Source organism: Rutilus rutilus, assembly GCF_951802725.1.
Source record: "Rutilus rutilus genome assembly, chromosome: 2".
In the NCBI taxonomy this organism is placed as follows: domain Eukaryota; kingdom Metazoa; phylum Chordata; class Actinopteri; order Cypriniformes; family Leuciscidae; genus Rutilus; species Rutilus rutilus.
The window spans coordinates 44,273,412-44,417,590 of record NC_140210.1 but is presented as its reverse complement, the minus strand read 5'-3'; the positions used below and the strand labels follow the sequence as shown (position 1 = coordinate 44,417,590).

At 38.3% G+C, this 144,179-nt stretch overlaps 10 protein-coding genes across 13 annotated transcripts in view; 4 read left to right on the top strand and 6 right to left on the bottom strand.

Annotated features, from left to right (window-relative positions):
- pi4k2a (phosphatidylinositol 4-kinase type 2 alpha) overlaps positions 1-576 on the bottom strand; it is a 12,923-nt gene extending 12,347 nt beyond the window's left edge. Inside the window, exon 1 of the mRNA XM_084401739.1 lies at positions 101-576. Coding sequence (XP_084257865.1) covers positions 101-439 — 339 coding nt within the window. The 5' untranslated portion in view covers positions 440-576. The remainder of the gene's footprint in view (positions 1-100) is intronic.
- A 986-nt stretch (positions 577-1,562) lies between these two features.
- cdc25d (cell division cycle 25 homolog d) lies at positions 1,563-8,665 on the top strand. Its single transcript, XM_084389196.1, has 13 exons — positions 1,563-1,635; positions 1,749-1,859; positions 2,351-2,454; positions 2,897-2,924; positions 3,002-3,032; positions 3,122-3,184; positions 4,207-4,347; positions 5,052-5,156; positions 5,748-5,810; positions 6,021-6,119; positions 6,494-6,642; positions 6,738-6,855; positions 8,463-8,665. The coding sequence occupies exons 1-13, from the start codon at positions 1,595-1,597 to the stop codon at positions 8,598-8,600; spliced, it is 1,191 nt and encodes a 396-aa protein (XP_084245322.1). The 5' UTR covers positions 1,563-1,594; the 3' UTR covers positions 8,601-8,665.
- Positions 8,666-9,400: 735 nt separating this feature from the next.
- Positions 9,401-13,489, top strand: pgam1b (phosphoglycerate mutase 1b). Its single transcript, XM_084392232.1, has 4 exons — positions 9,401-9,768; positions 10,464-10,738; positions 11,175-11,355; positions 12,512-13,489. The coding sequence occupies exons 1-4, from the start codon at positions 9,630-9,632 to the stop codon at positions 12,679-12,681; spliced, it is 765 nt and encodes a 254-aa protein (XP_084248358.1). The 5' UTR covers positions 9,401-9,629; the 3' UTR covers positions 12,682-13,489.
- A 379-nt stretch (positions 13,490-13,868) lies between these two features.
- exosc1 (exosome component 1) lies at positions 13,869-20,943 on the top strand. The gene is made up of 8 exons (XM_084392221.1): positions 13,869-13,912; positions 15,526-15,641; positions 15,762-15,836; positions 16,412-16,500; positions 16,633-16,666; positions 16,740-16,790; positions 16,867-16,951; positions 19,471-20,943. The coding sequence occupies exons 1-8, from the start codon at positions 13,885-13,887 to the stop codon at positions 19,575-19,577; spliced, it is 585 nt and encodes a 194-aa protein (XP_084248347.1). The 5' UTR covers positions 13,869-13,884; the 3' UTR covers positions 19,578-20,943.
- Positions 20,944-22,814: 1,871 nt separating this feature from the next.
- Positions 22,815-26,698, bottom strand: knop1 (lysine-rich nucleolar protein 1). The gene is made up of 5 exons (XM_084392203.1): positions 26,556-26,698; positions 24,664-25,788; positions 23,493-23,552; positions 23,356-23,409; positions 22,815-23,263 (listed from the first exon to the last, which is right to left on the bottom strand). Exons 2-5 carry the CDS (start codon positions 25,639-25,641, stop codon positions 22,958-22,960), a joined length of 1,398 nt encoding a protein of 465 aa, XP_084248329.1. The 5' UTR covers positions 25,642-25,788; positions 26,556-26,698; the 3' UTR covers positions 22,815-22,957.
- Positions 26,699-26,764: 66 nt separating this feature from the next.
- On the bottom strand, positions 26,765-33,836 carry gprc5bb (G protein-coupled receptor, class C, group 5, member Bb). 2 transcript variants are annotated; one of them, XM_084392186.1, is made up of 4 exons: positions 33,024-33,836; positions 29,695-30,765; positions 29,026-29,132; positions 26,765-28,931 (listed from the first exon to the last, which is right to left on the bottom strand). In XM_084392186.1, exons 2-4 carry the CDS (start codon positions 30,761-30,763, stop codon positions 28,887-28,889), a joined length of 1,221 nt encoding a protein of 406 aa, XP_084248312.1. In that variant the 5' UTR covers positions 30,764-30,765; positions 33,024-33,836; the 3' UTR covers positions 26,765-28,886. The 2 variants fall into 2 exon arrangements, with proteins under 2 accessions (XP_084248312.1, XP_084248311.1); XM_084392185.1 differs by lacking the exon at positions 33,024-33,836 and having other exon boundaries at positions 29,695-30,917.
- Positions 33,837-55,819: 21,983 nt separating this feature from the next.
- Positions 55,820-87,317, bottom strand: LOC311286580 (lipopolysaccharide-induced tumor necrosis factor-alpha factor homolog). 3 transcript variants are annotated; one of them, XM_084402808.1, is made up of 8 exons: positions 86,013-86,652; positions 77,663-77,719; positions 77,381-77,522; positions 64,016-64,125; positions 63,352-63,402; positions 60,697-60,771; positions 60,405-60,549; positions 55,822-56,498 (listed from the first exon to the last, which is right to left on the bottom strand). In XM_084402808.1, the coding sequence occupies exons 3-8, from the start codon at positions 77,497-77,499 to the stop codon at positions 56,393-56,395; spliced, it is 606 nt and encodes a 201-aa protein (XP_084258934.1). In that variant the 5' UTR covers positions 77,500-77,522; positions 77,663-77,719; positions 86,013-86,652; the 3' UTR covers positions 55,822-56,392. The 3 variants fall into 3 exon arrangements, with proteins under 3 accessions (XP_084258935.1, XP_084258936.1, XP_084258934.1); XM_084402809.1 differs by lacking the exon at positions 63,352-63,402 and having other exon boundaries at positions 55,820-56,498; positions 86,013-87,317; XM_084402810.1 differs by lacking the exons at positions 63,352-63,402; positions 77,381-77,522; positions 77,663-77,719; positions 86,013-86,652 and adding an exon at positions 69,556-69,797 and having other exon boundaries at positions 55,820-56,498.
- LOC311286577 (uncharacterized protein) lies at positions 87,305-124,087 on the bottom strand. Its single transcript, XM_084402801.1, has 11 exons — positions 124,019-124,087; positions 113,360-113,517; positions 113,153-113,233; positions 112,334-112,414; positions 111,481-111,543; positions 111,287-111,367; positions 110,400-110,480; positions 89,316-89,360; positions 88,548-88,619; positions 88,270-88,402; positions 87,305-88,188 (listed from the first exon to the last, which is right to left on the bottom strand). The coding sequence occupies exons 2-11, from the start codon at positions 113,505-113,507 to the stop codon at positions 88,083-88,085; spliced, it is 891 nt and encodes a 296-aa protein (XP_084258927.1). The 5' UTR covers positions 113,508-113,517; positions 124,019-124,087; the 3' UTR covers positions 87,305-88,082.
- A 7,236-nt stretch (positions 124,088-131,323) lies between these two features.
- On the bottom strand, positions 131,324-136,039 carry LOC311286581 (lipopolysaccharide-induced tumor necrosis factor-alpha factor homolog). Its single transcript, XM_084402811.1, has 5 exons — positions 135,290-136,039; positions 134,985-135,094; positions 133,551-133,634; positions 131,782-131,923; positions 131,324-131,692 (listed from the first exon to the last, which is right to left on the bottom strand). Exons 2-5 carry the CDS (start codon positions 135,082-135,084, stop codon positions 131,584-131,586), a joined length of 435 nt encoding a protein of 144 aa, XP_084258937.1. The 5' UTR covers positions 135,085-135,094; positions 135,290-136,039; the 3' UTR covers positions 131,324-131,583.
- A 666-nt stretch (positions 136,040-136,705) lies between these two features.
- tekt4 (tektin 4) lies at positions 136,706-141,881 on the top strand. Its single transcript, XM_084402919.1, has 6 exons — positions 136,706-137,542; positions 138,260-138,330; positions 138,452-138,595; positions 138,767-138,989; positions 139,447-139,601; positions 140,326-141,881. The coding sequence occupies exons 1-6, from the start codon at positions 136,994-136,996 to the stop codon at positions 140,537-140,539; spliced, it is 1,356 nt and encodes a 451-aa protein (XP_084259045.1). The 5' UTR covers positions 136,706-136,993; the 3' UTR covers positions 140,540-141,881.
- Positions 141,882-144,179: the final 2,298 nt, after the last annotated feature.

Genomic DNA, 144,179 nt, shown 5'->3' with positions numbered 1-144,179 from the left:
CTCATCAATACACAGTTACACACACACAACACGCTCAGCTCGTGAATAATGCGCATGAAACTGATCACATGTAACGATTACAGATATGATGAACTCTCACCCCTGTTGAATCTTTGACGAAGTAGCTGCCGCTGGAGCCCTGATAGATGCGCTCCGGGTAGATGCCCTCCTCGATGGCCCGCTCTGCCTTCCGGATAATCTCTCTAAACTCCGGGTCCTCCGGGAACTCGTTCCTGTGCGGGTCCCGCGGCGACGCACCTCGATCGCGGTCCAGAAGCGGCTGTCGCTCGCGGCTCCGTCCGGGACTCCCTGCCGGCAGACGCACCACTGAGCCCGGCGTGCCTCCAAATCCACCCCGGGGACTCGTCGGCTCGGTGGGACCGTAGCTGAAATCGTTTGAATCGCGAAGCGGAGAGACTAGCGGGCTCGTTTCGTCCATCTCGGAGAAGGAGATGGGGGGAATGGGGGAATTACCGGGGACAAGCGTTTGTTTGTTGCTGTAATGAAATGATGCGGCTTCGTACAGCAAATCGCCAACAAACAAGTCACATGACAGCCCGCTTCCGTATAGAGGCGGGGACGCTGCGTCATCGCAATGACACTGGCCAATCAGCGCTCGAGAACGCTCTTGTTTTTCCATATGCGCACTGTGATTGGTCAGAATTGCACCACCCACATCGAACATGTGACAAAGCACAACATCACTCGAGTTAACGCTAGAATTGTACATTTTGAGAAGATATGAATATGAGTATGGGGTGGATATGTATGCATAGATTGTGTACATATGGGAATGTTATTGTTATATTATATTTTTTATGAATATTGTTATGTTGTGTTGTGTTATGTTATGGTGTCCTTCCTTGTGTGTGGTGTAAAGTGAAGCCAAAGACAAATTTCCACTTATGGATAATAAAGGAACTAAACTAAACCTAATTATAACGACAGAAAAAAAGTGTTTTGAAATGAATGTTTTATATATTAAATTATAACCACAAAAGCATGAAATAAAAAAAATAAAAATAAAAACATGGAAATAAGAATCTGTTAACTATATATAAACAATGGATACGTTTAAGCCAGCCTGTTGCTAACGAATATCTGAATGTGCTTCCTGGAAGACTTAGATAAAAGCTTATTTTAAACCAGAGATCTTTGTGATCTATAGACTGTATTTGTACACATATAATCACTCTTATTTTTATTATCATAAAGATAATTATTATCATTATTTAATGGAGAGCAATAGAATGTGCTGAACACGGCTGCGCTCTTCTATATAATGGAAGTGGATGGGGACTACTATTAAATAGTTTTTATGGTAGTCCATCAATTCAGATCAATATTTTTGTGTTCCATGAAAGAAGATATGTTACGGGATTGAAATGTCATGAGGGTGAGTAGATGACGGAATTTTCATTTTTGGGGTGAACTGTTCCTTTAAGAACGGTCTTCCGTTCCACTAATGAAATCTGTAAATTACCACGAAATCAGAAAATTACCAAATTATCACGCGCGGGGTCGCGACGCGACTCGCGTCAAATGAGCGTGTTGTAGCAACACGGGTTTCTACGGGGAGGAGAGAGGAGGAGACATGATGAGGCTTTTACTTCATGATGCACAGTTGATATTTCAGTGAGTCTGCCGGTTTAACATTTGAGCAGTTGTTTTGAGACTTTGTTTATTATTTTATATTTTCAAGCATTTGAATTTGAATTTTTAATTTGTTTGGGAAAAAACTTCTATAGGTTAGTTTCGCAGATCAGATCGATGGAGTCAGTGAGGGGTCCGACATCTGAAGACTGTTCCCCGGTCAGCGAGCTCTCCTTCGGCCTGCAGAACCTCCAGTGCCAGGACGGGTGAGAGTTCAAACACTGCACATGCTCTTAACTAAGGCAATATAAGGGATCATTTGTTTATATATAGGCCTACTGTCTATGTCATTTATTCAGCAGCATTTATACATTTTTATCTTTAGGTTTTCTAAATGATTTTTTTTTTATATAGTTATTATTGATATGTTTTGTGAACATTTACTTCATCATATTAATTTACATTATATTCATCATATAATTATATAAAATCCATAAAATGAAACCTTAAGGAAATGTAAAACATTCTGTAATTCAGATGCAACTGAACGGGTGAGAGACCTGCAACCTCTGCTCTTTACAAGACACTCAAACAGTGCACTTGCTCTTAACTGAGGATGTTTGGCAGCATTAGGGATCATTTATTCAGCATTTATACATTTTTATTTTTACGTTTTCTAAATGATTTGGATAATGAAATATTATCCAAACTGTTAGTTGTATGTTAAAACTTATATTTGATGCCCATTTTCTGTAAGTCTGAGTCCAAAGAGCTCGGCCCCCTGGAGAAAGCTTATTTTGACGCCTGAATGCACCAGTCCGCCGCGCAACACTCTCTCCAGGGACAGAGAGACGCCGACAGGTCTGGACAAGAGCCTCATGCGCACACACACACACACACACACACACACACACACACACACACACACACACTGCTTAATTAACTCTCCTCTGAGGACACTTTAAACTCAAGCTCTTCCAGCTCCTTGTTTTTGCATAACTGACAGATCTAATAGTTTTATCTTAACTAGTCTGAGTATTTTCTTGTACATCCTAGTCACTTCTCTTCAAATGTTTCTGCTTAATATCCAGGTTTGAAAGTGTTGAAAAGCATGAAGTTATAAGGATAATTTTTTCGATAATTCGATATTTTTTATGGAAAAGCCTTTGGAAATGTATCAAATTGACAGAAAACACACATTTGCATATTTGCATGCACATATTCTTTATGTATATATTCATTTCAAGAATTACTAGATCAAAGTTCTGAATTTCAGTTTAATTGACTGTGAATTTTCCCTCAGTCTCTGCAGTGAGGAGACGACGAGCAAGGTAAAATAAGCATGAGCTCATATTAATAATGCAGTTGATGAATAATCTGTGATGATCTGTGATGTTTGTCTTGGCAGAAGCCTGTCACCCGAGTCCTCTTCACACACGGTAGGACACACACGCACAGCAATCAAACACAGTAAATGGAAAGGAATGAATTATTTTTATTTTGACCTTATTTTGATCTCATGATTCAGCCCGTGTGTCAGTGGAGGGACCGTCACGATTCTGCTGCCGATAAAGAGCCTGAGCGAGCCTTTGTCAGTAACGCTTCCACACACTCTCACTCACATTAGCCCACTTATTATTTATGCAACCAAAATGTCCTTTGAATTATGCATGTAAATGTAATATGCACCTAATTATTCACCTTATTTGTAACTTAAATGTGCAAGGCTACAGATGTCATCCGCTTCCAGTTATTAAAACTGAACAAAAATATTGCAAACTGGTAATTTTTCATCAGATTATTTTAATTAATTATAGTAATCATAACTCGTGATTGGTAATGGTATGGTAATTATGACATACTAAGTCGAAATTATTACATTCTAAATCAAAACTATGACATACTAAATCGAAATGATGAGCAAAAAAGTCCAAAATAATGACATACCATAATAACATTAAAAGTCGATATTATGACATACTAAGTTGTAATGGTGTAATTCAATTATGACAAAAAGTCAAAATTATGACCTACCTAGTCATAATAATTATCGAAATTATGAAATTCTAAATCGAAATGATGACATAAAAAGTCAAAATTATAACATTCAAAGTCATTAGTGCAAGTCATAATTGACTTTCAAAGGTGAAACTATGATATAATAATGACATAAAAAGTCAAAATTAATAATTATGACAAACTCTTTTTTAACTACCTATTGTAGGCCTATGCCATAATTTCGAGTTTTTAATCACATAATTTTGACTTTTTAAATCTAATAATTATGTGGTTTTTTTGTCATTGTATGCAATAATTTTGACTTTTTTATGTCATGAATTTAGCTTCCATATACATTGTAATTGCAAATATTTTGACCGTTTACTTTTTAGCTTTTTCCCTATAGCGGCTTATGAATCCAAAGTCTAGCACATGATTTACAGAAAACGTACTTTCGCGTTGCAAAATAATGTGTGTACCTTGGCAGGTGTGATGTTGACATGGTACTTTGTACTGTATTGTTGTGGGTCATAAACTGGGTCACACTCATATGGGGCGTGTTTTATTGCAATCTCACCTGCACTGAAAGTGAAGGTGTGAACATTTGTCCATCAGAAGCGTCTGCGAGTGCGTCTGTCCAGCAGATTCTCCTCCAGTGAAGAGGCAGAAGCAGCGGGCAGAAGCTGGAGGCAGTGCCGCAGTGACCCAGAAGAGGACGCCAGTGTCCCGCGACAGACGCACGTGCTCGACCCAACGGTGAGCGAGCAGAACATGCACATCACAAACACTCTCTGCCTGTCAATCATTTTGGCTGGCATGCTATATGATATTATATTCTGCTTTTTTTGTGACCCTGGACCACAAAACCAGTCACAAGGGTCAATTTTTTCAAATTGAGATGTATACATAATCTGAAAGCCGAATGCATAAACTTTCCATTGATGTATGGTTTGTTAGGATAGGACAATATTTATCCGAGATACAACTATTTGAAAATCTGGAATCTGAGGGTGCAAAAAATCGAAACATTGAGAAAATCACCTTTAAAGTTGATCATTTATGTTGGCGATTGTGCTGCATTCACTCACACAAATAAATGTTTTATATATTTACGGTAGGAAATTTACTAAATATCTTCATTGAACATGATTTTTACTTAATATCCTAATGATTTTTGGCATAAAAGAAAAATCGATAATTTTGACCCATACAATGTATTGTTGGCTTTTGCCACAAATATACCCGTGCGACTTGTGAATGGTTTTGTGGTCCAGGGTCACATATAATATACGACAGACGGATGCGCTCGACCCAACGGTGAGCGAGGAGAACCTTTTACAGTCTATGAGGAGAACATGCTCAAGCAGAAACACTCTCTGCCTGTCAATCATTTTGGCTGGCATGCTATATGATATTATATTCTGCTATATAGGCTGCTATCTATCCCTGTTCGTCTGCAGGCCGTTGAGAGGTTCAGTCAGCTGAGGTCACGGCGGGACACCCCGCTCACACACGTCACTCAGGATGACGTCGCTGACCTCACACTCATTGGGGACTTCAGTAAGGTCGGTTCTGCGAAACCGATATGATATTTCAAAGTGATGGACGAGTGGGGTCAGTAAGATTGTTTTTAAGAAATGAATTATTTTATTCAGCAAGAGCACATTAAATTGGTCAAAAGTTGCAGTGAAGACATTTATAATGTTACAAAAGATTTCTGTATTAAATAAATCCTGAAAAAAAATCCACAAAAAACATAGTGGATAATAATCAGAAATGGTTTTTGAGCAGCAAATCATCATATTAGAGTGATTTCTGAAGGATCATGTGACACTGAAGACTGGAGTAATTCTGAAAATTCACCTTTAATCACAGGAATAAATTTCATTTTAAAATATATTCACATAGAAAATAATAATATTTTTTATAATATTTCACAATATTACTGTTTTTACTGTATTTTTGATCATATAAATGCAGCCTTGGTGAACAAAAGAGACAAAAATATAAACAATATTAGAGACCTCAATCTTTTAAACACCAGTAAGTTGTTGATTACTAATTTTAATGCCTTCAAAGGGTGAATATTTAGAATTTTTAGAGTGACTCATTCCCAGTCAGTCGTGTCTTGTGTCTTGACACAATTATTTCCATAGCAACACCTGCTTCCTGTTGAGAGAGCCGGCCATCGGCAGCTTCACTGTGTCAGCGCACAAACCGTAAGAAATCATGACTGTTCTCTAAGCTAGGGTGGATAAAAAGCTGGTAAAATATTCCCATTTTAATGCAGTGTCATATTAATTATTTTTCTTAATCACAAAGTAGCTTTGAGAGACTGAAATATAAGTTCCTTACCCAATTATTTTTGGGTTTATTTTAATGATGTACGAGATGTAAAGGTGAAAGTATTGTCTGCTCCTGACCTGTAGGTGGCGTCTCTGATCAGAGGTCAGTTTGGTCCTGCAGTGGAGGACTTCCTCATCGTCGACTGTCGTTACCCCTACGAGTACCAAGGAGGACACATTAAGGTACCTTAAAATATTGAGTGTTTTGTCGAACCAATGTTTGTGCCGACGGATCCACCTATCGTGACCTTTAGGCCATGTGTCCACTGTTTTTTCCAGTTGAGACGCTTTGCTTGCTATGATTCGGAATATCCGCGTAAGTGTTATAGTATCTCCTTACAAACAAAAAAAAACGCTTTGGTGGACACAGGGCCTTAAGCCCAATTTATACTTCTGCGTCGGAGCTACGCCGTATCCTCTACGCTGTAGGTTACGCATCGGTTTTCATTTATACTTCTACATCATTGTCCACGTTGACGCGCAATTACACATGCAGAGGGAGCATGTGAAACCCGAGGAGTATAAATTGGGCTTTAGACTGTACTGCACTCATACAGGGCGCAGTGAACCTGTACACGGAGTCTCAGATCCAGCAGGCGGTTCATCAGGATCATCCGTCCGACTCACGCCCAGAGGACGAGGGGTCATCGCCACGGAAACTGATAGTGTTCCACTGCGAGTTCTCATCGGAACGAGGACCACATCTGTGAGAAACACACACTACACACACACACACACACACACACACACACGCTCACTGAGTGTGTTCATGATTACTCAAGCTTCTTACCCGTTCAACAGGTGTCAGTATCTGAGGAAGCTGGACAGGTGTGTCAATGCTCAGGTGTATCCGAACCTGCACTATCCTGAGCTCTACCTGCTGCTGGGGGGTTACAAACACTTCCATGCCTCCTATCCGGTACAGTACAACAACACAATGTCTCACGGTCTTAAGGTGCACTCACATTAGCGAAATATAAGTTGCTTAGGGGTTTGTGGAAAGGTTTAGAGATAGACAGTGTAACATTTTTTTTTTTTTTTTTACTTTTCTTTTTTATTGTTTTACATGTTTTTTAGAAGAACACAAAAGAACAGAACAAACAGGTCACTGGGGGTATAACATACAATTATGTTATTCATAAACTGTTAATGTCAAATCCGGGGTTACTCTCCCAGTAGACTCAGAGTAATGAGAGGAGAGAGAAAGAACTTTTCCTTCTCTTCTTCTTTTCTTCTCTCTTCCCTCCTTTTCTTCCTCCCTCCCCCCCTCCTTCCCTTATAATAATATCCGGAGAATAATTGTAATTGTCCTTTCAAGTCAATAAAAGGTTCAAAGTCCCATCATACAACATACAAATACAGAATGTTTTCATTGGACAAGTATTTTACATACTGAAAAAAAAAAAAAAAAAGAAAAAAAAACTACCAATTAAATGTGAGAAAAGAATAAATAAAATAAAAATAGTAAATTGCATTACACTCACAATATCTCTTTATGCTCAATCCCTATTCCTATACATTAGCCATTTAGTGTAACATTTTTTAAAATAAATAAATAAAAATGAAAAATCTGACCAATCACAACAGACTGGAACATCTGACCAATCAGAGCAGAAGAGACCAATCACAACAGACTGGGTCATCTGACCAATCAGAGCAGAGTAGACCAATCACAACAGACTGGGTCATCTGACCAATCAGAGCAGAGTAGACCAATCACAACAGACTGAGCAATCTGACCAATCAAAGCAGAGTAGACCAATCACAACAGACTGGAACATCTGACCAATCAGAGCAGAGTAGACCAATCACAACAGACTGAGCAATCTGACCAATCAGAGCAGAGTAGACCAATCACAACAGACTGCGCCATCTGACCAATCAGAGTAGAGTAGACCAATCACAACAGACTGTGCCATCTGACCAATCAGAGCAGAGTAGACCAATCACAACAGACTGGGCTATCTGACCAATCAGAGCAGAGTAGACCAATCACAACAGACTGCGCCATCTGACCAATCAGAGTAGAGTAGACCAATCACAACAGACTGGAACATCTGACCAATCAGAGCAGAGTAGACCAATCACAACAGACTGGGTCATCTGATCAATCAGAGCAGAGTAGACCAATCACAACAGATTGAGCAATCTGACCAATCAGAGCAGAGTAGACCAATCACAACAGACTGGGCCATCTGACCAATCAGAGCAGAGTAGACCAATCACAACAGACTGGGCCATCTGACCAATCAGAGCAGAGTAGACTGATCACAACAGACTGGAACATCTGACCAATCAGAGCAGAGTAGACCAATCACAACAGACTGGGCCATCAGAAAGGAGGGGTTAAGAGAGACTGAATCTTTGAACAAACTATTTTAGACTCTTTAAGAAATGATGTGATGCTTGTAATGTATTATATATAATGAGAAAAGTTAAGTGTTTTGACCTTGGATGCATGTAAAGCTACAGTAGGAGACTCCACAGTATGTGCAGCATGACAGTCCCGGTGTCTCTCTGTCTCAGGATCTGTGTGACCCCTGCGGTTACGTGCCCATGCGTCAGCGCGAGTACCGGGAGCAGCTTCACGGATTCCGCAGGAAAAGACCCACACGGCAGCGAAGACGACGGCCAATCAGAATACATCAAAGAACGACACGTTAAATGTTATATATATAATATGTATTTATTTGTATGATCTTTCATGTACATCTGTCAAGTCAACTATACTGTAGGCCACTTAATAAAGTATTTCAAACACTGACTGTGGTTTATTGATGGTTTTTTTTAAGTGATGAAACAAAAAAAAAGGAAAAGGATGTATTACTTTTCTTTCAGGATCATATTTAATAATATTGCAAATTTTCTTTAGATTTTCTTTGCTAATACAATAATACTAAAGGAAGTGCTGGATATGTGGAAAAGTTTAGAGAAAGAAAATGTAAAAATAAATAAATAAAAATATGATTAAACTAAAATGATAAATCAATTAAATAATTAATAGTTGATTTAAAGTTGTAGTCTACAGCACTGTAATAGTTCATAGAAAAATTTGGAAATTGAAATTAATAGAAATTTTCCAAATCATATTTTACACATAATATTTATTTTTCATAGTATAAATTAGGTTTATACATGAAACTATAGACTTTTTAATTTAGGATGGGAGTCACTCACACGTGGATAATTATATTTCGGGGTCCATCAAAAACTTAAAATCCCTGCACTACAGCATTAAAAAAAAAAAAAAAAAATCATATAAAATATATAAAGTGAAAATACATTTAATTTGATGTATAGAGCTTCCACGATCATATTAATAATAACGTATAGTAATAATTTATGTATAAAAACGTATTCCATTGAAATGTTATATTATTTCACTTCCACATAGTCGTAAAACTATTTGAATTTTTTACAAAGATGTGTATTATGACCAATACAGAATTATGATGATGATAATCACTCTCAAGGTCGCGTAGTGACGTGCGTGCACGCGCATGCTCTTCCCCCTGATAGGTCGCGCGCATCAGGAAGCGTTTCTCAATTTCACAAGCGACGACCTCCAAAAGCACCGGTGCCATATAACCGATCACCGTGCCAGCATCTCTCATCCGTGTCCCGGGGCCGTGTCTCCGTTACTTGCGAACATTCCCGCTGCGTTTGAGAGCGTTTGCCTGCAGACCGCGCGATATGGCCGCGTACAAGCTGGTGCTGATCCGCCACGGCGAGAGTTGCTGGAACCAGGAGAACCGGTTCTGCGGCTGGTTCGATGCCGATCTGAGCGAGACCGGAGAGGAGGAGGCCAGGAGGGGCGGACAGGCCCTGAAAGGTGATCTGTTGTCCGTGTATTAAACTGATCTTCTTATGTTTATCTGCACTGCATTCGTGGAGGGCCCTGCAGAGATCACAGGCCCGCAGAGATGATTCACCTCCTCTCTCATGATGTATTATTACTGTTAAATTAATGCATGATTAGTTAAGCTTCTGCTGATATTCCTCATTTCGTCTTTGACAACTGTAGTTTATTTGTAGCATGAATCTTTTTTGTTGTCAAAGCGTTGCTTGGTGGTTGCGAGGATGTTGTAGTGCTTGCTTATATTGGCCCAATTCAAAAGATTTCACCCACAAGTCGTTCTGATTATAGTTCACCCTAAAAATAAAATTCTGTCATTAATTACTCACCCTCATGTCGTTCCAAACCCGCAAGACTTTTGTTCATCTTCAGAACACAAATTAAGATATTTTTAATGAAATCTGAGAGATTTCTGTCCCTCCATTGACAGCTACGCAACTACCACTTTGACGCTTCAAAAAGTTCATAAAGAGATCATAAAACTAATCCATATGAATCGAGCGGGTGAACCTCATTGGTTCTTGCTGAAGCTCAAACGTGCTGCGTAACACGAGAATGAACCTCATTAGCTCTCACGCATTTTCTAATATTACCTAAATTATCAATATGGAGATTTAATTTCAAAATAATATTTTTTTTTAATGCCATTATTTCCTTCCTTATTCTTCCAGATGCGGGTTATGAGTTTGACGTCTGCTACACGTCCGTGCTGAAGCGAGCGATCCGCACGCTGTGGCTGGTGCTGGACGGCATCGATCAGATGTGGCTGCCGGTGAACCGCACCTGGCGTCTGAACGAGCGCCACTACGGCGGCCTCACGGGCCTCAACAAGTCCGAGACGGCGGCCAAACACGGCGAGGCACAGGTGAAGATCTGGAGGCGCTCCTTCGACATCCCACCGCCACCCATGGACCCCGACCACGACTTCTACCAGGCCATCAGCAAGGTGAGAAATCTGTTGCGCAGTGCATGTACAGAACGGTCAGCAAGGTTAAAAGAAATCAATACTTTTATTCAGCAAGGATGCATTAAATTAAATGGCAGTAAAGACATTTATAATGTTACGAAAGATTTCTATTTCAAATAAATGGTGTTCTTTTGAACTTTATGTCCATTAAAAAATCCTGAAAGAAAATGTATCACGTTTTTGTGTAAAATGTGTAACTGTTTTCAACATTGCTAAAAATCATAAATGTTTCTTGAGCATCAAATCATCATATCAGAAGGATCATGTGACACTGAAGACTGATGCTGAAAATTCAGCTTTGATCACAGGAATATATTAGATTTTAACATATATTTATTTACATAGAAAAGTTATTTCACAATATTAGTGTTTTTACTTTGCGAGTATATCAGCTCTGAGTGTCATGTCTCTGCAGGACCGGCGCTACGGGGACCTGACGGAGGACCAGCTTCCCTCGTGCGAGAGCCTGAAGGACACTATCGCTCGAGCTCTGCCCTTCTGGAACGAGGAAATCGTTCCTCAAATCAAGGAGGGCAAGAGGGTTCTCATCGCTGCCCACGGAAACAGCCTGCGAGGCATCGTCAAGCACCTGGAGGGTGAGGAACCGTCTCAGATACCCTGATATTTCACCACACACTATATTTACACCCTAAAAACACCCTGAACAAGAGGCATCTGATGGGGGTTCATGCGTATGGCTCTTTAAAATCTCTTTTTTTCTCCCCAAAATTATGTTTTATTTCCACCCCAATTTCCGTTGAGCAACACACAGCGGTGTTTCCTTGCTGAATGAATGAATCAGTTAAGTGTTTGATTCAATGACACACTCATTAAAGCTATACTGTGTAGTTTTTTAAGTTGATTCTTAGCAAAAAACACTTTCTTTCAAAATGATATGTGCTCATTAATGTGTAATTACTTCTACCAACTAATCAAGTATTCTCGTAAGCGTAGAATCTGCCATTTAGAATACATACGAGCGAGTCGCTCGAATGGCGGCAGCCATGTTGCGCCTCCATCTTGAAAATACATTAGCCAAAGAGGGACATACCTGGAAATTCAAGCTTCGCCTTTCACGTTTTTACAAGAGATTACTCGCTACTGCCGACAGATTTGAAATAATACGGCCACCGTAGGAGTTAAAACACCCTCGGAATGGGAGGGGCTAGAAAGTAATATTCAGTTGGTAGTCATAAACAATTTCACCGCTAGACGGGAGAAAATCCTACACAGTGTAGCTTTAAAACAGTCAAATGTGTTGTTCCTGAATGAATTAGCCGTTTGAATGAATTGGTTGAAACTCATTAACAGGGACTTGCTGCCACCTACTGGCGGTTTTAATTTCACTTTTAAAGGATCTTTTCATTTATTTATTTTTTAATTTCAAATATCAATATTCAAAGTTTTATATTTAAAACATCAAAACATTTGTAAGTGCAGGTTACATGCATTCATGTCCTTCTGAACAGTCACTTCAGATGCAGCTTCTGTGTTTCTTCTGCATTGCAAAGATTAATTTTGTTGATACTGATTTAATTTGATTGGTAACAGCCCTATTGTGTCTCATTATTAACTGAATTTATTGATTAAAAGTAAGAATTTGACACAAAATATGATGCATACATTTAATTAGGTTAAAAAATGCCCATAAAAGGTAAAAAAAACCACACAAAAAAAAAACACGGAAACACCTGTCAACCACAGTGTTTTATATCTGCGTCTGATTGGATGCTTCTGATGTGTTTGTTCCAGGAATGTCAGAGGAGGCGATTATGGAGCTGAACCTTCCCACAGGAATCCCCATCCTTTATGAGCTGGACAAGAACCTGAAGCCCGTGAAGCCCATGCAGTTCCTGGGAGATGAAGAGACCGTGCGCAAAGCCATGGAGGCCGTCGCCGCTCAGGGCAAAGCCAAGAAGTAGTCCGAGACGTCCCGTATCCGGTCTCTTATTTCCCACAATCAGTGTTTTACCATGAGCCTAGAACCAAACCAGTCAGACCAATCATTTATTTCCTAATGCTCTCAATCGGGACCATGCTAATAAAGTTCAACCGTTACTGCTTGAATGTGTGTATATGCAGTGAAACTGGGCCACAGTGTGTTTATAGTCTCTGCACTGAAAATCCACGACCGCACATTTCAGAAGATGGCACATGTGTTTGTCTGCGATGGCATCGCTTTGACAACTGTTGCCAGGCGACAGCGTATATTAATGGTTGGGTGGGCTGCAGAAGTGCTGCGTTTTCCCCATCTTCCTGTGATTCATGCATTGTCCCGCTGCTCTAGATCTCTGCTCGCCCACAGACACGCTCCTGAAATATCCAACACGAGAAGATCTCTGTAACACGGTTCGTTTTTAGGATTCTCCTACATTTAGAGTCGATTTTTTTTTTTTTTTTGGTGATTCACAGCAGATTATATTCCTGTGGGCTTTTTTGGGGATGTTTATGGTCTTTTTTTTCTCACTGTGGTAAATGTCACTGAATGTTGAAATCCTGCTGATGTGTGATGTCCATGTCAAAGTATAATGCATTTTGACCCTGCAAACATTCACCATGACGTAAATAATGAACATTGTTCCCCAGAAAAGAAATGCTCATGTTGTCTGTTCCTTTACATTTCACTTGTACAACAAATGTTGAAATTATTTTGCGTGACTGAAAGATGAGAGTTCTATGTACAGTAGTGTGAGTTGATGTGCAATCCCTAATAAATGTTGGCTTACTGAACCAGAAATAATGCTATTACATTTATTTTATTTAATCATTTTAGTGTAAAGTGTAGTGATGTGGAGATTATTTTGAAATAAGTGGAAATCGTTTTTTTTTTTTTTTTTACAATTAAGTAAATTTTTAATTACTGTTCTGGTTTGAGTGAATGTTACAATTTTTTGACATGACGTTGAATTATTAGGAAATATACTTTTTCAATATATAATGAATTTTTGATTTTAAAAGTTAAAGAGTTAGGTATTTTGTTAACGGTTTATAGTTAATACAAGTAGGTAACAGCCACAACAAATATGGCGGTTTACTTGAACCTCATATGTTGAAGTGGCCAATCAGAGCACGAGTTGCCCACTGACTAATAGCCAATCAAAACGCGTCTCTCGCTTCTTGAAAACATGTCGCCCATGAAGCTGTGTGTTCCAGGTGGGTCGCTGTTATTATCATGCTATTTGCACTTTCCTTTGGTTTTATCGACATAATCGCTGCAAGGCTTGGCTTGTACACATAATGACATATTGTGAACTTTGATGTGTTTGGTAAAAGTTAAGGACAGTTAATCTCTCACTTGCATTACGGTCAGCGTGCGTTTCTGTAGGGCTGAATCATCCGCACGCGCAGCATAATGATGACGTTATAAACGCATAGGTATGTTCAGCTTCAGTCAACTTATGTCGAAAACAGCTGATGTTGGTTTAATTGTTGGTTAACCATACTGTATAGTTGATCTGATGTAAATAAGCGTGTCTCTGGAGGTGTTTGCAGGGTTTAAAGACTCGTTTGGCGAGCCCTGCCCACCCCCGCCCGGGGCGCGAGCGCGGCTGTCATACACACCTGCTCTGAAACACACACACACACATATGTGCCTCTACACGAACGACGCGGGTTGCTTAAATCACTTGGATTCCCTGAAATGCTTCAAGTCCGAGAGATCATTCCCCCTGTAGTCAATATCGTAAAAGTCATCTTTGATCACCAAAATGACATATTTAAACTTTTTTTTCTTTTCTTGAAAAAATGTCCTCATGCCTTAAAATATCTGGAATGTAACCACACCCTTGGCCTTGCCTCGTTTATGCAAATTAGCTCCGCCTCCACTCACTCACATTTGTTGACGATCACACGTTGATCTGATTGGTTACAAGGTAGTTTGTGACGTCAGAAACAGCAGTGATTTCAAACCATGTTTTTGAGACTGTCTATTTTTTTTTTAAATACTCAGCAATGGTGTCGACTTATGAATTTACACATGGTTTGTCTTAAAGCATATTAAAACACCACATAGACACACAACCAACATTAAAAGCTTGATTTTCACCACAGGGGGACTTTAAATGTTTTATGGATTGCGTCTGTGACAGAAAATAAATTAGGCTACTCCTTCAGTTTGTAAAAAAGTCGCGTGCATTCACTTATAATAGAAGTAAGCGGACGAACTTCTTGTTTAACGACGTAATTCCAGTAGTGCAGTTTGAAAACATAGTAATAATTATAAATATTAGGCCTATATTATATAAAAACAACAAATTACAGTATGTAAAAAGTTCCTTTCTGGTATCCTTGCGCATATTGTGTGAAATTAGGCTGTATGATCATGTTGACGGGGTGAAATATTGGATTATGTTTACACAGATAAGGTAACAGATTCTATCATGTTAGACCCATTTTTACATGTAAAATGTTAAAAGTCGGAATGAAACCAAAGGTTGATCGTCTTTTCTTCCCTATGTCGTATATCCGAGTGAAACTGCTTCCCGAACAAGAACAAATGAAGGGCGGGGCTTGATTTTGTCCATTGGGAATTAATTGGATGGTTGTAGTTTGCTATTGGTCGATCTCATGTGAGTGACAGGTTGCCCCGCCCTCACGCCACTAAACACATAATCAGGGAAGAGATTCTGCAAGAGGAAGTTATTTTGATTGAAGAATGAATTTTAAAACTAATGTTGTGCAGAGCTTTTTAATGTTTAGACTAATATTGTAAGTGCATTCCCGTAGATGATGTGAAGTTTGATGGCTGGTTTGTGCTCTTCACGCAGGTGAAAGGCTCTGCAGCACAGAGGACTGTATTCCCGGTACCGGCACGGATCTGCGGCACGGATACATCTTCGCTACGCTCGCGGGATACGTGCTGAGAAAGAACGAGGGCGAGGAGGTCAGTTCACGTTCGTGGAGATTTTGGTTTGACTTTGAACGCAACAATTTTACTCGTTTGTAAAACTTAAACGTTCCTGCTTCTTGATAATGTAACCTCTTCCAACCTCTTCTTTTATAGCTCCCTGTGATCTCAGTGGTTAGGGAGACAGAAGCACAACTCTTGCCTGACGTCGGTGCCATCGTCACCTGTAAGGTGAGTGTCCTGTATTAAACATGACATCATTGGTGCTTATAAAAATGAAAATGCTATGATTTATGTACTTCTCATGTCGTTCCAAACCGGTATCATGTTCTTTCTTCTGCTGAAACACAAACTATATTTTGATGATTGTTGATAACTAAACAGTTTTGATCCCCATTGATTTCCATTGTATGGATAAGTCAATGGGATCCAAAACTGTTTAGACGACGTTCTTCAAAATATCTTCTTTTGTGTTCAGCAGAAGAAAGAAACGGATTTAGATTTGGTGTTTTTATTCAAATTTATTTGATTACAATAATATTTAGATTTTAGGTCAGTTTTATGTACACAAATGTAGATTTGTAAAAGTTGCTCCAAGTTTATATTTTTATTAATTTGTCTTTGAATGTATTCTGCTTGATTTTATCATGGGTGTGTTTAAAAATGAAAATTCATGTTTAATATTTGAGGTTTAATAAAGGTTAAAAACAAAACTACCGGTCAGAAATTCTTTGTTTCTTTGTCATTTACTCCATGATGTATTATGTTAAAATTAACATCGGATGTGTGATTGTCACTCTTTGCAGGTGACGAGTATCAACCCACGATTTGCTAAAGTCCACATTTTGTATGTGGGGTCAACGCCGCTAAAAGACCGGTTCAGAGGCACTATCAGGTATGAACATTTCATTCTTCAATCAAGACTTACTTATTACATTTATATCTTTTAACAGTTTAAAGTGTAATTCATGTTATTACCAATAATAGTATAAAAAACTAAAATTCTGTTCATTTTTTATTTCACCAGAAGAGAAGACGTGAGAGCGACAGAGAAAGATAAAGTGAGTTTGTGGTAAATTGTTGTTTTCAGTAAAATGTCGTGTATATTTGCTGAATTGCGGCTCTTATTTTCAGGTGGAGACGTACAAAAGCTTCAGGCCAGGCGACATTGTCCTTGCAAAAGTGGTATCCTTTATGCTATATGAAAAATTAAACTCTAGTACCCTGAATGTTGCTCGTGACCCTTGACCTCGGCTGTCAGATCTCTTTGGGCGACGTGCAGTCGAACTACCTGCTGACCACGGCGGAGAACGAGCTGGGCGTCGTCGTGGCCCACAGCGAGGCGGGTGAGGGAGCGTTCCAACAGTAGTGCGCTTTAAAGGGATAGTTTACCCAAAAATGAAAATTAGCCTCACCCTAAAGTCATCCTAGGTGTATATGAGTTTCTTCTTTCAGACGAATACAATCTGAGTTATATTAAAAAATGCTTTATAATGGCAGTGAATTGCTGTTTCTGTTTTAAAGTCCAAAAGTGTCCATAAAAGTGCATCTATCCGTGATAAAAGTGCTCCACACTGCTCTGGGGGGTTAATAAAGGCCATCTGAAGCGAAGTGATGTGTTTGTGTAAGAAAAATATCCATATTTAACACTTTACAAAGTAAAATTCTAGCTTACGGCCAAACGCAGTCTACTTATGCCAAAAGCACAACTTACGCATAGCATGGCGTAGCGTAAATATCAGTGTGTCGCATTACTCGCGTAAGTTGTGCTTTAGACTTCCATGGAATCCGTATGTTGTTTGGCCAGAAGCTAGTTATCTTGCTTTATAACGTTTTAAACAGACATGGGGACTTGTGACTTGGTGACTTGGACTCGAGTCGACTCGAGTCGCTATTTTTATGACTTGTGACTTGACTTGACAAAAAATAAAATACTTGAGACTTGACTCGGACTTGGAAGTTAAAGACTCGGGACTTGACTTGACTTGAGACACGATGACTTGAATGACTTGAGTGTTAATCACATAATTTTTTCAGTTTGAATATAAAATATATAAATTATTTTAAAAAATAAAGTTGATTACCCAGCTGGAGCGCAGGCTGAGAATAGCGTGGTCATGACTGGATCACTACACAATCATCAGTCGCGCCCTCTCGTACCTTGCACACCACGCCCACTTAGATCAGATATCACATCAACATGTCAGCCGGAGGGGTACTGAGGGTCATCGCTTTCGGCTTCGAGAATTATTCACAAGATGGCAAAAGACGAACAGCGCTTTGCAAGACATGCACCATTAACATCGCGGCCAACTCTCACGCATTCACCGTGAGACACACGCGACACTGACTTTTCACACGCTCTCATTCATTTTCTCACGCACAGAAAAATCGTGACACAAGAGCAGGTTACGATATAAAAAAATCTCAGCTCTCAGATTCTGTCATTTTTATTACGAAATTCAAACAATAAATACCGTTTTGGCGCTTGTAAATGTGACGCAGATCCCTAGCGTGGCACGTGAACCGATCATCTCTAGCTAGTAAATAAACACGAATGAACAATGTTGAAAGATACAGTACAGCTGAACTTACCGAAATGTATATTCCTCATACATAATATCGACCAATCAATCAAACAAATGGGTCAATAAAACAGCTGGAGAACAATTATGTCACATAACATTTACCTCAGGAAAGCCATTTGATGACCATATAGGCTATAGCACGTTAGTTGGCTAGAAAAAGTATTTTGCTAAATATGTGTACTATATTACATATTTATTATATTTTTACTTATCATTAAATAAAGTTGTTATTATAATAAAAAACGTATTATATCTCTCTGTATGTTTACAGCATTAGGTGAGTTGTTTTTTTCTTGAGAAAAATTAGTGCCTATCTTGTGTAGCCTACCTAATATTTATCCAAATGAGTCAATATTAAGTCAGATCACAATAATTGAATTGAATTGAAATAATAAAAAAGCGTAGCTTACCAGAAATTGTACCATGTAAACATTGTAACATGTTGTCACTAAACCGAATACAATTCAGGTTAGTTACTAAAATGTTTTGACAATCACAATACACTTATTGTAAACACAGTTTACGTACAACATTAAACTTTGTTACATTTTAAACACTGTTGGCAGAAGTGAAAAATAAATAATTTTATGAAGTTACAATTTTGCTTGATTCCATGATGTATTTTACTGAACATGAGTATTTACAATGCAAATCCAAATTATTGTAATTTATTGACAGTAACTGATTTCTTGTCTTTTCACTTTATTAAGATCAGATTCTGCAGGTAAAATTACAATAATAAGGTGACTTGACTTGGACTTGACTTGACCTACTACAGGACTTGACTTGACTTGACTTTACATAGCCTGTGACTTGACTTGACTTGACTTGCCCAAGAAAAAAATACTTGGGACTTACTTGAGACTTGAAGGTTAAGACTTGAGACTTACTTGAGACTTGCATATGTATGACTTGGTCCCATCTCTGGTTTTAAATACGAATATTTTCTTACACAAACGCATCGCCTTTGCTTCAGATGGCCTTTATTAACCCGCCAGAGCAGTGTGGAGCACTTTTATCATGGATAGATGCACTTTAATGGACACTTTTGGACTTTAAAACAGAAATGGCCATTCACTGCCATTATAAAGCTTGGAAGAGCCAGGACATTTTTTAATATAACTCCGATTGTATTCGAAAGTTTTGAGTCATATACACCTAGGATGACTTGCGACTGAGTAAATCATGAGCTAATTTTCATTTTTGGTAGACTATCCCTTTAATGAAGTGTTGCCCTCGCTCGTGTCACTCATGCCGTGTGAAATCTCTTCCCGCAGGGGCTCAGATGGTGCCCATCAGCTGGTGTGAGATGCAGTGTCCTCGCACACACGCCAAAGAGTTTCGCAAGGTCGCGCGGGTACAGCCGGAGTACCTGCAGGCCTAAGCCACGCCCACCGGAACCCTAGACCACACCCACTGGAACACACAGCTTCAAAGACACGCCCCCTTCTCTCACGGAACTCTCGTGTATGTTCGGAATTCTAGGTGTGAATCTTGATGGTTTAAATCTCCTGTCACATTCCACTCTGCCTGTCAATGCAAAGAACCCGTCGGCAGCCGATCACATGACCATAATCCGAGTGTAGTCGCATTACTAAGCAGTATTCTGGCATTCATGACGCTCTAGGTGCTCTGACACACTTGGATTGTGATATCGCATATTCAGGTGTCTTGCAATGCTTTTGGAAGCTCTGAAACACGAGCGGGAACGTCATATTATTCAGCTTCTTTAAACATTGAACAAATTATGAGTGAATCTGAAGTAAACGGAATGTTGCTGGGTCACATTTTAAGTGCAAAAGCGAAAAGAAGAAATTATTTTTTTGTGTAAGGTAAACCAACAGAGGCCTGTTTTTAGGGCAATTGGTATTTTTTTGTGTTGCAATTTGTTGTATTTTCTTGACAATAAAGCACGTTTAGCTACAATTTCTCATTACTGTAATGCATCTGAAAGCTTTATTTTTGTAATTCATTTTATGCTCAAAAATAATTCTCGTTACTGCAATGAAAGTACTTTTTACATCAGCATTGATTGAAGATAGTACAACATATTACATGATGTAAACATACTGTATGTGTGTATATATATATAGAGAGAGAGACATGAATGAAATTTTATGGTAATGAGAACTGTGTTGTGAAATGTGCATCAAGAAAATGCAGAAACGCAATGCATATAAAATACACAAAATATATATTTTTCCTTTGTAATTGTGGGTGAAATATGGTTTTTGAGATTCACTCTTAATAGCTTCATGTTTATATTAAACCAAACTGCATAGGATTAAAGGTTAGTGTTGAGTTTGTCATTGGCCGAATCTGTTACATGCTGGTGTGGATGTTGACCGAAATCAAGAACATAAACTATGGAAGTATGTTCTTTGTCTCATCCAGGCCATTTGATTAAAGGTTTGATGAAAACAAGCAGCAGAGAACTGGAACTGTGCTATTGTCACAATCACAGTCTCTGCAACAGATTTTTCAGTCTTTCACAACGAGATTTGAAGTTTATAGAGCAATAACATTCGGCGTCTAACCCGGTTGTCTAACCCTTAAAAGCACATGAACCACAAAAATAGTCACCCAGAGATGAATTTACTTTTACCTCTTGCTGCTTTTATTCAGAATATCTGGAAATGTCTTATCTCTGATGCCTTTTCCTTGTTCTGTCCTTTTGTCTGTAACTGTTTTTAAAAGTCATGTGTTTAAAAGAAGAAGAAAAAAATAAAGTGTTTAACAACACAAGCTCAGCTCAATTTTGCCTGAATGTTTCATTGTAGTTTGCTATAGACTCAACAGAGACACTGGAGGATTTACTTGTGTTTGAATCCCAGGATTGCAAGAACTGATAGAAATGCACTACTGTTAAAGAGATTGGGGTCTTTAAGATTAACTTTTTCTAAAGAAATTAATTCTCGTATTCAGTAAGGATGATTTAACTGGATCAAAAGTGATAGACATTTTGTTCTATTTCAAATAAATGCTGTTCTTTTGAACTTTCTCTTCATCAAAGAATCCTGTAAAAAAAACACAAGTTTCCACAAAAATCTGAAGCAGCACAACTGCGTTCAACATTAATAATAATCATAAATGTTTCTTGAGCATCAAATCATCATATTAGAGTGATTTCTGAAGGATCATGTGACACTGAAGACTGGAGTAATGATGCTGAAAATTCAGCTTTGATCTAATTACCGCACATTTGAACATGTATTCACATAGAAAACAGTTCTTTGAAATTGCAATAATATTTCACAATATTACTGTTTTTACTGATCAAATAAATGCAGCCTTGATCATAAAATCTTACAGACCCCAAACTTTAAGATCTTGCATATATACCTTGAATGCAATGCAAGTCAAAAGTCTCAGCGAAATGACAAAAGCAGCATAACAAATACTGCTAATAAACCTCAAAAACATCAATAATGCAATGCCAATAATGATAACCATCACATAACCACCATGACAGCTCTAATCCAGTGTCTTTATTCAGCCTTTCCTGCTGTCCTTCTCTTTTAGTATCTTTTTCATGGGAAAATCCCATGATGAACTCAAATGCGTCTCCTGATATTTCACCTGAGTACAACATCTCTTAGGACCAAAAAAATAAAAATCAAAAAAGATTTCAATCTGTCAAATACACAAGTATTTTATAAACCCAAGTGGATTCATACATTAAAGGAAGCAGTTCGCCTAGAAATTAACATTCTGCCATCATTTACTCAACGTCCTGTCATTTCTATGGAAGCTTGTTTCCGCCACGGAATAAAAAAAATGTAAAAGATAATTGAAAGTTTAGAATCTCGTAATTCTGACTTTTTTTTCTCAGACCTGCGTGATATAAAGTTGCAATGGCAAGTTATTAAGTCAGATTTGTAGAATATAAACTCACAATACTGAGAAAAAATATGAACTCGCAATTGCGAGTTATAAAGTGTAATAACAAATAAAAAAAATCCTCAGAATTACACTTTATAACTCGCAATTCTGAGTAAATCTCGCATTTCTGAGGAAAAAAAGTCAGAATTTCGAGATATTTTCGCTATTGCAACAAATTAAAAAGTCAGAATTGTGAGATCAAAAGTCGCAATTACCTTTTTTTCTATTCCATGGCGGAAACAAGCTTCAATACATTTCAAAAATATATTGTGTGGACTTATTTTCTGTAGTTTTTTTTTATTTTTTAAGTTTATAAGTGCCTTATATGATTCCTAACACATAACCAAGTTATAAAGTCAGATTTGTGGAATATAAACTCACAATACTGAGAAAAAATATAAAAAGTTAATTGCGACTTTTGATCTCACAATTCGGACTTTTTTTATTTGTTGCAATGGCGAAAATATCTCGAAATTCTGACTTTTTTCCTCAGAAATGCGAGATTTAGTCAGAATTGCGAGTTATAAAGTGTAATAATAATTTTTAAAAAATCCTCAGAATTACACTTTATAACTCTGATTTCTGACTAAATCTCGCATTTCTGAGGAAAAAAGTCAGAATTACGAGATATTTTCGCCATTACAAAAAAAACAAAAAAACAAGTCAGAATTGTGAGATCAAAAGTCGCAATTACCTTTTTCTCTATTCCATGGCGGAAACAAGCTTCCATACATTTTAAAAATATATTGTATGGACTTATTTTCTTTAGTTTTTTTTCTTTTTTTCAGCTTGGCAGAAGTGCCTTATATGATTCCTGACACATACCAGCACACGGGTCTGAGTAAATGATGACAGAGCGTTCACTTTCAGGCGAACTCTCCCTCAGTCGTCGAATCGCACTGAGTTCCTTGCGTTAGCATCGATCGTAAACTTCTTATTGGACGGCGCTGCGAACCCCAATCCGGCTCCTTTCATTTTGAAGTCCATATGGTGGCTCTGAGCGCGCTCAAACTGTCCCAGAAGGCCTTGCTGCAAAGTCTGTTGGCCTTCTTTCCCCAGCGCCATGTTGGCCGTGCCGGGGGATCCCGCGACTGGCTGGCTGCTCTTCTTAAAGCCACCCATCAAGCGCAGGAACTTGGTCTGTCTGTCGGGGCTGTCGAACTGTGCCGTGCCCCACTGGCCCAGAGTCTACAAACAGATCAAAATTCACATTCACATTAGTACTGATTGCAAAGCTGCTTTAGGACCGAAATATATACTCAACGCATGTGGAAACTGACCGGCTTCGGCTGCGACTCCTTGTCGATGTCCATCTGTAGGGCGAGACGGCGCGCCTGGGGAATGAAACAGTGTTTTAATCACATCTCAACATGAGGTGTATCATATGTAAAACATAATGGGTGATCTGGTGCTTTACCTGATCTATTGAAACTTCGTCCTGATTTCCAGGCTTTGCCGACAGGAACACGATATCCCTCTGAGTGCAGATGGAGAAATGAGTGTGTGATGCACTTTAATGTCAGATAAAGCTACTAGCCAGTGTTTTAAACGCAGTACACTTTCTTTATCAGACATGAGGTAAATTCCTGCTTCCCCATAGCGGGATATTAAATGACTTCTGATCTGATTTGCTGTGGATTTGCTTGCTTTCTTGGAGCGTTTCTTCTTTCAGTGTACAGAAAAAAACCTTAAAATGTCCAGATTATGCATCATAAAACAAGATATGACATTATACTTTGCATAAATAAAATGGGCTTATTCATAGGATAGCGTGATTTTTTAACAATAGAAATATTATATGAAATAAATAAATATTAATTGTATTGATTGCCATAGAGAAAATACCACAGCGTAAATAAATCCTGTTATTCTTTTGATGTTAACCTGGATATTGACCGTAATATGAAGCAGTGTTTTTATTGTTAACTATAACTATTAAAAATATATTTTTTAAACTATTAAAAGTTTAAGTAATAAATTAAAGATAAATATAAATATTCACAAAGAACAAATAAAAATGATTAAAAGAGGGTAAAAATACTTAACAAAATTACAAGAAAAATTTTAATTAAAAAAATTAATTCAAATATTAATATGCAGTAGTCAACATTTGAGGAGGATCAAAAAAGTTCATCAAAGTTTCATATAATTTTCAAGAACGGGTATTGTTCAAAATTCATGTATAACTTTGATGAAAGGTTTTGATCTACTTCAAATGTTGACTACTGTGCTATATAAGTATATAAATAATGCTAAAATAACATTGATATGAAGCAGGGTTACTATAGTTAACTACAATTAAAACTGAAACTTAAAGCGTAATAAAACACTTTTGTTACTTGAGAAAATAAAATAAAATGGTACCTGAAAAAGACTAAAATGAAAACTGAAAATATAAAAATAAAAAATATTTAAAAATATGATTAAATACTATATAAGTATACACATAATAACACTGATATGAACCACAAAAGTTAAATATCCACACTGAAAGTAAACGTAATTATCATGACAGTGATGTCACAGTGTGAACAGCCAATCACGAGCCTCAGTTTTTCCGCCGCAGAATAAACCTCAACGAGACTCACCGCTTTACTTGCCCTCAGCGCTTCACGACGCTCTTCTTTAATGTCCATTTTTTTCAATTTTTCCGGCGTCTTGTTCTGCACTTCTTTCCTCTCCTCCTTTCCCGCCGGCTCCTCCTCCATCTCCTCGATGACATCATCAGCCTTCACCTTGACGTTCTTTTTCGTCTTCTTATCCGGCGAGCTGACGGGTCCTCCGTTCGCGTGAGGAAGACTCTCACCTTCATCCGTGCATTTTAATTTCTTCTTCTGCTTCTTGCTCTTCTTCTCCGGCTTTCTCTTTGCGCTGATGACGACATCCGGCTCTTCTTCTGCGGAAGGTTTCTTCTTACTCTTCTTCTTTTTCACCTTTTGCTCTTCCTCTATGCATGTATCAGCTTCTTTCTTCTTCCTTTTCTTCTTTGTTTCTCCATCCTCCAATTCTGTGTTTGGTTTTCTTTTTTTCTTCTTTTTCTTTTTCACCGTCTCTACACCGTGTCCTATGTCAACCTCTTCTTCTTTGACCTCCACCTCCTTTTTCGTCTTTTTATTTTTAATAGCGTCCACCTCATCTTCATATCCTTTTTTCTTGGCTTTCTTTTTCTTGGACACTAAATGCTCTCCATCCTCTTCCTCCCGCAGCGGTTCTGGCTCCTCCTCCTCCATCTTCCTCTTTTTCTTCTTGATGGTCTTTTCAGGAGCATCACTGATAGTGATTTCTGAGCGTTCAGCTTTGACGGTAGTCTGGACGGACACATCGTGACACACCGTCACGGGGCTGTTTGCTTCCACCTCCTCCTTCACTTTCTTTTTCTTCTTCCTCTTCTTCTCCTCATCTCTGGCGTTTACGTTCAGCGGTTCTTTTTTCACAACAGTCTGAACAGACACATCATGACACTGCATCACATTTGTGTTTCCTGCATCCTGAACATCGACTTCTTCTTCCTTCACCTTTATTTTCTTCTTTTTCTTCTTCTCTTTGGTCGCCCCATCAACAGCCATGTTCTCCTGAGTTGAATGAAACCGTCAGTGGATTCTCAAAAACCTCTTCTCTTTGTTCTTCTTGCTTTTTGCATCCTTGAGTTGCTTTTCATTGGTTCTGCTTGTTGATTTTTCTCAGATTTCGGATTCTGGATCAGCTTTCACCATCTGCAAACGCAGGAAAACACAACATTATTTGGGACAGATAAATGACATTCATATTCATATATTTATAAGTAACATTCAAATGTATATTCATAAGTTATAAGAAGTAAACTATTTTTAGGTCACTCTAGCACCGGAACTAGCCAGTGATTATGAAATTATAAATAAGGATATTTTTCTCACAAAAATGCATCACTTTGCTTCATAAGGCCTTTATTAACCCCCTGGAGCCATATGGATATATTTTATGATGGATGGATGTGCTTTGTGGGCTTCAAAATCTAATGTACCATTCACTCCCATTATAAGATGGGAAGAGCCAGGATATTTTTTAAATATAACTCCGATTGACTATGTTTGGCTGAAAGAAGAAACTCATTTACACCTAGGATGGGTTGAGGGTGAGTGCATTATGGTATAATTTTCATTTTGGGGTGAACTATCTCTTTAATTATTTAGCTAGCGTTAATGTATTTTCATTAACTTTCAGTTCTAGGCTGTTCTTGTGTCGAGAAGGAAAAACATAAAAATGACATTAGGTTGATGTGTGTATGCCATGACAGCTAGGTTAATTTTGTTTAAAATATCTTTTAATTTGTAAAATACAGAAGCATCTTATTATAACAACTTGTATCATTAAAACGCAGTTAAATGACGTGCATAAGTATATGCAGCGAGCGAGCGCTTCGCTAACAGCAGGTTAATATTATTACCGGTACTCGTTTAACGCACTGTTTTATTTGAGTTACCATATATGTTTTATTACTTACACATTCGCCACACGTGGGAAAGCTTTCCTTTAGACTCTTAATCCGGAAGAAATCGCTCGTCCACTTCCTTGGTAACAGAACAGCAACTGAAGGCGTCCGCTAGAAAATGCATGATGGTTTGCCAAGCGCCATTTTTAAACAACAGAAGACCGCGTGTGCGCATGCGCACAACGCAGTTTGCGAACAGTGACAGGAGGCAATATGAAAACACGGTAGGAATGTTTATTATAATTTATTTCAAATATAGAGACATCAAATATAGGGGAAAATACAACCATTCTGTGCGATAGATCTGAACATCATGAGCATAATAAAGAGCGAATTCAGGCTTTTCCACCGACCCTGTTGAAAGTGTCTCATTCTGTGAGACTGCAGCATTCATACACATTCATTACTCCAAAGAACACAGTATTGCCTTACAAGATCAAACACGGCGTAAAATTCATAGATGAATAGCATCAACTGCATCATGAAGACTGGCAATCAAGCGTGCAAAGTTTGGGAAAAAACACCAAACGCTGATGTGATATCAAAACAAACATAAAGATAAACATTTTAAAAAGGTTTAACAATTGGACAATTTATACAAAACAGTTTAAGTAAATTAAATACATTTTCATAAATTTCAAAGTTCGAGATTTTGATTATTTACAGTGGAATGCAGGCAGAAGATTTGCTAAGGCTAGAAATTAATGAGATAATAATTTTTTCATTCTCTCTCACACAATCTCTCTGTAAAGTCAACATGAAATCACATGAAAACCCCTATTTACTTCCTTAATACACAATTTTGTGCATGTTATTCTTTGTAAACGGGCCTTTTTGACTGACATCACAAATCCCCACCCAGCTAACGGAACGTTCTCAGAACGTTCTGGCAAGGTTCTCTCAAAGTTATGAACAAATGTTATTCCAGTAACGGTAATTGAGTGCAACAGCGCCCGCTAGTTCCGGAAGTTTTTTTTTCCCATTTATTTCTCCCATTGGGATTTTAAAAAGTATTTGTTATAAGCCATTAAGCCAGTCAACTATAAGGTGAATCACAACACTAAAAACTTTGATCTGAAGCTAAAAAGTTTTAAAATTGGACAAAAAGACAAAGGTACAAGACTGTGTAGCCTGTAACAGCTTTGGTGAGGTAAAGAACTACAATCCCATTAAGTATAATTGAATTAAAAATGATGGAGAAATATACAACTTCTCATTTACAAATGTTGATTGTATATAAAAACAATATATTTGAAGTTTTTTGCAAAATATGCATATCTATACAAATATAAAAGCACATTAGCAGCGCTTCATGGTAGTGGGCCGAGCTAAAGAGCTATTTTGGCGCCTGTTGCTTGTTTCGACTCTCTGATTGGTGGCATTTTTGAACAGCATCATGGGTAATGTAGTCTTTCACCAGGAATTCCACTGTTAAACACAATTATTTTAAAAATAAGCTGAAATAATGTGTGCTGACATCTTCAGCAGAAACAAACACCATTGATTAACAACCTCACAGCTCACAGTAAGGATGTCTTTGAACATTTATAAGTTATCGTTAAAAATCAATTTCCCTATGGAGAAAATGAATGCAGTTTTAACTTCCAGAACCCAGCCTTTGCTCTCTATAGAATATTCGTTCAGTGTTATCTGGTCTTTAATAATGTTCTCAAAATGTTAGTACAAAAATAATGTTTTTTTTAAATGCTGCTACTTGTTTCAGAATGTTCGGAGAATACTCAAAAGTTATATTCCCAAGAAAAAGTGTTTTTAAAACATTTAAAACCTGGACGCTTTGAACGTTCAGCTAACATTCAGAAAACGTTTTCATAACTTAATGAGAACATTAGCAAAACATGCTTAGAACATGTTCCAATCACTTGCCATATAGTGACACTTTTAAACAGCCAATCACTTCACAATGATTAAAATCATTAATTCATATGAACAATTATTCTCTTATGCTCAGAAATGTCGCATTATGTAAGTAAAATGGGCTTGTGAATGGCGTTTCGTACGGACTTATCTTTTTATGTAAATTCTGACAGGTCCTCATCAGCTCATGATTTGTCTGATTCATTTAATCTAAACAGACATCATCAGTGTGATATCAAATATGTAATGCTTCCTGTATTTAGTATTAAGCACTTAAAAGAGATCATGTGCAAAATTAGCCCGCTCCCATGTTGAAAATGCCCGTTAAATTAAAACAGCTTTACTTTAGGTCTTTTTATTAGTGGAGCATTCCCAAATTATTAACATGGAACCTTAATAAAGTGCCTTTTCACCCTGTGAAGCCAGCCGAAGAAGTAGAAGAGGACATTATTGCCATGTTAGCCGGTCTCACCACAGATGCCTCCCTGTGAAGTTTGGAGGGGCGGTTGGGATCTAAAACACAGAGCAGGAGGTGAATCGTGTGTGTGAGACTGAGATACTCATTCAGTATCTAAACGTATTGTTAATGTATAGTATTGTATCTCACCGGTCCTGCATTCATGAGCAGTGTCATCTCAGTGGGCTGGTAAACGTGACTCCTGAAGGGCATTGCGGGCCGGATCAGTCCGTTATGATAACCTCCAGCCTGCAGAACTGTGAAAACCACAACAATATATATTAAATATGTATAGGCTATTGTTATATATAAAAAATATAAAAAAATTAGGCCTATAAGAAATCTGTGTAATAACACTAATCTGTCCATACAGCATAAAGCTGAAAGAAAAAATATGAATTATTTGAACATATGGGCAATTAAATGAGCTTTAAAAGTTGTGCATGTTCTCCCCTGAAACCACAAACATTCCCCTAACATTCCCATTTGGTTGCCAAACTTGCCATTTGGTTATTTTTTTGAGAACCAAATAATAACGTTCTAGAAACATTCTCTGTAGCTTCTTTTTTGTAACCAGGTAGGTTTTTGTAACAACCTAAAGAGAACCTATATTCAGAACGTTCTCTAATCTCTGACAGCAACATAGTGTCGGCCCAAATTCGGCCCACATCTGGTACACGTTGAATCCACATGTTCCAGATGTGGCCCGGATCTGGGCAGACACTATGTTGTTGTCTGGGATGGTTATTACAATTTTTTTTTTACAAACAAAACCTAACCTCCCCATAATGTTGCACATGTTTTTGTTTAACGACCCACCTGCGCTGTGCTCCTCTACAGTGTACGCCTGACTCTCTGTGAACGGAGCTCTGGGATTGGCTGGCCGCTCGTCGTCATGGTAACTTTGTGCCGCCGGGGGCTGAGGGGTGTCGTAGTAGTTCTGCCCGGAGTCTGCGTTCCTCTGACCGGACGGACGCAAACACAGGTGCGTTTCTGGGATAGCGTGAAATAACAACAGTATCCAACCCTCGGTCACCAAGGCAACCGCCAATGCCGGCTCATCCCAATCCTTCGCCGCGGTCATGATGCCAGCGTTGCCGTAGAGATAGAGACCGAGCCAGGCGACCCAGAGTAGAAGCGAAGAGAGACATGAGAGGAAAAGCCAGACGGCGTTACACCTCCACTTCATCCACTTCCTGCTCGACTCCTCTCGGTTGCTCCCGCCGCACAACACGACGGCTAACGACAACACAGTGGCGGCTAGTAACAACACTAGAGCGTAGCTACATACCAACACGAAGTCTAAAGGCAGGTAATCGCAGGCTGCGTGTCCCTCGCGGACTACCGTAAGCAGCAGCCACTCTCCAGCGATGATGCCTTGAACCACGGTGAGTGCGACAGCCAATCCCGCGAGAGAACTCCCCGCTAGGCTCCGCCTCCCTCCGGCTAGCTTCTTCAGTCGCACTCCCTGCACTAGCAAACATGAGAAACACATGGCGAACAGCGCCCCCCACAGACCACGCCGCACTATGCAGAGCACCTCGCCACGCCCCACCAAGAACACCAGTGATAGGCAGAAGAGACCAACCGTTCCGCCCAATAGGAGGAGAAGGGGACCAACGCCACACCGTTTCTCCGGTTCCGTTACCGTTTTCAGCTTGGCTAACAGAATCATGACCAGGGTCAAAGCGGATATGGTCCCACCGCACGCTACGGCCTCCAGCACCACGCCCCACACGGACTCCAGGTCGCACAGAACTCTGTAGGGCGGGTCCACTGAAGCGCCACACCCATGAGGAGGGGGCGGGGCCTGAAGCGTGGGCGGGTCCTCCAGAGCGCAGCAGCCAATCAGAGCGAGAGTGAATATGAGGGTGGGGCTTAGAGCCATGGCTGTAAGAGAAAGAGCACAGATGAATGTTCTTTTTTTCATTCGTGTACTGTGAAAAGAATTCAAAAAAAGTTTTCTGTTAAAAGACATGGTAACACTTTATTTGGTAACACTTTATTTTACAGTGTCCTCGTTACATATGTTACATGTACTTACCATCCAGTAAATTATGCATAATTCCATGCAACTAACCCTCAACCAAATCCTAATCCTATATAGTAAGTACAAGTATATAGTAGTTGCTTAATATTACTCAGTTCTTAAATATATAATTACACTGTAACAATGACACCTTAAAATAGTGTAACCAAAGAAATTAACTGAACCAACCAGCTCTGAGATGAATCACAACATTAATGAAATCGAAATTCACAATTCTTGTTGTTCAACGGAATATTGCAGTATTTATTTTAAATCATTTTGTCTGTGGCCATTTTTTTAATTTTTTTTATTATTATACCCACGTAACTTTTAATTAAAAATAACTTTCCTTCCCGCTTGCAGTGACGTCTCTTCTCTTCTCAGGACCTGTTTACTCCTGGTTTTAAGATGTGTTTTGGTCGATCGGATCACAAGTAGACGAGGGAGACACATTCCCGTTCACATCTGGTGTTTTAATCCGTCTCTTTTGTCCACTTTCAACCACTTCTGTCCTGATTTCTTTGTCTATGGGCGGGTAAATGTCTGGGTCTTTTCAGAACTTTCGATCTAATGGACAAAATAAGCTTACGCTATTTACATATGAACGCAACCGGAGAGACAGAAAAACACAGCTTTAGTTTCTGCTCTGACAGACGCAAGATCAGCCGAACACTGAGTGTGTGTTAGAAATCAGGAATGATGAGAGAACATTGTGCTTGATACGTTTTTCATCTTCAAACCAAACTTGAGTCTCCAGCCGATAGTTTAAAGTCTGGCTAGAGCTCTTCCCATAATGTTCACGCATTAGATCAGTAGACGGAGAGAAGACATGAGCGTTTACACTACGAAAGCAATCCGGTCGAATGTGTTTTCAACTTCCTCTGGAAGTGGTGGAAAGTGGACAAGATCAAAACGCTTTAAACCCCGTTTACACCTGTATTTAGTGTCGTCCACTTGTGATCCGATCGACCAAAACACATCTTAATACCAGGTGTAAACAGGGCCTCTGATGATGTGTTCACTGGCATGAGGGCGGAGCAACCTGTCACCCACATGAGATCCACCAATAGCAAACCACAACCATCCAATCAATTCCCCACGGACGAAATCAAGCCCCGCCCTTCATTTGTTCTTGTTCGAGAAGCAGTTTCACTCAGATAAACGTCACAATAGGGAATAAAAGACTATCGCAACTTCTGTTTCATGGCAACTTAAAAAAATTACAAGTTAAAGACAAAACTACACTTCTTTGTGGCAGTGAACTATTGCATAAAGTCTTGCGAATTATGCATTAATTCAAATAATAAAAAAAAACTAAGTCACTGAATATAAATATAAATAAATATTGAATATTAAAGTATTCTTACATATTTAAACTCTACAGAGGAAGACCAACTCTGCTTTAACTTCCATTGGTTATTGGATTGGATAATTCTTCACTAGGACTTTTGTGGTTAAATACAAGTAAAAGAAAATGATTGGAGTTTTAACAGGAACTCACTCTGGTTATTCATAAATCCATTTTATGTTTAACTCTGGCTTTTTTATTTTCCCATCTACTTTTTCACCTTGTAATGGTTTGTTTTGCACAGGAATACAACTTTCAAATCTAGTTGTGCGTGACACTTAAATTGACTCTGCATCCTGTTTTCTTTTGGCTTTTGGTTATTTCCATTTGTGTTTGTCTGCTGCAAGGCCACTCTTGTCCCTATTAGTTCTTTTACCTGGTTAAATAATGGTTGCGGCTACTATTTTTTGCAGATGCATTAGCTCATCCTCTGCTGCTGAGTTGTAAAAGCCGAGTGTAAAGACGAGCTTCCACTTTGTCTCGCATCCTCTACCCCTTTTAAACCCCGACAGTTGCTATGGAAACCAGAGGCGCGCGTGGGCTGGCCTAGATGGAGCAGCACGCAATTTACATAGCCAGAAAAACACAAGCGCGCACACACACACACACACACACATGCACACAAACACACATTTATGTTCAAACATAAACAACTTTAGGATCAAATTTATAAGAGTTACTTAAGCACATAAAATGACGAGGAACTAAGATTAGATCTCCAGACAAAACAGTTATATAATCCACTGACAGATACAATAGGTTGTTACTCACCTGACCAGTTCAGATTGTGTTTTAGATGTGTATTTATTAGTGCTGGAGAGTTTCCTCAACTCACATGTCCACCATCCAAATCTCTTCTTATCGTGTCGTGGGAATAATCCTGAAAAACACACACTTGCGCGCTGACATTGCAACCGAGCGCCGCTCTTGTTCTTCGTGCTCAATAGTTGAAAATCAGTGACAGTTTCACACCTACACACTACATCTGTAAGAGAGCATCCTTCTCTCTTTATTTCTCTTATTCTTCTCTCTTATTCTTCTTCTTCTTCTTTCTCTCAGCCTGTTTTTGTCAGTGTTGAGATGGAGAGCAGTTGCAGATCAGCAGAGACTGAGATTCACTTCTGAGTGGATATAAAGCGCACTGGACCAATGTAGTCCATCCTCACTGTCACATCTCTCTCTCTCTCTCTCTCTCTCTCTCTCTCTCTCTCTCTCTCTCTCTCTCTCTCTCTCTCTCTCTCTCTCTCTCTCTCTCTCTCTCTCTCTCTCTCTCTCTCTCTCTCTCTCTCTCTCTCTCTCTGAAGGGTTTCATTCGCAGCATTGTGACTGATGCAGAGCAGAGCCTATAAATAAACCACAGCAAAACACTGTCATGATGATCCAGGCTCTCAAACTTCTGGCCTGAAGATCTCTGATTATTAGACCTCTTTCTGTCATTGACCGCTGACTGTCCACTTGTGTGTGTGTGCCAGGTGTGTGTCCGCGTGCACTGACTTGAGGAGTCTTATGTAATAAAGATCCCAGCGCTTCAGGTCATACGTGTATTGTGTGTGTGTGATTGTGTCTCTTTAAGTAGCCTTCAGATAATCCCATGCAGTGGTGCAGTGAGCCATCAGAGCATTAGAAACCTCTCCTCTCCTTTCATTATGTGTAGCTGCTATTTTATTTCACCAGTAATTAGTACAGTGAATATTAAGTGGGATCCGAGAGGAGACATTTGATCATATTCCTAATGTCTAAGAAACATTATTTGGCTTGAGGCCTTACACACACACACTCACACACTCACACACAAACACTCACTCTCAGTCACACACACACACACACACACACACAGATATGCGTCAGCACACCGTAACAGATTATCTCTTGATGACGATTAGGTTAAGCTGCATTCAGATGACTTGCTAAACTCCTCTCGTGCTGGAGAACTTGAGAGCTGAATGTTTTAAATAGGGTTGCCATAGTGATCGCAGCTTGTTTTGTATTGCCTAAGCGTACTTGGCTAACACAGGGATCGGTCTCAGTACTGTGGCTAACGCTCTGGCAAGTTCACAATTTTGAGTCGATATAAAGCGTTAGCCAAAAGTTCTTTCAGTAACGTTTATCAAATACGTTTATACATCCTTCATGTTTTTTAAATGTTCAGAGAACATATAAAAGTAAAGTTCCCTTAAAATATTTTTTAATACACGTTTTGAACAAAAGTTAGCTGCATGGGAAGCGCTTCATGTGACATTTATGTGAGTAAGTAAATGCAGTATTTTAGCAGTGATGTGGTATAAACCACTGGAAAGAACATGTTCAACATGTGTGACACCTCAGTGAGGCATGAATGCAGCGCCGAAGATGCTGAGCTGGTAACTTTACTGTAACGTTACTGACTTAACTTTACAGACGGATTATCCTCACTGCTGTCCTTCATACTGAAGGGTCATTAGGACACCGAGGACACAGCATATTTATAGGACTACACTGATAAAAGTCATTCTGTGGTGAAGTAAATGCTTCAGAAATCAAATGTAATTTTCTACTTTAAAAAAGTTAGTTCAGGCAAGAATTCAAAAAATAAAGTAAATCCTATATTAGTACTCAATTCAAGCTTGTCGAAATTAAAGCGTAAATATCAACAATATAAAATGAAGTAAAACCTACTACATTTTTCTAATACTGGTGTTCCCATCATGCAACTTAAATGTTTCACTGTTTTCCAGCTGTATTTACACCGTTTTATCATTGCAATTGTTGTTAGGTTTGGTAACTTGCCATTTTGTGTCATTTTTTACTCAAAAGGACACATTCATACTCAAAAACGATCTATCGAATGTTACCGTCATTATGTATTGTGTACCAAGTATTGAGGTCTCTGTGTTCACATGCCATTTATCTCCGTTACATAGATACAGTATGTAATCTGTACAATATCTAGATTTTTCTTAGTAAAGGATATACTTTAAAAGTGTGCGTTAATTTAGAGTTATATTGTTGGAGTAAAAAGTTAATTTAGTTATATTTAGCTAGTTAAGTAGATGTTACTTATGTTATATATGTGAAATAATATAATTAAGTAATATTTAGTTAATTACTTCAATTAAATGTCAAATGAATAAGTTCAATAGTAAGTCGATTTTACTTGATAATAACAGGTAAGTTGTACAAAGCAGTAGCAGTAAAATTTACTTAAAATGTGTTAGTGCAAATTGTTATGAGGATTTTATCAAGTAAATCTAAATTTAAAAAAAAGTAATTTTTTTATGATTTTATAAACATTTTATATATGATATTTTATAATATGATAATAAAGAGATGATTTGTTTTTGTTATATATATATATATATATATATATATATATATATATATATATATATATATATATATATATATATATATATATATATAAAACAATGGTTTTGTACTCTCTCTCAGTAATTCAAAGGAAACTCTAATGTCAGGTCAAGTCAAGCTTGTTTTGTGATTCTCCATTGGAAAATGTAGTGATGTAGAATCACAGTAAGAGGACGAAGCCCTGAGGCTCCGACTGAACACTGCTGAATCACAGCGCTCTTCTGCACTCATGCACAAACACACACATACCAGTTATTTGTGATAAATAATGATGAAGTAAATCTAAAGGTAATTTTTTGTCCATTTTATTTTGGCTATTTCCCCATGATCATCTTTTCAATGAATGCATTGCAAGGCTGTATTTACCAATGGAGACCAATTTATGAATAGGCCTAGTAGTCACACAAAATCTTTCTTTAAATTGATCTTTGGTCCACCCAGAACTGAATATTTAGATAAAAATATCATAAATAGCCTTTATTTAAAGGTGGGGTAGGCATTTGTGGAGAGGCGCTATATGTATATATATATATATATATATATATATATATATATATATATATATATATATATATATATTCCCACTATTCCCATTCAAGTCCACCTGACAGAGTGAATGAAAAGAATTGAGTGAATTCAGACACGAATGAACACCTGCTGTTAACAAGCGGGATCACGGAAGAACAGAGAAAAAGAGAAGCACAAGAACTACACTGAAAAAAGTGAAACATCAGTGCAATTCATTCAAAGTATATATTTGCATTGGTCCAATGGAAAATTGTGATTTTCAGTTTATACCTTCTGTTTTCACTTTGCCTCAAAGTAAGTGTTACACCCTCTAAAATGATACTTTGGATTAACTTAAAAAAATTGATGTAATTTGTTACAGCTAATTTTTTTAGTTTTTCTCAAATTGTATTTATGATTTAGTTAAAACCATAAATTTTGATTAATGTCAAACCTAAATTTTAATTTTTTCCAACTCAACGTTTTACCTTTACCCAAAGTACACAGCAAAAACTCCAGTGTTAAATTAACACTCAAGAGTGTTAAAGTTAATGAGATAATTAAGTGATTAATTGAGTGATGATTGACTATTATTGAAGACACCTGATGTTAACAAGCAGAATCACTGAAGGAGAAAATCACAAATTGTAAGTTACCATTATGGTGATGTGTGTTTGCTTTAGTTGGGCTCTAGACCATTATATGTTTACTTTAATATTTGTTTGGCTGTTATATCTGAATTAAAACTGCCAGATGAACAAAGAAAAAAAAAAGTGATCTGATGGTGTTGGTTATATTATGACAATCATCATTTGAACTTGATCACTGAACTCATTAAGATCCTTATTTCTGACATAGGTTTATGTTGTTTATTACAGAATAACTGTGATTCTGCATAAATACCCAGAATTGTTGATATAATATAAAGGATTTCTTAAAAGTTGTTTTGGGAAAAAAAAAAATCTTTCTTTTAGGCACACGCAGACGTCAAGTTTCAGTCTATGCATCTCAACAATGGTGACAAGCAAAATATTCAATTAGGAAAAGGAAATTACATAGACAATTCAGATCATAATTTATTCATACCGCAATGCATGATGGGAGCCATTAATGAGTTGTGATTGGTGGCAGCCGCTGCAACATGCTTTATTATTGTCACCATTGTTGAGATTCACAGGCTGATTATTGATGTCTGTGTTTTTAAGTAAATTAATTCGAAAGTCTTTTGATTAGAAAAATGTTTATTAAATATTATGGGTTATATGAAAAATTCTGAAAATCATATGCTGTAGAATTACAGAGCTGATATAATTGACAAGTTAAACCAAACTGTCTCAATAAGTTTCATTCTTCAGATCACAGCATGATTATGTCAAAACATAACCAACACCACACTTTTCTTTGTTCATCTGACTGTTATAAATCAATAACAGCAGACAAACAAAATTTAAAGTAAACATATAAGGGTGAAGAGCCCAACTAAAGCAAACACTATTCTCCCTAATGGTAACTTACAATTAGTGATTTTCTCCTTCAGTGATTCTGCTTGTTAACATCAGGTGTCTTCAATAATGCTCAATCATCACTAAATTAATCACTTAATTATCTCATTAACTTTAACACTCTTGAGTGTTAATTTAACACTGGAGTTTTTGCTGTGTACTTTGGGTAAAGGTAAAACTTAAAATTTTGGTTTGACATTAATCAAAATTTATGGTTTTAACTAAATCATAAATACAATTTGAGAAAATCTAAAAAAATTAGCTGTAACAAATTACATCAATTTTTTTAAGTTAATCCAAAGTATCATTTTTTTCAGTGTACAACTGACTTCCAGCCAGAGTGTGAAACCAGTTTACAACCTAGTTTAACATTATTTCTTTCATACATGTACAAAAGTTATTGTTGAGAATTACTTAGCTTAGAGAGGTTTAGCTGTTGATGTTTTATTGAAAATAAAAAAGTTTGTAGTCACCATTATGGTGATCAATTTTCGCTTTAGTTGGACTCTTGATTCTTGTTTGTTAGTTTCTCTCTGGCTGCTGTAACTGTGAGTTTATAAAACACATTTATTATGGCAAGAAAAAGCCAAGAGGAGGTTGATCAGGTGTTTTGGCCTGTTGTGACGATGTTATAATCATCTTGGACTATTTGAATTTTATATTTATTGATTATAGTACCTCTGTGATTCTACAGCATGAGATCCGGCAATGTTTCATTCAGTTATTTTGAAGCACATTGAAATCATATAGTGCATAAAACATTTTGAACCGCTGCTTGACTCAGACACAGACATCAGCACATGAATCTCAACAATGGCCACAATCAAAAGTTTCATGTCGCAATACATGCTGGGTTCCAGCATAGTACAAAACTCACTGCAGAATGAATCAATTATGCAGCTGAATGTTATTTTTTTAATGGCACCATTGTTGAGATTCATGTGCTGATTTTTGATGTGTCTAAATTATGCAGTAGCTCAGTTTTTTTGTGTGTTTAAATAAACCTTCATTATAACTGATTGCTGTTAGATCTCTTTCTCTAGTTTCACAGTGGCGGTAATGCCAAATTCAAGCCTGTTAATAATGTAACAATTTTGCTAAGGGGTTAAACACTGTTTTAATATTTAGACCACTTCTATAATTGAATTCTATCAGGATGAGAAGAGAGTTTCAACCAGTAGGCCTATAACAAAAAGTGTTTATAAAACAAATTGAGGTTGTGTAGGTACTAGGGCAGTTTTCATTTGTTGCTGTTTCATTTATTAGCCACTAGATAGCGTCCTAGTATCAGATTTTTGTTTTTGAGTTGTCATGTCTCCCCACATGATCATCTTTGGAAGTGCAAGGCTGTATTCAACTTAATGGATGACAATTTATGAATAGTGGGCATCCCAAATCTTTCTTTAAATTTATCGTTGGTCCACACAGTTGTTGATTATTTAGATAAAATATAGAAACATAAATGGACTTCATTTGATTGAGGTTTTATAGTGATGTTTCATTTGTTGCTGTTAGTGCCTTATTTTTGTTTTTGAGTGACCATGTATCAACTGTTGGCTTCGCCTGTGTGTTGTACTGCACTCTTTTGATTATTCTTTACTAAGGTTGCGTTTGTCTTGACTTTTTGAGGCTGAGATATGATTGTTTCACGTGTGAAAATACGGTTTATTAAAAATCTTTAAATTAACTGGCCTTTTATTAATGTAATGACAAGCGTCTGCGGTCTCCCAGTGGATTACATTATTGGCAGTTTCGTGTTAAGTGATTAATTTACAACAAAACAAAAGATAACATGTATGCCTGCGAAAACATGATTTGTGTCTTACATTTCATAATGAACTCAGATAAACTCAGTGCTGACTCGTTTTCCGTCAGTTCTTTTTCATGAATAGGAATGTGTGCAAAGGATTCCCATACACAAAAGAATTGTATTTGAAATATATTTTCTGGATATGTTTTGGAATATATGCAAATATTTGAAATTGGCCCAATAAATATATTTCATACTTATATTTCATATATTTTTGTTATATTTCAGAATATATTTCAATGTATTTGGAATATATGCCACATATATTTTTGACACTTTTGGGGACCCGTACAGAAAAAAATACATTGAAATATATTCTGAAATATAACAAAAATATATGAAATATAAGTATGAAATATATTTATTGGGCCAATTTCAAATATGTGCATATATTCCAAAACATATCCAGAAAATATATTTCTTTTGTGTATGGGTTGTGGGGGATTTAAGGATACAAAGGAAATTCTTATTGAATGAGCTCCTTTTGAAGTTGTTAAGCCTCATAAATTGGTTAATGGCAAACTCTAGAATTCTCTTTAAAATTTATGAACAAACGTTCTTCAAGTAACATTTTAAGAACATTTGTTCAAAGTTATCTGGTCTTTAATAATGTTCTCAGAATGTTATTTATACATTGTTCTAAAACGTTGTAGTTGGACCAATGTATTTAAATGTTACTACTGTAACGTTCCCTGGGTCTGTGTTTATTAATGTTGTCATATGATATATTTCTTTGTCCATTGTCCATATATTCTCTTCCTGTGTTTAGTTCCTGTTTGTCTCGGTAGTTACCCTCATTAGTTTCCATAGTAACATATTATCCACACCTGTTCATCATTAGCCCTTGTGTTCCGGTGTATTTATACCCCTGTGTTTCAGTTGTCTTTTGTTGGTTGTTGTTCTTGCGTCTCTTTTGTAAGATGTTGTGTTCCCGGTTTCCCCTGTCTGGGTTATATCTCGGTGGTTCCCCTTTTTGTTCCTGTCTCTTTTTTGGATTATCTCGGTTTGTGTTTTTTGGATAAACTGCTGCTGCACTTTGATTCTCACCTCTCCTCATCGCTGCTTAAAACGTAACTACTCCTTGTTTCAGAAGACATTTAAAAGTAACGTACTTGGTTACTTACGTAACCTCGGTTCCCTTAGAGATAAGGGAACGAGTACTGCATTGCAAACGCTGTGGGAAAACTCCTTTTCTCGATAATATTGAAGCCTTTATTTTAAAACGCATTGCAGCTGCACAGCGAGAGCATCCTCGCTCGCACGAGCGAGCTGATTGGCTGTGCTGCGGCAACTGCACAAACCTATGGCGAGTGAGCAGGAGCGCTTGGCGCCCTGCCAGACTCGAGCACGCCAAATTGGACGCGCCAGGAGAGTATAAATTCAGAGAAAACTCGCCATATGACAGGTCTATATCGACTGAAGCGAAACACCTGATATGAGCGAAATAGCACGGCAAGGCAATGCAGTACTCGTTCCCTTATCTCCAAGGGAACCGAGGTTACGTAAGTAACCAAGTGCGTTCCCTTACGAGAACTTTCTCTCGTACTGCGTTGCAAACGCTGTGGGAACCCAATTTAAAACGCCATGCTATTCGCCTGCGACTACTCTGAGAATCCAGGGAGCCCCGGGACTATAACAGAGTAGTCTGAATATCACAGACCAGAACGTCGGGTCTAAAAATGATATGCAAGTATGTAGTGAAGCACAAAGGCCACTCAGAATATGTATAGGGCTGGGTCGAAAGAGCCAGGGACCTAGAATAACATTCCCACATAGAATTGTGAAATCATTGTGAAGAGTTATATACTGGCCTGGGTCCATAGAGCCAGGGCCTAGATGGAAAGAACTCGTGCCTGCAGAGCAGGGACTTCTAGGTTATAAAACCTTGCAAATGTGGATGGAGCGGACCGGCCGGCCGCCGCACAAATGTCTTCGATAGGGACTCCACTGGACCATGCCCAAGAGGAAGCCATGCCTCTTGTGGAGTGAGCTCTTACACCTATGGGACACGGGAGGCCCAGTTAGGTGTATGCCAGAGCGATAGCATACACTATCCATCTAGATAGCATGAGTTTCGTGACCGGCAGCCCTTTGGTGCGGCCCCCGAAACAGACAAAGAGCTGTTCAGACTGTCTGAAAGAGGCCGAACGCTCCAGATATATTCTCAGAGCTCTGACGGGGCAGAGCGTGAGAGCATCACTATCTTCTCCCGAAACTGGGAGAGCTGATAGAGAGATAACCTGGGCTCTGAATGGTGTTGAGAGCACCTTAGGTACATATCCGTGTCTTGGCCTAAGGAAGACTTTAGAGTCGTTAGGTCCAAACTCAAGACAGGAAGCGCTCGTGGAGAGCGCTTGTAAGTCCCCTACTCTTTTTACTGACGCCAGTGCTAACAGCAGAGCGGTTTTAAGAGAGAGAGGTCTTAAATCAGCCGACTGAAGTGGCTCGAAGGGGGGTCCCTTAAGAGCCCGTAGAACCAGAGAAAGGTCCCAAGCCGGCACTGAAGGTGGTCGAGGCGGGTTAAGCCTTCTGGCTCCTTTAAGGAAGCGAACTATGAGGTCGCTTTTACCTAAAGAAGAGCCGGCCACTTGCACATGGAAGGCTGCGATAGCTGCCACGTACACTTTGAGCGTGGAGGGGGGAGCGTCCCGCGTCCAGCAGCTCTTGGAGAAAGGAAAGTTCCGTTGGTACTTCGCAAGTGTGTGGGTCGAGGTTCCGAGCTAAACACCAGCTGGAGAACACTGACCATTTAAGGTGGTAGAGGCGCCTAGTAGACGGAGCTCTAGCCTCCATAATGGTATTCAGGACACCTTCTGGGAGGTCCTGGGGTACCCGTTGAGTGGCCATGCATGGAGGGCCCACAAGTCGGGACGGGGGTGCCAGATAGTCCTGTTTGCCTGCGCAAGGAGGTCGCTCCTTAGCGGGATTGGCCATGGAGCTATCACAGACAGCTGCATTAGCTCTGGGAACCAAATCTGGGTTCGCCAGAGGGGGGCTACAAGGAGGACTGCGCAATTCGTGTTCCTGATCCGTTCGATGACCTGAGGGAGCATCGAGACCGGGGGAAACGCATAAAGGGGGAGGCTGAGCCACTCGTGGGCCAGCGCATCCCTGCTCTTTGAAAAGAAGATTGGGCAGTGACAGTTGTCTTCTGAGGCGAAGAGGTCTACTTCTGCCTTCCCGAAGACCTCCCATAACAGGAGAACCGTCTGGGGGTGGAGTGACCATTCTTCTGGGGGAACATTGCCCCGAGAAAGCATGTCTGCTCCTACGTTCATCGTGCCTGGCACGTGAGCTGCCCTGAGTGAGCGCAGGTTGGTTTGAGCCCATAGCAGTAGCCGTGTGGCTATGGCTAACAGGTTTTGGGACCTGAGGCTGCCCTGGCGATTTATGTAGGAGACCACTGACATGTTGTCCGTGCAGACCAAGACGTGGTGTCCCGCCAGATATGGGAGGAAAGTTTTTAGGGCTAGAAAAACCGCTCTCATCTCGAGGCAGTTGATGTGTAGGCGTTTCTCTGAGCTCAACCAGAGGCCGGAGGCAGGCCTACCCTCGTACAGGGCTCCCCAACCGGAGTTGGAAGCGTCTGTTGAAATGACCCTCCTCTCTGAGACTGTCACGTTAATTACAGAAAACAAAGGGAGAACTCAAATGCAAAGGGAAAAAGATATTTATTACAAAAGAAACACTAAACACAAAACAAAACCCACGAGGGGGAAAACATAACTAAATACAAAACAACAACTTCAAAAACGAACATACCAAAAGGGGTCACGGGAGAACAGGAGACGTGTACAAGACAACAATCCGAAACAGACTGCAAACACAAAGGAACTATAAAAGGGACAAATCAGGCAGGTAATGAGGGAACAACAGGTGGGACAAATGAAACCAATAATGAGATAACAAGGAGGGTGGGGTCAAAACAGAGACAGGAACACAAACACCACATGTGCTACACAAGACAGGACAGGCATGTGACAGAGACCAAACGCATGCTCACACCCTGCTGGTACAGCTGGTGTTTTTCCAGGGGTCCAGAGCTTTGATACAGCGCTGGTTCACCCTGATATTCACGAGGCCCGAGCGCCATGCATGGGGTGGTACCCAGGGCCGGCTCTGTAAATCTGGGGGCCCTAAGCAGGATAATTTTGGGGCCCTGCCTTGCAGTGAATAAAGGAGTATTGCCACCGCAAACCAGCAACTGTATACAATCTAACCCTTACACATTTCATCTGTACCTCTTTTAACATGATTGCCCACAATTATTTTACTGCTTATTAAAGTACACTCACTGAAACAGAAAAAGTGAAGATTACAGATTTGCCAAATTTCTACATCTACTTTATTACTGTCTGAATGCTTTGTAAATTTTAAAACAGCACTAACTGTTTTTGTCCACTAGGCAGCTTAAAACCTTTATTATTAAAAAATCTTCAATAAAGTTGTTGCATAGAGGCCTACTACAGGTTTTGCTGGAGTCTCGATCTTTGAACTTATTGTTGAACCAGTAATTTCTTTGCTTCCTTCTAAAGTGATTTAAACATATTCTTCTATATTGATGTATCAAAGAGATTAAACATTCTGCAAAAGATTCTAGTTTGAGTTGGTATTTATTTTTTATATATTCCAACTACAAAAACACTACTTCAGCGAACAATCATTAGCCAAATGTGTATATAAAATGTTTAGTTATAAAATATATACATAAATCTAATAAAACTTTTTACATTTTACAGTGTCATTGTTACACTTTACATGTAGTTCATACAAAAATAATTATACAGTAAAAACTGCTTAAAATGTGGATTTCGTTGGAGTAGTGCCTCTAGTCTAATGGGATAATGTCTTTGTGCAGTGTGTAATGTGCCAAGTTAAAAAATTCATACAAAAATAATTCTACAGTAAAAACTGCGTAAAATGTAGATTTCGTTAGAGTATAGTAGCTCTACTATAATGGGATAATTTCCACTTTAACGCACCCTCTGAGGCTGCTGTGAAATAGCACCGCGAATTGTGCAGAAAATGCAATAGGCGGCTCTTTGTGCATTGTGTAATGTCAAGTTGAAAAATTCATAACAAAATAATTCTACAATAAAAATTGCTTAAAATTTGGATTTCGTTAGAGTAGTAGCTCTACTATGATGGGATTTTTTTCTCTTTTTTTCTGCACCCGATGGATAGACTCGTTTCATTTTTGCGGTCAAATTTCCAAGTCCAGGGAAGACAACGATTTTACACAGTTGGTTGACTGTTAAACCGCGGTGACACTGGCGAGTACCATATGTAGTTAGGGGGCCCTCTAGTGGCGGCGGGGCCCTAAGCAGCCGCTTAGTTCGCTTATAGCCGGCTCTGGTGGTACCTGAGGTGCTAGCCACAACTGAAGAGGACGCATACGCAGTAGGCCTAGTTGGAGTACTGATGATGCTGATGCCATAAGGCCCAAGATCCTCTGAAACGTTCGGAGGGAGACATAGGAGTACATAGGAGAACGACACGGCGAGCCGCTGAATTGATAGAGCCCGGTCCATTGTGGGCCATGCCATGCTCTCATAAATACGGAGTCGAGAACTGTTCCCAGGAACATGATACGTTGGCTGGGGGACAGTATACTCTTGGAAAAGTTTACCCTGAGCCCTAGACATTCTAGATGGCTGAGGAGCCAGGTTTTGTGAGTATGGGACTCCGCCTCTGACTGAGTCAGTATGAGCCAGTCGTCGAGGTAGTTCAGAATGCGCATTCCCCGCTGTCTCAGGGGGGAGAGAGCTGCATCCATGCACTTCGTGAATGTACGAGGCGCTAGCGCCAGTCCAAATGGTAGGACTGTGTATTGATATGTCTGCCCCTCGAAGGTGAATCTCAAGAATGGCCTGTGATGGGGGTTCACTTGGATGTGAAAGTAAGCGTCTTTTAGATCCACTGAGAAGAACCAGTCTCCTGGGCGAATTTGCGCTAGGATGTGTCTGGTTGTAAGCATTCTGAATGGCCGTCTCATGAGGGCCTTGTTCAGATGTCTGAGATCTAAAATGGGTCTCAAGCCGCCGTCTTTCTTCGGAACGAGAAAATAACGGCTGTAAAACCCTGACTCGCTTTGTGATGCGGGGACTATCTCGATAGCCCCTTTCGCCAGCAGACATGATACCTCGGTGCGGAGGACATGAGCTATGGTGCTCCTTACCGAGGTTTGGATGACAGCGCGAAAGCGCGGTGGTCTGCGGGCGAACTGAAGCGAGTAGCTGCGCTTTATAATGTTCATTACCCATTCTGAAACTCCGGGGATGGCCTGCCATGCCAGAGTCCGCTGAGCCAGAGGTAAGATCATATCTGACGGTGGAACGCCCAGACTCGGGGACCCGAACCGACATGAGTTTATGTGAGAGGTTTTGCTCAATTTGTGCTTTTTGTGGGTCGCCGTTAAAACGGCGTTTGGGTGCAGGGGTGCGTGACAGAAGACGGGCCCATGTTCTGCATTTAACACTGCTCCAGCCGCCTGAGCTGAAGAGGGGGCTGTGATAAGCACTCGAGCGGTCTTTGGGGCTGGTCCGGCCGCGGCGGGACATAAACCCCTCTTTCTGCTGGCTAGGACGGCTTTTTGGGCTCGTGGTCGAGCGTCAGCTTTGGCCGGGGGCCCTGGCGCTTGGGGAACGGGTACCGTTTCGCTGGCTTCAGATGCTGGCTGGTCTCAGCCGCTGGGCGGGGCTGATGGACCTGCTGCACTGTCTTCTCTGGCTGCGGCGTGCTCTTGGGGCGCCGTGAAGCCGAACTGGAGCGCTTCGGGAGGAAGTGCTTCATAGCACTGGAAGCCTTTTGAGCTTCGGTGAAGCGAACTGGAGCGCTTCGGGAGGAAGTGCTTCATAGCACTGGAAGCCTTTTGAGCTTCGGTGAAGCGCTCCACGAAGCCGCTGATGGATGGGCCGAAGAGACCAGTTGTGGAGACCGGTGAGTCGAGGAAGGCGGTCTTGTCCGCGCCCCTGATCTCAGTCAAGTTAAGCCATATATGGCGCTCCAACACTACCAGGCTGGCCATGTTGCGGCTGATGGCCTGAGCAGTGGTCTTAGTAGACCGTAGCGCCAAGTCCGTCGCACTTCGGAGGTCCTTGAAGGCGTCCGGGTCAGGCCCTGACTCGTCCATAGCGCGGAGGAGCTTAGCCTGGAACACTTGAAGGGTTGCCATGGCGTGAAGTGCAGAGGCGGCTTGACCTCCGGCGGAATATGCGCGGCTGGCCATAGCCGAAGTGGTCCTGCACGGCTTTGACAAGTGCACCGCTTTTGTTCTCCAACTTCCTGCAGTGGGAGGGCACAAATGAGCGGCGACCGCTTCTTCAAGTGGCGGGAGCGTCACGTAGCCTTTTTCCTCCGCGCCGTCCACAGTGGAGAGCGTGGTGGAGGAAGAAGAGCGTGTTCGCGCTGAAAAGGGCGCGCGCCAGCATTTTGTGAGCTCCTTGTGGACCTCGGGGAGAAATGGAGCGGCGCGCTGGCGAGAGGCCTGATGGCGCCCGGGCAGGTACCACTCGTCGAGGCGGCTTTTAGCGGGTTCAGCTGGAAAGCCAGTCAAGACCCAGCTCGTCAACAGCCCGAGTCATGACACGGAGAAGCTCGGCGTCAATGCTCGCTCTGGTGTTGAAACGATCACACTGAGAGGGAGGGGTGGGGTCCGCAGAGCCCGACCAATCCTCACCCTCAGATGCCACCATTGAAACTGCGTCATCCAGCTCCTCAGCAGATCCGGCAAAGGAAACGAGCCCCGCAGCTTCGTGAGAGGGCCGTTGGTCGCGTCTGGCGAACAGAACTGGAGATGAAGGTGTCGGCGAGGCACGCGGGGAAGGACCCGGCGTGCACGCGCTGAAATCACCGTGTTCAGGGATCCTCTGATCGCGCCACTTCTTCCTACGGGGCTCGCGGGGCACCGAAGACGGAAGGTGGGCGGGTTCACTCTCTGAAGTAGCGAGAGTCTTGATCGGAGGACAGCCACAGGCATTCTGTCACAGTGATGACAGCCGCCTTTCGTGAGCGCACTGGGTGTGTCGGTCTGACACATGCAGGGGAACCCCGCAGGATTCGCAGATGGGGAGCGGCATTTGTAACAACGCGCTCCGCTGTTAAAACAGCGTTTTAGCTCTTTTAGAACTGTCTAAAAGGATACTCGCCGGATGCCACAGGGAAACGCTTGCTGGGCGAAGTCGCCGGCGGCGCGAAGCTGTTCCACTGAGAGGCTGTTCTACGGCGAGCGGCTTCCAATCCAGAGAAATTAGCGGTGTGTCTGAGCTGAAGGAGAATAGATCTGTCATATGGCGAGTTTTCTCTGAATTTATACTCTCCTGACTCGTCCAATTTGGCGCGCTCGAGTCTGGCAGGGCGCCAAGCGCTCCTATTGGATCGCGCGCTCCTGCTCACTCACCATAGGTTTGTGCAGTTGCCGCAGCACAGCCAATCAGCTCGCTTGTGCGAGCTAGGATGCTCTCGCTGTGCAGCTGCAATGCGTTTTAAAATAAAGGCTTCAATATTCTCGAGAAAAGGAGTTTTCCCACAGCGTTTGCAACGCAGTACGAGAGAACGTTCTCGTAAGGGAACATTCACATAATGTTTGCAAAATGATACAATGGAATGTTTCCTGAATGTTTAATGATGGCAATAACCAAGAAAAAAAAAAACTGGACAATTTGAAAATTCAGAGAACATTTAGAAATAACATTTTCACAGCTTAAAGGGAACGTTAGCAAAAGTTATTTTTTCATTACTAGCCTGACATATTTATCTTTGATGGTATACATAAGTGAGCCTACGTTATCAGGAAACTGAATCGATGGTCAAAAAAAAAAAAAAAACCTTTCCATAATATTTACACGAGATCTATGCTGTGTCAGTGACAGTGACATCCACATGTAAGAGTAGTTTAATTCTGTCACAGTCAAAGTATTGTTTATTTTCCTTGACTCACAATGTATTTAAGAGAATGCAGCGTAGAGGAACATACAAAAAGGCATGTTAATTGTCTTTACTGAGAATAGTTGCAGTCAAATAAAAAGAGCCAAATAATATAAAACCTTTGTGTTGTCTTGTATAAATTCGATCTGAAATACCCTGTCATAATCTAATACAACAAATCTTGTTTTGTTTTTTTATTGTTGGGGAAAAAAAGTTTCTATTCTGTTTGATTACATAACATTATCATACAGAATAAGAAAAACAAGAAAGACATAAATCATATGGAGAATCAGAATATACAACTGGACTTCCTAACTCAAAGAAAAATAACACCATGACGTGACGAGACCATATGGGTTTCATTTCCTTCATTTGCATAAAGAAGGAAAAAGAAACCCATATGAGTCTTTTCATGACATGGTCTTTGATTTAGGACGTCCAGTAATGTCCAGATGATGCTGGCAGAAAAGTTTCCTTTGCTTCAGAACCAGTTACATGCGTCTGTACACATGGACAAGGTTTCTACAGACTGGACAGTGATGCTTTACGTCCTTGCAGGAATGAACACAGAAAGGAATCAAACAACATGGCCAGATCCTGCACAGAAAAAACAGGAGAATTAGCGCGTTCTTAAAGTTCTTAAAGTGTTCCTTGTTAGCTGGGAATAGTTCCTTACCCAAAGATGGCAAGAACACCACAGATTAACCACGCCTTAGTTCCACAGGTGTATGTCGTCTGTGTGATGATCTGCTGCTGGCAGTAAGGACATTTCATCTGCCCAGGAGTTTCAGTCAGATGTGGTGACACTATCACTATACATAAAGAGATCATATTGATGAAATACATTTAATATGATCATAAACCTCTAACATACTATTCTATTCATATGCATCATGCATGAACCTTCTAGTGTTTGACTGAAGCAGAGCCTTATTAAACTAGAGCTTTTCTGCTCACCCGGGGGAGGCGCACACTGGACCATCTGAGTGACGGTGTTCATGACAGGCGGTTGGTTGTAAATTACCATTGGAGCTGAAAGAGAAAAAAAGCTCATGATGAAAACCTACTGAACCAATCTGGCTTCTGATGCGCCCTTTATGTGTTGTTGACTGTTTTAAAAACTTTTAAAAATCCTTGAGATAAGGACATTTTAGCCTGTAAACAGTTTTTATTCATGTTATAGTCTTATATTAAAGCGTTCTGGTTGTCATTTGATCTTTTGACATATAAGAGGTCTTTGTATCATTAAAACATCCTGCATAAAACCTCCATCATAGCGTTAAACATTCTCCTCATTATAAGCGATCTGTGACGCCACATGGGAAAATACATTTGCATATGACTGCCTCTAAAGCAAGATATTAGCGAATAGTTATAAATCTTTGCATCAGAATGCCCCGCCCACTGGCGTTCAGTTTCTTAACAGCTGACATTTGCTTACAACGGATGTGAGCGTTGCGTCAAAATCAAAAAGAATCCATTATAATCACTGACAGTGACATTACACTGACATTATAATCGTCCTACACTGGAGGCTCGTTCAGTTTCTGCATCACAAACTATAAGCAAATTATTTCATAATGGTTTGTCTGTAAATGATTATTTATACAGGAGTATATATATAAAGCCTATTTGTTTTTTGTGCCATTAAAACATTAAAAGTGAACCTCATGGAATATTCTAAAATAATAAAATAATCCATGTCATGACCCCTTTAAACAGAGAGTCTCAAATCACAAGACATCAGCACTCACCAATAGTTGGAGACTGGACTGTCTGAGTTATGATGGATGAAGACATGACCGGTGATGGGTAAACTACGGCCATTGGAGCTGGAAAACAGAAAGCCATGATTTACAAATGGCGGCACAACATCAGGTTTATAAGTCAGAATTGAGAATTCCTTTTCTCCAAGTTCTCTATTTTTTTGTTTTGAGGTCATATTTATGGAAGCCCATTTCCGTCACATAAGAAAAAAAATCATAATTATTGTTTATTATAATTATTGTTAAATCATAATTTAAAGGTCACAAATATGAGATAAAAAGTCTATTTAGAATTAGAAATGTCTGTAAACAAATTGCAAAATTAAATTTGATAATTTTAATGTCATAATTATGACTTTTTTATCTGTACCAGTAAAAATTTATATTAAAGGGTTTGTTGACCCAAAAATGAAATTTTTGTCATCATTTACTCACCCTCATGTTTTTCCAAACCTATGAGTTTCTTTCTTAAGTTGAACATAAAAGAATATTTTTTTAAAGAATGTAGTTAAAGGATTAGTTCAGCTCAAAATGAAAATGTCCTGATAATTTACTCACCCCAATGCCATCCAAGATGTCCATGTCTTTCTTTCTTCAATGGAAAATAAATTAAGTATTTTTAGGAAAACATTTCAGGATTTTTCTCCACACAATGGACTTCAATGGCAACCAGAATGTTGAAGTTCAAATCAATGCAGTTTCAAAGGGCTCTGAAGTGCTTCAAAGGGCTCTGCAACGTGATGACGCAATGTGTGGCGCGTCGCAGACCAACACAAGACAAACAATTGTGGTTAAAAAGTATATACTTTTTTTTTTTTTTTTTTTTTGGAAAATGACCGATCGTTTCGCTAGATAAGACCCCATTCCTCAGCAGTCCTTTGAAGCACTTCAGAGCCCTTTGAAACTGCATTGATTTGAACTTCAACATTCTGGTTGCCATTGAAGTCCATTGTGTGGAGAAAAATCCTGAAATGTTTTCCTCAAAAAAGACATGGACATCTTGGATGGCACTGGGGTGAGTAAATTATCAGGAAATGTTAATTTTGAGGTGAACTAATCCTTTAACCAAACCGTTTCAGTGACCATTGGCTTCCATTGTATGGACAAAAAATACAAACAAAACAAAACAATGAGACATTTCTCAATATTAAGTTCAACAGAAGAAAGTCATACAGGTTTGAAACGACATTATTCCTCTCGACAGAGATGGGCATAAATACATGGAAATGTATTTAAAATACAAATACAAAATACTGTGTGAAAAAATTTATTTAAATACAAATACAGTATTTTGTATTTTGAAAATACATAAAATACATGTGAAATTGGCCATCCAGTGCAGGTATAGGTCACAGTGAATGAAGAAACTACATAGGCCTACTGACTTTTCATTCCTAACCTCATCTCTGCCCTTTCTTTCTTTCTTTCTTTCTTTCTTTCTTTCTTTCTTTCTTTCTTTCTTTCTTTCTTTCTTTCTTTCTTTCTTTCTTTCTTTCTTTCTTTCTTTCTTTCGTTCTGGCAATTACAAATAAAATGATGCAAAATAGCAGCCATTTACATAGGCTACTTATTTCTGGTTACAATGTAGTCTATTACTTGTGGTGAACACTACTAAAAAATTCATACTGTATGTAAAACTGTGGGAACCTTTTCTGCTATCTAGCAAAGAATATGGATGGCCGATATGACCAAAATCTCAGTTTTACTTCACAGTAACAATATCATGGTTTCACAATTCTCTATATCAGGTTTGATTCCACAGCATAAACTGATTTTCAAACTCTTTTGAGTTTACCCCTTTTTAATTATTATTTGTATGTACAATAAGACTAAAAGCTGAATATTTTTGTGGCATATCATTTATCAGTGCTTATTTGTCCACTCCAGCGTTCTAATAATTCCCACCCACTAAAAGCTGCACAGATAAATTTGCTTATCCCACAAATAGGCCTATGTAAATGATTTAGAAAAAGTTCCAACAATTCACACTTTATATCATCGTTATGATATGTAGCGTCATATCCACCAGCCCTAACATGCAGTAATGCTTTAAACACATTTGACAAGCTAGTTGATAAAAATCAACAACCGGTCAAGACTGATTGGCTTACGCTATTTGCCCACTTGTCTGTGCTCTTTTATTCTTTTGTTAACTGAAGTGAATAATGCACTATTTTAACTTCAATCAACAAGTAGAATTGATTCATGACATTCTCACCAAAAATCGCTGATCCAATGTTGAGCTAGTGAATGTCTGAACTAGTTGATGCACAAAATCAGTACCCTGATAAAGAGGTTGACTGGCAAAAAGTATTTTATGTATTTTGAAAATACAAAAATACTCATCTTAAATGTATTTAAATACAAATTACATTAGATTTTTTCAAAGGCTTTAAAATACAAAATACAAAATAATATTTTGTATTTCAAATATGTATTTTAAATACATGTATCTGAAATACTGCCCATTCCTGCCCCTCGATCACCAAGCCTAAAGACCAATACTGAATAGATGAAGGAGATCAGGAAATGAAGGTATACTTCACTGCTGGAAACCTGCAACCTGCCACCAGTGTTCAATTCGGCTGGAAACTGCAGTGAATTGGATGTATAAGTACGTTTCTGGAGTTTTGCAAAAGTGTAGGTGGGGGAGCATTTTTCCAGTGACTTTGATATTGCTATTATCTTTATGTCAGGTTTTCATATAGCAATTATCTGTATCCAAACATCACAAAGTGACTGTGGAAGTAAAGAATATGATCCCCATCTTTTTAAAATGTAAAATTGTTATACTCATAATATGACACATACCTGTGTGTTTCTGCAGTCGACGGAGAACTGTGGAAATTCTGATGCTCTTTCCTTTGAAGACACTGGGATAGTGATAACACTGTGAGAATAAGCATGGATATGGTCAACAAAAGGGGTGGAGCTGAATCACAGGTATGAAGGCTGATGCAAGGTTCCTGATGGAATGACCAGAGGGAACATGTTCACGAAACACTTCGATATCCAGTTCTAACAGCTCCTCCAGTGTCCCATCTCATCCCAACCATGCTTACACCAGTCAACTTATCCAGTTTTGCTCAATCTCAGACTGTTGACCTTTATATTTTCTTAAATGCTTGACATACACACACTAAAAAGAGAACTGCGTGCCGTACGTTATACAGATAAACCCCATAGCCTATTTTTGATGGAAGAGGTTCAGTTACAACCTGTAATGTGCACAATGTTTGTTTTGCATGTATCCTGGTAACAAATGAACACTCTTGTATTTGGACAGTAAGACTGGACAATGAAATTGGATACATGAATACCAATGGATGCGAAGACAATAATGTATTTGTCTTTGTGGGTTTGGTCTTTTATTCTGCTGTTCTACAGGAAGATCTCATGACCTGATCTGGGGTAATGACATTTCTATATGGAGAGTGTATAATAAATATTTTTTAAGTGAAGGACAATGATGCGCAGATTGAGCAACCACTGAGATGTTACTCTAGGCAGTGAGGACAGGTAATGTTGGTAACCACTATTGCTTTCAAAAGAGTTTTTATTACAATTCATTCAGCATCGTTCACTCTCTAGTGTTTACAATGAAGTGTGAATCTCACAACGTGAATAAAAACAGAAATGACGAGTCTTTGTTGCTGAACACTCACCTGTATTGACCAGAACCTCAGTGAGCTGGACTGTGGTGGACGGAGAATATGGAGGTGTTTAATGGGGCGAAATGAAGCTGACAGATCTGTAAAAGGCCCAACTCTTACGGAAAGAACCCTTTTGACCCTTAACTTTTTAACATTCATTTATCTCTGTCTATTGTGACTCACTGTTTTTAAAATACAATCATTACGGCAAAAAAAAAAACCATCTCTTGGGTATTTATTGATGATGATATTATAACAAACTCGTACTTCTATGAGTAAATGTTTACTATAAATCTGAATAAATCAGAGGGATCTACATACCAACTTGTCACAATCATTAAACTGGTTGAGGTCAAGAAAACAATAGAACAGAAAACTGATTTTCTTAGCAGAGATAGGCTATATTATGGGGAAAAACAACAGTGAAGTGTACAATAATAATCCAACAGTACAAATGACTAAAAAATGATAAATACAAAAAGAATAGTCATGATATAAGAATGCTGGATTCAATGAATGTGGTGATACTTATATGCCACAGTCCATAGATGAAAGAAGAACCCTTCTAGACAATGTACATAGTTCTTCAACCTTGGTAACAGTCCTGAACAAATTCAATACTCCACACAGCAATTCCAGACACAAGCAGAAAACAGTTCTTATCCTCTTGATTTATATCCCGTTTCGATGACCCAAGGCAATGAGATATGCGATATAATGCAGGTAAATTAGTCCTTTCTATTCCCAACATGTACCATGCAGTAGCAACTGCACCATTGGTACAATTAAAGAGGGTAAGTCAAAGGAGTCCTTCTACAAACAAAATATTAAACATTAGTATAAACCTCAACAACAATGGAATACATTTTATACAGCCACCATTGAATATGAAACAAAGGAACCTTACTTTGATTGAGCATAAAACGGTATGTTTCCCAATCAGGACATCAGTAAAGGTAAGGTTACCAAACAGCTCTCTCTCAATAGTGTCCCCTGCTAATGGTGGGTAGTAGAATAGCACCATAAGTAACATTTAAAGGTGCTGTATGTAACTTTTTTTATAAAATGAATCCTTTTTTTATTGCCCGTCTGTGAAGGGGTTGTAATCACACATTACAATGATCCACTTTTCGCGGTTTGCTATTACCTCTGAAGGCCAGTATTCCTATTTCTGTTACAATATCATCGAGTATTCTAGATCTTCACAGCTCTCATCCCAAGGTTTATCACTGATCGGTCATTAAACACAATCAAACACTTTTTGTTTGTGTATTATAAACACTGTGATACTATAGCAATAGGTCCGGCACTGGTGTGGTAATCAGTTACACATTGTGCATAAAATATTTTGAACTGCTACTATACTTAGACACACAGAGACCTCAAGAATCAGCGTATGAATCTCAACAACGGTGACATAATGTATGCTGGGAGTTATACCATAGTATAAAACTCATCCATGGTTCCCAGCATGCATTACAATTTATATATATATATATATGCACAAACACACACATACCAGTTATTTGTGATAAATAACGGTAATGTTATGAGTCTAGATAAAAAAAAAAAAAATTATTTGGCTATTGTCACAATTATGTTCTGTCTTGTCTGCACCTGTTCTCATTAGTCTCTATGGTTTCCAATTAGTTAAGTCTTGTCAGCCGTTCCTTGTTTAGTCTGCTTGTGTATTTGTAATGGGCCATGTTTGGATCTTCCAACAGGACAATGATCCAAAACAAACTCAAAATCAACACAAAAATGTGTCAATGAGCACAAAATGAAGCTTCAGCCTTGGCTGTCCCAGTACCCTGACCTGAACCATATAGAAAATGAGTGGGATGAACTGAAGAGAAGAGGCGCCAACATGGATCTGGAGAGATTCTGTATGGAGGAATGATCTCTGATCTCCTGTCAGGTGTTCTCCAACCTCATCAGGCATTATAGGAGAAGACTCAGAGCTGTTATCTTGGCAAAAGGAGATTGCAAAAAGGGTGCCAATATTTGTGGCCAACATGTTTTGGAGAAAACCATTAATTTCATAATGTGATTTCCCCAGCACTTTCAATTCTTTTACTTTAATGAAAGGTTCAATTTTTGCACATTTTTTGAATGAAAGATCAAAAGGATAAACAATGCAGTTATTTTTTACAGCCATTTTTGATTATATTTACCAAGGGTGCCATTAATTCTGACCACAACTGTACATGCAGAATACCTTCAACCAAGCCAGCGTCATTGAAATACCATGCTTTATTGTCAGATAATCTTAATCGGATACAACAAATCTTGTTTTTTTAAGGATTGTTGAGAAAAAATTAGGCTTTGCAGAAGAAGAACATTTAATCAAATAAGCAAAACTCTGAAGTAAACATATGGATCGTACAAAAATGGCAACAAGTAGTAAGATGTGCAATTAATTTATAATGAACTTTGCAGGATCTTGTATTGTTATCAATAAGAAAAGAGATATCATATTCAGTATCAATATATATATTTGCATAAATAAGGAAAGAGAAACCCACGTCATTACATTTTTTTTTTTTACATTAGGAAGTCCAGTAATGTCCAAAAGATGATGCCTGTAAAGTTTTTCTTTTGGTCGTTCAGATTTTCTTTGCTTCAGAACCAGTTACATGCGTCTGTACACATGGACGAGGCTTTTACAGCTTGGACAGTGATGCTCTACGTCCTTGCAGGCATTCACACAGAAAGGAATCAAACAACATGGCCAGATCCTGGACAGAAAAAGATAAGTGTGTTAAAAATGTAATTTTCTTTTCTCCTGGTATACCTTTGTGGTTAGTGGGTCATCATTAATTCAATCAGCAACGAAGTAGAGATCCCAGTCAACACGTTGATCTCACAGTGATCTCTCCATATGACCACAATGTGAGTTCACAGTGAGCTAAAAGTGTAACCTCACAGCGCACTCGCTGTGTGCTCATTTTATGGCCACAATATGAGGTCACCCCAGCTATAAATGTTATTGGATTTGAACATTTTAGTTGAAAATGAAAATTAGGTTGAAGTCTAAACATTTGATGTCAGGCTCCAACTTCATTAAACAACTCCACAAACAGCATTACCAGCTTCACTTATTACTAACCAGACTGACTTTATTTCTGTCAGACATCTACAAAAGTTTTTATTGAGGTTTAACTCTAATGTGTTTCATTTGAAGTCACCATAACAGTGAATAGTGTTTCCATTAGTTGGGCTCTTAACTCTTATTATCTCTTTTATCTTTTATGGCCGCTGTGACAGTGTGTTTGTCAAACACATTTGCAGCAGCAAAGAAAGCTAAAGTGAAATGAGATCAGGTGATGATGGTTTTATAATGGTGCAGAGAAAAGCGCTATATAAATTTAATGAATGAATCATGAAATAGACTGCTTCACTGAGGTAATTTGAATCTAACAACTGTGTTGTACCAATAATATATTCTCATTACAAACCCTGTGTTACTGCAGCATGAGGTCCAACAATATTATAACAATCAGTTAGAAGATTTTAACAAACATGAACATGAAATATTAATCCACGGTGACACACAGAGATATCAAAAATCAGCACATGAATCTCAACAAGGGTGACAATATATATATATATTTTTTAGATAAACAGATTAATTCATAACATCACTGAAAAGCTACTAAATGTCACAAAAAAAAACAACAGCAAAAAATAAAAGCACATATTTAGAATTAAAATAATAGGACAATTCAGCTGCATAATTTATTCATGTTGCAATGCATGCTGGGAGTTTTGTACAATGATGGTACCCAGCATGCATTGCAGCAAGGTACTTTAGATTGTCACCATTGTTGAGATTCATACGTTGATTATTGATGTCTGTGTTTGTTATCAAACAGCAATTTTTCGTGCTCATGTTTGTTAAAATCTTCTAATTGATTGTTATAATATTGCTGGACCACATGCTGCAGTAACACAGGGTTTGTAATGAGAGTATATTATTGATACAACACAATTGTTAGATTCAAATTACCTCAGTGAAACAGGTTACTTCATGATGATTATAAAACCATCAACAGGTAACCATCATCACCTGATCTCGTTTCACTTTAACTTTCTTTGCTGCTGCAAATGTGTTTGACAAACACACTGTCACAGCTGCCAAAAAAGATAAAAGATATAATACGAGTTAAGAGCCCAACTAATGGAAACACTAATCACTGTTATGGTGACTTCAAATGAAACACATTAGAGTTAAACCTCTGTTAATTCTCAATAAAAACTTCTGTAGAAATAAAGTCAGTCTGGTTAGTAATAAGTGAAGCTGGTAATGCTGTTTGTGGAGTTGTTTAATCCTCCTCTGCTGAGATCTTCACAGATGTCTTCTTTTCTCTTCAGTTGATTTCATCTGAGGCTGTGGCTGAAGTCAGTTGTAGTTCTTGTGTTTCTGCTCGTCTCTTTTTTTCTGTTCTCTTCTTTCTTTCAGTGATTCTTTTTGTTAACAGGCTGAGATGACTTCATATTTAATATACACAGATTTTGTGGCTCAGATAAGGTCCAGTTCTGGTTTATTTCTTTGCTCTTGGCTGAGATGTGGCATTGCTATGGCCTGCTTGTGGCCCAGATTTGGCAAACAGGAGTGGCCCACCCAAGTGCCGTAATTCCACGCTGCATGTGGGCCAGATCATCTTTCCACGTGTGCCAGATGTGGGCCGGATCTGGGCCGACACAATGTTGCTATGTTGGTATTGTGGTCACAGTTTGAGCACACAGTGAGAGCGCTGTGAGGTTACACTTTTAGATCACTGTGAACTCAGATTGCTGACGGTGTGACCACATGGTGACATCACTGTGAGATCAAAGTGTTGACTGGGATTTCTTTCTCTCCATTGACAGTCTACACAACTAATACTTTGACGTTTCAAGAAGTTCATAAAGAGATCGAAAAAAATAATCCAGATGGATTGAGCAAGTTAGTCCAAAATGTTCTGAAGAGACACGATCACTTTATATGATGAGCATATTGAATTTAGGCTCCGACTTCATTAAAAATATCTTCATTTGTTTTCCGAAGATGAATGAAAGTCTTACGGGTTTGAAACGACATAAGGGTGAGAAATTAATGACAGAAGTTAAATAAACCCTTTAAACGGGTAATTCATCGCTAGAAAAATTTGCTTTCAATAAAATGTGGCTGCCTATACAGTAGAAAGGCGAAAACGTTTTTGCTACCTGAATAGGGGAAACTTTTTCCAAATAGGTAGGAAAACTTCAACACCCATAATGCACTGGGCATATAAGTGTCCAAGGCCACTCCCACCAGTCTGCTATGGATACGCCTGACCAGAGTCAAATACCGCCTTGCTTTAGAAGGAAATAGTTATTTGCAAACTTTTAGTTATAATTGTGCCGACTTGTGTTGAATTCAAATAGTACATATTTAGCGAGGGTGAGTTACTTTCGGTTTCCAGTGAAGGATCCAGTGCATTTTAGACAGTGGCTAAAGGCTGCAAAGAATCATAAATATGGAGAGAACGCCCAATGAAAAATCTGGAAAACCTGAGTTTGTAGTAGTCAACATTTCAAACTGGATGATGACGACAATGAACACATTGTTTTATGTCAAACGGAGAGAAAAAACTGAAAGAAACTACCCTTCTGTCATTTCTACCCAACCCCACGAAGTACGCCGTCACGTATAGGTTAGAAAGCTGTTGCTGTAGTGATACATTTTTTACCATAATGCTGTTAATAATATCACTAAACAAATTTAATGATAAACCTACACTGTAAAATCCAACAGTTGCTCTAACTCACACTTTTTAGTTAACTTAATTCCCGTTCCCGATGATTCCTATTCACACGGATCGGCAAACAACTAAAAACGCTGTATTATGTATGCCAGAGAAGTTACTGGCAATGTCACTTTGTAAAGAAAGACTACGTGGCTGTGCACTATGCATTCAAAGGTGCTTGCTTATAGACAAAATACGCATGTGCATGCTGTCACCCTTTTCACAGATGCACGTTTTGAAGTTTACACGGAGATGATAACGATATCGCTTTAGAAACCCGTTTTTAAAAACTTGCACTTTGAAATCTACTTCAAAGTTCACGTTCTCAGGCCACCAAAACGCTGTTGTTGTGTAAATGAACGGCCAGAATGTTCGTTCAATCAATCAATCAATCAATCAATCAATCAAATCAATCAATCAATCAATCAATCAATCAAATCAACCAATCAAATCAATCAATCAATCAATCAATCAATCAATCAATCAATCAATCAATCAATCAACCAAATCAACCAACCAACCAATCAATCAATCAATCAATCAATCAATCAATCAATCAATCAATCAATCAATCAATCAATCAATCAATCAATCAGTCAGCTTTAATAAACTTTTGTCATGCTGTAAAGAAGTACACATATTTTGATGTGTTTACTAACATACAGAACATTTAAAGGACTTGGTTAACATTGTAAATCTAGTGCGTTATTTGATATTATATTTAAAGTTAATATATTGTAAATGTACTCATTTGCAAATCCATCATTATAAATGTGTAAATACAAATATATTAAAATACATGATATACAAGTTTCAATATATGTCTGAATCAGATTTTTTGTACATGAGAATTCGATGAATACAGTTCCTTACCCTAAAATGCCAAGAGTTCCACAGATGACCCACACCATCATTCCACTGGTGTATGTCGTCTGTGTGACGACCTGCTGCTGGCAGTAAGGACATTTCATCTGCCCAGGAGTTTCAGTCAGATTTGGTGGAATAATCACCACTGTGGCTACATATGCAGAAAAAAAAGGTAGTACTGATTAAAATTATTACTAATATGATCATAAACCTCCAGAATAGTATCCTGTACAGGTGCATCATGTGCATGCTGTAAATGTCTAGTGTTTGAGCCTATAAGTCTTAGTCTTAAGCTCACGCTGGGCAGGTGCAGACTGGACCATCTGAGTGACGGTGGACATGGCGGGCTGTTGGTTGTAAATTACCGCTGGAGCTGAAAAAGAAAACAAACAGAACCAGAAATTCCTTCAAATTTGAGATAAGGGAAATATTATCCTGTAAACTTTTGCTTTTCATTTTTTAGTCTTATTGAAGCATCCTGCCCAGCCAGCAATGACATGTGGGGCCCAGATGAGGGCTTCATGGGCGTCAAATGTGGGCCCCATTATGGGCTTGCACCCGGGATCCACATTGGGGCAAGCCGTGGAAGCCCAGACGTACTAAAAGTGGGACATGTCAGACCCATTTGGGCTCCACATGTCATTGCTGGCTGGGTGGTGACTATCATGACTTGAAATGTATTGAGTCACAATTACACTAAAAAATTAAATCGTAAAAAAACGGTCAATGACTGTCAGCTGCGGCTGTCAAACAAAAACCGTAAAAATAAAGTAAATTATCCTAATTTAAATAAGTGCAAAATACTTTTACAGAAATCTTCATAAATCTTTTTTAACAGAAACACACAGTTAAAACACAGTTATTTCACATTTATTTTCTGATTTTTTTTTTTTATTATATGCATGATTTGTTGTGACTATATGTCACTGCATCAGCAACTACACAGTTACTGTCAGTTAAATAAAGCAACATGCAGCATTTCATCAGTGTTTCTCTGCTCATCCTGGACTGAAGCTCAGGCTCTACTCTTCAACACAATGGTGACACACGAAACACACCATACAGAAACACTTTAAACCCCAACAGAACATTAAACACTATCAGGATCTCAGCATCTTCACTTATTACAATCCAGACTTTATTTCTTTCATACTAACATTCTTATTGAGAATTAACAGAGGTTTAGAAGTTGAAGTTTTATTGAAAAGTATAAAGTTTGATGTCACCATGATGGAGATCAGTGTTTGCTTTAGTTGAGCTCTTGACCTTTTAATGTTTAACTTTAATGTTTCTCTGGCTGTTTTAACTGTGTATTTGATACACATTTGTTTTAGCGATAAATGCAGAAGAAACCATCAGATGATATTGATCATTCATTGATGGTGTTATAATCATCATATGAGGATCTGATTCCCTGATGTGTCAGTCAAATCTCTGAATATGTTAGCTTAGATTACATAATATGTAGATGGAGGTTAGTTTTATACAAAGTCTACAATAATGTCATAATTTTTCACACAACCCATGTCATATTGTTGCATCAGTATTATAACAGTCTGAAATTAAAAAAATATATATATGTATTGTACAGAAAAAGTTTTGAGCTGGTTCATTTTTTTTGTAGTATAGACATCAAGAATCAACATATGAATCTCAACAATGGTGACAACCAACAAAGCCTTTTTGTGACTTTATAGTAGGTCAGATTTTTTTTTTCATTGTTACCATTGTTGCGATTCATACGTTGATTATTGATGTCTGAGTGAGTCTACATGATCCTGTCAAAACATCTTCTGTATAATGACTTCATAAAATCTGAGCATCACAGCACTGCAAGATCTTCTATAGCAGTTTTATAATGCAAACTGAACAACTAATATTTAATTACTTAATCAGATATTTCACTTCTGGTGGTATTAATAAAGCAGGACACTACATGATGACTACTATCACTAAAAAGTGACCAACATCATCTGATCTGATCTGATTTTCTCTTGGATTCCTGCAATAGCAAATATGCATCAAAGACACACAGTTAAAGCAGCCAGAGAAACATTAAAGTTAAACACTAAAAGGTCAAGAGCCCAACTAAAACAAACACTAATCTCCATCATGGTGACATCAAACTTTATTATTTTCAATAAAACTTCAACTTCTAAACCTCTGTTAATTCTCAATAAGAATGTTAGTATGAAAGAAATAAAGTCTGGATTGTAATAAGTGAAGATGCTGAGATCCTGAGAGATCTGGTAGTGTTTAATGTTCTGTTGGGGTTTAAAGTGTTTCTGTATGGTGTGTTTCGTGTGTCACCATTGTGTTGAAGAGTAGAGCCTGAGCTTCAGTCCAGAATGAGCAGAGAAACACTGATGAAATGCTGCATGTTGCTTTATTTAACAGACAGTAACTGTGTAGTTGCTGATGCAGTGACATATAGTCACAACAAATCATGCATATAATTACCTGCATGTTTTTCAGTAAAAAAAAATCAGAAAATAAATGTGAAATAACTGTGTTTTAACTGTGTGTTTCTGTTAAAAAAGATTTATGAAGATTTATGTTAAAGTATTTTGCACTTATTTAAATTAGGATATTTTACTTTATTTTTACGGTTTTTGTTTGACAGCCGCAGCTGACAGTCATTGACCGTTTTTTTTACGATTTAATTTTTTACAGTGTAATTGTGACTCAATACATTTCAAGTCACGCTAGTCACCACCCAGCCAGCAATGACATGTGGAGCCCAAATGGGTCTGACATGTCCCACTTTTAGTACATCTGGGCTTCCACGGCTTGCCCCAATGTGGATCCCGGGTGCAAGCCCATAATGGGGCCCACATTTGACGCCCATGAAGCCCTCATCTGGGCCCCACATGTCATTGCTGGCTGGGTGGATGGCGGTTAAACAGAGAGTCTCATAAATCAAGACATCGACACTCATCAACGGAAGGCATACTTGAAGAATGGACTGTTTGAGTTACGGTGGATGAAGACATGGCCTGTGGTGCTGTGAAACAAAACATGAGTTTTATAAATCAGAACTGACAAGGCCCAAGTTTCCCCAAGTTCAGATCTGCATTTGGAGATTCTTCATTGTTTTTGGGGTCATATCTATGGAAGCTAATTTCCACCACATAAGAAAAAAAGCCAATGTTGGTGAAAATTGGACAACACTTCTAGGATGAGTTCGAAAAAGTAATTTTTTATTCATCATTCAAAATGCCAGAAGAATTTTAATGCAGGAAAATTACATCATAGGGTGCAAATTTGCACAGTTGGTGTCGCTAGAGGGATTGAGGTAGAGACTATGAATATGTCATGTTTTTATGACTTTTTCCTTAATGTTTAGAAAGTATCGGCAGTGTTTTGGAATGCTGTAGGACTTGATACTTATAGTGACATGCAGAGACGTTCAAGTTTCCCTCTAAACATCAGCTCTCACCCATGACAGAGGACTGGACTGTTTGGGATACGCTGGATGACATGACTGACGTCTGTTGGGGCGGTGGATTGTATACAGTGCAAAATGCACTGCAAAAAAGATCATTATTGAAGCACTGTGGTTAGCTACCAATGACCAGTAGTCTCTGAACTGAATATCAGAATGAGGGTCCACTGACCTGGTTGGGTTTGATAGGAAACCTGCTGTTGCTGGTTAGGAAAGTTGGTCTGGACCATTTGCTGTCCAGGATATGGAGGGGGGAACTGTCCTTTATCCATAATCAACAATCTGAGAGTGAGAAAAACATAAGTGCTTTAATGGTGTGTTGTAAAGGTTTTACATACAACACTGGCAAAGCAACAATAAAAAAAACAAATAGACTGACTGCTGCCTTTGAAATCACAAATCAGTAAGTAATGAAGTGGTTGGATTGTACAGATTCTTGTGTTTGCATCAATCAGTTGTTCACAGTGATGAATCACATAGCATTTTTAGGCAAATGGATCAAAAATACTTTCGAAATCAAACAGGTTTGGCATACTTCCTGGGTTCACCTGGTCGTGCTATTGAGGTGAACAGGAATGCCAACAGACAGCTTTTGCCATGTACCTGTGGTTAATGTACCATGTTACAATCAAAGCAGTGATTGGTTGGGCATTCAGATATGTAGTTTGCTGCACCTTCGAACAGCAGCACTAACATTTGTTTTTTAGTGGACATTAAGTATCAACTTGATCCGCTAATGCTTCACAATACCTTTTGTCTTCATTTTTAACAATATATATATTAAATCATTATTATATAGTATAACTTTATTTATTTAAAACCTGAAAACTATTTTTTACTAAAAATATTGATATATTTTAGAGTCTTCTTTCAAATGCAACTTGTTTTGATATTTTGCATCTAATGTCATGACTTTGCTATTCTCTTTTAAGTGTGACTTACATTTATTCATTTAGCTGACGCTTTTATCCAAAGCGACTTACAATTGCTATATATGTCAGAGGTCGCACGCCTCTGGAGCAACTAGGAGTTAAGTGTCTTGCTCAGGGACACATTGGTGTCTCACAGTGGATTCGAACCCGGGTCTCTCACACCAAAGGCATGTGTCTTATCCATTGCGCCACACCACCCCGGTGTGTTCATCATTGTCTAACCGTGTTATCATGAAATCTGATTTCCTGAAAGAAGATCTCTTGATCAGCCAGTTTGACAACATTTTATCTTTCAGGAGTTCATGTTTAGAGTGGCAGATGAGTCAGCGGAATATGTTTTCGGAAAAAGTGATAGAATCTACACTGTAAAACCTAACAGTAATATGTACTAAATTGAATTGAGTTCACTGCACTCAAATATTAACGAAACTTGTGTGGACACAATGACTGAAACGGAACTCAAACTGAATGAGCTATAGAACATTTCTAGATCCCTGAATGTTAATCGAATAATAATTGTATAATCAAGTGATTAATTAAGTGATGATTGAGCATTAGTGATGAACAACTGCTGTTAACAAACAAGATCACTGAAGAAAAGAGAAACACAAGAACTACAACTGACTTCAGACACAGCCTTAGATGAAATCAACTGAAGAGAAAAGAAGACATTAAATCTGTGAAGATCTCAGCAGAGGAGGATTAAACAACTCCACAAACAGCATTACAAGCTTCACTTATTACTAACCAGACTGACTTTATTTCTGTCAGACGTATACAGAAGTTTTATTGAGAATTAACAGAGGTTTAACTCTAATGTGTTTCATTTAAAGGTACCATAAGAGTGATTAGTGTTTCCATTAGTTGGGCTCTTAACTCTTAGTATATCTGAACTCTTAGTCTTTTTTGGCTGCTGTGACAGTGTGTTTGTCAAACACATTTGCAGCAGCAAAGAAAGCTAAAGTGAAATGAGATCAGGTGATGATGGTTTCCTGTTGATGGTTTTATAATCATCATGAAATAACCTCATTCACTGATGTCTTTGGAATCTAACTATTGTGTTGATCCATTAATACTTTCACATCACAAACCCTGTGTTACTGCAGAATGAGATCTAGCAATATTATAACAATCAGTTTAGAGCTTTTAACAAACATGAGATCAAAATATTGGCTTATGTTGACACGCACAGATATCAACAATCAGCGTATGAATCTCAACAATGGTGACAATCACAAATATGCAGATAAACAGATTAATTCAGAACATCACCGATAAGCTACTAAGTCACAACAAAAACAACAGCAAAAAATAAAAGCAAATATTTAGAATCAAACAAAATTATAGGACAATTCAGCTGCATAATTTATTCATGTTGCAATGCATGCTGGGAGTTTTGTACTATGCTGGTACCCAGCATGCACTGCAGCAAAGTACTTTTGATTGTCACCATTGTTGCGATTCATACGCTGATTGTTGATGTCTGTGTGTGTCATATTAAACTGATTTTTTGTGCTCATGTTTGTTAAAGTCTTCTAACTGATTGTTATAATATTGCTGGATCTCATGCTGCAGTAACACAGGGTTTGTGATGTGACAATATTAATGGATCAACACAATTGTTAGATTCCAAAAACATCAGTGAATTTTCATGATGAATATAAAATCATCAACAGGTAACCATCATCACCTGATCTAATTTCACTTTAGCTTTCTTTGCTGCTGTAAATGTGTTTGACAAACACACTGTCACAGCGGCCAAAAAAGACAAAAGATACAATAAGAGTTAAGAGTCCAACTAATGGAAACACTAATCACTGTTATGGTGACTTCAAATGAAACTCAGAGTTAAACCTTGTCTTCTTTTCTCTTCAGTTGATTTCATCTAAGACTGTGTCTGAAGTCAGTTGTAGTTCTTGTGCTTCTGCTCGTCTCTTTTTCTGTTCTCTTCTTTCCTTCAGTGATTCTGCTTGTTAACAGGCTTATTAAGGCTGAGATGACTCCATATTTAATATACACAGATTTTGTGGCTCAGATAAGGTCCAGTTCTGGTTTATTTCTTTGCTCTTGGTTGACATGTGGCATTGCTATGGCCTGCTTGTGGCCCAGATCTGGCAAACAGGAGTGGGCCACCCAAGGGCCGTCATTCCACGCTGCATGTGGGCCAGATCCGCATTCCACAAGTGCCAGATGTGGGCCGGATCCGGGCCGAAACAATGTTGCTATCTGGGATACTATTTAGTATGCCATTTCAGACAGTATTTTTATTTGTGCTTATACTAATTCAAATCAGATCCTCATCCAACACGCAATGGGTTGTGGGAATTATTATCTGTTATCTGAGTGTGCACAAATCTCCACTTCGAATTTCCACCAAAACTAGTAAAACATCCGGGTACCTTTGGATAATCATTTCACCATACTACGATTTGGGACACACTAATTTCCAATACTATTTAGGACGAATAATATGCGAACTGGAACAAAGCACAAGAACATGAACAGCTGAACAGATGCTGTGTTTAAACCATGCCGTAATTACAGGAATTAATTACGACATGGTTTAAACACAGCATCTGTGTTTAACATTTAAAATTTGAACATTATAAAAGTGAGAAGGTTTTGATAATCACAAAGGAAACAAGTACTGACATGTATTAACACCACAACAAACTAATGGACAGATGGCAACGCATAGAAAGTATACTAAGGTGATCACTTTAGGCCACTTCTGACATGTACACAGCAAAATCCCCAGTGTTAAATTAACACTCCTCAGTGTTTATATGTGTCCACACTACAGGGTGTTAAAAATTAACACTGAAGCAGTGTTGAAGTTAATGAGATAATTAAGTAAACACTGAAGCAGTGTTGAAGTTAATGCAATAATTAAGTGATTAATTAAGTGATGATTGGCTATTAGTGGTGACACCTGATGATAACAAGCAGACTCACTGAAGGAAAGAGAAAAAACAATAACAGAAAAAAGAGAAACACAAGAACTACTGACTTCGAGTCATTACACATTGTTGCACTTATTATTACCAGTTTGACTTTATTTCTGTCATACATCGACAAAAGTTCTTGAGAGTCAACAGAAGTTTAGACGGTAATATTTTATGGAATTTTTCTTTTCAAGTTACCATTTTGGTGGTCAGTGTTTGCTTTAGTTGGGCTCTTGACACTTTTCCTTTTTTAATATATGTTTTTCTCTGGTTGCTACAACTCTGTGTTTATAAAGCACATTTGTTACTGCAAGAGAAAACATGACCTGCTCACAATATGTTTTGATGATAAAAACATCATCATGTAGTGTCCTGATTCACTGATGTCATTCAGACTCTAAATTTTTGACTATATGCTTGATGTCTCGTTTTAGTATTGGTGATTGTAGCTCTGAGATTTTACAGTTTGAGATCCACCAACAATATCAAAAATTTTGAAAATACTTTGAGCAAAGAAGTTATTGTGTTTAAACACACAGACATCAAGAATCAGCATATGAATCTCAACAATGGTGACAAACAAACTAGTGACAAACAGATCAACTCTGAACATCACAAAACAAGCTACTAAAGTCAGAACAAAACAATAGCAAAATAAAAGCCAACAGAAAAAAACAATGAAAATTACAGGACAATTCAGCTGCATAATTTATTCATGCTGCAATGCATGATGTCAGCCAGGGATGCGTTCTGATTGGTGGCTCCCATCATGCACTGCAACATTAAGCATTTGTTTGATTGTCACCATTGTTGAGATTCATATGTAGATTCTTGATGTCTGTGTGTGATTTTAAATCCTTCAGATTTTTAAAACATTGCTTGAAGTAACTACTGTAGTGAAAAATTAATAAAACAATTAGATAATCAGTTTATAATGCTGGGTGACATCATTGAATCAGGTCACTAGTAATTTCATCATTGAAACATAACCAGGGCTGAATTTCCAAAAGCATCTTAAGCCTATCTTAATCGCAGACCAACTGCAACAAATGGTCTATATGATCAAATTAGGCTTGCAATTTTTTCAGGAAACACAGCCCAAATCATAGTTTCTCTTGCCACAACACATGTGCTTTATAAACACAGAGTTGGAGCAGCCAGAGAAATACTAATGTTACAAAGTAAAGGGTCAAGAGCCCAACTAAAGCAAACACTGACCACCATAATGGTGACATGAAATGAAACATTCCATAAAACATTACCATCTAAACTTCTGTTAAATCTAAATAAGACTGTGTGTAGATGTATGACAGAAATAAAGTCAAACTGGTAAAATAATAAGTGCAATAATGGCTCGAAGTCAGTAGTTCTTGTGTTTCTCTTTTTTCTGTTCTTGTTTCTCTTTCCTTCAGTGAGTCTGCTTGTTATCATCAGGTGTCACCACTAATGGCCAATCATCACTTAATTAATCACTTAATTATCTCATTAACTTCAACACTGCTTCAGTGTTAACTTAATTATCTCATTAACTTCAACACTGCTTCAGTGTTAATTTTTAACACCCTGTAGTGTGGACACATATAAACACTGAGGAGTGTTAATTTAACACTGGGGATTTTGCTGTGTACCTGATCTGTTAAGAAGTTCAACCTTCGTAATATTAAACTTAAAACACAGGTCAGTATTTGAACATCAGGTTTTATCATTTCATTATATATCCCAGGATTTCATATAACAACCTGTATCTGTATCCAGACATCACAAATTTGCAGTAGAAGCACATAATCCAAAGTAAAGAATATATAAAACACCCAAACTTATAATATGACACATACCTGCAGTCGGCGGAGAGCTGTGGAGATTCTGATGCCCGTCCCAATAAAGATAGAGAGACTTTCAGAATAGCCATTGACATGGCATAAATAAGGGGTGGAGCTGAAAGCTAATGCCTAATCAGATCAGAAGTCCTGCACGTTATCTAAAGGACTGCGTGCCGTACGTTATTTAGATAAACCCCATGTTTTTGTTGTAAGAGGTTCAGTTACAACCTGCAATGTGCACAATGTTTGTTTTGCATGTATCCTGGTAACAAATGAACACTCTTGTATTTTTTGGACAGTAAGACTGGACAATGAAACTGGATATACCACTAATGGATGCGAAGACAACAATAAATATTTGTCTTTGTGGGTTTGATGTTTTATTTAGCTGTTCTACCGGACCATTTAATAAAAGCCTACCATTCTATAAAGCACTCTTTAACTGCATTTCTATCAAACAGAGATTGATATTTATTTTTTAATTGAAGTACAATGAGATATTCCTCCAGACAGTGAGGACAGGTAATGTTGCTACTAGTTAGAAGCCAGTATGCTATCTAATGTTTAAGCAAGGAAGCACATTAAATGTGCAGTCACATTAACCGTTACTCTGTGAAATTTCTGCCTGCATTTGAAAGTGACTTCTGTGTGAGCTGCGCTTTATACATCACTACAATGTTGACAATGGAAAATGCCCTCTAAATTTCACTTTAAGTTTCTCTAATGTAATAGCATCTCAATGCTTTCAAAATGTGTGTTTTTTTTAAACATTACAAATTAAACAAACAACACAAACTGCTAAAAGTGACCCAAAAATAAGTTCAGCAGATAAAACCAACAAGAATCCAGAAACTCCACAGCATGATCTATTCATACCGCACTGCATGCTGGGTACCTTCATAGTACATGTGCACTGTAGAAATACAGTAAGATATTGTGTAATTTCCAAGAAATTTCCAAGAGTGCAGTTAGATACATGAGAAGTCCTGCTGTGGAATTACTGTGAAAATCATGCAATTATTAACCTGGAATTTCACACAAAACTGTTTAACAGTAGCCTGGATGCCAGCCGAACTCAGCCCCGTCCACAAAATTTTTAGGTCGGGAAGTTCGGTCTGGACTCGATCCGTTGAGGAGCTATTATGCCTGAACAAAAATTGTTCGGACCAATCAAATTGTCAGGGCGGGCTTAATACGATGATGGACAGATGAGCAACGTAACGTAATCATCCACGTCACCAACGAGCGCTTGGGTTGAATTCGTTTACAACAAAGATGACTGCCGCTGGAGAATTGTTATTTCACGAGTTCACACTTACAAATAAGCCAGATAGAATAAATGCATATTTGGCGTGCTGTTGGGCTCGGTATTCGGCCCGAACCCAAAGTACTCCCCCCGTATTCCAGGCTGTGGGAGAACAAGCAGAGAGTGAGTGAAGGGATGCTGAAAACTGTCAAGGAATGTTAGGTGAGTTGACATAGTGAATATATGCTTCCTCTCATGCTGATATAGTGTAGACCGTAGACGGTAATTGTTTGATGAAGTTGATTGGATTGATTATTTGAACGTGCTCCTCCCGAACTTTGTTTATGAAACATCATGTGTAGATTCCGCCATTGCATCTGTTATAGAAGATATCGACAGCGCATTCATTTTAAAAGAGGAACAGAGAACAGCGATCAAGGCATTTGTCGATCGGAAACAAGAATGAAAAACATACGTCACTTACTCCGTTGCTCTGATTGGTTGTAGGTCTATCCAATTGAGTGCAGAGGCATTTTACTTCCTGGTTCGGTTGAAACACGCCCCATAATCAAAGCTCAATGGAGTAGTATCAGACTTACATTCTGACTAGAATCTGAGTATGACAATGTCAGGCTAGTTTAACAGTGCACTAGATATAGGAGTTCAAATGTAGGAAACAAAAATGAGACACTAGGACAATCTAGTGGCTAAAAAAAGAAAACAGCAACAAATGAAACCTTACTACAAACCTCAATCTGTTTTATTGTTTAGTTTGTATTCACCATCATGGTGATCAGTGTTTGCTTTTGGTGTGGGTGGAAGTTTTTCTGGGATTTGGCAGCCCTGCGGTTAAGTTAGTTTCATATTTGACATTTGTTTGACGTTCGTGTAAATGTTCATTATATTTTCAGTTTCTATCGCATACTCAAGCTAAACTAACCTGTAAATGCATGAATAGGTTTTCTTTGCCTAGCACAAAGTGGAATGTTAAAAAATTTTTATATATATATATATATATATATAAAATTCATATAAATTTTATGATCCCTATAAATCAATAAATTTAACCCTTTCTCATTATAATTGTGGAATTTACATTCTATTTGTTTTTTAAAATGTAATTAATTAATATAATTCTATTAAACTCAGTGACTGTTTGACCTATAGACAACTGTAAAACACAGAATATTCTTCTTTATTTAGCACAAGGCTTGTTTTGGGTTGTACACCTTCCGTAATTTAATACTGACTCAGTTATTCCTATAAATCTATTAAACTCAACCATTTGACCTAGATACATAAAACTGTAGGGCTGAGCAAATATACTTAGTACTTCAGAAATCCTTTTAAAGGTATAAACGTGGCACAATGGCCTTCATCATCACAGCTAATGCCTATCTCGTGCAAGGGATTTCATCAATATGCTGATTGAGGACAGTTGGGACACTCCAGGCACAGACATACTGTCTGTATATTTAAACATGTAACTTAATAAATAACTTTACCTGTTTTAAAGGCTTTGAGAATCTTGCCTTTTAACACTACGTTTTCCTATCAGTTCGAAGAAAGACCTTTAAAGAATAAGAGGTTAAAGAATAACAACAACTTTAATGGAGTCAGATTAATTATATTGGAGATAAATATTTGAATTATACACGTCATCCTTCAACTGCGGCTGCCTTTTGGTTTTCCGCTTATTGGTTCAAAATAAAAGCGTAAGCTTCCAACCTTACAAAACCAACTGTACTACTGTAAAAAGAAACTATTATTCTTTATATAGCATAAGAAGTCAGAGTAGTTTAGCTAGTTCTGTCAGTCAAATGATGGGGGTAAGGATACATGACTTCAGAGGTTAGTTATTAAGAGAATGCAGGAAACATATATGCATGAATGATAGGGCTGGGCGATATATATCGTGAGATTGTTATGCGCATCTCGTCAGTAAAGCCGGTTAATTGATTAGTAAATCGCCATCACCTGCTTTCAGATGGAGCGGCATTAAAGAGCCGTAGTTAACTGACAAGCTGAGCCATATCGCATTAATATCGCGGACGTATCGCCAGCGATAATTAATGCGATATGGCTCAGCTTGTCAGTTAACTACGGCTCTTTGTACACAGCAAAAACTCCAGTGTTAAATTAACACTCCTGGGAGTGTATATGAACACTCAAGAGTGTTGAAGTTAATGAGATAATTAAGTGATTAATTTAGTGATGATTGATCATTATTGAAGACACCTGATGTTAACAAGCAGAATCACTGAAGGAGAACGTCTCAAATTGTAAGCCACCGTTATGGTGATGGGTGTTTGCTTTAGTTGGGCTCTTGACCCTTGTATGTTTACATTAGATTTTATCTGGCTGCTGTATCTGAGTTATAACTGCCAGATGAACAAAGAGAAAAGTGATCTGATGGTGTTGGTTATATTATGACAATCATCATTTGAACTATGTTTTTGATTTATGTTGTTGGTTACAGCATAACTGTGATTCTGCATAAATATCCAGAATTTTAGATATAATATAAAGGATTTCTTATAAGTTGTTTTAAAGAAAAATTCTTCTTTTAGGCACACACAGACGTCAAGATTCAGTCTATGCATCTCAACGATGGTGACGGGCAGAATATTAAATTAGGAAAAGTAAATTACATAGACAATTCAGATCATAATTTATTCATACCGCAATGCATGATGGGAGCCATTAATGAGTTGTGATTGGTGGCAGCCACTGCAACATGCTTTATTATTGTCACCATTGTTGAGATTCACAGGCTGATTATTGATATCTGTGTTTCTAAATAAATTTGACAGTGTTTTGATCAGAACAATGTTTATTAAATATTTTGGATTATTATAAAAATACTGATAATCATATGCTGTAAAATCACAAAGCTGCTGCTAACAAGTTAAACCAAGCTATCGCAATAAGTGTCATTTTTCAGATCACAGCATGATTATGTCAAAACATAACCAGCACTATCAGATCATACTTTTCTTTGTTCATTTGACTGTTATAAATCAATAACAGCAGACAAACAAAATTTAAAGCTAATAATATAAGGGTCAAGAGCCCAACTAAAGCAAACACCCATCACCATAACGGTGGCTTACAATTTGAGATTTTCTCCTTCAGTGATTCTGCTTGTTAACATCAGGTGTCTTCAATAATGATCAATCATCACTAAATTAATCACTTAATTATCTCATTAACTTCAACACTCTTGAGTGTGGACTCATATACACTCCCAGGAGTGTTAATTTAACACTTGAGTTTTTGCTGTGTACAAAGAGCCGTTCTGACAAGCTGAGCCATATCGCATTAATTATTGCTGGCAATACGTCCGCGATATTAATGTGATATGGCTCAGCTTGTCAGTTAACTACGGCTCTTTGTAATAAATGCCGCTCCATCTGAAAGCAGGTGATGACAATTTACTACTAATCAAGGAACCGGCTTTACTGACGAGATGCGCATAACAATCTCACGATATATATCGCCTAGCCCTTTAATATTTAAAGGACTTTTGGAGAATGTTGTTCAAAGAATGTTTTCTGCCAACATTACAACATTACAACAAACTGACCTGATTAATATTTGAATATTTTTTGATTGTTACCATTGTTAAGATTGTTATGATGTCAATGTGTGTCTCAGCTATTACACAAGAGGTTGTGTCACTAAAATGAAACATCAAGAAGACCCAAGTTCTATATCAATCTCCACAAAAACCAGCCAGCTACCCAGCCAACCATAAAAGTGGACAACACCTCTTAAAAACATGGACCACTTCCCCTACCTTGGCAGCTTTCTCACCTCAAAAGCTGACATAGACTTTGAGGTTAAACCGTAGTCTGAGTTGTGCCAGTGGAACCTACGACAGACTCAGGAAAAAAAAGTCTTCAAAGTCTGAGACCTAACAGCCAGCAGAGCCATTGTCCTCCCCAGCCTGCTCATGGACCACCTACAGCAAGCACCTGAAAGCCATGGAACAATACCTTCAAAGATCCCCATGAAAGATTCTGAGGAACAGCTGGGAGGGCAGAAAACATCAGCATCTTGGAGGAAGCCAACATGACCAGCATCACCACTGCAATAATACAGCACCAACTTTGATAGATAGGCCATACTATCCGCTTGTCCAATACATTCTCTCCCCAAACAGATCCTGTACTCCCAGCTGAAGGAAGGTAGTCGAGCATCTGGTGAGCAAAAAAAACAAAAAAACGTTTCAAGGACAATATCAAGACCATTCTAAAGAATTTCCATATCACATCGAACAAGTGGGAACACATTGCACTCGACAGGAGCTCCTGAAAGGAATCAGTGAAGGAAGTTGCAGCACGTCATGAAATAGAACTCACCGCGCCGTATGAAATATAAATCTGTACAGGTGGAGCTGGGGAAGGTGGAGGGTTTCTAAAAAGGGCTCTGCACTGCTAAGGCAAATGCTACCCATGTATTTGAAGGTTGAGCATGCAAGCTCATTGGCTACTGATACCGCAGGAACCAATCAGCTGTGCCCTATGGAAAATGACTTGATTACAAGCAGGTTGAGTTAGGACCTATTAGCTGTATTTGTCCTTCTAATGATTAAAAGATGTTCCAAGAAAGTTGTTCTACAAACATTTTCTCCCAACATTATAAGGACATTTAAAAAACCTTCTACAAACAATGTATAAAAAACATATTTGTGTTGCTAACGTTTTGAGAACATTATGAAAGACCACATAACATTGAACAAACACTCTATTAACATTACAGGAAGTACTGCTCATCATTTTTAAGCACTGAGCAAGATAAAAGAAGTTAAACTTAAAAAAAAAAACAAAAAAAAAACATATCTCTAGACCTGAGTCTCGTGTTTTTTAAAATTGCAAAAGGTGTTCTGAATGAATAACCCCTACTCAGTTTTTCTGTGATACATCTCTCCTGTCAACAAAATATTCCCAAACCACAGAATATGTTTTTTTGGTCCTTATCCAGCCCTGAATTCAAATTCCGTTTCTGTGCTTTCTTCCACGTCTCAAGCAACGTTAAATTGCTTTGTTCTTACTCTATGATTGAGCCAAGCTGCATTCAGATTTCACTCTGAGGTGGCTGGCAGAAAAATCCTGCTTTCTGTGATTTAGAAATCATGCATGTTCACATCGTGATTTTATTACGATTTCGATCAATTGCACAGCCCTATATCTTATAATATAGATTTGATCTGAAATAGCATGCTATATTATCAGATAAAATAACACTAAAATCTTGTAATTTTGTGTAACTGAAAAAAAAAAAAGCTGGAATTGCATGAACAGACATGGAAATAAGCAAAATATACATTTTACTTCTTGCTGCCTTTTTGCACAACACAAGCTTATTACATTGAATTGCAAGATTAATACAGTAAATCATAGTCTATATCAAGATGTATATTTGCATAAAGAAGTAAAAAGAAACCCATAAGATTCTTTCAAATCATGGTGTTGTTTTTCTTTGAATCAGAAATTCCAGTAATGTCCAGCAATGATGCTGCCATTTCAAACACTCCAAAGTTTTTCTTTTGGTTTTTCCAGAATTTCTCCACTTCAGAACAAGCTACATGCGTTTGTGCACATGGAGGAGGCTTTTGCAGCTTGGGCAGACATGCTCTGCATCAGAGGTCTTCAATCCTGCTCCTGGAGGGCCACTGTCCTGCAAAGTTTAGTTCCAACCCTAATCAAATGGTGCTTTTCCATTACCTACCAGCTCAACTCGACTCGCCTCGCCTCGGCTCGGCTTGCTTTTCGCTCCGTTTTCCATTGCAGATAGTACCTCCACAATAGTACCTGGTCGTCATAGCGACGCCGCAGAAAACTGACGTGACTTTATCTTTTACGCGAGACGCGCGAGACACACCTGCTACCCACACACACAGGACAATGGAGGAAATCGAGTGTATGCTGTTTTTGGATGTTTTTGTTGTTGTTTTTGCAGTTTTTTATTCAGGATACTCCGTCTGGCGCGTGCAATGATGACGCAGTGAATAGTGACGATTCTCTCTCTGACCAATCAGCAGTCTGCCTTGTTTTCACGTCACATTTTAGTATCGCCTCAGCTCGCTTAGAACCTCGCCGAAGGTGGTACGAAAAAAAGTACCTGGAAGCAGGTACAGGTACAACTTTTACACAGTGGAAAACCAAACAAAGCCGAGTCGAGGCGAGCTGGTACTGTATAGTGGAAAAGCGCCATTAGAACCTCGCCGAAGGTGGTATGAAAAAAAGTACCTGGAAGCAGGTACAGGTACAACTTTTACACGGTGGAAAACCAAACAAAGCCGAGTCGAGGCGAGCTGGTACTGTGTAGTGGAAAAGCGCCATAACACACCTGAATCAGCTCATCAAGCTCTTCAGAATCGCTTGAATATTCAAAGGCAGGTGTGCTGAAGCAGGTTGGAACTAAACTCTGCAGGACAATGGCCCTCCAGGAGCAGGATTGAAGACCTCTGCTCTACAACCTTGCAGGGAATCAAACAACACGGCCAGACCCTGGATTGAAAAAAAAAGTGTGGTTTCTTTTTTCATATCAATGTGATCAATTTGAAATCTGATGAATGCGGTTCCTTACCCTAAAAATCCAAAACTGATACAGACGATCCACACCGTCATGCCATTGATAAAATTCATCTCCTTGACGACCTTCTTGTGGCAGTGAGGACATTTCAACTGCACAGGGACATCAGTCATCCGTGGTGAAATAACTACTTCTTCTACAAATGCATAGAAAGAGATAATAATATTATGATCATAAACTTCTAACATACTATTTTATACAAATGCATATTGTGCTTGCTGAAAGCTTCTAGTATTTGAATGCAGAGCCTGGGTAATCTAGGGCTTTACTGCTCACCCGGGGCAGACGCAGTAGGCTGGACAGTGATGGCGGTCTCTTGTTTGTCCACTGAAGCTGGAAAATAGAAAACGTACTTGGTTATTGACATAACCTCGGTTCCCTGAGATAATGGGTATGAGTGTCTTCGCTAGACGCTTTGGGAAAACTCCTTTTTTTCGAATGCTGAATCCTTATTTAATCACACAGTGAAACTGTACAAGCCGATGGCTGAGCAGCGGAACTGCACAAACCTTTATAAGCAGGCACTTTGTCGTAGGATCTCAGACTAATTCGACTAAACCAACTAATGCTGAGTCGTGCAGCATGATAGCATGGCCAGCTACGCAATACTTGTTAGCGTGTTGCGCTATAATTGCAGAACGACAATCGTTCTCTTACGAGAGGTTCTCTCGTATTGCGTAAGTAGCTTACGCTGCAGGTAAAGTCATCTTTTCTCGAGATATGAAGCCAAAAATTATCCTTAATTTTTATAATCTTGTCAACGCAGTGCAGCAGCAAGCAGACCTAGAGCAGGCATTCTAGCGTGCTCATTGGCTGCCCTGCGGCAACTGCAGCAGCCTATCGCTGAGCCCTTGGCGTGACGTTGCCCAATGAGCGCGCTCGGCGCGCTTCACGCGTCACGGCCCGGAGCAGGGGCGTGGCTTAGCGTATAAAAGGGGCTCAGAGGCTGCTTTCTCTGATTTTTGTCTCTTCAGCGAAGCCCTACGCATTGCTAGACTCTGAGGAAGCCGCCGTTGAATCAAGCGACCTGCAAGCCGAGGATTCAGCCTGAGGAAGCCGGCCGTCTTCGCCGCCTTCAGCCATCCCTGCCTATCCGGCATTGTATCCTTTACAGGGACAATGTTCCCCCGGGGGAGTGGTCTTTGCATCCCCAAACAGTCCAGTCACTGTGGCGCCTTTTCGGCAGAGCGAAAGTCGACCTCTTTGCGTCAAAAGACAACGCGCACTGCCCAAGGTTCTTTTCAAAGAGCGAGGACGCGCTGGCCCAAACCTGGCCCAGCGGCCCGCTATACGCTTTTCCCCCGGTCTCTCTGTTGCCACAAGTCATTGGGAGAATCAGGGAAGCGCGCCACACGGTGCTCCTCATAGCCCCGTACTGGGAGAATCAGACGTGGTTCCCGGATTTAATACGGCTGGCAGACACAGCCCCCTGGCCGATACCGGCGAGAAGAGACCTTCTCTCTCAAGCCCGCGGCTCGATCTTGCATCCTCATCCAGAGCGCTGGGCTCTGCATGCATGGATTCTCAACGGATACCCGTTGACTTGCCAATAGGGGTTGTGAACACAATCAAACAGTCTAGAGCTCCCTCTATGAGACGGCTCTACACGTCTAAATGGTCTGTGTTTAGTAAATGGTGCACCACCAAGGGGCTGGACCCACAAGCATGTGGGGTGTCGCGTGTGCTTTGTTTCCTCCAAGAGCTGCTGGACATGGGCAGGTCTCCCTCCACGCTCAAAGTATATGTTGCGGCCATCTCAGCTTTCGCCGACTCGGCGCTGGGCCGCGCATTTGGGAGGAACGAGTTCATCATCCGCTTCCTTCAAGGAGCTAGAAGGATGAACCCCCCGCGACCCCCTTCGGTTCCTATTTGGGATCTTTCCCTGGTCTTAAAGGCCATGAAAGCGCATCCCTTTGAACCCATGGAAACTGTGGATATGAAATACCTCACGCTCAAAACCGTTTTTCTGACAGCGCTGTCTTCAGTCAAACGTGTGGGTGACCTTCATGCGTTATCAGTTAACGCCGCATGCCTCGAGTTCGGACCTAATGACTCTAAAGTAGGGCTGGGCGATTTAAATCGCGATATTGTTATGCGCATCTCGTCAGTAAAGCCGGTTCCTTGATTAGTAGTAAATCGCCATCACCTGCTTTCAGATGGAGCGGCATTTACTACAAAGAGCCGTAGTTAACTGACAAGCTGAGCCATATCGCATTAATATCGCGGACATATCGCCAGCGATAATTAATGCGATATGGCTCAGCTTGTCAGTTAACTACGGCTCTTTGTACACAGCAAAAACTCCAGTGTTAAATTAACACTCCTGGGAGTGTATGAGTCCACACTCAAGAGTGTTGAAGTGAATGAGATAATTAAGTGATTAATTTGGTGATGATTGAGCATTATTCAAGACACCTGATGTTAACAAGCAGAATCACTGAAGGAGAAAATCACAAATTGAAAGTTACCGTTATGACGATCAATGGTTGCTTTAGTTGGGCTCTTGACCCATATATTATTAGCTTCAGATTTTGTTTGTCTGTTGTTTCTGAGTTATAATCAGCAGTTGAACAAAGAAAAAAGTGATCTGATGGTGTTGGTTAAGTTATGACTATCATCATTTGAACATGATTACTGAACTCATTAAAATCCTTCTTTCTGATTTCGATTTATGTTGTTGGTTAGTGAATCTGCATAAATGCCCAGAATTTTTCATATAATATAAAGGATTTCTTAAAAGTTGTTTAAAAAAAAAAACATTCTTTTAGGCACACACAGATGTCAAGATTCAGTCTATGCATCTCAACAATGGTGAGGAGCAGAATATTTAATTAGGAAAAGTAAATTACATAGACAATTCAGATCATAATTTATTCATACCGCAATGCATGATGGGAGCCATTAATGAGTTGTGATTGGTGGCAGCCACTGCAACATGCTTTATTATTGTCACCATTTTTGAGATTCACAGGCTGATTGTTGATGTCTGTGTTTCTCAATAAACTCATGTGAAAGTGTTTTGATCAGAACAATGTTTACTAAATATTTTGAATTATAAGTAAAGTACTGATAATAGGCTGAAGAATCACAAAACTGCAGCTAACAAGTTAAACCAAACTATCTCAATAAGCTTCCTTTTTCAGATCACAGCATGATTATGTCAAAACATGACCAACACAATAAGATAACATTTTACTTTGTTCATTTAACTGTTATAAATCAATAACAGCAGACAAACAACAGTAAATATTAAAGTAAACATATAATGGTCTAGAGCCCAACTAAAGCAAACACCCATCACCTTAATGGTAACTTACAATTTGTGATTTTCTTCTTCAGTGATTCTGCTTGTTAACATCAGGTGTCTTCAATAATGCTCAATCATCACTAAATTAATCGCTTAATTATCTCCTCAGCCCTAAATGCCGCTCCATCTGAAAGCAGGTGATGGAGATTTACTACTAATCAAGGAACCGGCTTTACTGACGAGATGCGCATAACAATATCGCGATTTAAATCGCCCAGCCCTACTCTAAAGTCATTCTCAAACCGAGGCACGGTTATGTCCCCAAAGTTTTAGGCACACCCTTCAGAGCACAGGTCATTTCTCTCTCAGCTTTGTCGGCAACCGGCAGCGAGGTTGACAGTAATCTCCTTTGCCCTGTCAGAGCGCTGAGAATTTACACCGCCGTCAGGCGCTCGGAGCAGCTGTTCGTTTCGTTTGGTGGGCGCACCAAGGGTCTCGCCGCCTCGAAACACAGCCTGTCCAGATGGATAGTGGACGCTATTGCAGCTGCTTATGCGTCTAAAGACCTGCAGTGCCCTTTGGGCATCAGAGCTCACTCCACTAGAGGCATGGCCTCGTCGTGGGCTTGGTCTAGCGGAATTTCCATTCACGACATTTGTACAGCGGCGGGCTGGGCCTCCCCCTCTACATTTGTCAGATTTTATAATCTAGAAGTTCCCGCCCTGCAGGCTAAACTTTTATCAGTCTAAGTCTCGCGTAGGCCGGCCCACTTTCTGTGCGCGGGCTACTGCTGTTTGACTTAGCTCTCCTGGTTGAGCTGCACTATACAGGGGTTGTCAGTCAGACCGGCCGCGCCGCTCTGACCGCCCTACTGTGTGCTTATGTACTTGCGCTAGCCATCCTATTGGCCGCCTGGCTCGCACTCTTGTGTTCCCCGGGCTTTCCCTGGGACTCATTCAGTGGATGCTGGGCACGCACGGTGTTGACAAGGGAGTTCCCGCAGCGTAAGCTACTTACGCAATACGAGAGAACCTCCCGTAAGAGAACGTACTCGGTTACCTAACGTAACCTCTGTTCTCTCTAGAAGAGGGAACGAGTTTTGCGTAACCCGCCGTGCTCGCGCCACGAGCTCATTCGCTTCAAGCGACAAAAACCAGAGAAAGCAGCCTCTGAGCCCCTTTTATATGCTAAGCCACGCCCCTGCTCCGGGCCGTGACGCGTGAAGCGTCATTGGGCAACGTCACGCCAAGGGCTCAGCGATAGGCTGCTGCAGTTGCCGCAGGGCAGTCAATGAGCATGCTAGAATGCCTGCTCTAGGTCTGCTTGCTGCTGCACTACGTTGACAAGATTATAAAAATTAAGGATAATTTTTGGCTTCATATCTCGAGAAAAGGTGACTTTACCCGCAGCGTAAGCTACTTACGCAATACTCGTTCCCTCTTCTAGAGAGAACAGAGGTTACGTTAGGTAACCGAGTACGTTCTATGGCCCTGGCCTAAGACTCTTGAGGAAAAGGGTCCTGAAGGCAGCAAGGCATCTTTTCATAGCCTAGAAATCTAGACGCACCCTAGCGGTAGCAAAATGTATTTTGCAGCCAGGGCAGTCTAGCAACTCTCCATTGACTTTCAAGCTGTAAAAACCTAAATTGGGTCAGGCCAATCACGTCGTGTATAGAGTAGGCGGGGCGGGCTTAACATAATGACGACAGAGTTGCGACGGTTACCTGCTACTTGAAAACAAAGAATGGCTGCTGCTGGAGAACAGTCTTTCGAATCGGCTTTGTCCGCGACTCTGGAGGACTTGGAGTTAGGTTTTTCTTTGAGAAAAGAGCATAGAACAGCACTTAAGTCATTCTTAAAAAAAGGAAGATGTGTTCGTAGTTTTTCCGGCCAGATATGGCAAAAGTTGAATCTATCAACTAGCTCCGCTGTTGGGAAAACGCTCTGGTTGGTTGAAGCGCTGTCCTATTGCGTGCAGAGGGAATTTGAAAGACAGCCGTTTATCCCACCCCTCGGATTGAGCCGTGTCTATGGTGAGTTGCCAGACCCAACATCTTGATGTAGGTCTGGCTTGCCAGGCTAGTCTTTTCAATGTCTTTTTCAAAAAGTCGGACGTTGAAAAGATGTCCACTGGGGGGCCAGAATGAAAGTTTTTATGCCGTCTTTTTTTTTACGTGTTCTGCACGTCCGATATAGACATGCATGGAGCCTCCGTGCAAGGTTAAAAACTAGTTCAAATGTGGTCATTTTGGACATATTTTCAAAGTCATTTAAAGTCTCATTTAGACAATTTATAATAGTTCTGCGCCAAATAAACACTCTCAGGATGCATTAAATTAGACTGTGTTTGTCCAAAAATCATGAAAATAAAAGAAACCACGCACCCCTTTAGACAACTTAGCGTCTATTTGAAGTCACCATTGTAGTGGGCAGTCAGTGTTTGCTTTAGTTGGTCCCTGTACTTCTTGTGTTAGCTTTTTCTTTGGTTGCTGTAGCTGTGTGTTTGTAAGACACAATCAGGTGTTTTCAGCTCCTTGTTGATGATGACAAAATAATCACAAAACGAGCATCCAATGTTGTGTTTTTAATTTTGTTTATATTTGGCATTTATAGCAAGATTATGCATTTGAGTCACAACAAGTGACAATCAAAACAAAAAATGATGAGTTTTGTACTATAAAGCCACCCATCATGCATTGCAGCATGAAGCTTTTTTTGTTTTGATTGTCACCGTTGCAAAATCTTGATGTCTGTGTGTGACTACATGGTACACTTGCTCAAAACTTTATATCCACCTTCAGATAAGTGCAGTATTGGCACTAATAGTTTCACGAGGTTGGCAACTATAAATTCCAAATATAAACACAAAATGAAAAACACAACATTTGATGCTCATGTTGTGATGATTTCGTCATCATCAACAAGGAGTTGACAACACCTGGGGCCCGTTCTTCGTACGTTGCTTAAAACATCCGAGATCAAATGAGACATCCAAGATGATATCATTGTGCTAATCATGATCTGGCTAACTCGGTTCTTCGAACACACTTGCCGGATATGATTAGTATAGCTGGATTGAGTCATCTGAGATAATTGCGCGTTCATGCGCTGGTTAAAAGGGGATATGTATCGATAGTAGAAACATTGATCAGCAACGCTGCTATTGGCTGCTCAGCGTGGGCGTGGCCAAAGAGTGCGCACAGTTTTTCTCCTTAGCAGAGCAAGAACTATAGTCAAAGTTTATTCGGAATTTTAATGTTTAATTAAAACGCCAGGGAACACCTCAAAGTCTGCAAAAGCCAGGAGAGAGGGCTGGCAAAAAGTAGCAGACAATTTAAATCCGTTAGAAGTGGCCATGTTAGATGTTTTTATCACTTATTAGCCTAAATTTTTGTATTTTAATAATTGCATAATTACTTTGTTCATTGTAATGTCAGTCACCATACTAGAACATGGGAACAAATAAAAGTGAAGTACAAAAATATTCTACATAATGGTAATTTTTTGTTATATAGTCTCTTTTATAAAAGGCACTGTTAAATAAATGGTTGTCTGTTTATAAAAGCAACCAAGAAAAAGGCTGAGAAAAGAAAAGAAAAGATCTTAGTAGCCTACACTGTAAAATAATTTTTGCTGCATTAAATTAAGGCTGTATAGTCATTTCAACTGTTAAATCTTGAGTGATGAATTGCTTTGACTTGTGAAAGTGAAAACTGATAAACTTATGTTAATGTAAAAATATTAACACTTGTATCTGTTCCCAAGAAAGTGGTGGCTGAAATATGTGCAGTAAGTGGACATTTTCTAACTTTCCAAAGGAAAGAAAGTATAAGACTTTGTAATGTCCATTTGTTTCCATTGCACTGGACAGTGAATAAACCCTCTCAGATAACTGTCATATGGAGGAACTAGCCTACCTGCAAGTGCATAAATAACTTTACTTCATTTATACTTGTATGCTTTATGGCTGCAATATAAGTTGCAGGATTCCACATCTACAGAAAGGCCTACAGAAGAGTCTGCACAGACAGAGAGGCATAGGCCTACAGGTGGGCAGTGTATAGCCAACTTTTCCTTTTTATTTGTTGCATGAGGCATGTGTCTAATATCTCTTGTTGCAGGCACTTGACCACTGGCTTTTCTTTACAAAGAACAACTGAAATAAAACTCAAGGAACTAAGCATATTTGTATTTTATTCAACATTTAATGAAAAGTGTGTTTTTTTGGCAATGTTGTGTAATATGGCACATGCAACAATGTCACAGGCCCTGTCAGGTGTGCAACCCCTCAGACTTTCAGACACTGAAATCTTCCCTTTAGTTAGCCAAAGTTAATTTCATTGTGTGCCCTTGTCCTGGCTAGAGCTGCATTGTAACTGGTTTGGGTCAGGGAATGGGGTCATAAAACACCTGTCTGCAGGCAGGAACATGTCATAATCACCTATGAAAAAATGCAGTTCTGTTAGGATCAGCATAAGTGTATGTAATACAGTGAGCTTGATATTTAATTGTGGAACTTTTCTTACCACTTTCAAATAATGTGCATAAATGTGAATCTCTGAAAATGCTTAAGTCATGCACAGATCCTGGCCATTTTGCTTTCACATTTGTGATATGGAAGATTTTAGTTTTTTTTTTTATATAATATTTCTAATCTGGAATATTAAGAATCACAATACTGGGCTGCACATTTACATTGTGAACCCTCTTTCTGTTCACATAATCCCCTTCATTGAGGCCTTGATGGCAGTCTATAGCCTACAGTCTACCAATCACGTTAGTGAAGCCTGAGTGACATATAGTGTAATCGGCATGGTCATGATTGCATGATCTTCATAAAAAATTATGATAGCCTAAAAAAAAGAAAAAAGAAAAGAAAAAAGGCTTAAAAAAAAAAGCGCTTTACAACATTGGGTCTTAAGTGGCTTGGAAATGCCAAAAAAAAAAAAAAACTAAAACTGTTTTTTAAACCTAAAAGCGCCAGGTAAATTCCGAATGACACGACAGACAGCACTTTCCATTAAGTTCTCCGCATCTCCAATAGTGTAAAGGAAAGAGCCACTCGCAAATAATCTTAGGGCAATGCAAACAGTTTTTGCTGTAGCCTAGTTAAAGCCCGACTCCGACAAGTCGAAAATAAATGTGCGTTTCCAACAAATTAATAATGTAAACGATATCGCAGGAGTCACGAGAAAAAATATACAGTGAGGAAAATAAGTATTTGAACACCCTGCTATTTTGCAAGTTCTCCCACTTAGAAATCATGGAGGGGTCTGAAATTGTCATCGTAGGTGCATGTCCACTGTGAGAGACATAATCTACAAAAAAAAAATCCAGAAATCACAATGTATGATTTTTTAACTATTTATTTGTATGATACAGCTGCAAATAAGTATTCTGAATATTATTTACAGAACTTAATATTTGGTACAGAAACCTTTGTTTGCGATTACAGAGATCATATGTTTCCTGTAGTTCTTGACCAGGTTTGCACACACTGCAGCAGGGATTTTGGCCCACTCCTCCATACAGACCTTCTCCAGATCCTTCAGGTTTCGGGGCTGTCGCTGGACAATACAGACTTTCAGCTCCCTCCAAAGATTTTCTATTGGGTTTAGGTCTGGAGACTGGCTAGGCCACTCCAGGACCTTGAAATGCTTCTTACGGAGCCACTCCTTAGTGGCCCTGGCTGTGTGTTTCGGGTCGTTGTCATGCTGGAAGACCCAGCCACGACCCATCTTCAATGCTCTTACTGAGGGAAGGAGGTTGTTGGCCAAGATCTCGCGATACATGGCCCCATCCATCCTCCCCTCAATACAGTGCAGTCGTCCTGTCCCCTTTGCAGAAAAGCATCCCCAAAGAATGATGTTTCCACCTCCATGCTTCACGGTTGGGATGGTGTTCTTGGGGTTGTACTCATCCTTCTTCTTCCTCCAAACACCGCGAGTGGAGTTTAGACCAAAAAGCTCTATTTTTGTCTCATCAGACCACATGACCTTCTCCCATTCCTCCTCTGGATCATCCAGATGGTCATTGGCAAACTTCAGATGGGCCTTCAGATGGCTTGAGCAGGGGGACCTTGCGTGCGCTGCAGTATTTTAATCCATGACGGCGTAGAGTGTTACTAATGGTTTTCTTTGAGACTGTGGTCCCAGCTCTCTTTAGGTCATTGACCAGGTCCTGCCGTGTAGTTCTGGGCTGATCCCTCACCTTCCTCATGATCATTGATGCCCCACGAGGGGAGATCTTGCATGGTGCCCCAGACCAAGGGAGATTGACCGTCATCTTGAACTTCTCCCATTTTCTAATAATTGCGCCAACAGTTGTTGCCTTCTCACCAAGCTGCTTGTCTATTGTCCTGTAGCCCATCCCATCATGCTTTGTAGGATAACCTGCACAATTGACAGTGTATCAAATACTTGTTTTCCCCACGGTATATGCGCACAGCACCAGTTTAATCTTGATATTTATAGGTTTAATTCCTTATTGTCACTCTTATTCATTTATAGTAGAACATTGTCTTTTGTTATATTACACTTATCCACTGTATAAAACAAATCTGTTTATTGGTTGACAAGTTTGAAAAGTTCATTCATCATCATTGAATCATGCATACTGTTTATTAAAACACATAAACAGTATATGTATACTGCACAGTAATTGACAAGCTAATATTCCATTCTTCATTTTGTCTGCTGTTTTCTCAATCCATTTGTTTTCTATTTATTTATTTATTTATTTTTCATTACGAGCCTGACATATTTATCTTTGATGGTATACAGAAGTGAGCCTACGTTATCAGGAAACTGAATCGATTGACAAAGGTAAGTATAAACGAGACACGAGAAAAAATATTTACACGAGATCTATGCTGTGTCAGTGACATCCTCATGTAAGAGTAGTTTAATTCTGTCACAGTCAAAGTATTGTTTATTTTCCTTGACTCACAATGTATTTAAGAGAACGCAGCGTAGAGGAACATACAAAAAGGCATGAATGTTAATTGTCTTTACTGAGAATAGTTGCAGTCAAATAAAAAGAGCCAAATAATATAAAACCTTTGTGTTGTCTAATATTGTATAAATTCGATCCGAAATACCCTGTCATGATCTAATGCAACAAATAAAAAATGTTTGATTGTTGGGGAAAAAAAGTTTATATTATGTTTGATTACATAATATTATCATACAGAATAAGTTATTATTCAAACAGAATAAGAAAAACAAGAAAGACATAAATCATATGGAGAATCAGAATATACAACTGGACTTCTTAATTCAAAGAAAAATAACGTGACGAGACGAGACCATATGGGTTTCATTTTCCTTAATTTGTATAAAGAAGGAAAAAGAAACCCATGTGAGTCTTTTCATGACATGGTCTTTGATTTAGGAAGTCCAGTAATGTCCAGATGATGCTGGCAGAAAAGTTTTATTTGCTTCAGAACCAGTTACATGCGTCTGTACACATGGACAAGGTTTCTACAGACTGGACAGTGATGCTTTACGTCCTTGCAGTCATTCACACAGAAAGGAATCAAACAACATGGCCAGATCCTGCACAGAAAAAACAGAGGAGAATTAGCGTGTTCTTAAAGTTCTTAAAGTGTTCCTTGTTAGCTGGGAATAGTTCCTTACCCAAAGATGGCAAGAATACCACAGATTAACCACGCCTTAGTTCCACAGGTGTATGTCGTGTGTGTGATGATCTGCTGCTGGCAGAAAGTACATCTCATCAGCCCAGGAGTTTCAGTCGGTGGTGGCATCATCACTATACATAAAGAGATCATATTGATGAAATACATTTAATATGATCATAAACCTCTAACATACTATTCTATTCATATGCATCATGCATGAACCTTCTAGTGTTTGACTGAAGCAGAGCCTTATTAAACTAGAGCTTTTCTGCTCACCCTGGGGAGGCGCACACTGGACCATCTGAGGGGCGGGCATGACGGGCTGTTGGTTGAAAATTACCATTGGAGCTGCAAGAGAAAAAAAGCTCATGATGAAAACCTACAGAACCAATCTGGCTTCTGATGCGCCCTTTATGTGTTGTTGACTGTTTTAAAAGCTTTAAAAAATCTTTGAGATAAGGACATTTAAGAAACAGTTTTTATTCATGTTATAGTCTTTTATTAAAGCGTTCTGGTTGTCATTTAAAGGGGTCGTGACATGAGAAATCAAATTTGCCTTGATCTTTTGACATATAAGAGGTCTTTGTATCATTTAAACATCCTGCCTAAAACCTCCATCATAGCGTTAAACATTCATGGGAAAATACATCTGCATATGACTGCCTCTAAAGCAAAATATTGACGAATAGTTATAAATCTTTGCATCAGAATGCCCCGCCCACTGGCGTTCAGTCTCTTTACAGCTGACATTTGCTTCCAACGGATGTGAGCGTTGCGTCAAAATCAAAAAGAATCCATTATAATCACTGACGCTGTCTACACTGGAGGCTCGCTCAGTTTCTGCATCACAAACTATAAGCAAATGATTTCATAATGGTTTGTCTGTAAATTACTCCGTATATATATAAAGTGTATTTGTTTTTTGGGCAAAAAACTTAATTAACATTAAAAGTGAACCTCATGGAATATTCTAAAATAATAAAATAATCCATGTCATGACCCCTTTAAACAGAGAGTCTCAAATCACAAGACATCAGCACTCACCAATATTTTGCTGGGCCGGTGGTGGGTTAACTTCGGCCACTGGAGCTGGAAAACAGAAAGCCATGATTTCCTAATGGTGGCACAACATGAGGTTTATAAGTCAGAATTGAAAAGGCCTTTTCTTCAAGTTATCAAAATGCATTTGATCATTATTTATTTTTATTGTGTTTTGAGGTCATATTTATGGAAGCCCATTTCCTCCACATAAGAAAAAAAAAATCATACATCATAATTATTGTTTATTATAATTATTGTTAAATTATAATTTAAAGGTCACAATTATGAGATAAAAAGTCTATTTAGAATTAGAAATGTCTGTAAACAAATTGCAAAATGAAATTTTATAATTTTGACGTCATAATTATGACTTTTTATCTGTGCCAGTAAAAATTTATATTAAAGGGGTTTGTTGACCCCAAAATGAAACTTCTGTCATCATTTACACACCCTTATGTTTTTCCAAACCTATGAGTTTCTTTCTTAAGTTGAACATAAAAGATGTTTTAAAGAATGTTGTTAAAGGATTAGTTCACCTCAAAATGAAAATTTCCTGATAATTTACTCACCCCAATGCCACTCAAGATGTTCATGTCTTTCTTTCTTCAGTGGAAAATAAATTAAATTTTTTGAGGAAAACATTTCAGGATTTTTCTCCACACAATGGACTTCAATGGCAACCAGAACGTTGAAATCAATGCCACTTCAAAGGGCTCTGCACGATCCCACACTCTAAAAAGAGATGTGTTAAAAAACAACACACATTATGTGTTGATGGTATTTTGACACATGTTGTAGCACTCTAGAATAGCACTGGGTGGAGGAGAGTTTGTGTTTATGAAAAAATTATAGGTATATTTTATATGGTATCCCATAAAATGCTCTAAAATAAATAAAGCAATACATTCAAATAAATTAATTAAATCTTAATTCATGAAAACTTAAAGATTAACGGGTGTTTTTTGGCAGCCAATCACATCATGCCTCTTTTTCAATGTCTTTTTCAAATGCTGCTTTCACTTGTTATTAATAACCAGGTTGACTTTATTTCTATCAGACTCTACAGAAGCTCTTATTGAGAATGAACAGGTTTTGGTGTTGACGATTCATTGAATGTTTCATTTAAAGTCACCAGAATCGTGATTAGTGTCATCTTTATTTGGGCTCTTGACCCTTGACTCTTTAACATTAGTTTTATCTGATTGTTGTTAATGTGTATTTATTTTCACACATTTGAATCAGCAGAAATAATCATGAAAAAAATATGTTCAGATGATAAAATCATCATCATGAACATGTAAGATTGTTAAGTTCAGCAAGAGTTTAATTTTTGAAAGATGAGTATAATATATTAAAGATCATTTTTAAAAAGTTTAGCATATTGACATTAACCTAAAATTATTATTTTTTAATACACAGTTCGTACAAAACCTTACAGGTGAGAGAGAATATGATCAGATGTTTCTTGATGATGTTATAATCAACAAGTGCTGATCTGATCAAGTTTATGAGTATATGGATGGTTTGCATTTAATTTATTTATGTGCTGTTAGTTATAACAATCTTGTGACACTACATCATGCTGTCCAGCAGTGCAGAATAAAAAAAAAAAAAAATTCTGAAAATTTTAATCTGCAGCAGAAAGTAGTCAAACACAGACCTCAAGAATCAGCGTATGAATCTCAACAATGGTGAGATGCATGCTGGGTGCCACCATAGTACAAATCTCATCCATGACTCCCAGCATGCATTGCGGCATGAAGCTTTATGTTTGTCACCATTGTTGAGATTCATACGCTGATTCTTGAGGTCTGTGTTTGACTACTTTCTGCTGCAGATTAAAATTTTCAGAAAACAATTTTTTTTTTTTATTCTGCACTGCTGGACAGCATGATGTCGTGTCACAAGATTGTTATAACTAACAGCACATAAATAAATTAAATGCAAACCATCCATATACTCATAAACTTGATCCGATCAGCACTTGTTGATTATAACATCATCAAGAAACATCTGATCATATTTTCTCTCATCGTACCCAATTTGTATGTGATTAAAATACAGTTGCAGCAGCCAGAGAAAAACTAAAAGAAGAGTAAAGGGTCAAGAGCTCAAATAAAGGAGCCATTAATCACGATTCTGGTGACTTCAGATAAAACATTCAATGAAACATCAACATCTAAACCTCTGTTAATTCTCAATAAGAGCTTGTCTATGTAGATTCATGATGTCTAAACCATCCAAATGTTCAAACAAACTCTTTATTAAACGTCACTGGACTCCATAAACACAAGTTAACAATACGTTTCAGTGTTCGTCCAAACACTCAGTTGTAAAAACACAGGAAGTAACTCTGGCAAATACACACCGACTACAGTCACATGTGACACATATCTGACACAAGTTGTGTAACTATAACACATTAGTGTGTAAAAGGTTTCAACACACTTCTGTGTAAGAGGAATAACACATTAGTTGTGTTAAAGGTAATACAAAATGTGTAGTCCTTATAAACACAGAGATGTGTTAAGAATCGACACAGGTTGTGTGTTAAATTTGACACAACATGTGTTGTCCCTGAGCACACACACTACATGTGTTAAAATCTACACAACATGTGTTGTCCTTGAGCACACACACTACATGTGTTAAAATCTACACAACATGTGTTGTCCCTGAGCACACACACTACATGTGTTAAAATCTACACAACATGTGTTGTCCTTGAGCACACACACTACATGCGTTAAAATCTACACAACATGTGTTGTCCCTGAACACACACACTACATGTGTTAAAATCTACACAACATGTGTTGTCCCTGAGCACACACACTACATGTGTTAAAATCTACACAACATGTGTTGTCCTTGAGCACACACACTACATGCGTTAAAATCTACACAACATGTGTTGTCCCTGAGCACACACACTACATGTGTTAAAATCTACACAACATGTGTTGTCCTTGAGCACACACACTACATGCGTTAAAATCTACACAACATGTGTTGTCCCTGAACACACACACTACATGTGTTAAAATCTACACAACATGTGTAATTTTTAACAACTCTTTTTACAGGTTGTGTTGTTTTCAACTCATCATTTTGAGTGCCGACACTCACCATCACTGTGAATGGTATGCAGTGTTTGCTGTGTTCTCAAACAAACAGGCCAGTGTAAATACAAGTTATTTATATGCGATATTTTGTCAGTTGCTATATTTTAATTAAATTCAAAGTGCAAACTCTGTTAACTGTTATCTCTTCATGAATTTTTGTCAAAAGCAGCATTATCAATTAGGGGTTGAAGCGTGAATAACTGAATAATGTCCAGTACAGTGAGTCTGTCCAGTCATTGAGCTTCAAACATTGTGTTGTACTTTGTGTGCACATAATAATAATTATAATTAATAATTAATAATAATAATAATTCGTTACATTTATATAGCGCTTTTTCTGAGACCTCAAAGCGCTTTACATAGATGGGGGAATCTCCTCAACCACCACCAATGTGCAGCATCCACTTGGATGATGCGACGGCAGCCATACTGCGCCAGAACGCATGCATTCTGTACTCGACTATTGATTAAATGGTTAATATTTTAGCATCTGGCCCTTTCGCTTTATTTTTTTAAATGACACAATTTGTGTGTTAAAATGACTTACACAGTGAATGAGTTAAAATTAACACAAAACTAGTAGTCCTGGAGCTCACCCACGGATGTGTCAAAATTTAACACAGGTTGTGTCATTTTTAACACATTCTTTCTAAGAGTGCAGTCAAGAAATAAGGGTCTTTACATTTTTTTTTACATTTATATACTTTTTAACCACAATTGTTCGTCTTGTGCTGGTCTGCGATGCGTCACGTATTACGTCATCACGTTGGAAAGGTCACAAAAAAAAGAAGAAAATAATAATAATAATAAATTAAAACAAAGATGTTGGACATTTTGAAGTTGGAAGAGAAAATGAGAAGGAAGTTTTCGCCCTTCCCTACTTTTTTGAACCGGAGTACACAGACAAATAACTTAGATGACGTGATGTGTGACCTTTACAGCGCGATGATGCAATGTGTGACACGTCACAGACCAGCAAAGTATATACTTTTTTTTTTTTTTTTTTTAAATGACCGATCGTTCCGCTAGATAAGACCCCATTCCTCAGCTGGGATCGTGCAGAGCCCTTTGAAACTGCATTGATTTGAACGTCAACATTCTGGTTGCCATTGAAGTTCATTGTGTGGAGAAAAATCCTGAAATGTTTTCCTCAAAAAACAAAATTTCTTTTCCACTGAAGAAAGACATGGACATCTTGGATGGCATTGAGTTGAGTAAATTATCAGGAAATGTTAATTTTGAGGTGAACTAATCCTTTAACCAAATCGTTTCAGTGACCACTTCCATTGTATGGACAAAAAAATACAAACAAAACAAAACAATGAGACATTTCTCAAAATATGTTTTAAGTTCAACAGAAGAAAGTCATACAGGTTTGAACCGACATTATTCCTCTTGATCACCAAGCCTAAAGACCAATATACTGAATAGATGAAGGAGACCAGGAAATTAAGGTATACTTCACTGCTGGAAAGATGAATGTAATTCAGCTCCACCCCTTATATCAGCCAAAATACAGTTCCTAACCCCTTCAAAAGTCTGCGCTTTGTGTCGCAACACTTGTAATTTTCTGTTATTTTTCTCTTCTCTAGAAAAGAACGACACATGTTTTGGAATGCTGTAGAACTTCTGTGTGGTATGTGAGAACATTCCAGATGAATTGAGATTTCCAGTATATATTAATAATTGTAAACTACTCATAAATAAACACTTATACTTTCAAACTATATCTATATTTTATGTAAAAAAAGAAGTGTAAAACAGCCCTGGTCTCCCATAAATGGGACACACACACACACACACACCCCTTCTCGAGGAGTCCTTTCAAATACACCAAAAGATACAGATCAAAACACTGTAATCCTGCATAGTTCTGAGGAGAATTCATTTCAACATGCACAAACAAGGCAAGACTGATTATCTATATTGTGTAAAATTAATATATTTAATGTGAACTATATTTATAATGGATTTTTTTTCCCTCACATAACGTTTCCTCTTTCCCACAGTATCCTACACTCAAGACTGGGTCAGCTCATTATAAACAGTAACAGAAGTTCAGAAGATTGTGAACCTGGGCTGCAACCAATCAAATCACTACATGTAAGAGTTTTGGGGATGGATATATTTTAAAGAAACCCAATCAAATCATTCACCATAAGGGTTTTGGGAGGGGTATATTTTAAATGTAACCAATGAAGTCACTTTGCGGTTGGGTGGGATAAATTTGAAGTTGACCAATGAAATGACTTTTGAGGAAAGTCTATGGCCCAATAGCTGTCCAGTTTAGGTGTGAAAATGTCCCCTGACAATATCCTTGAGGGGATTACTCACTTGCCATGGCTGCAAATGTCTGTAGCACGGTAGAGTGCCTCAGCAACATATGTTGCTACGTTACCGAATTGGTAACATTACGGAAATATCCGGACTGGTGGAATTTGATGTATCTGATGAGGAGTGTTTGTGGATACTTTAAGAAATCAGTGGTGTATAGCCTACAGGAGTTTACTAGTCTGGATTTCCATGCAGTGTACTACAGTAACCATGGTAAATACGCTATATTAATGACCCGTTAATATAGGGCTGGGCGATTTAAATCGCGATATTGTTATGCGCATCTCGTCAGTAAAGCCGGTTCCTTGATTTAGTAGTAAATCACCATCACCTGCTTTCAGATGGAGCGGCATTTAGGGCTGAGGAGATAATTAAGTGATTAATTTAGTGATGCTTGAGCATTATTGAAGACACCTGATGTTAACAAGCAGAATCACTGAAGAAGAAAAGCACAAATTGTAAGTTACCATTAAGGTGATGGGTGTTTGCTTTAGTTGGGCTCTAGACCATTCTATGTTTATTTTAATATTTACTGTTGTTTGTCTGCTGTTATTGATTTATAACAGTTAAATGAACAAAGTAAAATGTTATCTTATAGTGTTGATTATGTTTTGACATAATCATACTGTGATCTGAAAAGTGAAACATATTAAGATAGTTAGGTTTAACTTGTTAGCAGCAGTTTTGTGATTCTTCAGCCTATGATTATCAGCACTTTACTTATAATTCAAAATATTTAATAAACAATGCTCTAATCAAAAAGACGTTCAGACATCAATAATCAGCCTGTGAATCTCAACAATGGTGGTGACAATAATAAAGCATGTTGCAGTGGCTGCCACCAATCACAACTCATTAATGGCTCCCATCATGCATTGCAGTATGAATAAATTATGATCTGAATTGTCTATGTAATTTACTTTTCCTCATTGAATATTCTGCTCCTCACCATTGTTGAGATGCATAGACTGAATCTTGACATCTGTGTGTGCCTATAAGAATGATTTTTTTTTTTTAAACAAGTTTTAAGAAATCCTTTATATCAAAAATTCTGGCCATTTATTCAGATTCACAGTTATGCTGTAACCAACAACATAAATCGAAGTCAGAAAGAAAGATCTTAATGAGCTCAGTGATCAAGTTCAAATGATGATTGTCATAATATAACCAACAAAGATCACTTTTTTTTTCTTTGTTCAACTGGCAGTTTTAACTCAGATAAAACCGCCAAACAAAATCTAAAGTACACATGAAAGGGTCAGAGCCCAACTAAAGCAACTACCCATCACAATAATGGTAACTTACAATTTGCGATTTTCTCCTTCAGTGATTCTACTTGTTAACATCAGGTGTCTTCAATAATGCTCAATCATCACTAAATTAATCACTTAGTTATCTCATTAACGTAAACACTCTTGAGTGTGGACTCATACACTCCCAGGGGTGTTAATTTAACACTGGAGGTTTTGCTGTATACAAAGAGCCGTAGTTAACTGACAAGCTGAGCCATATCGCATTAAATATCGCTGGCGATACGTCCGCGATATTGATGTGATTTGGCTCAGCTTGTCAGTTAACTACGGCTCTTTGTAGTAAATGCCGCTCCATCTGAAAGCAGGTGATGGCGATTTACTACTAATCAAGGAACCGGCATTACTGATGAGATGCGCATAACAATATCGCGATTTAAATCGCCCAGCCCTACGTTAATAGGCATACAACATATGGAAACTGCTCCTGATGAATAGAATGAACATTGTACCTGCATGCAAATCCTCCCCAGCGAACACACGACAAACCAGTTACGTAATGTACTTTTTTTGGTAATTTCATGACTTATTAATTGATACGGGATGCCGTCGTTGCTTAGAAACAAAGCGATACAGTAAAAACTTTCCCACGACAGACGTGTCAACAGCTTTCAAAATAAAAGTTTTGCATTAGAAAAACTTTTAAAATGACCTTTTTTTTTTCTTCTTTTTTTTCACCGGTTGAGAAACACTGACATACTGCGGCGGCTGGACCCCTGGGAATTAAAAATAATATGATCATAAACCTCTAACATACTATTCCATACAGATGCATATTGTGCTTGCTGACTCTTGACTTTATAACTACTTTGGGGCCTTAAGCACATAAATAGGTCATTTCGTGCAAATTCATCTAAAAGCGCCAAATTTGGCACAGATGTAGCCAGAGGTGGAAAGTCCAGGGGTCAGAAAGTAAAAGTCCTGCCATATGTTTATTCCACCCATGAACTCACGCAGCAAAAACTCCAGTGTTAAATGAACTCTCCTGGGAGTTTACTTGGCTCCAGACTCAAGAGTGTTAAAGTTAATGAGATAATTTAGTGATTGATTGAGTGATGATTGAGCATTATTGAAAACACCTGATGTTAACGAGCAGAAAATCTTTTTTTGTTACCATTATGGTGATCAGTGTTGGCTTTAGTTGGGCTCTTGACCCTTAAACTAATAAATTTAGATTTTGTTTGGCTGTTGTATCTGAGTTATAACTCTCAGATGAACAAAGAGAAAGTTGATCAGGTGGTGTTGGTTATGTCTCGGTATAATCATCAATTGACCTGAACCACAAAACTCATTTAGAGAGTTAGGTTTATCTTGTTGATTACAGCAGCCTGTGATTCTACAGTATACTATTTTCAGAATTTTCAATATAATCAAAAAGATTTCTTAAAAGTTGTTCTGATCAATAGACCTTAAAAAAGTATTTTATTCGGACACACAGACATCAATAATCAGCCTGTGATTCTCAACAATGGTGACAATAATAAAGCATGTTGCAGTGCATTCTGGGTGCCACCAATCAAGACTCCTTCATTGCTCCCATCATGCATTGCAGTATGAATAAATTATGATATGAATTGTCTTAGTAATATTATTTTTGTCACCAATGTTGAGAATCATACTGTGACGGTCACCAGCTGGAGTGCCCTTGAGAGCCACCAGAGGGCACTCCACACCGGACTATCATATTCACTCACAGACTACATTTCCCATCCTGCATCTACCTGGACTGATTACTTCATACACCTGCACTGCACTGATTACACACACCTGCACCTCATTCACACACACACATAAAAGCCACTTCCACACTCCACTTCTCTGCGAAGTATTGCATTGCTCCGGCGTACAATTTCTGAGCGTTTTCCCTGTGTTTGCTGAACTGTTACTGACCTTGGATTGTTTATACCGACTTCTGATTCTTCTGCTGCCTGTCTTGACCCGGATTGTTCATTGGACTGTGATTCCTGCCGCCTGCCTCGACCCTTGCCTGTTTTCTGTTTCTGCTCTGAGATTATCTCCATTGTTCTGTCTGCCCCTGATTTACCCTGCCTGTTGATTATTCTAATAAAGCTGCAATTGGATCTTACTGCGTCCTCCACATCATTACAGAATACTTCGCCGCTTCAGATCCAGCAGCTGAGAGAAGACCGAGACCCACCATGGACCCACTAATCAGTCTCTTCCGCCTCAGTCAAGGTAACCGATCTATAGAGGAATATGTTGAACAATTTTGTGAGCTCTGCCATGGGGTAGACTTGGACGAGGCAGTCTTAAAGGATAGTTTCCGATATGGGCTTGAGGACATGGTAAATTATCTCATGCCTGACAACACCCCTCAATGGACTCTATGTCAATATATTGAATTCGCTCTGAGGTTAAACAGATCATCCTTTTCTGCGGGCCCTGTGGATGAGGGTTCCCATGAACTTACCACACCCGTTGAACCAGAATTCTGCTCTACCTCCCCGTACTCTCGTTACATCTTAGCAGAATTTCCAGAGCCCCGTCACGTCTCAGCAGATCGTCCAGAGCCCTGTCACGTCTCAGCAGACCGTCCAGAGCCTCGTTACGTCTTAGCAGAATTCCCCAAGCCCTCTACTGCTGAGGGGGCGTTTCCAGAGACTGTTCCCGTCACGCCAGCCATCAAGCTAGTCACCGGATCGGTCTATTATCGTCCAGGACTGGTATCCAGTGTGGCCGATTCCCCGCTGAGGTCAGTTCGTGTTGCCATAGGGGCCATCGTGCAGGAGTCTCGTCCCGCCGAGACTATCCTGCATAAATCATGTTTCACCGAGACCTTCCTGCCTGGGTATCTTCCTGCCGAGCCTGCACTTCACGCCAGTCCAGCCGAGCCTGCACTTCACGCCAGTCCAGTCGAGCCTGCACTTCACACCAGTCCAGAGCTGTGTTCACCGCTGGTCCTGCCCAGCTCAGAGCCCTCTTCGCCGCTGGTCCTGCCCAGCTCAGAGCCCTCTTCTCCGCTGGTCCTGCCCAGCTCAGAGCCCTCTTCGCCGCTGGTCCTGCCCAGCTCAGAGCCCTCTTCGCCGCTGGTCCTGCCCAGCTCAAAGCCCTCTTCGCCGCTGGTCCTGCCCAGCTCAGAGTCCTCTTCGCCGCTGGTCCTACCCAGCTCAAAGCCCTCGCTGCCGCTGGTCCCATCAAGCTCAGAGCGCGCTGATCCTGATCCAGAGCCAGAGCTTCACGTCAGTCCTGCCGAGCCAGAACCAGAGCTTCACGTCAGTCCTGCCAAGCCAGAGCCAGAGCTTCACGTCACGTCCGCCCTTCCAGAGTCTCGTCTCGCCGAGACTGAATCTGTTCCTGATACTGATCCTGAGCCTGAATCTCTTCCTCTTTCTGCGCCTGTGTCTTCGGACAAGATGGCCGAATCCACGCCTGTGTCTTCGGACAAGATGGCCGACTCCATGCCTGTGTCTTCGGACAAGATGGCCGACTCCATGCCTGTGTCTTCGGACAAGATGGCCACTGCCGAGCCAGTGTCTCAGGACAAGATGGCCTCCAACGATCCAGTGTCTGTTCAAGTCACGTCTGCCGAGCCAGTGTCTCCGGACAAGATGACCGCCGCCGAGCCAGTGTCTCCGGACAAGATGGCCGCCAAGCCAGTGTCTCCAGACAAGATGGCTGCCACCGAACCAGTGTCTCTGGACAAAATGGCCGCTGCCACGTCGACTGAGCCCTCAGCAGAGATAGTCGCCGACACGCCTGAACCTGAGCCCTCAACAGAGATGGCCGCTGTCACGCTGTCTGTTCCTGAGCCGGTGTCTGTTCCTGTCTCTGTGTCTGTTCCTGTTCCTGAGCCAGTGTCTGTTCCTGTGCCATGGTCTCCTCCCTGGCCTCCCGAAGGGTCGTCGCCTTCCTGGCCGCCTTAAGGGTCGTCTCCTTCCTGGCCGCCTGCACAGCCTGCCCCGCCCTGGTCGCCTGCACAGCCTGCTCCGCCCTGGCCTTCTGTATTACCGCAGTCTCAAGGTCCTCTTCCGCTCCACGGACCTGGCTCTCCATCCCGCCCCCGGATCCGCCTCCGGGCCACCTCCCACCTGGACAGTTTTGGAGCGTCTGGAAGCCGCTCTTTGGGGAGGGGCTATGTGACGGTCACCAGCTGGAGTGCCCTTGAGAGCTACCAGAGGGCACTCCACACCGGACTATCATATTCACTCACAGACTACATTTCCCATCCTGCATCTACCTGGACTGATTACTTCATACACCTGCACTGCACTGATTACACACACCTGCACCTCATTCACACACACACATAAAAGCCACTTCCACACTCCACTTCTCTGCGAAGTATTGCATTGCCCCGGCGTACAATTTCTGAGCGTTTTCCCTGTGTTTGCTGAACTGTTACTGACCTTGGATTGTTTATACCGACTTCTGATTCTTCTGCTGCCTGTCTTGACCCGGATTGTTCATTGGACTGTGATTCCTGCCGCCTGCCTCGACCCTTGCCTGTTTTCTGTTTCTGCTCTGAGATTATCTCCATTGTTCTGTCTGCCCCTGATTTACCCTGCCTGTTGATTATTCTAATAAAGCTGCAATTGGATCTTACTGCGTCCTCCACATCATTACACATACACTGAATCTTGATGTCTGTGTGTGCCTTAAAGAAAGATTTTGTTTTATTTTTTATATCAGAACAACTTTTAAGAAATCATTTGGATTATATTGAAAAATCTGGACCTTATTCTGTAGAATCATAGTGATGCTGTAATGACCAATATACATTTAAGTCATAGATTAGGCTCTAAATGAGTTCAGTGATTCAGGTCTAATGATGATTATATTAAAATATAAGCAACACCACCCGTTCACTTTTTCGCTTTGTTCATCTGGTTGTTATAACTCAGTTACAGCAGCCAAACAAAATCTAAAGTTAAATATTTAAAGGTCAACAGCCCAACTAAATCAAACATTGATCTCCATAATGGTGACTAAAATTGTGATTTTTCTCCTTCAGTGACTCTGCTTGTTAACATCAGGTGTCTTCAATAATGGTCAATCATCACTCAATCAATCACTTAATTAGCTCATTACCTTCAACACTCTTGAGTGTTAATTTAACACTCATATTTGAACACTTTAACACTCTTGAGTCTAGAGCCAAATAAACTCCCAGGTCATTTAACACTGGAGTTTTTGCTGTGCAGCTGATTTCACTAATAAGTTCTCTCTCCTGGCTGAATTAGCAAATCCAGGTGATTGGAACAAAATACTGAGGAGGACTTTTACTTTCTGAACCTGGACTTTCCACCTCTGGATGTAGCTCAGGTCATACTGAAATGACGGAGCCAGCGACCCTCGGGGCCAAGATGGCGGCCAAATCCAATATGGCCGCTGCCCGAAAAGGGTTCCGACCATAACTTTTGAACCACATGAGCTACAAATACAAACTTGATGTCTTTTTCAGCTTAACTGATCATGGGAAATGCATAGAAATGTTTATATTTACGACCCAGTATATCTGGACCCCTTAATCCTCCAATTCCAATATGGCCACTGTCCAAAAAAGCAGTTTTGACTGTAGTATGGGGCCTTACACTCCGTTGTTTGCGCCAATTTATCTACAAGCACCAAATTTGGCACAGATGCAGCTGAGGGCATACTGAAATGCTGATTTAGCCAGGGCGTAATTAGCCAGGGCGTATTTACATATATCAATGTAAAGTGTTTTCTGGCTATGGGAAATGCAAAAAAATATTTATATTTATGATTTGGTATATGTGGACCCTCAAAGTCCCCAAATCCAATCTGGCTACTGTCTGAAAAAGGGTTTTGATTACAGCTTTTGAACTAAGTAAGCTACAGATGAAAACGTAATGTCTATTTAATTTTTTTACCATGACCAACACACGGGAATGCTTACATTTATGATTGTCTATGTTTAGATCCCACATTTGCATTTACAAGAAAGCAACTACCTTATAATTCATACTCTCCAAATATTCCCACCAATTTTCTAATTTAGAATGTAGGGAAGGCATATATAAGGGAGAGTCAGAATTCCAGCATAGATTTGAGCAATATTGAGCAAATAATGAGAACACTAGTTGACTGTATGGACTGTGGTGGAGCAGCTGATTAGTGCTACTACATGCTTGTGAGCACGATGGACAACAACAGTGAAAGATGAAGATGACCAACAACAGTGTTTAGCCAACTACTTCCTTTCCTACCAACTCGTGTAAGTGTCACAGGTCGGGGTGGAGCGCCAGCGGGCCGCCCACCCCTTCGCTTGCGTGCCGCCCCTGAGGAGCTGGCCATGGACACAAAGGAGACGGACACAGAATTAAAAAATAAATGTTCTTTATTAAATAACTAAAACAGTTTCTCTTCCAGCATTAGCAGGCTCTTCCAGCATTAGCAGGCTCTTCCAGCATTAGCAGGCTCCTCCAGCATTAGCCGGCTCGTCGCTAGCCCCAGGCAGAGAGCAGAAAATACGCACAACTCACAGCATTAGCAGGCTCTTCACTAGCCTCAGACAGAGAGTGGAGGTTTCGTATCACTCACAGCATCCGCGTTCTCTTCTTCAACGTTCTCTTCAGGGCTCGGACAGAGAGAGCTATGAACATAAATGGACGTAACTCAGTTTCAGACAGAGAGAGGAATGAACATAATTCACAGCTTCCGCGTTCTCTTCTTCGGTGTTCTCTTCAGGGCTCGGACAGAGAGAGCTATGAACATAAATGGACGTAACTCAGTTTCAGACAGAGAGAGGAATGAACATAATTCACAGCTTCACCGTTCTCTTCTTCGGCGTTCTCTTCACGTGTCTCCGCACTTTCAGACAGAGAGAGGTTGGAACATAATTCACAGCTTCCGCGTTCTCTTCTTCGGCGTTCTCTTCAGGCTCGGACAGAGAGAGGAATGAACATAATTCACAGCTTCACCGTTCTCTTCTTCGGTGTTCTCTTCACGTATCTCAGCACTTTCAGACAGAGAGAGGTTAATGACATTTCACCAATACAGCAAGTTCAGGCAGAGAAGAGGTTAATAAACAGCTGTGACTGCGAGTGAACAGCAGAAACAATTCCCACACTCGTATATTCACCACACACTGCAAGGTTTCACTCGTGCTCATTTTCCACAATAAAACTGCAATTCAACAGACTCATGGTGCTACCAAGGCTTACACCCGCAATCCAGCCGAAGTCTTCTCTCTCCGTCTCTCTCTCTCACTTTCTCTCTCTCCCGCGGCCACCCGCCGCGGCCACGGCCGCTCGCGTGCTGCGTGCCTCACCTCTCCCGCTGTTTCTTCCTCCTTCCCTCGCTGCCCCCTCTCTCCAATGTCAGCGTATTTTATGTTTCTCGCGCCCCAATCACCGCTTGGGATTTTTCCCTCGCACGTGCCAGTGATTTCGCCCGATCAACTCTCGCTGCATTTCCGCCCTGTTCGTGAGTCACCGGAACCGGCCCGGTGTTGCACCGGAAGTGTTCCTCCATAGCAACAACTCCCATGCAGAAAGGTTCCGGCCCTGGTCACCCCGTGACATAAGTAACCATGTACTTTTTTCTACATGTGTTTTGTTCTTAATATGACTACAATTGCAAAATAGAAAAAATGTCCCTCACAACAAGCTAGCAAGCTGGCACAACAAGCTAATGTTAGCTAGCTGTCTGGCTACTTTCTAACTGGCTGTCAGTAACAATGCTTTGGTTGATGAGTTCTGATTACCTCAAATGTTAAAAGGGTTAGCAGGCAACAGGCAAGTGTAAATTAGCACAATTCGAATGGGCATTGCACTAGTTTTATTTAAAAAAAAAAGATATTATATTATCATATTTATTTATTCTCACCATTTCAATTGATAGGAGACATCCAGAAGCAGAATGTTTATTATTACCTCCCACCAACACTGTTAGACCTTACCAGGTTTTTTTTTATAGTAAAATACTGGCAACACTGTTGCCAGTAATTTACTGTTAATTGTACAGTTCTTTACTGTAATCTACAGTATGTTACTGTAAAAATGCACTAAATTAAAACTCAAGTTAACTAATTTCACTTGCAGAAACCGACTGCCTTAAATTGACCAACTGTCATTTAAATGTATTACCTAACATTCATAATGCACTAATAATGTGAGCACACTATTACTGTGAACTTTCATTTGAGATCACTACAAAAAAAATATTGTAAATAAAGAGCTTACATCATCTATTAATTTAAGCAACATGCTGCATATCATCAATGTTTGTAGATCTTCTCCTGGACTGAAGCACAGGCTCTACTCTTCAGCACAATGGTGACCCAAAAAAATACCTTTTACACACTGTTAAAAAAAAACGGTGAAGTTTACGGTAAAATACCGGCAGCTGTGGTTGCCAGTATTTTACCGTAAAAAAATGCTGGCAACCTTTTATGTTTTACGGGACTTAAATTTACAGGCAAAATCTATTATTATAATGCAACACAATGTAAAGAAAACCTGTGAAATTTACGGTAACAAAATGTCAGCTTGAATGCCAGTATTTTACCGTAAAAAATATGGTAGCAACCTTACTTTGGACTTAAATTTATGGCAAAAAATAAATAAATAAACAAAACATCAGCTGTGGTTCCCAGTAATTTACCATTAAAATACAGTAGCAACCTTTTAGCTTTTACGGGACAACCCTTATGTTTCCATTAGCCGATAAATATTATTATTCATTTTCACTAAACTATTAAAATCTGCTTTATATTTTTGTAATATACTGATAACCACCATAATAATATAGACTGTAAAAAAGAAAAGCACATTAGGATTCAAAGTTCACCATTAGTTTTCCACAAGCTGAGGCACACATTAATACAGACACATAAGGTGCACAGTGTCATACACATAAATACAAAACACCATCATGGTGACACACACGACTCCAAATAATGCCATAAACATTAATTAAACAATATATAATGTAATATAAACCCCAAAACAAAAACTAAGAAGAAACATAATTGTTTAAATGAAATAACATCAAATGTGAAGTGTCACACAGGGAATTCTGGGAATGTCAATATAGAGAAACAACAAGAACTACAACTGACTTCAGACAAAGTCTTAGATGAAATCAACTGAAGAGAAAAGAAGACATTAAATCTGTGAAGATCTCAGCAGAGGAGGATTAAACAACTCCACAAACAGCATTACCAGCTTCACTTATTAACCAGACTGACTTTATTTCTGTTAGACGTCTACAGTTCTGTTTGAGAATTAACAGAGGTTTAGATGTTGATGATTTAATGTTTCATTTGAAGTTACCATGATGGTGATCAGTGTTTGCTTTATTGGGCTCTTGACCCTTGACTTTCAAACATTAGTTAGTTTTGTTACATTAGTTAGTTAGTAACATTAGTTTTTCAATTTTCACCACTTTCTGGCATGCTCTCCTGGCATGCTCTGATGCCTGTTTGGGGAGGTGATCTACACATTTTGAAAACCCCTCACATGTGTAACATCTTATTACAGGTTTCTAACTATGCATGCATTCTTATCATTTCAATTGATAATAAACATCCTGAGTGGGTGAGATGCTCTTGGTCTTCATCTGTTTACAACTATTCCTGCAACTTTTCTTCACTGGTACCAAGTCTCTCAAGAACCTGCCTCCCACCAAAGCTGCACTGATTCAGCACATCAAAAGAGCACTGCTGGTCGGATGCTTACACTGTTAACCCTTGCTGTAAAAAAAGGCCAAATTCTGACAATATCATACCATTTTCCATTAAAACAGTAATATACCGTAGAAAATAAAACTAGCCTACAGGAATATACTGTGAATTAACAGTGCTCAAAATCGACACTCAGAGGCTGTTTTCCCAATCACACCCTATACCCTCATTCACTATTCCCTACATTTGTTCACTAATATAGTCCACTTTAATGAAAAGAAGAGAGTGAATTGAGACACTGATGAACACCTGATTAGCAGAATCACTGAAGGACAGAGAAACAAGAACAGATAAAAGAGAAACACAAGAACTACAACTGACTTCCAGCCACACTGAGTGTGAAACCAGTTAACAAACCAGTTTAACATTATTTCTTTCATACATGTACAAAAGTTCTTGTTGAGAATTAACAGAGATTTAGTTAATAATAAAGTTTGTTGTCACCATAATGGAGATCAGTATTTGCTTTAGCTGGTCTCTTGTCCCTTGACTTCTTACAATTCATCTCTCTCTGGCTGCTGTAACAGTGAGTTTATAAAACACATTTGTTATGGCAAGAAAGAGCCAAGAAGAAGAAGAAGATGATCAGATGTTTATGGCTTTTGTGAAGAAGCCATAATCATCCTGGAAAAGTTTGATTCTCTAATCATTCCTGTATACATATTTAATTCAATTTATGGGTATTTCATATTTAGCATGTACCTATGAATCTACAACATGAAATCAGTATTTCTGTAATCAGGTCTTCAGAAGAATATTGCAATCATATAGTGCATTAAAACATTTTGAACTCCTGCTTGATTTAGACACACACAGACATCAACAATCAGCACATGAATCTCAACAATGGTGACAATAAAAAGTTTCATGTCGCAATGCATGCTGGGTTCCAGGATAATATAAAACTCCCAGCATGCACTGCTGCATGAAATGCCACCATTGTTGAGATTCATGTGCTAAATTGTGATATCTCTGTGTTTCTAATAGACTGTGTAGCTGTGTTTTTTTTGGTTTATGCATGATGTGTTAAAAAAAAACATTGTAATTTATTGCTGTGGTTTCACAGTGGTGGTAATGTAACACTTTTGATTGAGGACTAAACTCTGAATGAGTGAGAATGAATTTCCTTAGTGAATGAACAGGCAAAATGATGATTTTGTCATCACAATCATTATAACCGCAATCATTCATAAACTGTGTGTGCACAAGTGTGACTTGCACAAAAACAGCTCAAGCAGCAAAAGAAACACTAATGTTTTAGCATCAGCATCCCAACTAAAGCAAGCACTGATCTCTATAATGGTAACTTCAAACCAAACATTTTCAATTAAACCTCTCAATAACAACTTCTATAGATGTATGACAGAAATAAAGTCATACTGGTTAATAATAAGTGTAATAATGTGTAATGGCTGGAAGTCAGTTGTAGTTCTTGTGTTTCTCTATTTTCTGTTCTAACAGCAGGTGTTCATCACTAATGCTCAACAATCACTTACATATTCCCTTAATTATCTCACTGCAACACTGCGTCAATGTTACTTTTACTCTTTGTAGTGTGGACTTTCCTGTGGGGTTGAAAGGGTTAACAGTGTAAGATAAAAAGACACACCCACGGAATGTATTTTAACAGCAATGAACTGTAAGTTATAAAACAGGTTTATACTGGCAACACTGTTGCCAGTAGTTTACTGTAAAATCTTGTTTTTGGGTCACCATTGTGCAGAAGAGTAGAGCCTGTGCTTCAGTCCAGGAGAAGATCTACAAACATTGATAATATGCTGCATGTTGCTTTATTCAACAGGCGGTGACTGTGTAGTTGCTTGTCCAGTGAAAATCTCTTTGTATACTTTTTTTTTTTTTTTTTTTTGTGGTTTTAAATGAAATAAGTTCACAGTAATACTTTGCTCACGTTGTTAATGCTTCATATATTTTAGTTAATACATTTAAATGACAGTTGGTCAATTTAAGGCAGTCTGTTTCTGCAAGTGAAATTAGTTAAAGAGTTTTAGTGCATTTTTACAGTAACATACTGTAGATTACAGTAAATAACTGGCAACAGTGTTGCCAGTATTTTACTTTAAAAAAACCTGGTACGGTCTAACAGTGTACATTGGGCCGATTGAGCGCAGGCTTACAATGATAATTCATTTGAGAGAGACCATGGGAATGATAATTCACTGTTGTTTTTTTATGTTATTGCTGTTTTTTTGTTATGCTAAGCAAACATTTAAGAGTTTTGGACAAAATGACTATATTATTCTTTTAACAATTTGACATAATATAAATATTGCCTTGCAATAATAATTGTGTCTTATTCTTTCTTATATTATTACACTTTGAAATGTATTCACCTGTGGTACACTGAAAGCATTTCACTTTTATAAGGAAATGAATCAACATTTATAATAACCTTTAAAGTTGTGGTAAAAAAAGGATTTTCAACCACAGTCTTGAAAAGAATACAGGTTCCAGACTTACACAAGCATAAATATAAATATGCCAATGGACTTCCTGTGGTCAATAAACATAAAATAGACACCACATCCTCATTTGTAGGCTCGGACAGTGGCCATATTGAATTTAGGGAATTTGGGGGGTCCTGATATACCCAATCATAAATGTAAGAATTTCTATGGGTTTCCCATGGTCAAAAAAGGTAAAATAGACATCAAGTTTGTATTTGTATCTCATCTGGCTCTAAAGCTATAGCCGAATCCCTTTCAGGCGGCGGCCATATTGGATTTGGCCGCCATCTTGGTCTCAGGGATCACTGGCTCGGGCGCCCTGGCTAAATCATTTCAGTATGCCCTCAGCTACATCTGTGCCAAATTTGGTGCTTGTAGATGAATTTGCACGAACAATGGGCTGGGCCCCATACTACAGGTGACCAGACGTCCCGAAAAATTCGGGACAGTCCCGAAATCTAAGCGGTTGTCACGAATCCCGAATCTGGCCCTAATTGTCCCGAAAATTATACTAAAGCAAATTCGTGAGTAGTAGTTATTGTCTGATAAAACATTAAAAACTGTCCGTGGAGGTTGAGTCGTCCTGTTGGCTCATTGGCTGCAGCATCTTTTTTTCTTTTTTTGAAGTTCTACAAAGATACCGCACGCGCGAATTTAAATGCATTGATAAGCGAGCGCAAGTTGCCGCAGCCTGGACAGTGAATGTGCAGGCAGCCGTAAAAGAGTGATTGATTGGTCGCGGCACTGTGTGCAAAAAAATACTTCGGCCTAATGTCTGATGTCAGGTTACACAAAGCAAATCATCTACACAATTATTTCGTTTTCTTATTTAATGACCGACAATTTAGTCGTAATAATAATTTTGGCATAAGGCTTATTAGCGTTAGGCTATAGCCTGAAATGGCCCCCAACTAAACAGTAGCTTTTCTTTGGCTGCTGTGACTGCCCACTAAGCAAAATGATGTCCGAAAGACGTCTTTTCAACGTCTTTGTCACAAAAATCGGACGTTGAAAAGACGTCCACTGAGGGTCTAGAATGAAAGTTGATATGACGTCTTTTTTCGACGTGTTCTGCACGTCCGATATAGACGTTCATCGAACCTTCATACAAGGTTAAACACTAGTTCATATGTGGGCATTGTGGACATATTTCAACATCATTTATGGTCTCATTTAGACATAATTACTTTGACTATTGCTGTCAGATGATCTCAGTGAGAATTAACAGAGGTTTAGATGTTGATATTTGTTTAATTTGAAGTGTCACCATTGTGGTGATCAGTGTTTGCTTTAGTTGGGCTCTTGGTCCCCTTTCTTTATACTTTAATTTTTCTTTGACTGTTGTAACAGTGTGTTTGTGTAACACAATTGTTGTGGCAGAGAAAGCCTAAAAAAAGTTTGAGTGTTATCAGCTCAATGTTGATGAAGACATAATCATCACAAAATGGGCATCTAATATTGTTTAAAGTTTTGTATTTATATTTGGGATTAATAACCACCATCCTTGTGGAACTGCAATATTGGTGCCAAAAGCATTAAAATTATAACTTATTTGGTGGATAAAAATCATGTGCACATGTTTTGAGCAAGAGTATCATATAGTCACACACAGACATCAAGATTTTGGATATGAATCACAACAACGGTGACAATCAAAACAAAAAAGCTTGAGAATCAAGGATGAGTTTTGTACTATGAAAGCTACCCATCATGCATTGCAGGATGAAGCTTTCTTTTTTTTTTTTTGTCACCGTTGTTGTGATTCATATCCAAAATCTTGATGTCTGTGTGTCTTTTTTGATACTTGATACTTTTTTGTGACTTTTTGTAGCTTGTTTTGTGATGTTCAGTTTATTCCCTTTTTGTTTATTGTAACCATTGTTGAGATTCATATGCTAATATTTGGTATCTGTGTTTGTCTAGACTCCAAAGGGTTTTTTCTCCGTTATACATTTTATTTGCAGTTGATTTCAGTTGAATGGCGGTTTATTTCAGGCCGAGTGGCTTTAAGTCAGTTGTAGTTGGTGTGTTCAATTTTCTGAGAGTGCAAGCATGATGTGGAACCAACATCACATTGTAACATTAATTCAATGATGAAATTTAAATATGTTTTCAACATGAATTGCTTACTATCGTGGCAGCTTTCAAAATAAAAAAAATTGCACCAGAAAAACATTTAGAATTACCTTTTTTCTGTGGTTTCTTTTTTGGTTTGCGATCCACCGGTTGATCCTGCTGCGTCTGATTAGGAATGTTGGGCTGGACCCCTGGGAATTAAAAAAAGTAATATGATCTCCAAATGGCAGTACAATATGGCGTTTTCATTGTTGTTTTTTTAAGGTAAAATAAATAAATCATGCTTTGGTTCACTGTAAAACCTTGCTGTAAAAAAACAAAACAAAAACAAAAACGGCCAAATTCTGACAGTAACGCATTTTCCACTAAAACAATAATATATGTGTTCCAAATCACACCCTATACCCTCATTCACTATTCCCATCATTATTTCACTAATATAGTCCCCTTGAGAGACTGAATGAAAAGAAGCGAGTAAATTCAGACACTGATGAACACCTTATAAGCAGAATCACTGAAAGAGAAAAGAGAAGAGATTGAATTTTGAATTTTATTTATTTGAATATATATATAAATGAATAAATTATGGAGCTGAATGCTTTTACTATTTAGCTTATTAGCTTTTTTTTGTGACTTTTTGTAGCTTGTTTTGTGATGTTCAGTTTATTCCCTTTTTGTTTATTGTAACCATTGTTGAGATTCATATGCTAATATTTGGTATCTGTGTTTGTCTAGACTTTAGAGGATTTTTTTTCCATTATACATTTTATTTGCAGTTGATTTCAGTTGAATGGCGGTTTATTTCAGGCCGAGTGGCTTTAAGTCAGTTGTAGTTGGTGTGTTCAATTTTCTGAGAGTGCAAGCATGATGTGGAACCAACATCACATTGTAACTTTGGTTCAATGATGAAATTTAAATATGTTTTCAACATAAATTGCTTACTATCGTGGCAGCTTTCAAGATAAAAAATTTGCATCAGAAAAACATTTAGAATTACCTTTTTTCTGTTGTTTCTTTTTTGGTTTGCGATCCACCGGTTGATCCTGCGGCGTCTGATTAGGAATGTTGGGCTGGACCCCTGGGAATTAAAAATAATAATATGATCATAAACCTCTAACATACTATTCTATACAGATGCATATTGTGGTCACTGAATGCAGAGTCTGGGTAATCTAGGGCTTTACTGCTCACCCGGGGCAGCCGCAGTCGGAGTGACGGGGGACATGGGCACGTCTTGTTTCTCCATCGAAGCTGCTGGAAAACAAAAAAAACCTGATCTCCAAATGGCAGTACAATATGGCGTTTTCATTGTTGTTTTTTAAGGTAAAATAAATAAATCATGCTTTGGTTCACTGTAAAACCTTGCTGTAAAAAAAACCCCAAAAAACTAAAAACGACCAAATTCTGACAGTAACGCATTTTCCACTAAAACAATAATATATGTGTTCCAAATCACACCCTATACCCTCATTCACTATTCCCATCATTATTTCACTAATATAGTCCACTTGAGAGACTGAATGAAAAGAAGCGAGTAAATTCAGACACTGATGAACACCTGATAAGCAGAATCACTGAAAGAGAAAAGAGAAGAGATTGAATTTTGAATTTTATTTATTTGAATATATATAAATGAATAAATTATGGAGCTAAATGCTTTTACTATTTAGCTTATTAGCTTTTTTTTGTGACTTTTTGTAGCTTGTTTTGTGATGTTCAGTTTATTCCCTTTTTGTTTATTGTAACCATTGTTGAGATTCATATGCTAATATTTGGTATCTGTGTGTGTCTAGAGGGTTTTTTTTTTCGTTATACATTTTATTTGCAGTTGATTTCAGTTGAATGGCAGTTTATTTCAGGCCGAGTGGCTTTAAGTCAGTTGTAGTTGGTGCGTTCAATAGAGAGTGCAAGCTGGATGTGGAACCAACATCACATTGTAACTTTGATTCAATTATGAAATTTAAATATGTTTTCAACATGAATTGCTTACTATCGGGGCAGCTTTCAAGATAAAAGTTCCGCATCAGAAAACATTCAGAATTACCCTTTTCCCGTTGTTTCTTTTTTGGTTTGCGATCCACTGGTTGATCCTGCTGCGTCTGATTAGGAATGTTGGGCTGGACCCCTGGGAATTAAAAATAATATTATGATCATAAACCTCTAACATACATCTCATCATGTCTCTAATCTTTGATTTTATGGGTCTTTTAATTTTATATTTGTTGATTATAGTATTTATGTGATCTCACAATACGCTGTGATTTGATAATCAGTTACTTTGAAGATTTTTTTAAAACATCTAGTGCATAAATCATTTAGAAGTACTGCAACATTCAGACATCAAGAATCAGCATATGAATCTAAAAAATGGTGACAATCAAAAGTTTCATGCCACAATGCATGCTGGGTGCCAGCAGGGTACAAAACACCCAGCATGCATTGTGGCATGGAGCTGAATAGTCTTACTATTTAGCTTATTAGCTTTTCTTTCTTTTTTTTTCAGTTTTTGGTGACTTTTTGTAGCTTGTTTTGTGATGTTCAGTTTATTCCCTTTTTGTTTATTGTAACCATTGTTGAGATTCATATGCTAATATTTGGTATCTGTGTTTGTCTAAAAGGTTTTCTTTTTCCGTTATACATTTTATTTGCAGTTGATTTCAGTTGAATGACAGTTTATTTCAGGCCGAGTGGCGGTTTATTTCAGGCCGAGTGGCTTTAAGTCAGTTGTAGTTGGTGTGTTCAATTTTCTGAGAGTGCAAGCATGATGTGGAACCAACATCACATAAATATGTTTTCAACATTAATTGCTTGGGGGGTAGCTTTCAAAATAAAAGTTTTGCATCAGAAAAACATTTAGAATTACCCTTTTCCCGTTGTTTCTTTTTTGGTTTGCGATCCACCGGTTGATCCTGCTGCGTCTGATAGGGAATATTGGGCTGGACCCCTGGGAATTGATAATAATATGATCATAAACCGCTAACATACTATTCTATACAGATGCATATTGTGCTCGCTGAAAGCTTCTAGTATTGATTGCAAAGTCTGGGTAATCTAGGGCTTTACTGCTCACCAGGCGCAGTCGGAGTGATGGTGGACATGGGCACCTCTTGTGTGCCCACTGGTAGAGGAAGATTGCCAACCGGCTGCATTGGGTAGGGAATGTTAAACTCGTTCAATGGCAGTCCAGGATATGGAGGGGGATCTAATTCTGATTCCATTATCAGCGATCTGTGAATGAGTGATTCAATTATGTGAGGTCTACACACTAATTTTGACCTGTAAATTAATAGTAATTTACAGGTCAAAAAATACCAGCAACACTGTAACCAGTGTCAATTGTACAGTTCTTTACTGTAATTTATACTGTAAAGAGAAATGATGTACAGTAAAACGATTTACTGTAAATGATAAACACCTGCTGTTGACAAGTAGAATCACTGAAGGGACAAGAAACAAGAACATAAAAAAGAGAAGAGACGAGCAGAAACACAAGAACTACAACTGACTTCCAGCCATTACACATTATTACACTTATTACTAACCAGTTTGACTTATTTCTGTCATACGTCTTCGTTAGATCTTATTGAGAATTAACAGATGTTTAGATATTGATGTTTAATTGAAAATGTTTGGTTGGAAGTGTGATGGAAATTTCTTAATCTGACTATCTAAAATAAAACTGTTGCGTCTACTGTCGACACAGAGCGTCTACTAATCGACACATAATAAATAAAACTGTTGCGTCTACTCATCGACACAGAGCGTCTACAAATCGACACTTAATACCCTTTATACTCTAGCTCTTGCGTCTTCAGTCGACAACTGGCCGAGTCTACTAACCTACCCAGCAGGCACAGTACGTCAATGTGACGTCAGGAAGACGTTGGACTCCAACTAATCCAACGTCAGTCAGACGTCATATTTTGGTTGAAAATGAAAATCAGGTTGACGTCTAAACCCAACGTTTGTTTGGCGTCAAGCTCCAACGTCAGACAGATGTTGAATTTTGGTTGGAATAAGCACCGCAAAAACATGTGACATGCATGGCAGCACATTAAATCTGTGAAGATCTCAGCAGAGGAGGAGTAAACAACACAAACAGCATTACCAGCTTCACTTATTACTAACCAGACTGACTTTATTTAATGTTCATTTGAATGAAATCAAGTTGTATTTTAAAGTCACCATGATGGTGTTTAGCGTTTGCTTTAGTTTGGCTCTTGACCCTTGACTTCTTAGTATAACATTTTCTCTGGCTGCTATAATTGTGTGTTTTTAAAGCACAATTGTTGTGGCAAAATAGTTTAGAGAAATTGAAATCAGGTGATATTGATGAATCCCTGATCATATTCAGTGTCTAATGTTTTGATTATAAAGGACTGTGTATTTTTAATGTTTTATAATCAAAGCCATTTAATTTTACAGCATGAGAGTAATGTTGTTTACCAAATAATATAAAGAATTTTAAAAACATTTAGTGCATTAAACTTTTCTCTCTACATTATTACTTAGACATCAAAAATCAGTGTATGACTCTCAACAATGGTGACAATCAATGAAACGCTTCATGCTGCAGTGCATGCTGGGTACCACCAATCAAAACTCAACCTTATCTCCCAGCATGCATTGCGGCATTAATAAATTATGCAGCTGTTTTTTTTGTAGCTTGTTTTATGCTCAGAGTTGATCTGATTGTCTGGATATTTTGTTTGATTGTCACCATTGTTGAGATTCATACGCTGTTTCTTGATGTCTGTGTGCGTCTAAGTACTGACATAGATGAAAGGTTTTTGTGCACTAAATAGTTTTTAATAACCAAGTATTTTATTAAAAACATTGCTTGATATGCTGTAGAAATAAATTACTTCTATTATGAAACCTCAATCCTATATATTCAAAGCATTAGACACTGAATAAGATCAGGGATTCAGGCAATTGCATGATGATATCATCAAACATCACCTGATCTCATGGCTTTTTTGCTACAACAATTGTGCTTTATAAACACTCAATTATAGCAGCCAGAGATATTTTTATATTAAAGAGTGAAGGGTCAAGAGCACAACTAAAGCAAACGCTAACCACCATCATGGTGACTTTAAAATACAAAATATGATTTCATTAAAACGAAAATTAAATAAAGTAAATCTGGTTAGTTTTAAGTGAAGCTGGTAATAAGTGTACAGCCATGCATTTCACCTTTTTGTCTGGTTTATTCCAACCAAAATTCAACGATTGCCCAATGTTGGAGCATGACGTTAAACAAACGTTGGGTTTAGACGTCAACCCGATTTTCATTTTCAACCAAAATCCAACGTCTGACCGACGTTGTAGTATATATCCTGTGCCTGCTGGGTAACTTCTTTGCTGCGCAGCATAAAAACAAATGAGACAGACTTCAGTAAATGTCCCTCAGATGGTTTATTCAAAACGGCCGGGAGTTCTCGAGCAATACTCAGAGATTCTCGGCCCAACATAAGAATACAAAAGGCTTTATAGGGTAAAGCCAGACACATCAAAATAGAATCATCATGACTAACATGTCATGCGCTATCAATATGATTGGTTAAATTGTTTAAAGCAAGCCCCCCCCTTGTCATTACACTTTGTTAGCTACATCAGCAAAATATCAAAAACATTGTAAGGGGTTAATATTTCAGTCAATCATTTCACAATACAGTCAAAATAAACAGAACATTGAGTCCTTTCTAAAAGTTCCATTCGACCCAGGTTACATTGAGTCAAAAGTTTGTTAGAAGGTTAGATCATATCGAAAGTTCGTCTGGTGGCTACATCCTAAATAAAAGGAAGTAAAAGTTATCCTGTTTTATTGTTAGATCTGGAATGGAAAGTTAGTCACCATCAGACATAGAAAATGGGAAGTGTAATAAAAAGTTTATCATAAGATGAAAATCTAAGTTCAGATTTTCATGGTTAGTAACATAATTAATCTTATCTAATTAATTGCACTGCAGAAGTTACCATTATGTTTGCTTTAGTTGAGTTCTTGACCCTTGACTTTTTAAAATCAGTTTTTTTCTCTGACTGCTTTTACTGTGTTTTTGCAAGCTACATTTGTTAGGCAAAAAAAAAGATGATGAATGCTGATAGTTATGTATTGATGATGACATAATCATCATATAGTCTCTTGATTCACTGATCTCATCTAATGTTTAATCCCTTATCAAAAGTGTTACATTATTAACAGACATTAACATTTGATATTACTTGAAAGTACATCAAGAATTCCAACAGCAATCAGTTATAATGAAGGATTTTTTAAAACACGTCATATAAAAAGAAAAACAGAGCTACAGTCTCATTTAAATCCCGTTCACACCGCCAGTGACTTTGTCGCTGTATGTCGCTAGTCTCTGTACTGTGAAGCCGCCTATGGGTATTGGTTGCCGCTCACAAAATTCGCTTCTCATCTGCATAAAGTTGACATTTCTGAACTTTTGTTGCGTGTCTCGTGTCGCTTGTCATGCCCACATTCTGTCGCCAATGGTCACTGTCGCTCGTGTCGCCAGCACTCCATTGAAATGAATGGGATCATGTCGCTGCGTGTTGCTGTGTGTACGGGGCTTTATACACACATAAAAAAATCTGCTGTTTTGTACCCAGCATGCATTGCAACATGAAACTTTTGATTGTCACTATTTTTGAGATTCATGTGTTGATTGTTGATGTCTGTGTGTGTCTAGACCAGGTATGAGCAAACTCGGTCCTGGAGGGCCACAGCTCTGCAGAGTTTAGCTCCAACCCTGATAAACTCTCCTGCCTGTAGCTTTCTAGTAGGGCTGGGCGATTTAAATCGCGATATTGTTATGCGCATCTCATCAGTAATGCCGGTTCCTTGATTAGTAGTAAATCGCCATCACCTGCTTTCAGATGGAGCGGCATTTACTACAAAGAGCCGTAGTTAACTGACAAGCTGAGCCAAATCACATCAATATCGCGGACGTATCGCCAACGATATTTAATGCGATATGGCTCAGCTTGTCAGTTAACTACGGCTCTTTGTATACAGCAAAATCTCCAGTGTTAAATTAACACCCCTGGGAGAGTATGAGTCCACACTCAAGAGTGTTTACGTTAATGAGATAACTAAGTGATTCATTTAGTGATGATTGAGCATTATTGAAGACACCTGATGTTAACAAGTAGAATCGCTGAAGGAGAAAATCGCAAATTGTAAGTTACCATTATTGTGATGGGTAGTTGCTTTAGTTGGGCTCTGACCCTTTCATGTGTACTTTAGATTATGTTTGGCGGTTGTATCTGAGTTAAAACTGCCAGTTGAACAAAGAAAAAAAAGTGATCTTTGTTGGTTATATTATGACAATCATCATTTGAACTTGATCACTGAACTCATTAAGATCTTTCTTTCTGACTTCGATTTATGTTGTTGGTTACAGCATAACTGTGAATCTGAATAAATGGCCAGAATTTTTGATATAAAGGATTTCTTAAAACTTGTTTAAACAAAAAAAATAATTCTTTTAGGCACACACAGATGTCAAGATTCAGTCTATGCATCTCAACAATGGTGAGGAGCAGAATATTCAATGAGGAAAAGTAAATTACATAGACAATTCAGATCATAATTTATTCATACCGCAATGCATGATGGGAGCCATTAATGAGTTGTGATTGGTGGCAGCCACTGCAACATGCTTTATTATTGTCACCACCATTGTTGAGATTCACAGGCTGATTATTGATGTCTGAACGTCTCTTTGAATAGAGCAATGTTTATTAAATATTTTGAATTATAAGTAAAGTACTGATAATCATAGGCTGAAGAATCACAAAACTGCTGCTAACAAGTTAAACCAAACTATCTTAATATGTTTCACTTTTCAGATCACAGTATGATTATGTCAAAACACAACCAACACTATAAGATAACATTTTACTTTGTTCATTTAACTGTTATAAATCAATAACAGCAGACAAACAACAGTAAATATTAAAGTAAACATATGATGGTTTAGAGCCCTACTAAAGCAAACACCCATCACCTTAATGGTAACTTACAATTTGTGCTTTTCTTCTTCAGTGATTCTGCTTGTTAACATCAGGTGTCTTCAATAATGCTCAATCATCACTAAACTAATCACTTAATTATCTTCTCAGCCCTAAATGCCGCTCCATCTGAAAGCAGGTGAAGGCGATTTACTACTAATCAAGGAACCGGCTTTACTGACAAGATGCGCATAACAATATCGCGATTTAAATCGCCCAGCCCTACTTTCTAGCAATCCTGAAGACATTGATTAGCTGGTTCAGGTGTGTTTGATTAGGGTTGGAGCTAAACTCTGCAGAGCTGTGGCCCTCCAGGACCGGGTTTGCCCATCCCTGGTGTAGTTCATGCAGGAGTTTTGTTTTACACACTATATGATTTCAGTATCTTTCAAAATAACTGATTACTGAAACACTGCTGGATCTCATTCTGTAGAACCTCAGCGATACTACAATCAGTACATTTTTAATTTAAATACCCATAAAATCAAATATTAGACACAGGAAGAGATCAGTGAATCAGACAAGTCCAGGGTGATAATAGCATCATCACAGCCTGTGAAAAACTAACTTAAAAGAATCAAGGTTCAGAAGACCAAATAAAGTGAACACTGTTCACCATAATGGTGACTACAAACTTTATTATTTTCAATAAAACATCAACATCTAAACCTCTGTTAATTATTAACAAGACCTTTTCTACATGTATGAAATAAATAATGTTAAACTGGTTTGTAAACTGGTTTTACACAGTCAGTTGTAGTCTCCTTTTTTCTGTTCTTGTTTCTCTGTTCTTCAGTGATTCTGCTCACTCACTTATTTTTATTCACTCTCTCAAGTGGACTATATTAGTGAACTAATGTAGGGAATAGTGAATGAGGGTATATCCAGGGTGTGTCTTATTTTATTTGCAGTTGATTTCAGGCTGTGTGGCTTTAAGTCAGCTGTCGGTTCTCCTCTTTGAGTTGTGTGGGTCATCCTCCTGTGAATCTCCTACGATCTCCTGCGTATTTTGGTTTCGCTATTTAAGAGTGTTAATATAATTGTCTTCTGTAGTCAGAGGTGGAAAGTCCAGGGGTCAGAAAGTAAAAGTCCTGCCATATGTTTATTCCACCCATGAACTCACACAGCAAAAACTCCAGTGTTAAATGAACTCTCCTGGGAGTTTATTTGGCTACAGACTCAAGAGTGTTAAAGTTAATGAGATAATTTAGTGATTGATTGAGTGATGATTGAGCATTATTGAAGACACCTGATGTTAACAAGCAGAATCACTGAAGGAGAAAATCTCTTTTTTTAAGTTGCCATTATGGTGATCAGTGTTGGCTTTAGTTGGGCTCTTGACCCTTAAACTAATAATGTTAAATGTTGTTTGGCTGTTGTATCTGAGTTATAACTCTCAGATGATCAAAGAGAAAAGTTGATCTGGTGGTGTTGGTTATGTTTTGACATAATCATCATTTGACCTGAATCACAAAACTCATTTAGAGAGTTCTGTCTACCTTGTTGATTACAGCAGCCTGTGATTCTACAGTATACTATTTTCAGGATTTTTTAAATAATCAGAAAAATTTCTTAAAAGTTGTTCTGATCAAAAGACTTTCATTAAAAAATGTAAAAAAAAAAAAATGTATTTGGACACACAGACATCAAGAATCAGCCTGTGATTCTCAACAATGGTTACAATAATAAAGCATGTTGCAGTGCATTCTGGGTGCCACCAATCAAAACTTATTCATGGCTCCCATCATGCATTGCGGTATGAATAAATTATGATCTGAATTGTCTTAATAATTTCCTTTTCCTAATTGAATATTCTGTTTGTCAACATTGTTGAGATTCATACACTGATTATTGATGTCTGTGTGTGCCTAGAAGAAAGATTTTTTATTAATTTTTTTCAGAACAATTTTTAAGAAATCATTTGGATAACACAGAAATTTCTGGATCTTATTCTGTAGAATCACAGTGATGCTGTAATGACCAATATAAATTTAAGTCAAAGATTAGGCTCTAATGCAGGGGTGTCCAAACTCAGTCCTGGAGGGCCACTGTCCTGCAGAGTTTAGCTCCAACCCCAATTAAACACACCTGAACCAGATAATCAGACCTTGATTATCTGGTTCAGGTGTGTTTAATTGGGGTTGGAGCTAAACTCTGCAGGACAGTGGCCCTCCAGGACTGAGTTTGGACACCCCTGCTCTAATGAGATCAGTGATTCAGGTCAAATGATGATTATGTTAAAACATAACCAACACCACCTGATCAGCTTTTCTTGTTGTTCACCTGGCTATTATAATTCAGTTACAGCAGCCAAACTAAATCTAACGTCAATAGTTTAAGGGTCAAGAGCCCAACTAAAGCCAACACTGATCACCATAATGGTAACTTAAAAAAGAGATTTCCTCCTTTGGTCATTCTGCTTGTTAACATCAGGTGTCTTCAATATTGCTCAATCATCACTCAATCAATCACTAAATTATCTCATTAACTTTAACACTCTTGAGTCTGGAGCCAAATAAACCCCCAGGAGAGTTCATTTAACACTGGAGTTTTTGCTGTTTGAGTTCATGGGTGGAATAAACACATGGCAGGACTTTTACTTTCTGACCACTGGACTTTCCACCTCTGTCTGTAGTGCGTGTTTTACTACCACACCAATACATGACACTTTGTCCAATGAGATCTGATCTGTGCCAACATATAATCTGGCAGGGGTGTATTCCAGAAAGCAAGGTTAACTTACCCTCACATATACCCTGAACTCTCGGTTGATGAACCCAAAACTTGTTTCCAAACTGTTTTCAAAATCGCATCCGGGAGTAAGTTCAGCCAAGCCATAGCATATTCACGGTTAACACAAAAGACATTCTCAACAGAGCGACGAATCAACGAGTCACAATGGAAATGGACACTAAGAAAAAGCACACAATACTACTTCTTTCTTCTTATGTTTAATGGTGATTTACATACTTAGTGCATATCACCACCTATTTGGTGGTTGTGCAATCATCTTTCAATCTTTTCGTTTAATAATCTATAATCACTGTGAATAAGAACTATATTGTTTGTATGATGCTAATTATAATATAAAAAGAAGAACTGATTAAACTAAATGCCAGTCTGTTCTTGCAACTGGAGCAGGTAACCCAGCTAGAAATGTTCAGAGGTGGAGATTCCAGGGGTCAGAAAGTAAAAGTCCTGCCATATGTTTATTCCACCCATGAACTCACACAGCAAAAACTCCAGTGTTAAATGAACTCTCCTGGGAGTTTATTTGGCTCCAGACTCAAGAGTGTTAAAGTGAATGAGATAATTTAGTGATTGATTGAGTGATGATTGAGCATTATTGAAGACACCTGATGTTAACAAGCAGAATCACTGAAGGAGAAAAAGCACAATTTTAGACACCGTTATGGAGATTAGTGTTCGATTTAGTTGGGCAGTTGACCTTCAAATGATTATCTTTAGATTTTGTTTGGCTGTTGATCTGAGTTATTATAGCCAGCTGAACAAAAAGAAAAGTTGATCAGGTGGTGTTGGTTATATTTGAACATAATCACAATTTGATCTGAATCACTGAATTCAACTAGAGCCTAATCTCTGACTTAAATGTATATTGGTCATTACAACATCACAGTAATTCTACAGATTAAGTTCCATATTTTTCAATATAATTCAAATTTTTTCTTAAAAGTTGTTCTGATAAAGAAAAAGAAAATCTTTCTTTAAGGCACACACAGACATCAAGATTCAGTGTATGAATCTCAACAATGGTGACAAAAAGAATATTCAATTAGGAAAACAAGACAATTCAGATCATAATTTATTCATAACACAATGCATGATGGGAGCCATGAATGAGTTTTGATTGGAGGCACCCAGAATGCACTGCAACATTTATTATTGTCACCATTGTTGAGATTCACAGGCTGAATATTGATGTCTGTGTGTCTAAATAAAATATTTTGAACAGAACTTTTAAGAAATATTTGGATTCTATAGAAAATGCTACAAATCGTATGCTATAAAATCACCAGGCAGCTGCAATCAACAAGGCAAAGCCTAACTCTCTAAACTTTAGTCCTCTGTTGTAAGTCGCTTTGGATAAAAGCTAAGTGTAAATGAGTTTAGTGATTCGGTCAAATGACGAGGATTACATCAAAACATAACCAACACCACCCGATCACCTTTTATCTTTGTTCATCTATCAGTTATAACTTAATTCAGTTATATCCAAACAAAATTTAAAGTTAATAGTTTAAGGGTCAAGAACCCAACCAAAGCAAACACTGATCACCATAATGGTAACTTAAAATTAGATTTTCTCCTTTGGTGATTCTGCTTGTTAACATCAGGTGTCTTCAGTAATGGTCAATCATCACACAATTAATTACTTAATTCTCTCATGAATTTTAACACTCATATTTTAACACTTTAACCCTTTGAGTGTGGAGTCAAATAAACTCCCAGGAGAGTTCATTTAACACAGTTTTTGCTGTGTAGGATAACATTCTCTAAAAACAACTCAAAATGTTCTTGCTTTGTTAACACGTCACATTACAATAACCTTTTCTAAAGTACATTCCGTCATCTCAGGCCTCAATGATATCCTCAAAACATTTTGCGAACGTTGATTTTATAATGTTCCTCATTTGTTATTATGGAACATTATATAATCTTTTATTTCAACAACATTCCCAAAACATCCTCAAAATGTTACAGTTAAAACGTTATATCTTAGTTTACATTTAACCTTATAGAAACAGTATTTGAAATGAGAAAACCTCCTTAAAACATTCTTTGAACATTACATTCAAATGTTTTCTTTAAAACATTAACCAAACTTGTAAGGAATGTTAGCCAACGTTCTGAGAACTTTCCCTGCTAGCTGGGAATGTTCAGAGAGTAAGCTATGGCTGCGTATACCCTGAAAATTGCTTGCATTTTTGGAAATGAAGCGTGTGAGTTTCTGCTAACCCTTGAACATACTCAGGTATGTCACATAACCTGTTTTTTGGAATACCCCATAGGAGTTCAAGTTTAAATCAACTGAATATGTGTTTGGTAAAAGTGAGAGAATATGTGCCAAACATTTCACATTTTTAAACTTCAATATTCTAAAAGTGAGGGCTTTAATGGTTGCTGCCAATAATTACTGACATGCATTAAACACTGCAGCATAAGTCAGTGGACAGATGGCCACTTTTGACATTGACAAGATTTACCTGTTTTTACACATATCATCTGTAAATAAGTTCAGCTTTCGTTATAGTGCACAGCACAATCATGTTTTAATAATGCTGTTATCTTTATCTCAGGTTTTCATATAACAATTATTTGTATCCGATCATCACTGTACACTCAAAAAAGACCTAAATTGTGCAGTTAAACGTATGAACATAATATGGCTAGCTGTGGAACAAGCAATATTCAATTAGTTAAAATTAATTAAACAAAATGGATTTATTGATGATGATTATAAAAACCTTGCTATTGAGTATTTAAAACACATTCTGTTTATTAGTATAATTACAGAAATCTTTTATAATTACAGTTTCATTTATGTATGACTATCAAATATGCATCACATTAAGTTTATTAGTTTTTGAGTGTGACTGTGGATAACAGATAATCCAAATTAAAGAATATGATCCCCTTCTTTTTAAATCTAAAATTGCTATACACATAATATGACACATACCTGTGTGTTTCTGCAGTCGACGGAGAGCTGTGGAAATTCTGATGCTCTTTCCTATGAAGACACTGGGATAGTGATGAGACTGTAAGAATAAGCACGGATTTGGTCGATATAAGGGGTGGAGCTGAATCACAGGTATGAAGGCTGATGCAAATGCGTTTTCAGAAGTTTCTCATATGACGCAAACTAGTTCTGCTTATATCTGTCAGCTAATACATTTTTGCTCAGTCTCAGACTGTCAAAATTCATATTCTCTTAAATGCTTCCAGTAAGAACGTGGGTGTATGCAATACAAACCCAATTTTTGTGTTGAATTCAGAAGTAAGAGAGTTTATGAATAATGCATTTTTGTTGTCTTTGTGGGTTTGGTGTTTTATTCTGCTATCATAAAGGACCATGATCTGAATATTTTAATCAAACGACTGCAATGATGTTTCTATAGAGTATAATAAATCTTTTTGAAAGGGAAGTACAATAATTGAGCGCATGAGCAACTATTGAGATGTTCCTCCAGGCAGTGAGGACGGGTAATGTTGCTGGTTTGAAGCTAGTATGCCATCTAATGTTTAAGCAAGGAAGCACATCAAAACAACATCTTTGTTTTAGGGTTTAAGCAGTTTTTTCTCAAATCTGGAAGTAAATTACTCTTAAGTTTGAAAACGATGCCTTGCAAATGACAAGCCACAGATGGCCCAGGTAAGCAGATTTTAGTAGAAGCTTTTCAGATCTGACAGTCGGTTTCAAGTTCTTACAAAAAAATAAATAAAAATGAGCATGAGCATGAGGCATCAAATAAAACATTACATCTCTGTTGATCTTCAGTGACTAGTTTGGGTCATGTCGAAGAGAGGCGTACATGACATCTCTCTAAAGAGTTTGTGCCTGATAGATAAGCCAAATGATGTACTACTGGCCTTTCATTTTTCTCTATTATTTTGAATATATAGTATGACTATACGGTTAGAATATAAAGTTTGGCTATATTTCTGTCATACATCTATAAAAAAGCTCTCATTGAGAATTAACAGAGGTTTACACTGTAAAAAAAAAACGTGAAATTTACGGTAAAATACCGGCAGCTGTGGTTGCCAGTATTTTACCGTAAAAAATATGGTGGCAAGCTTTTATGTTTTACGGGACTTAAATTTACGGGCAAAAAAAAAAAACACAATGTAAAGAAAACCTGTGAAATTTACGGTAACAAAATGTCAGCTTGAATGCCACAGTGTAAAAAAATTCCTGTAGAATTTACAGGAATTTACTGGCAAAAGAGTTGCCAATAAAGTCCTGTAAAAATGTTGGTAATTGCTGTAAAATTGACAGTATGTTACTTTACAGTATGTTACTGTAAACATACCATGGAAGGTAACTCATAATTTGGGGAACCGATTGCTTCAAACAGTTCGAGTTCAAAATCTAGTATTTATACTGAAAGTACTATTAACTGACTTCATCTGAGTCCACTGAACATTAATATCTTTTTATATAAAACTGCAAACACCTAATGTGTAATAAAGAATTAATTAAAAGCATGATTTTAACTAAAGTCTTTGAAGTTCGTTTAACGAACAATAGCACATATGTACGTGTTAAAGTACTTAGCAAGGAGATTGTCACTGCATCAGCAACTACACAGTTACTTCTTTTAAATAAAGCAACCGGCAGCATAACATCAGTGTTTCTCTGCTCATCTCTCACTGAAGCACAGGCTCTACTCTCCAGCACAATGGTGACACACACAACTAATTAATTACACTAACAGAGCTCTCCTGTATCATCTTGTGCAAAAACACATAAAACACTTCAGTTTAATATTTACGCTCCTTATCAGTTATTGACTTTGTATAACTTTCTTCTATGAACTTTCACTAATATTTCAGTGAAATTAACTTCTTTTGTTTAATAAATCTGGCTGTTACGTTTTACAGTATATTACTGTTTTTCCTTGATTTTACAGTAATCTACTGGCAGCTGGGTTGCCAGTAAATTGCTGTTTTTCTACAGTTTTATGCTGTAAATTAATTTACAGTTAATTACTGTTAAAATGCACTTCACTCTGTTTTTTTTACACATTTAACCCTTTTAACTCCACTGCAAGTTTTGAATGAACACTTGTGTGTCCACACTACAGATTGTTAGAGTAACACTGAAGCAGTGTTGACGTTAATTATATAATTCAGTGATTAATTAACTGATGATTGAGCATTAGTGATGAACACCTGATGTTAACAAGCAGAATCACTGAAGGACAGAGGAACAACAAGAAGATAAAAAAGAGAAACACAAGAACTACAACTGACTTCAGCCACAGAAAACATTAAATCTCTCAAGATTTCAGCAAAGGATGAATAAACACCTCCAAAAAAAATAGCATTACCAGCTTCACTTATTACTAACCAGATTTACCTTATTTATTTTTTCATACGTCTACAGAAATTCCTATTGAGAATTAACAGAGGTTTAGATGTTGTTTTGTTTCATTTGATGTTACCATTATGGAGATCAGTGTTTGCTTTAGTTGGGCTCTTGACCCTTGACTTTAACATTTGTTATTCTTTGGCTGCTGTAACTGTGTGTTTTTAAGACACATTTGTTATGTCAAAAACAAAACCAATAAAAATTAGATCAGGTGTTGCTGATTATGATGACATTACATAATGTTTGGATCACCGACCTCATCTCTTGTCTCATCTCTTGTCTAATCCCTTATCAAAAATGTGGTGTTTTTTTAATACACCTTAATTGTATGTTACTACACTGTGAAACTACAGCAAAATAACAATCAGTAATGAAGGATTCTTTAAACTCATCATTCACAAAGAAAATTTAAACTACGGCTTCAGTCAGACACACACAAATATCAAGAATCAGCCAATGAATCTCAACAATGGTGACAATCAACAAAAAAGATAACATAAAATCTGAACATCACAGATTACGCTACTAAAAGTCAACACAAAACCAACAGCAAAAATAAAAGAAAAAAGTACAAATTAAAGAAAATAACCAGACAATTCAGCTGCATAATTTATTCATGCTGCAATGCATGCTGGGAGTCATGGCTGATTTTCTTTGTACTATGCTGGTATGCATGAAACTTATGCTTGTCACCATTGTTGAGATTCATACGCCGATTCTTGATGTCTGTGTGTGTCTGGCTGATCTGATTTTCAAAATGTTCTTAATATAAACTTTTAAAAAATGTAATATTTTCTGAATGGCAAATTCCTGGAAAAATCTCACACTGTAAAACCACAATGACACCAAAATTAAAAAATCAATAAAAACATTAGACAGTAAATGAGATGAGAATTGGGCCACTATATGATGATTGAGACCATTAAAAAACAGTCTTTGTCATCTGATCATGTATTCTTTCAGCTTTTTTGCCATAGCAAATGTATTTTTAAGACACAGCTATCGCAGCAAAAAAAAAACTAATATTCAAAAGTCAAGGGTCAAGAGCCCAACTAAAGCAATCACTGATCACCATCATGGTAACATCAAATGAAAATAAAATCTAAACCTCTGCCACCTTTCAATAAGACCTTCTGTAGACGTAAATAAATTCAGTCTGGTTAGTAATAAGTGAAGCTGGTAATGCTGTTTGTGGAGTTGTTTAATCCTCCTCCTGCTGAGATCTTTTGCTAAGATTTAATTTATTTTATCTTGATTTCATATTTTTTCTGTTCCTCTTGTTCCTCTTTCCTTCAGTGATTCTGATTGTTAACAGCAGGTGTTCCTCAGTGTCTCAATTAACTTCGAATTAACTATGAAATGCTTCACTCAGTCAAGTGGACTATATTAGTGAACTAAGTGAATGAGGGTAATAGTGAATGAGGTTATAGGGTGTAATTTTGAACACAGTCTCTAAAGTGTCGACTTTGAGTGCTGTTAATTCACAGTATATTCCTGTAGGCTAGTTTCTCGAAAACGACAAGTATAACCCAGAATGCATTTTTTTACGGTATATTACTGTTTTAATGGAAAACAGCATGTTAATGTAAAATTCGGCCGTTTTTTTACAGCAATTTTTTACAGTGCAGTATTTTACAATAAAAAATATGGTAGCAACCTTACTTTGGACTTAAATTTACAGCAAAAAATAAATAAATAAATAAATAAATAAATAAATAAATAAATAAATAAACATCAGCTGTGGTTCCCAGTAATTTACCATTAAAATACAACAGCAACCTTTTAGCTTTTACGGGGCAACCCTTAGGTTTTCATTAGCCGATACATATTATTATTCATTTTCACTAAACTATTAAAATCTGCTTTATATCTTTGTACTGATAACCACCATAATAATACAGGTGGTAAAACAGAAAAAACACATTATGATTTAAAGTTCATCATTAGTTTTCCACAAGCTGAAGCACACATTTATTTATATTTATATATATATATATATATATATATATATATATATATATATATATATATATATATAAGGTGCACAGTGTCATACACATAAATACAAAACACCATCATGGTGAGACACACACGACTCCAAATAATGCCATAAACATTCAATAAACAATGTATAATGTAATATAAACCCTAAATGTACATAACTGATAACAAAAACTAAGAAGAAACATAATTATTTAAATGAAATAACATCAAATGTGAAGTGTCACGCACTTCATGGGAATCCTGGGAATGTCAATATAGAGAAACAACAAGAACTACAACTGTGACTTCAGACACAGTCTTAGATGAAATCCACTGAAGAGAAAAGAAGACATTAAATCTGTGAAGATCTCAGCAGAGGAGGATTAAACAACTCCACAAACAGCATTACCAGCTTCACTTATTAACCAGACTGACTTTATTTCTGTTAGACGTCTACAGTTCTGTTTGAGAATTAACAGACGTTTAGATGTTGATGATTTAATGTCTCATTTGAAGTTACCATGATGGTGATCAGTGTTTGCTTTATTGGGCTCTTGACCCTTAACTTTCTAACTTTAGTTTTTCTCTGTTTGTTGTAACTCTATGTTTGTAAAACACTTTGATTATGGCAAGAAAATCAGAGAGAAAAAGAACCAGGTAATGTTGGCTGTATATTGAGGATTACATAATTATCATATAGTTGCCTCATATAGAGTCTTATCTTTAACAATGTTGTTACATTATTGATTGTAAAAGCTCTGCAATTTTACAGCATGAGATCCATCATTGTTGTTATGATCTTAAGATTTCTGCATACAATAAAGGTTTAAATTACTGTGACTTTTAGACACACAGAGACATCAAGAATCAGTGTATGAATCTCAACAATTGTGATGATAAAAGTGCAGTGCATGATGGGAGCCATCAATCAAAACTCACCAATATCTCCCAGCATGCATTGCAGCATGAATAAATTATGCTGATTTGCCTCAGTATTTTCTTGTATTATTATCTGCTTTTATTTTTGCTGTTGTTTTTGTTGCAACTTTTTAGTAGCTTGTTTTGTGATGTTCAAAGTTTTATCTGATTATTTTGTTGATTGTCACCATTGTTGAGATTCATACACTGATTCTTGATGTCTATGTTGGACTAGGGCATGCCGTTTAAGTTTAAAACTTTTTTTTGTACATGTGGTTTTTAAAGTTTTTCAGATTGTTGCTGCTAGCTTGCATGCATAGCGTCACAGAACTATTATACTCAACGTGAAATATATTAACATTCCTCATACAATGAAAGATAAGACTCTGTATGAGATCACTGAATTAGGCCACTATATGATGATTTTGACATCATCAATAAATAGCTAAACAACACCTGATCACATTTTCTCTCTGATTTTCATGCCATAACAAATGTGCTTTTTAAACACAGTTAAAGCAGTCAGAGAAATGCTATAATAAAAAATTCGAGGGTCAAGAGCGAAGAGCCCAATGACAAATTGTACATACAACATTTTTGAATTACAGATGGCAGGTTTTTTTTTTTTTTTTTGCCATAAACTGAAGTTCAATGCCATAAAACCTAAAATATTACTACCGTATTTTTACGGTAAAGCACTTGCAACCAGCTGCCAGTTTTTTACCGTAAACTTTAGTTCAGTGCCGTAAAGACTAAAATATTTCCACCATATTTTTTATGGTAAAGTACTGGCAACCACAGCTGCCAGTTTTTTACCGTAATATTTAGATCCCTGCCGTAAAAGCTAAAATATTACTTCCATATTTTTTACGGTAAATCGCTTTCAACCAGCTGGCAGTTTTTTACCATAAACTTTAGTTCAATGCCGTAAAACATACATATTTCTCTGGGGGTTTTTTTACGGTAAACGACTGTCAACCACAGCTAGCAGTTTTTTACCGTAAATTTTAGTTCAATGATGTAAAACATAAAAATTGCTACCGTATTTTTTACGGTAAGTTATGGTAAATGCAACGGTAAGGTTTTTTCACAGTTCACTTCCAAAATCCGTACATTTAACAGTATTTTACTGTAAAACTACATGAAATGTCCCGTGAGAGCTATTACAGTTTTTCACGGTATATAATAAGGGTCCATACTGTTAAGCATTTAACATGTCTTTTCCGTTGCTTTTCTACAGTATTTTACCGTTCAAATTACGAACATTTTTTACAGTGTAGCTCTAGATAATGTTGATGTTTTATTGAAAATATTTAATTTGAAGTCACCATTATGGTGATTGGTGTTTGTTTTAGTTGGTCTGTTGACCCTTGACTTTTTTAATTCTTTTTCAGCATTTGCAATAGTGTTTCACAAAATGCCTTGTGCTTTTTTTATCTCTCTTAATGCACACAACCTGAAGTTGCATGTTTGTATGACATTTAAATGAATGTCACAAACTGAGTTTTTTTTTTAGTTTATTGACTCCAAGCAAATAATATTGAGGTTGAGGTATTACTGAACTGTAAAAATGGTTCTATTAAACAGAAGCCGCTGTTGTGATTTACCACTGTAATACATTAACACTGAAAATAAACAAACATCATCGCTAAAGCACTAAAACATAAACACACGTTATACAAACCTCAACAATGGTTCAGAAACAGATCAACATCTGAAACATCTTCAGTTGATTTCATCTAAGGCTGTGGCTGAAAGTCAGTTGTAGTTCTTGTTTCTGCTTGTCTCTTCTCTTTTTTCTGTTCTTGTTCCGCTTTCCTTCAGTGATTCTGCTTTTTAACAACAGGTGTTCATTACTAATGCTTAGATTGGGACAATATGTACTGAGCAGTGTTGATTTAACTCTAAGGATATGTTTCCGTTGTTGAGGGAAAGTACACCTGGAGCTTCAGGTGTGTGTGTGTAAAACAAGTGATTTTTCACTGCAAATAGAGCTAAAATAGAACTAATTTTATTCATATTATAAAACACATAATTATTATAATAAACACATATTATAAAAACAGGCCCAATGGAAAGTTTGCAACTTCCCAGAAAGTGTAATTCAATTATTAGATATTTCTGTCATAACTTTTGATCTACACATCTGTGAGATTGTAATTAATGACACATCTGTTCTACAAGATTTCACAAATCTTAAAATGTTAAGACTCCCATATGAAGCATACAAATGACACAGCTTCGATCACTCATTGAATTCGTTTGTAAATGCGAATGATGTTTTTGCAGTTTGGACAGGTGTGTTTCACATCCTTGCACGACTCCAGACAGAAGGGAATGCAACAACAGAACCAGCACCTGAAAATCACAACAGAAAATCTCTAAATCAGCAGTCTGTAATTCAAGCAGGGTAAACGCTCTAAAGCTTGTACAGTTAGCATACTCACACAAAGAGCGCAAGAACTCCGCAGATTAACCAGGTGAGCAACCCGTTTAAATATTCGATTTCCGTGAGGACCTCCGTCATGCAGTGAGAGCAGATAACACGGCCTGGGACATCAGTGAGACTCACAACTGCCGGCTGCGTAACTGCACATGTACAAATGCATCTATGACATGCGGAACAAATATAAAATATTGCATATACAGTATATATATATATATATATATATATATATCATCTTGCAGATGTTTAAAAGGGCCCATATTATGCTTTTTAGGATATTCCATTTCATAGTGTGTAATAGAGCTGTGAATGTAAAAGCGCTGTAAAGTTTCAATGATCAAAGTTCAGATAAATGCAAAATAGGAGAGTTATTGTCTCCTAAAGAAAGAAGCGCCTATAGGTAAATAACTAGAAAAATAACAAAGTACCGCACATTTTTGTTACCAATGTTGAAAACAGTTGTGCTGCTTCATATTTTTGTGGAAACTCAATTTGATAAACAGAAAGTTCTAAAGACTAGCATTTATTTGGAACATAAATCTTTTGTAACATTACATATGTCTTTTCATTTGCATCAATTGAATGCATCCTTGCTAAATATAATTCATTTCTTTCAAAAAAAGAGTCTTTTTTGAATGGTGGAGTATATACAGTCATGGTCAAAATTGATGGCACCCCTGATAAATATGATAAAAAATGGCTGTAAAAAATAAATCTGCATTGGTTATCCTTTTGATCTTTCCTTAAAAAAATCCACAAAAATCTAACCTTTCATTGAAGTAAAAGAACTGAAAGTGGGGGGTAAATCACATTATAAAATAAATGTTTTTCTCCAAAACACGCTGGCCATAATTGTTGGCACCCTGTTATTAAATACTTTCTGCAACCTCCTTTTTCCAAGATAACAGCTCTGAGTCTTCTCCTATAATGCCTGATGAGTTTGGAGAACACCTGACAAGAGATCAGAGATCATTCCTCCATACAGAATCTCTCCAGATCCTTCAGATTCACAAGTTCATGTTGGTGCTTCTTCTCTTCAGTTCACCCCACTCATTTTCTATAGGGTTCAGTTTAGGGGACTGGGACGGTCATGGCAGAAGTTCATTTTGTGCTCAGTTACCCATTTTTGTGTTGATTTTGATGTTTGTTTTGGACCGTTGTCCTGATGGAAGATCCAACCACAGCCCATTATAAGTCCATTAAAATAACTTGGAATTATTATCAATGATTTTCTTTTTGGTTACATAAGTATATACACATCACAATCACACATGTCCTTTCTGCTGTGATGCCTGATTAGTGGAATTAATGATTAGCAATTAAAGATAGTGCACAGCAATTAAAAATACATTTTATAACCCCCAAGATTGGTTGAAACATCATTGAAACAAAATAAGGATTTATGCCAATATTGTTTGTGCAGGGAGTTCACTAACCTTTGAAAAGCACTGTAATGTAATAAGTGCAAGAGTACAAGTATTCAGTTTCAATAGTACTCAAGTACAAATTCTTCAAAGTAATAATTAAGTACTTCACAGCTCTAATCACATCAAAACATGCAAAGTTCAGGGAATAAAGAGGAATTAGGTAAATGGCGGCTTTCTGGTTCAGAGAAGGAAACCTTCTGTGAAAATGCAGAGGTTTGCAGGCATTATCAGTTCCCTCCGATTTATATGTTTTATCCTCGTCATGCTACTACATTCTAGTGTTTACCACTTATGAAATGAATAAAACATGAGAAATGATTGGTCTTGGGTTCTGAACACTCACCGACAGGAACCATCATGGGCTGGACGGTGGTGGGTGGAGCCCCGAACCCATATGGAGGTGGTTGGTAAGGTGCAGCGTGTGGACCTGTAAAAGGGTCAAAACACCAGTTAGAAACACTGAAACCCACTGCACTGGAGATTTATAGGATGTGAGAGCATCCGCTTTATTTAAGCCAGTTCATCTCAAACAATCCAATTAAACAAGTGAGCAATAAAAGAAAACACGAGCCATGTTAACATGCACCCAAATAATCTGCTGGTAATTGGATTGATGGCTCGATCAGAATGAAAAGCCTTCATGTAAACACCTCAATCGACTCAACTGAGCTCGATAAAAGGGGTAGACCTAAAATAATCAGATTAGGAGGAAAAAATAAGCATGTAAACACTTGAATATGAGTATCTTCTCGATCAGATTTTAAAAAAGGTTAATCCCATTTAAAACATTACTTGGGTTTCAGTTGTTCAGTTGTTGATTTATTTGTTTCCAGGATCAATAGCATGCTATACTATCCAGTCTTGTGTGGACACAGACATTGGAAATCCAATGTCTTTCTTCTCTATCTTTCTTCTAATATATATATATATTGTTTTTATTATTATTTTTACAGGCTTTCACAGTCAGAGATGTTCCCAACCACTACAACAGTATCCATCCATTATATAATCTACCAGGCCATTACTTAATAGAGGTCAACATCTTGTAAAAGTTTCATACATGTTTCTTGAGGTCCTCTGTAATCGTGAAGCTCAAACTATATCACCACCCAAAGTCTGTATGTTTTACAGGTGACGTCCTTTAACACACATCTGACGTCGTTGATGTGACCTTTGCACAGTGCATGATTTCCTGATAACCCGTCCATAAGACAGATCTTAATGGCGCACTTTCTTCAACAAAAGCACTGAAAAGAATTTGGTGTAGGATTTACTTTGAAATTAAAAATGAAAAATAATTCCCTGAACTGAAGTAGAGAGACTGAAATAGTATTTTCTTGTAAAACATACTCCAAATATACAATAATCTTTGTTTTACTTACAACTTTGAATTTTTATTTATTTATTATTTGTTACAAGTTTTTGGATCTTTTTCTATCTATTATTAATACTTGAGGGAACACTGACATTTTGGTCGAATCACAGATTCTAAAGGCTTCAGAAACGTTCTCCTACTGTAAGTTGTTACAACTAGGTTCCATATGTTATTATTAGTTAGCTGCGTTAGTGAACAAGAACAAACAATTCTTCTAAAGCATTTATTAATCTTAGCTATTGTTCATATCAACATTTACTAATACATTATTCAAATAAAAAGGTGTGTCTGTTCATATAATTGAATGGACCTGAGCTAACCAAAATAGCTAATGGAACCTTATTGTAAAGCGTTATATTTCGTTCTGGTCTGTAATCCTCTTGTTAGTGAAGATGATCTGACCTGTTTGAGGAGGGTAGGCTGCCTGCGGTCCAGGGTTGTATACGCCTGTCTGGGTCGGCTGAGGACCGTAATAAGGAGGTGGGGTGTGTTCCTTCTCCATGATCAAAGACCTGGGAATGAGAATACATGAAGATGAGGAATTGCAAACGTTTCTTTATCTTTGTAACATTCTAATCTTGTTCTACTAATTTCCCTATATCTATAATAAAAACCACACACTATACAAAGCTGAATAGCATCACTTTATGCACTAGACATTTAACAAAAGCATAACTCTTAGTTGATGTAAAAATGTAAGCTCGTACCTGTATGCAGTGTGAAATGTGCGGTTGTGTTGCTTCCTCTTTTAGAGAACGAACGGCAGAATATGGATGACTGAGTGAGAGAGCGAGAGGGTGCGGTCCGTGACAACACTAGTCTACAGTCATAAAATGACAGTCACACTAACTATGTGGGCAGGGCTATCTTTGGCTAAATGATGGTCAACTGCCCCATTTTCCATGACAGTATAGGTAGAGAAAGCAATATTACCAGTTTATTATTTTTAAAATTATGTCACTTTCTGTGTGTCACAGTTGTAGGGAAAAATAACAGGAATGAATGGAATATATTGCTTTAGGTTGTTAAACATTTTTTTTTTTTTTTTTTTTTTACATTTGATATGTCTAAAACTTTATACTTCTCTTTTATTATGTGAATTGTATGTATTCAAATTGAATAACTAGCCCGTTTGTGGAAAATGCCATAGGCTATGCAGATTATAAGCAGCTTTATCATGTTCTAGTTGGACTAAGGCTGAATGAATCCTTTAAGTGTGCTCACACATTGCTTATGTAGATTTTTCTATGACTAAATCATGATTTCATCACAGCTGAGTCGAGTACCTGGCTTTTCAATTCTTTTGGGTGATGTGCACACTGTAAATGCATGGTTATATTTTACTGTAGTTTGTAGGCTACTCAATGCTCATAAAACTTTAATGTGATTGGCCATTGTGGGAGGAAGTTTCCATTAACTCTGTGCTGTGCTGGTGTTGTAATCTATTTATATTAATATTACTACCTCCATTTGAGTCCAGCATTTCCTGGAATTAGTCAGTCATTAACGTTAGAGAGAGAGAGAGAGAGAGAGAGAGAGAGAGAGAGAGAGAGAGAGAGAGAGAGGGAGAGAGGGAGAGAGAGAGGGAGAGAGAGAGAGAGAGAGAGAGAGAGAGAGAGAGAGAGAGAGAGAGAGAGAGAGGACAGCTTATAAACAATTTACCACGTCTCCCTCATCCAACTTGCAATGCTGGAAATTATTTTTTCTTTTATTTGATGTGTAGAGCCTTGATTGTTCACACTAACTGAAGCCTCAACCTTTCTCATTCAGTAATTTAGTATACATTCAGAAGTGCACTGAATATGAAATATAACATCAACTAGCTTGCCAAATCATATCTGGAGTTTAGCCTTTCTCTTATCCATTTTTGAAACTGTTTTTAGGGGAGACATAAGGAAATTATAACTTTTATATTTCTTTTTTTATTCAGGATTACTTTAATAGCATTATATACTTTGGTTAAAATCCAAGGTCTGTATATGAATAACTAATTTTGAAGTCTTAAAATTTTAAATGGGCCTAATCTAGAAACAATGTTGGAAAAATGAAGAACTATTTTTCTGAAGAAATTTCTCTCTCTCTCTCTCTCTCTCTGTCTGTGTGTCTGCCTGTCTGTGTCTGTGTCTGTGTCTGTGTGTGTGTGTGTGTGTGTGTGTGTGTGTGTGTGTGTGTGTGTGTGTGTGTGTGTGTGTGTGTGTGTGTGTGTGTGTGTGTGTGTGTGTGTGTGTGTGTGTGTGTGTGTGTGTCTGTGTGTGTGTGTGTCAGAAAAACGCGTCCATAGAAACCGGCAGTATCCAGGCTACGGAAAACAAACATTCGGCAACTTCGACCGCTACAGGAACCGATAAATCTCTTTAACAAAACGATTTTAAATACAGCCTAGTAAATACTTTTTTACTTTAGACCAAATTATGATGTCATCCCAAGTTTTAGTGTCGCGACCCCATTTTGACACGCGGATAGTGGCACAGAATGGCGCGCAGCCGCCGGTCACAAACCCGGAGACCACCGTTAAGGAAAACGTTTACGCGGGTACATCGGCCGGTCTGGCCACCGCGGGCTATCGGAGCGCCAAATACACCCCCGAAGAGTGGCTCACCAATAACTCTGCTCTCTTGAACCGGGCCGTCGCGGACCGGGAACGGGCGGAGAATATTTGCCACGAGTCCAAAGCGCTGAAAGCGGAGACCGACGCCGGGACTTTACGCACGCAGACCGAGGGCACCAAACACCTGGGCGAGCGGCTGCAGGACATCCACCGCTGGAGATCCGAGTTGGCGCAGTTTATCGAGCGGCTGAACGCAGAAACACACCTGCTGGTTGGCTCCAGGAAGCGGCTGGAAAAAGCGCTGGACGCCACGGAGATCCCCTTCGCCATCGCCACTGATAACCTGACCTGCCGAGAGAGACGCTTCGGCCCGGATCTGGTGGTGGACCCGGTGGAAGAGGAACTTCTAAAGGTATGAAAAACATAATATATATATATATATATAAATATATATATATATATATTTTTTTTTTGTCTAGCCTACTTGTATGGAAATTTGTCTTTGGCTCCCCACAAAGTGAAAATTATGCTATATGATCTTTTTTTTTTTTTTTTTTTTTTTTTTTTTGCACAAGATAATAATAATAATAATACATAAAACAATAAATACATTATTAGTAGTTCCCATGGCAGCGAACAATTTTTGGTTCCCTGTCAGAACGTTCTTGGAAAGTTAGTTTTGGGTTCTCTGAACGTTCTGGGTAGGGAATGTTTCCAAAATATGTTAGCCTATCTGTAATGCGTTTTGACTGATTAAACCCAGGTTTTAATAAACTCTATCTGCAAAATATACTTGAAAAAAGACATTTCAGCATAATATTATTAATAAAAATAAAATAATAATAATAATCTGCATGGAATGTTCTGGGAAGGTTCTCTTTAAGTTGCAAAAAAAAAAAAAAACATACAGAGAAAGTAGACCATTCTTATTTGGTTCCCCCAAAAAATAACCAAATGTGAACCATATGCAAAACTTTAGGGGAATGTTCTGTGTTTGCAGAGTTGTAGAACCCTTTTAATTTATAAAAAAGGAAGTAAGGAAGATGCCATTATACACAAACAAGATAATATTTGAACAACATATGTGAACAACAGATCCTAAAACAGTTCATTAAATGATTTTCAACAGGAGGTGGAGCTGATCAGAAGCATCCAGGCCCTGCTGAAAAAAACTCTGGATCAAACTCTCAACCAGATAAGGCTAGTTATCTAGCATTTTGTCATCATTTACTACCTTTGAGACTACAGCACATGACTGAGATGGATTTTATTCGGATTGCAGAATGCAGATTAAAGTCATTAAACTATTTGTGTGTCCCAGGCTGAACCGGGAGGTGACGCAGACTCTTGAGTTCGACTGGTCTGATAAACAGCAGGCCTACACCCTGGATGACCAGTGTGGACGTTATAACAACAGGAGCATGGACACACAACAGCATCCCAGCTCAGCAGTGCTGCAGGATCAGTGCGTGCCAAAACTCACAAACTGTATTTTCATTTCACACACACCTTGCACAATACATTTCAGCATATCAAAGGTGCCGTTTAGCTTAACCAGATCATTCTGAACAGTTTGTATTGGATTCTTGACAGCATCAGTGATGGCACTCTCCGTCTCTGGTGTGTTTCTCTGTAGGGTGTGTGATGAGGAGGTGTGGCGTAAGTTTACTGTGGATAACCTGCGGCTGGCGGAGAGAGAGGAGACGGCGAGCCAGGCCCTGAGGAGGCTGTCTGAGAGGGTGTTGCAGGAGACGACTGAGGACCTGCGGGCGCAGTGTGTTACTGTAGATCAGGCTTTCATCCAGCGCTGCATGGAACTGAGCCAGTCCAAAACACAGCTGGAGCTGCACCTGGGACAGGCAATACACACCTATACAAAGCAAAAGCCTATACAGTGCATGTATACAAATGATCACATACACTGTAAAAAACAAAAAAAACAAAAACACGGTAGCTGTGAACTTTACAGTAAAAAACGTAGAGGCATTTTAAGTTTTAACGGAACGAACATTTCAAAGTAGAATAACTGGCTGTAGCATTGTTTTTTGGAGAAACAAGTATGTGAACAGCATGTTTCCTAGATATCTGCAAACATATGGTATTTTTATCCTTTAGTACAGCCAATAAAATTAAATAAATACAGCACCTTTACTCAAATTATGCAATATGAAAATAATAAGAAAATGACTAATAAGAAAATAATTTTTAGATCATTTTTTACAGTGTATGATAGAGCCTATATAATCTTCACATTTCATACTTTATACAAAAACATGAAATCACTCTCTATGGTTGTTTACCGTGTGTGTGTAATAGATTCTGGATCAGATCGGGGCTCAGGAGAAGAATATATCATACTTGCAGCAAGCTGTGCATGATAAAGAAGCTCCACTCAGAGTGGCTCAATCCAGGCTGCATAACCGGACCTTCAGACCCAACATTGAGCTGTGCCGAGACCAGCCGCAACTCAGGTACAGGCACTCACTCACTTGCTCACTCACACACACACTCACTCACTCACTCTCTCACTCACTCACTCGCACTCACTCACTCGCTCACTCACTCGCACTCACTCACTCACTCGCTCACTCACTTACTTAAACACTCACTTGCTCACTCACACACTCACTCACTCTCTCACTCACTCGCACTCACTCACTCACTCGCTCGCTCACTCACTCGCACTCACTCACTCACTCACTCGCTCACTCACTTAAACACTCACTTGCTCACTCACACACACTCACTCACTCTCGCACACTCACTCGCTCACTCACTCGCACTCACTCACTCACTCACTCACTCACTCACTCACTCACTCTCACACTCACTTGCACACTCACTCACTCACTCACTCATTCGCACTCACTTACTCGCTCACTCACTTACTTAAACACTCACTCACACACACTCACTCACTCGCTCACTCACTCACTCGCACTCACTCACTCACTCTCACTCACTCACTCACTCGCACTCACTCACTCGCTCACTCACACACTCGCTCGCACTCACTCACGCACACTGGCTCACTCACTCTCACACACTCACTTACTCGCTCACTCATTCACTCTCACTCACTCACTAACTCACTCACTCTCTCACTCGCTCGCTCACTCTCGCACACTCACTTACTCGCTCACTCACACACACACTCACACACATGAACCGATCTGATCCGTGTATGTTTTGTAGTCTGTTAGGTGAGGCATCAAAGCTCAGCAGTACAGTATCAGCCCTACAGCAGCAGCTGTATGAAGCACGCAAATCTTTGTCTGACCTTGAGGAGAGTCGACTGGCCCTGGAGAAAGACATCGCCTGCAAAACAAACTCTCTCCTCATCGACAGAGAGAAGTGTATGACTCACCGCACACGCTACCCTACTGTCACAGTGCTGTCTGGATACTGACACACTCTCATAACATTCCCTCCTCAACAGGAGGTCCTTCCAGTGGCCTGTAGTGTGTGTGTGTGTGTGTGTCTGTTTTTGTTTAATGCAATTATTATATATATCCTCTGGTTTTAAAGAAAATGCTTTTAAAACATTTTTTCAAAAGCAATCATTTATAGTTTTAATGATAGATTATTATAGTTATTAATTATCTTTATTATTATATATGAAATGTTTTATTGTGTTATATTTGTTTCTACACATTATAAATAAATTAAGAGTGACCAATCATAAGTTTTTAGTCCTACACAAATTTACCTTTAAAGGGATAGTCAGTCCAAAAATGACAAATATGTGTTTATTTCTTCTGCAGTACACAAAAGGAAAGATTTTTGAAGAATGTTTCAACTGTTTTTGCCTATACAATGAAAGTCAGTGAGTTCAAAATAACATTGGACACCACTGACTTTAATTAAACTGTTACAAAGTGTTTTTTTGGGCACACTATCCCTTTAAAATTTGTTAATGGAAATCAAACATACATGACACAAGAACACTTTTATTATTGTATTATTTTCTTTGTTAAATCAGGATTTGAAAGTCATTACAATAAAATAATCCTGAAATATACCTGAAAATAACATGGACCCTTTTCACATTTCCGGGGTTCTCAGAAGCAGATGTTGTCATAGTTGGGTAAACTATAGAGGTGAACATTTAATTTTAGAGGTGATTTAATTTTTGTATTCCCATTTGCTCCAATATCTAAAGAAAAAAATCCATGTCAGCATTCTGTGACTTTCCAAAAGAGGGAAAAATATTGAGAGATTGATTACAGCAGTCAGAAGAGAGAAAGATGTGAAATTTGCCATTACTCCCTCAGCTGTTGTATTAGAAACACCCTCACAGCAGCGTTCATTTGTGTTTTGTAATTTACTGCCAAGCTAATTTAACACAAAGTATAGCGTTATAATTGTATATTAAATATAAAAAAAATGAAAATACTAAAAACTAGATTTGCAATGTTTATAACTGTGGAAACGTGTCATCACCGTATGTGAAAAGGGTCCATTAAAAAAATTAGCTGCCTCAATGACCTGGCATTTGTGGAAAGACAAACAGTATCAGTATGGTAGGACTAGTTTCAACTTACAGACGGTCTGTCTGATGCAAATACAGACAAAACTGGTGCGTACTATATAATTTGATTATATGGCTTATGCAATTTACAAGAGTAAAATACTTAAATTAGTCCGTGTTTACTAAGTATTGGGTAAATAAAGTGAGTGCTTTTAAAAATGGTGTTGTTGTTTATGTCTCTACAAGTGCATAAGAATGTTAATTCCATTCAGGAAGATTGGAACTTCAACACTGCATCTAATGGCGCTTTTCCACTGCATGGTACGGTACGGCTCGGTTCGGTACGGCACGCTTTGGCGCTTTTCCACTGCATGGTACGGTACGGCTCGGTTCGGTACGGCACGCTTATGGCGCATTTCCACTGCATGGTACGGTACGGTACGGCTCGCTTCGGCTCGCTTTAAATGGTACCACCTCTGTTGAGGTTCCAAGCGTACCGTACCGGTACTAAAATGTGACGTGAAAACACTGAAGATCACTGATTGGTCAGACAGAATCGTCACTACCAGTGTCATTGTATTTGCGACACGAGACCATGCACGAGACAAACCCGCTAGATTTAAATAGCCAGTAGACAACAGCCAACGCTGTAGTGTCTTGCAGTTAAAAAGTTTCTTGTAAACTGTTTCTTGCAGTCAGGGGCGGCGCCGGATAATTTTTAACGCATGTGCTGAGGGCACACACACACATATGTGTGTGTATATATGTGTGTGTGTATATATATATATATATATATATATATATATATTATTAATAAATGAGCAAAACTTGGCCACAAAATATTTAATATTCAATTATTTTAATGATCACAATTAAAGTTTTAATTTTATTAAATTGAACAAGCGCAAAATTCAGCATTCAATCAAATATTCAAAAAGACTTAACAATAATAATGTTATTTCTCTCTATAGGCGCGTTTACTACGAATATGGCGATCGTCAACTTCATCTTTGCCATGCACAGACAGAAAACACTATTTTATAAATAAAAATCACTGCACGCGTCCCCGGATTTACAAACGCACATCTTGCTTGTTGCACGCACATTATGTCGAAATAACGAGATATTATGTTGAAATAACATTATTATTATTAAGTCTTTTTGAATATTTGATGGAATGCTGAATTTTGCGCTTGTTCAATTTAATAAAATTAGGCCTATATATAGCCTATATATATATACTATTAATAAATGAGCAAACCTTGGCCACAAAATATTTAATATTCAATTATTTTAATGATCACAATTAAAGTTTTAATTTTATTAAAACGCGTGCACTGGTTTTTATTTATAAAATAGTGTTTTCTGTCAGTGTCTGTGCATGGCAAAGATGAAGTTGACGATCGCCATATAGAGAGAAATGCACATACCGGTAATGGATTACATAAGAGAGTAGCCTATTTCTTTTTGTTTTGAATTATTTCGTTTAAAGACATTTCAAGCTTTGTGTATTTGAGGATGAGATGCGCTCCACTTAACGTACAATGCAAGTGACCGCTCGGGCGCCTCAATGGTTAAATTGTCTATTTTGCATCTTATTCAATCCAGGCAATTGTTTGATGAAAAAAATATTAAAATTAAGATACAATTTATACAAAACGAAATTCACTTTAAAGAAATGTTTTCTACAAAACAAAACTTAATGAAGTGGTCAAAATTATGTCTGACTCGCTCCATGTCTCTCTACTCGTGCTGTTCACTTTTCATAATCAACATAGGCAGATGGAAAAAAATAACATAACATTAACATTAACATTAAATGCGCTTTTTTAATGGCAGTAGTTTAAAACAGTACATTAGGCCTAGACTCTCTATTTGTAAAGATTGCACATTCATTTAATTCAGAATTTTGCACACACAAGTTGAAAGGCATTTGTTCAAATCAAGTTCACGGATAATTGTGCGTGCATTTATTAATCATTATGATACTAAAATCATAACAAAGTAGGCTATGCTATGTACAAAAAATCAGATTAGCCCAGAATATGAACGCAACGTTTAATTACACGTTAAGAATTTTCCTTCCATATAGTAAACCATTATAAGAACGTTTAATTTAAAAACATCCACATGCCGAGAATCAAGAGCACCATCCCCTGTGTTGTGCGTTTGAAATGTGGCGCGTTTACAATGATGTCATGGTAGTAGAGGCGGCAACTATAACGATCAGTCCCACCCATTTTGAAGCGGTACTAACTGCAATGGAAAAGCAACCGAGCTAAAGCGAACCGAACCGTGCCGTACCGAGTCGAGTCGTACCACGCAGTGGAAAAGCGAAGCGAGCCGAACCGTTCCGCGCCGAGTCGAACCGTACCGAGCCGAACCGTGCCGTACCATGCAGTGGAAAAGCGCCATTAGATTGACACTATAGGGAACACCATCAACATGACCGGTGTCTTAAGTATGTGTGAAAACACAGCAAATGTTATTGGCCGACAATAGTCCATGAGGTCATTAGCAGAGCGCTCGTGAGTATAAGAGGGCGCATGTAATGCATGTCATCAGTTTTTGTTTTGTC

Bases quoted from the DNA above. Each gene is read 5' to 3' on its own strand.
- cdc25d (XM_084389196.1), top strand. From the start codon at position 1,595: ATGATGAGGCTTTTACTTCATGATGCACAGTTGATATTTCA. The intron at 2,455-2,896 runs GTCTGGACAAGA...ATTTTCCCTCAG, and splicing joins GGACAGAGAGACGCCGACAG to TCTCTGCAGTGAGGAGACGA. The intron at 6,643-6,737 runs GTGAGAAACACA...CCCGTTCAACAG, and splicing joins TCGGAACGAGGACCACATCT to GTGTCAGTATCTGAGGAAGC.
- pgam1b (XM_084392232.1), top strand. From the start codon at position 9,630: ATGGCCGCGTACAAGCTGGTGCTGATCCGCCACGGCGAGAGTTGCTGG. The intron at 9,769-10,463 runs GTGATCTGTTGT...TTATTCTTCCAG, and splicing joins GGGCGGACAGGCCCTGAAAG to ATGCGGGTTATGAGTTTGAC. The intron at 11,356-12,511 runs GTGAGGAACCGT...TGTTTGTTCCAG, and splicing joins CATCGTCAAGCACCTGGAGG to GAATGTCAGAGGAGGCGATT.
- exosc1 (XM_084392221.1), top strand. From the start codon at position 13,885: ATGTCGCCCATGAAGCTGTGTGTTCCAG. The intron at 16,667-16,739 runs GTGAGTTTGTGG...TCTTATTTTCAG, and splicing joins GAGCGACAGAGAAAGATAAA to GTGGAGACGTACAAAAGCTT. The intron at 16,952-19,470 runs GTGAGGGAGCGT...CTCTTCCCGCAG, and splicing joins CGTGGCCCACAGCGAGGCGG to GGGCTCAGATGGTGCCCATC.
- knop1 (XM_084392203.1), bottom strand. From the start codon at position 25,641: ATGGCTGTTGATGGGGCGACCAAAGAGAAGAAGAAAAAGAAGAAAATA. The intron at 23,410-23,492 runs GTAAAGCACCAG...TTCATTCCCCAG, and splicing joins ACGAAGTTTCAATAGATCAG to GCGCGCCGTCTCGCCCTACA. The intron at 23,264-23,355 runs GTCAGTTTCCAC...ATCTGTTTGTAG, and splicing joins AGGAGTCGCAGCCGAAGCCG to ACTCTGGGCCAGTGGGGCAC.
- gprc5bb (XM_084392185.1), bottom strand. From the start codon at position 30,853: ATGTCTTTTAACAGAAAACTTTTTTTGAATTCTTTTCACAGTACACGA. The intron at 29,133-29,694 runs GTGGGTCGTTAA...TGGTTTTCACAG, and splicing joins TGTAGAGGAGCACAGCGCAG to TTCTGCAGGCTGGAGGTTAT. The intron at 28,932-29,025 runs GTGAGATACAAT...TCTGTGTTTTAG, and splicing joins TGCTCATGAATGCAGGACCG to ATCCCAACCGCCCCTCCAAA.
- LOC311286580 (XM_084402808.1), bottom strand. From the start codon at position 77,499: ATGACTGATGTCCCTGTGCAGTTGAAATGTCCTCACTGCCACAAGAAG. The intron at 60,772-63,351 runs GTATGCCTTCCG...TTTCTTTTTCAG, and splicing joins TCAAACAGTCCATTCTTCAA to CTCCAGCGGTAATTTACAAC. The intron at 56,499-60,404 runs GTAAGGAACTGT...TTTTCTGTCCAG, and splicing joins GGAACTCTTGGCATTTTAGG to GATCTGGCCATGTTGTTTGA.
- LOC311286577 (XM_084402801.1), bottom strand. From the start codon at position 113,507: ATGGAATCAGAATTAGATCCCCCTCCATATCCTGGACTGCCATTGAAC. The intron at 112,415-113,152 runs GTAATTCTAAAT...TTTAATTCCCAG, and splicing joins AAAGAAACAACGGGAAAAGG to GGGTCCAGCCCAACATTCCT. The intron at 88,403-88,547 runs GTGAGCAGAAAA...CTTTATGTATAG, and splicing joins CCAGTGTGCGCCTCCCCAGG to TGATGATGCCACCACCGACT.
- LOC311286581 (XM_084402811.1), bottom strand. From the start codon at position 135,084: ATGGAGAAGGAACACACCCCACCTCCTTATTACGGTCCTCAGCCGACC. The intron at 133,635-134,984 runs GTCAGATCATCT...ACCCTTTTACAG, and splicing joins AGCCTACCCTCCTCAAACAG to GTCCACACGCTGCACCTTAC. The intron at 131,693-131,781 runs GTGAGTATGCTA...TGTGATTTTCAG, and splicing joins GGAGTTCTTGCGCTCTTTGT to GTGCTGGTTCTGTTGTTGCA.
- tekt4 (XM_084402919.1), top strand. From the start codon at position 136,994: ATGATGTCATCCCAAGTTTTAGTGTCGCGACCCCATTTTGACACGCGG. The intron at 138,596-138,766 runs GTGCGTGCCAAA...GTTTCTCTGTAG, and splicing joins TCAGCAGTGCTGCAGGATCA to GGTGTGTGATGAGGAGGTGT. The intron at 139,602-140,325 runs GTACAGGCACTC...TATGTTTTGTAG, and splicing joins CGAGACCAGCCGCAACTCAG to TCTGTTAGGTGAGGCATCAA.